This window comes from Natator depressus, chromosome 5, assembly GCF_965152275.1.
Source record: "Natator depressus isolate rNatDep1 chromosome 5, rNatDep2.hap1, whole genome shotgun sequence".
NCBI classification, from domain to species: domain Eukaryota; kingdom Metazoa; phylum Chordata; order Testudines; family Cheloniidae; genus Natator; species Natator depressus.
Window position 1 is genome coordinate 76,396,994 of NC_134238.1, and position 121,896 is coordinate 76,518,889.

General features: G+C 41.1%; 1 protein-coding gene and 2 long non-coding RNA genes across 3 annotated transcripts; 2 read left to right on the plus strand and 1 right to left on the minus strand.

Annotated features, from left to right (window-relative positions):
* Window positions 1–23,157: 23,157 nt before the first annotated feature.
* Window positions 23,158–61,404, minus strand: LOC141987579 (uncharacterized). Its single transcript, XR_012639580.1, has 4 exons — window positions 61,340–61,404; window positions 56,315–56,477; window positions 34,258–34,461; window positions 23,158–23,338 (listed from the first exon to the last, which is right to left on the minus strand). It is a non-coding gene; the product is annotated as an uncharacterized LOC141987579 (long non-coding RNA).
* On the plus strand, window positions 34,658–61,039 carry LOC141987578 (uncharacterized). Its single transcript, XR_012639579.1, has 3 exons — window positions 34,658–35,196; window positions 36,096–36,259; window positions 60,141–61,039. It is a non-coding gene; the product is annotated as an uncharacterized LOC141987578 (long non-coding RNA).
* A 2,431-nt stretch (window positions 61,405–63,835) lies between the features above and the next one.
* Window positions 63,836–120,823, plus strand: SNX2 (sorting nexin 2). Its single transcript, XM_074953030.1, has 15 exons — window positions 63,836–64,083; window positions 77,065–77,182; window positions 84,480–84,643; window positions 90,981–91,047; window positions 91,234–91,277; window positions 91,403–91,544; window positions 105,236–105,314; window positions 106,503–106,578; window positions 107,816–107,929; window positions 108,166–108,259; window positions 114,601–114,806; window positions 115,959–116,102; window positions 119,201–119,281; window positions 119,412–119,483; window positions 120,461–120,823. The coding sequence occupies exons 1-15, from the start codon at window positions 63,976–63,978 to the stop codon at window positions 120,509–120,511; spliced, it is 1,560 nt and encodes a 519-aa protein (XP_074809131.1). The 5' UTR covers window positions 63,836–63,975; the 3' UTR covers window positions 120,512–120,823.
* The last annotated feature ends 1,073 nt before the right edge of the window (window positions 120,824–121,896 follow it).

Consider the following 121,896-nt stretch of genomic DNA (forward strand, 5'->3'; position numbering starts at 1 on the left):
CCCAAGAAATATGGAGGAGGGGTGCTGCTTTATGAATTTGTATGATGAGCAACTGCTTTTCAAACATGTGTGGGTGTGGTTCAAGAGGGAAGAGCAGAGAATCAAATTTTCTGTTTTCCAACCAGACTGTAAGTTATAGTTTATACTGCATTTTAATCAAATGGGGCAGGCTGATGTTCTCTTTTCAAGATTGAATTCTCCTCAGAAAGTCAGTGTTAAATAATCCTTAAGTTTTCATTTTTGCAATTACTTTGAGTCTAATATTAAATGACTTGTTCAGATGTCACATTGATACAGGGTATGTGTGTCATCATTTGGACAGAGAATAATTGGATTCATATCTTTGTTATGTTTTCAAATTGCTAGGTCAGATTTGGGTCTCATGCTATAAATTCTTCAACCCTGGTTCAAGTAAAAGGAATGTGACAGATTTAATACCTAGAATAAGTTATTAACTGCAAGGATGCATAAAACAGTCACATTGCTGAAAACAGAGAAGTCTATACCACTCATGGGTTTTGAAAATTTTAAAAAGGAATTTTATTTTTTGTTTCTTGTGGTTCTTCTAAATATTTTTCTTGATTAACTGTCTTAATCTGTGCAGAACTTGAAGCTGATGTGCCCATAAATATGATCTTCTGTTACCCTTCATCGTACAGCAACTATTTTTGTTGGGGTTAGTTTTCCCCAGCAAATTAAGTGCTTAATTTATACAGGAGAAAGGAATTTGTTCACACATGATGAAGCTGGCATTAAACCACCACTCACTGTAAATGGAAAGTGATATGGAACTAAGGACCATGTACAGAGAAAGGAGAGATTTTGGGGATGGTTGCATGTAATCAGTTGGGCTATAGGCAGTTTCTTGGTTTAACAAAGCTCTCCAAATATTTGAGTGTTCCCTCTCACATAAACTGGTAAGTTACATTGCTATCTCTCATTCAGATAGCAGTGTGTTACATTTCTGTTGCTTTTGGGGCTTAAGGGTTGGACCCTGATTAATCCACAAGAGACTGAAGAATACTGAATTTAACTTCTTGTGACATACACTGACTGAACATTTAGGAACCCACCCTGAAAGTAAGACCGTGGATCAACTTAACAGTCTTTCCATCTACTTTTTTCATCAATACATTATACATTAGATTGCTGAATCATGTGCCTTAAACACATATATAGGTTCTCTGTATTCAACAGTAGGTAATCATTTGGGGTACAATGCCTCTCCACTTGGAAAAAAGGTTTTGCTTTTTTGAAGCTCCAGGAACATAACCAGCCCTTAGAAAGTTATTTTCTGTACAATGGTGAAGCATATGGCTCAAGTGGGATTATTAAACAACCACAATGAGATCTTCCTCAATAATTCAACTAATTCAGGTCGTGTGTACTAGTGTACACAAGCAAGGGTTTGCAAATGTAGCTAGAACAGCAAACCCTCCTAGTGGAGACACAGCTTATGCTGGCAAAAGTTCTTTTGCAAGTACAGCTTAGACCAGTTCCTTGAATGAAATAAACTATACTGGCAAGAACACTTTTTTTGTCAGCATAGATTCATAGGCCAGAAGGCACCACTGTGGTCAACTAGTCTCACCTCCTGGCATAACACAGCCATAGAATTTCCCTGAAATAATTCCTGTTTGAATGACTGCATATGTTTTAGAAAAACATCCAATCTTGATTTTAAAATTGCTAGCAATGAAAATCTACCAAAACTCTTGGTAAATTGTTCCAATGGTTAATTTCCAGTCTGAATTTGTCTAGCGTCAACTTCCAACCATTGGATTGTATTATCTGCTAGACTGAAGAGACCATTATGAAATTACAATAGGGTGACTGAAAAACTGGTTGAAAGAGTATTCAAAGGGTAGTTATCAATGGTTCACTATCAAACTGAGGGGCACGTATCTAGTAGGGTCCAGCAGGAGTCTGTCCTGAATCCGGTACTATCTAATATTTTCATTAATGACTTGGAAAATGGAGTGGAGAGTATGCATATAAAATCTTTGGAGGACACCAAGATGAGAGGGGTTGCTAGCAGTTTGAAGGACAGGATCAGAATTCAAAATGACTTTGCCAAATTGAAGAATTGGTCTGAAATCACAAGATGAAATTCAATAAAGGACAAGTAAAAAGTACTACGCTTAGGAAGAAAAAATCAAATGCACAACTACAAAATGGGGAATGACTTACTAGGTGGTAGTATTCCTAAAAAATATATGGGGATAATAGTGAATCACAAATTGAATATAAGTCAACGATTTGCTGCCGTTGTTAAAAAGCCTAATATCATTCTGGGCTGTATTAACAGGAGTGTGGTGTGTAAGAGATATGAAGTAATTGTCCCACACTACTCAGCACCAATGAGGCTATTACCAGCAGCTCACCTTAAGTGATCACTCTCATTACAGTGTGTATGGTAACACCCATTGTTTCATGTTCTCTATGTATATAAATCTCCCCACTGTATTTTCCACTGAATGCATCCGATGAAGTGAGCTGTAGCTCACGAAAGCTTATGCTCAAATAAATTTGTTAGTCTCTATAGTGCCACGAGTACTCCTTTTCTTTTTGCGAATACAGACTAACACGGCTGCTACTCTGAAACCTGTCCTTAAAGAGGACAGTGATCAATGGTTCTCCGTGTCCACAGAAGGTAGGACAAGAAGTAATCAGCTTGATCTGAAGTGTTAGCCAACATATATGTTTTGTATTAGAGTTATTATAATAATATTGTACACATTATATCCTACATGAATACTGGGTAATTATGCCAAGTCAGACAGCTGTGAATTGTATTATGCTTTCCCCCAAAATGCTCGTCACTCATGCTAAGGTATATCCCATAACACTTTGCAATAGGTGAACTATCCTCTTGGCACAGGCAATACCAAACCCGTTAGAAGCAAAATGTATGAATAGTATGTCTTGATACAGTTAGGGGATGCTCCAGCAGCTCACTGACACCTGGAATGTGGTATCTAAAGCAAAGATAAGGAGAGTATAGGACAGTACAGACAAGCTGGGATACTGGTACAGAATGGTAAATTGAATCTTGGGTGACATATTAGCATGATATTAGCTTGTAAACAGTTACAGTGTAAATACAGGAAGTCTTGAGTACATATTTTGAAGTAGACCTACTATCTAAGGTGAAGGCTGAAAGGTTGCTTCCTGAGAGGGGTAGAATGTGTGTTTCCTTTTCATGTTGTACTGCTTTGTCTCTGACTAACTAAGCTTGTATAGTTGGTCTGTTCAATATTTTTAATATTGAACCATGAACGTAGCCAAGCAATTGGCTATTCCTAGTTTACAGCAGCAAGGGAGATTTAGGTTAGATATTAGGAAAATCTTTCTAGCTATAAGGATAGTTAAGCACTGGAATAGGCTTCCAAGGGAGGTTGTGGGATTCCCCATCGTTGAGGTTTTGAAGAACAGGTTAGACATACACCTGTCGGGGTGGTCCAGGTACATGTGGTCTGCCTCAGCACAGGGGGCTGTACTAGATGATCTCTCAAGATCCCTTCTAGCCCTACATTTCTATGACACCATCTCAGTAGTACTTCCGGATAGTCCTTGGAATGGTCTCTGCTGTTGAACCAGAGAAGAGCTGATCATCAATCCCATAACGGTACTTAAATTGGGAAAGCCTGCAGGAGACCTGTAAACAACGTGGACAAAATAAAAAGCACTTCTTTGTGAGATCTTCTATTAGATGTTGTGTAATCTAATAAAATAGAACTGAATTACTTGGAGGAGAATATCCTGCTAGATAGAGCTGAAAAAATTTACAAAGCTATCATGAAAGCCTCTGAAATACAGTCCAGCCTAACTGAAAAGGGCACTCCTCCTTAAATTATTTAGTGATCATAACACGTGATGACAGTGGATTATCCTTCAGGGAGTGTTCTCATGAGGCCCTTCATGCTGCCCACACAGGAGCCCTATTTGCTTTCTTTGTAGTTTTGCTGTGAATAGATTTGGCATTTGATCTCATGTATTCATTAATTATTATTATTATTATTATTAATTATTTGTTTCACACAGGAGAGGTTGTCACTGCCAACACATCTGAAAGAGCCCATTAGACACCAGCCAGATAGTCACTCATGACCGAGGCAGATGGTTGGGAGGTTTTCTTTTTACACCCTTTGTGACAGGACTATGGTCACTGGGTAGCGAGACAACGGTGAGTGATATAATTATGTCTTAACTTTTTTATCATGCTCCCTGTGCTTTCATACAATGTAATGAATACACAAATGACATCATTGTGGCTAAGGGTCTGTCACAAAGTGATAAATGAAAGGAAATTTTAAAGTTAAGGCTGCCATGCCATCTTTAACTCACCCTTTTGTGCCGGGATCTCAGAGCAGTGGGTGATGTTTTGTATCCTATAAATCACCACCAGTCAGCATTCTGCATTTCCCTCTGTTCTCAAACACTCTTATTTTGCTAAGAGTCATTTTTTAGTTGCCTTAAGAGCCCTGGGAATTTCTGACTGGCTGTTCAGCAGCTATTTTTATACCTGGTGGAACATTCCAGTATGACACATCCACCGCACAAGGGATTTTCTCTCTCACTTAAAAGGAAAGTCTGTCTAACACAAAAACTCAGACATAATAACTGCAAAATAAGAAATCATTTACCCTGTAGAACGGTAAGGATGAATACCCTTTCCCTGGTTTGGGTAAGCTGTGCTCCCCCTTCTTCTTTGCTGATGTACTGAGAGCTCCACCTCCTGTTTCAATCTACATTAGCCATTGTATTTGGGGACTTGACTACAGCCATCTGTTTCTTCCTCCACAGCCAGCAGAAGATCCATCTCCATCACAGTTCCTGCTTCCTTGGTCTCATTCCCCTTTACCCTTGGGCCCCTTCCGTCTCCCTAACATAAACTCAGAAGACTAACGGCCTTGTGATGCCTTCCCTTGTCTTCTCTGTCGTTGTACCCTCCCCCCCTCTCTCCACCACTGTTGGTTCCATGACATTTCTCCCTTCCCCTGACTTTCTAATGTGTTGGGATTCCCCTATCCTAGTTCACAGGTTGGTGGAAGGATCAGAAAGCGGCAACAAATCATATTAAAAACATAGGACTGGAAGGAACAGCCTGGGTCATTGAGTTGAGTCACCTGCTATCACAGGCAACCACATCATATAATCTCTTTCATAAACTTATCGAGCTCCACCTCAAAACCAGGTAGGTTTCTTGATCCCACTACTCCTATTGGAAGGCTGTTCCAGAGCATCGTGCCTCTGATGGTTAGGAACCTTCTAATTTCCAGCCTAAATTTACTCATGCACAGTTTATACCCATCTGTTCTTCTGCCAACATTGTCCTTTAGCTTAAACAGCTCTTCTCCCTTTCTGGTATTTACCCTTTTTATCTATTTATATAGAGAGCCATCATACCCCCTCTCAGTCTTCTTTAGGAGCACAGACAAGGAGAGGGGAGTGACTCCCATTTAGAGGGGTGACAGAATGGGATGGTGTAAGCTGCTAGCCTCACTCCTCAGCCCAGGAAAGAACCAGTGCCACACCCAGAATCTCTTCAGGCCACCATTTATCAGTGGCACCAGCAGTTTTTAGCAAATCCCCAAAATAAAAACAGTTCAACAAAAATGCACTAGCAAACCAATCCCCCGACCCAGGGGCTTCCTTGCTAGAGCCTCTCTATTCCTGTCAGCTCTTTCCCCGTCCTCCTACAGGGCACCTGCCACAGGAGTCAACCTGTTTCCTGTAGCTCTTCTTTCCCAAATTAGCTCTTTTACCCTCAGTAGGAATCAGGTGCTCGTCAGGCAAACGTCTGATCCCTTGCAAACTACCAGTCCCCAACCTGTCCTTAATGGGGCTCTTCCTCAGAACAGGACTGGCTTCCATCTTAGAAAATTTCAATTTCCCATCCATCGGTCGTCAAACAAAGATCCCTTGTATGCCTCTGCTCATTCGGGTTGTTGAATGGGAAATCTATTATCAAGTCTATTTGTTTGGCTGTGGTTTTTCTGGTGAAAACTCAACTACAATCAAATTAGCTGATGAAAGGCTAGGAAACACACAGGAAGACCGAACCAGCCTGCCATGGGCTGGCCCACCGATGGGGGGGAACAGGGGACAATTGCCTAGGGGCCCCAGGTGGGCCACAGGGCTCGTAGGGGTGCATGACTGCTCCAGGCCCCATGCTTTTGGGGGGCCTGCAGGTGGCGCAATTGGCCAGTGCGGTTGGTCCTGGAAGTGACAGGCAGTCCCGGAAGTGACAGATTCATCACTTCCGCCCCGGCCTTCCCCCATTGACAGCCCTGGCCCTGGCCCTGGGGCCCGGAATTGCTGTCGGTGGGCCTGGCCGTGTGACCTCAACAAGCTAGAGCAGTGAGTCATTACACAATGAGAGGTGATGTGGTAGTAATACACATAGAGTGGTATTTTCAGAAATGCTCAGCATAGTTGGCTCTGCTGCCACTGAAGTTAATGGTAAAACTCCCATTCCCTTCAGTGGAAGTAAAGTTTGGAAAATCACACCGATAAAGTTCTATGCTCAAGGAGAGGAATAAATAGCACACATACATAATGGGGAATGTTAATGTCCTATGACATCTCACCCATAGCATTCGAGTAAGTTTATTTGCATTGTGACACCTTCGTATTATTTAATGTTGTTATTTTTATGTAACCAAGCACTAGCTATTGCAGAGAAAATGTGGAATGGCGACAATAGACCGTGACAAGGGAAGTTGTCAATGAATTGAGCTCAATCTTAAGGCATGAGCCACAAAGTGAAAATATTTGGGAACTGCCATTATAAAATAAAAGGCAACTCATGCTCAAGAAAGTTTCTACTCGGGTCCCCCCAAAATAAATACATTTACAAAGCAGTCATGGTTGAATTTGGAATGTTGGCAGTTGGTTTATTTAAAAAGCTGTGGGAAAAGCTCCAGTTATTTTTGGGGTTTGGCCACCTGGATTGAAATTCACTAAAGACTGAAGTTCTAAATTTTATCTTAAAAAAAAAAAAAAAACGAACCCGCAAACATCAGAGAGGGAGAAGAGCTATTTAAGATGAAGGACAAAGTTGGCAGAAGAACAAATGGGTATAACTGGCCATGAGTAAATTTAAGATGGAAATTAGAAGGTTTCTAACCACCAGAGAAGTGAGGCTCTAGAACCGTCTTGGAACAGGGGTTCGTTTCATATTTATTTGATATATTGAAGGTGGTTTTCATGACGTCATCCAGATAGTTTAAACAAACTGTTTGTGTATAAGGTTAACAAGCTGCAATAGTAACAGAACCAGTGTGGGATTATATTAGAGCTAATTTGATCAATTACTTTAAGTTGCAGAGGTCTCTAGATGAGACAGAAGCCAGTGTACACACTTTGGCAGATGAAGAATCAGTGCAGTCAACACATGCCAGGAAGGTAATGAACATTCTTTCAAACTTCATTTTTCATCCAGTGGAGAGAAGAAGATGACTAATCCCAGTCACTGCTACTCAGAGCAGCCAAAATGATAACTATAAATAATAATAATAAAAAACCCACAGTTTAAATGCAATAGAAAACCATGCCATCATTATTTTGCCTTTCAAATGATGGTGTTGAACCTTGAATTTTCATTCAGATTTGCCCTAGAGTGAATTGAGTTTCCTTTATTTTAAACAACTTCTGAATTAAAAGATTCCTGAGCACATTCTTGATATATTGCTTCATAGATTCCAAGGCCAGAAGGGATGATTGTCTGGCTTTGCTGGAAGGACAGGAGACCCTGCATTGGTTTAATCAGACTGCAACTTTATTCCTCAATGTTTGGGAGTGCCTGGCAGATAACAGTGTACAGTGCAGGTAATTCCATGGGCTGCTGTCAGCTCTGCCTCTTTACCCATCCTGCTCCCCAGACAATCCACTGCTGGAACCCCACTATCCCCCTTGAATGAGGGTTAAGGGGGGCGGTATCAGTCATAGGAGCTCCAAACCCCCATTTCTGTTCCTTTAAAGAATACCTTCTTTAAATCCTTTATCAATCCATTTTATCTGATCACCGTATCCTTTCCCTATGGAGTACCTGCACAGGACCCGTGCTTACAAGAGCTTAACCCCTGTTTCATGTTCACTCCAGATAAGCAACCAACCCACTATGGGGAAGGCAAAAAAACAAACAAACCCACTGCCTTGGCCAATCTGGCAGTGAGGGGAAAAAGTCTTTCCAGCCCTGTGAGAGAGGAGCGACTGGCATAAGGCCTACAGCGGATCATGACAAAATCTGCTCTTTAATCGTTACTTCCATGGGCAGGAGGGTTAGCATTGCTCCGCCTGATCCAAGTAAAAGAGGGCTTTTCCTGCACCGTCAAAGACCTAAATAGTCCCCCTGTCTCTTCCACTTACCTGGGGGGAATGGGTTAGCGGCTCCACACTGACCTGCTCTGAAGCTGCCTCAGCCAGTCACTCTGGCTCTATCACCCTCACAGGGGCCACACACTTTTCCTTACAAGTCAGACCACAGCACCCACTGCGTAATGTGCAGCACGGTCATTGTCCAGCTATGCTGGAAAGACAGAAGACCCTGGATGTGATTTAATTAGGCCGCAACTTTATTCCTAAAAGTCTGGGAATGCCTGGCATATACAAGTGTACAGTGCAGGTGATTCCATAATCATTTACACATAGCCGGAAGGGAGGGTGGGAGTGGGCACTGCTGTCAGCCTGGTCCCCAGCCAAGCTGCTGCTGGGACCTCTCCCCCCCCCCCAAATGAGGGTTCAGGGAGACTATAAAGGAGAAAGGGTTGGCTCCCTGCCATACCAGTCAGAGGAGTCCACCACCCCCATTTCTGCTCCTTTAAAGAATACCGCCTTTAAATCCTTTACCCATCCATTTTATCTGATCACCATATCCCTTCCCTATGGAGTACCTGCACTGGACGTTTGTTACAGGGAGATGCCGGCAATGAGCGTGGCTGCCTCCCCAATCCCTCGCTGGGTTCCCAGACATCTGGTAATGTCTCTTTAATATTGGCCACAATATGAACAATTCTGGTGCCTTTTTGCTATGTCCAGATGAGAAATTATCAACCCCCCTTTGCCACCTATGCATTTGGCTACCTCCCTATTCACATACCCCCTAGCTTTGTGGACTTGACAGGGCTTCACAGCTCCCCACCACACCCTGCATTGCAACACGACTGATCAAATAATTTACTCCTAGGAAAAGTTCCACTATCTGCCCCAAGTCCCTCTTAGCTCTGATCATTAAGTGCAACCCTGGATGCACTCCCAAATCTTTTTCCCAGCGTGAACGACAATCATAGCTGGTGCCTGTTCATGGTCCACCACAGTGTACAGAAGGGGCATTAGCTGGTCCCATAACATAGAATCATAGAATATCAGAGTTGGAAGGGACCTCAGGAGCTCATCTAGTCCAACCCCCTGCTCAAAGCAGGACCAATCCCCAACTAAATCATCCCAGCCAGGGCTTTGTCAAGCCTGACCGTAAAAACTTCTAAGGAAGGAGATTCCACCACCTCCCTAGGTAACGCATTCCAGTGTTTCACCGCCCTCCTTGTGAAAAAGTTTTTCCTAATATCCAACCTAAACCTCCCCCACTGCAACTTGAGACCATTACTCCTTGTTCTGTCATCTGCTACCCCTGAGAACAGTCTAGATCCATCTTCTTTGGAACCCCCTCTCAGGTAGTTGAAAGCAGCTATCAAATCCCCCCTCATTCTTCTCTTCCACAGACTAAAGAATCCCAGTTCCCTCAGCCTCTCCTCATAACTCATGTGTTCCAGTCCCCTAATCATTTTTGTTGCCCTCGGCTGGACTCTTTCCAATTTTTCCACATCCTTCTTGTAGTGTGGGGCCCAAAACTGGACACAGGACTCCAGATGAGGCCTCACCAGTGTCGAATAGAGGGGAACGATCACGTCCCTCGATCTGCTGGCAATGCCCCTACTTATACATCCCAAAATGCCATTGGCCTTCTTGGCAACAAGGGCACACTGTTGACTCATATCCAGCTTCTCGTCCACTGTAACCCCTAGGTCCTTTTCTGCAGAACTGTTGCCTAGCCACTCGGTCCCTAGTCTGTAGCGGTGCATTGGATTCTTCCGTCCTAAGTGCAGGACTCTACACTTGTCCTTGTTGAACCTCATCTGATTTCTTTTGGCCCAATCCTCCAATTTGTCTAGGTCCCTCTGTATCCTATCCCTATCCTCCAGCGTATCTACCTCTCCTCCCAGTTGAGTGTCATCTGCAAACTTGCTGCTAGGGTGCAGTCCACGCCATCCTCCAGATCATTTATGAAGATATTGAACAAAACCAAGGACTGACCCTTGGGGAACTCCACTTGATACTGGCTGCCAACTAGACATGGAGCCATTGATCACTACCCGTTGAGCCTGACAATCTAGCCAGCTTTCTATCCACCTAATAGTCCATTCATCCAGCCCATACTTCTTTAACTTGCTGACAAGGATACTGTGGGAGACAGTGTCAAAAGCTTTGCTAAAGTCAAGGAACAACACGTCCACTGTTTTCCCTTCATCCACAGAACCAGTTATCTCGTCATAGAAGGCAATTAGATGAGTCAGGCATGACTTGCCCTTGGTGAATCCATGCTGACTGTTCCTGATCACTTTCCTCTCCTCTAAGTGCTTCAGAATTGATTCCTTGAGGACCTGCTCCATGATTTTTCCAGGGACTGAGGTGAGGCTGACTGGCCTGTAGTTCCCAGGATCCTCCTCCTTTCCTTTTTTAAAGACGGGCACTACATTAGCCTTTTTCCAGTTGTCCGGGACTTCCCCCGATCACCAGGAGTTTTCAAAGATAATGGCCAATGGCTTTGCAGTCACATCCGCCAACTCCTTTAGCACTCTCGGATGCAACGCATCCAGCCCCATGGACTTGTGCACGTCCAGCTTTTCTAAATAGTCCCGAACCACTTCTTTCTCCACATGCCCCTTCTCCCATGCCCGCTCAGGACTGCTTCACCACTGAGGCCCAGCTGCACACCTCCAGACAACCTGGAAGCCTGCTTATGCTCTTAGTAAACAATTCAGTGCCCGAAGACCCACACCAGCCCTCGGCCTGGCCCTGTCAGCATCTGGAACACAAAGATAAAGGAAAATTAAGACTGATTCCTCACCTGGGGTCTCATTTATCCTTTGTGTGCTTCAAAATGCCAATGCCCAAATGCCTGAATTGCACTAGCTCCAAAACCCAGGTGGGCCGCTGCTGTTAAGCCCAATCCTGAATGAGTGGGACCTAAAGTTCATGTGCTGGAAGCCCCAACCTCATCCATCCCTGTCTTAAAATTGTAACAAAATGGTAGTTTGGGAGGGAACTCCCATCACCAAGAATCAAGAGGAGTCCATCCCTCCCTGGCCCTATATCCATGTATGCTCTCACAGCCTCCACAAGGCAGGCATGGGCTTGCCAACTTCCTGTAGAATAATACACTCACCCCGGCCTCCTTGATCCATCTTTGACCTCCCCCAGTCACCCCACCCAATGTATATCCCTCAATTCCAAAGTCCTGCCAGAAGAGTCCTTACAGGACCCAGGTACTAGTTCTCTGATCCTAAAAGCTCCAAAAAATGCTACTAGAAATGTCACCCTGAACAAAGCCACCTCTTGTTCACTATGATATATGGGCTTTAGATCTAAACCAGATCCCTAAGGATATTAACACCAATGGGATAACATGTATCCTCTCTAGGGCTGGTACTCTGAGATCACCCCACTAGAAACCTCCAAACTAAAACCCAGAAATTACCTTGGCTGCTTAATGTGCAATGAGGTCATTATGATTATATAGTCTGAGCTCCTGCATAACACAGGCCATACAACTTCCTCAAAATAATTCCTAGAGCAGATCTTTTAGAAAAACATCCAATCTTGTTTTAATAATTGTCAGTGATGGAGAATCCACCACAACCCTTGGTAAATGGTTCCAATGATTAATTACTCTCACTGTTAAAAAAAATTACACCTTATTTCTAGTCTGAATGTGCCTAGCTTCAACTTCCAGCCATTGGATAACACTTCCTTTCTCTGCTAGATTGAAGAGCCCACTAAATTTATTGCTCATGTAGGTATTACAGACTATAATTAAGTCACCCCTTAAATTCTTTGTTAAGCTAAATAGATTGAGCTCCTTGCATTTGTCGCTTTAAGGTATGTTTTCTAATCCTTTAATTGTTCTTGTGGCTCTTCTCTCATTTTTCTCCAGTTTATCCTTCTAGGTCATTGATACAAATCTTAAATAGCTCAGGGTTGAGCACCAATCCCGGGAGGACCCCACTGGAAACACACCTGCTTGATGATGATTCCCCATTTACAAATACATTTTGAGACCTATCAGTTAGTCCGTTGTTAACCAATGTAATGTCTGCCATGTTAATTTTATATCTTTCTAGGATTTTTTGTTTGGTTTTTTGTTTTTTTCACAGCATCAAGTAAATTGAAAGAAATTCCCTATAAACATTTTTTTGACTTTCCTGTGACAGTTGAACTGTTGCAAAATTCAGGAGGATCAAGTCTGCAATCATCCCATAAGCAAAACTCTCAGGGAAGAGAGTGGGAGTTATATCTGAAAGAAGACTGTAATGGGCTTGATCCTATATTTGGAGCCTGGTGTTGCAAATCTTACATACACAAAACTCCTGTTGACTGCAATAGGAATTTTTGTTTGCATTAAAACTGCAAGATTGCGCCACTGGCCTTTGAAACATTTAAAAAAAACAAACAAAATTGTCTACCATTAATATTGAATCTGTTTCAAAACAATTATAGAGAAATAAACTTTGTTAGAATCCAAACATGCTTTAAAATGAGAAATGTGTCTTATGAAAAACAAGACAAAATATGCAAAAACCTATTTTACCCATCCAATAATATACTTATATATACAATAATTTAACCTTATCAGTATAATAATTGACTGAGTAAAACCCTGAAGACTACATGTTTTGCATTTTTTAAATAATGCATGTAATAATGTTACCATTCTAACAAAAGAGCATTATACATATTTGTTTAATTTCTGAACATAAAGAGAAAACTATTGACAACAAATACCAATGGAACTGCTAATTGTCTGGAAATGTCTAGCTGGCAAAGTTCAATCCCAGTTTCATTTGTTTTGCCAGTCAGATATTCTATGCCAAATTATTTTAGACCCAGAAAGCCAAAGTACATGTGCAAAATAGCTAGTGAACACTTACATCTGTGAATCCAAATCTGGAATCTATGAAAGCAAATAGGCATTTATGTATCTAAATTCCCAATGTGCATATAATGCCCTGATTTATATGTACAATTGCTATAAATGAACACAATTGTACATTAATTTGAGTGTAAAAGTGGGCTTCTACTTCTTAAAAAAGTGACACTTTTTGAATTGTTGATTCACTTTATTTATGTAACACTAAGATAAAAGTTAACACATTTTAAATGTTTGATCCTCTTTGGTTATAAATCTGATGTCTTCAGTGAGTAGAGAAACATGGTGTCTTTTGCGGATTGATGGGAAGATTTTAAAATGATCAAATTACATGGTAATACAATGGAGTATTAAAGTAAAAATTCTCCCTATTCAAGGTTTTGTTGTCCAGAATCGGTCAGCCTTTAAAGCTCTTCAATTATGAAAATTCTATAGTGTTGTTGTTTGCAACTTTTTTGGTATCTTCGTGGTGTAGTTGCCTTTGCATTGTGTTATTTTTGAACAGAGATCAAGCTTTTGTTCTGTGCAGAAATCCTTCAGCTCACCAAGCACATTGATTTCTGCTGTGTATATTTTAATCCGCATTTCAAGAGTAAAGATGGTCTTGTTGTAGACTGTATTGTCCTCATCTTCATCCATTACATCTCCCACTGCTTTTTCAATGTGAGCTCCAATAAGTGCTCTTTCATTCCAGTCTACTCTCAACTCCTCAAAAACTAGCAAATTATATGCAGTTCTAGTATATTTGGCAGCAGGTGACCATCAGGCATGCAGCAGATCAGGTCATTAAGATGCTGCAGTGTGGATTCTCTGTTGCCAGAGAGAACAGGAACTTGTCATTGTATAATCAAAACCCACAGTTGGTGCAACATTTCTCAATTGTCACAGACAGACTTTACTACATTCCAAATAGCAGCTACCCACTGCAATCAAGCAAGTTGATATATTTTGCTAGCACTGTTAAACTATCAACAATTTGGCTAACAGAGATGTCATGAAATGCTGACAGTAGACTGTTTTAATGATCTCAGCACTGGATTTTTTTGCATACAAGGAGGAAATAATCCCTTTAGATAGATTTTCCTGAACAGGAGACTAGAAACTCAGCAAGTGTCTATAGTATCTTACTGGACACTTAGTGTCACTAGATGGTGCAACTGAAGATAGTTTTGCTAGTTCTGTTTTATCTGAATATACAGGAGTCCATACTTGAAGAAACGCTTATTGTCAGCTATAGTGCAGTATTTTCTAAGATGCTGAGCATAATCTCATTGACTTTCAGTAGACTTAGGCTCTTAAATCACTTTTGAAAATGGGACTTAAGCTCCTTCATCACTAACTTGTATTTCAAAATTTTATCACTAGCTTCTCTATGAATTATTCTTAGGTGCACCTGCTTTCTATGTGTTATACACACAAAGAGAGCAAGAGGGAGGGGGAGAGAGAGAGAGAGAGAGATTACATGATGCCAAAATATTACAGTTTCCACTTGCAAAGTTTCCACCTGACTGTTATATTGGTGTATGGGGGACTTATCAGCAAGTCACTTAAGCAGGGGTCGGTCCTGGGGCTGGTTTTGTTCAACATCTTCATTAATGACCTGGAGGATGGTGTGGATTGCACCCTCAGCAAGTTCGCAGATGACACTAAACTGGGGTGAGAGGTAGATACACTAGAGGGTAGGGATAGGGTACAGAATAACCTAGATAAATTGGAGGATTGGGCCAAAAGAAACCTGATGAGGTTCAATAAGGACAAGTGCAGAGTCCTGCCCTTAGGATGGAAGAATCCCATGCACTGCTTCAGGCTGGAGACCGACTGGCTAAGCAGCAGTTCTGCAGAAAAGGACCTTGGGATTACAGTGGATGAGAAGCTGGATATGAGTCAGCAGTGTGCCCTTGTTGCCAAGAAGGCTAATGGCATATTGGGCTGCATTAGTAGGAGCATTGCCAGCAGATCAAGGAAAGTGATTATTCCCTTCTACTCGGCACTGGTGAGGCCACATCTGGAGAATTGTGTCCAGTTTTGGGCCCCCCACTACAGAAAGGATGTGGACAAACTGGAGAGAGTCCAGCGGCGGGCAACAAAAATGATTAGGGGGCTGGGGCACATGACTTATGAGAAAAGGCTGAGGGCATAGGTGCCGCCTCTGTGGGTGCTCTGGGGCTGGAGCACCCATGGGGAAAAATTGGTGGGTGCTCTGCACCCACCGGCAGCTCCCCACCCCACCATGCCACCCCACCCCATCTCACCTCTGCCTCCTCTCCTGAGCACGCCGCGTCCTGCTTCTCCCCCAGTTCTCAGCGCTTCCTGCTGCGAAACAGCTGTTTCGCGGCAGCAAGCACTGGGAGGGAGGGGTGAGGAGGGGGAATGTGGCGCGCTTGGGGAAGAGGCGGGGCTGGGATGGGGATTTGGGGAAGGAGTCCAATAGGGGCAGGGCAAGGGCGGAGTTGGGGCGGGGGTGGGGCACGAGCACCCACCGGTGCCAGGAAAAGTTGGTGCCTATGGCTGAGGGAACTGGGCTTGTTTAGTCTGCAGAAGAGAAGACTGAGGGGGGATTTGATAGCAGCCTTCAACTCCCTGAAGGGGAGTTCCAAAAAGGATGGAGCTCAGCTGTTCTCAGTGGTGGCAGATGACTGAACAAGGAGCAATGGTCTCAAATTGCAGTGCGGGAGGTCTAGGTTGGATATTAGGAAACACTACTTCACTAGGAGGGTGGTGAAGCACTGGAATGGGTTACCAAGGGAGGTGGTAGAATCTCCATCCTTAGAGGTTTTTCAGGCCTGGCTTGACAAAGCTCTCACTGGGATGTTTTAGTTGGTCTTGGTCCTGCTTTGAGCAGGGGGTTGGACTAGATGACCTCCTGAGGTCTCTTCCAACCCTAATCTTCTATGATGCTATGGTTCTAACCTCTGGATGCTTTAGTTTGCTGTCTCTCAAATGTGTATTATCATACCTCCCTTATGAGGGTTATTGTGAGTCTTAATAAAGAACAGGGAATGAAGATCTTCTTATGCTATTGGTCCAATTAGTAATTTGTAAAATTTGTTTTTATGTAGACTGTGGCCACATATGTCGGCTCAACCAATGTCTGATGGTCGTTACTACATTCCAGTGTTTGTGATAACTGCTGAGACTAAACTGTTTCTGAGGAATCACTAAAGTTGTTTCTGTGTTTTTGCTTGTCTGTTAGGACATCAATACGGGGCAGAGTTAAGGTTATTTGGTATTGCATAGACAGTACATTCCAATACATGGCTGAATGTTAACTGTGGTATCAGAACCAAATAGTTAAATTTAGTGGTTAGGTACTGCGTTAGGTACTGCATATTATTTTTTAATTATATATGTAATGTTCTATGTTCTGTGGATAAGCACTTGGTAACCTTTATTATTACCTAGCAAAGTTTGTGTAATTATTATTATATAGTAATAGCATTAAAAGTTTGCATTGCCATTATTGGTAAAAAGAAATATCCTAGCAGACTATTTGCTGTGTCTTAAAAGTAATGAAGCATTCAGATCACATGTGGAAATAAAGGTAGAATGAGTCCCGTGACATTTGTTACTGCTCTTGGAGATTAAGAAGCTTCTTAGGAGTCAGACAGACAGTGGAAACAGATGGTTCTCACATAATCATAAATTATTATTTTGATTATCACTAGGATGGCAGTGATTTATTACAATTTGCCATCACGAATAATGTCAAACAATAACATATTCAAATATAATAAAATATGATCCAGAATGGAATCTAGGGTAGGGTGACCAGACAGCAAATGTGAAAAATCGAGACAGAGGATGGGGGGTAATAGGAGCCAATATAAGAAAAAGACCCAAAAATCTGGACTGTCCCTATAAAATCGGGACATCTGGTCACCCTAATCTAGGGCCACTGCCATTTGCACCTAAAAGAAGATAAACTGAAGCTGGTTAGACAAATTATTCTAAAGCTAATACAACAAAGTCAAAACCACACACCCACAACATCCCCGTAAGTGGAAACAAAGCCAAACGGTCCTTGAATATCTCAGGTAACAACCAAGAAGTCACATTAACAGATGGACCATTGTCAATAAGCCATTTGTTACTCAGTAGGCATTTCCTGACTCTCAAAAAGCATAAAGAAATGCAGTAAGACTGAACATAAAAATATAGTACTAGTTACAAAGCAAATGCTAGCATCCCCGATATCAGTTTCCCTAGTTAATCAGGGTGGTTAATTAGGGTTTTTATTTTAGGATGCAGTGTTATGCAGCCTATTTCATCTGGATTTGAAACTAATGCCAGGAAAGGAAATATTACATTTTTTACCAGCTCTGTATACTCAAGGCCATTTGGGAGAACTTTTGTTAGTGTATCATTAGTTTACAATAGGCTCATATAATCCCCAGATGTACTTCATATTGTACAGCTATGTTACGGGCAGGCTCTCAGAAGTGCCTAAGTCAGTTAGGAGCACATGTTTAACTGAAAGCCAATAGCACTTGGGCTCCTAATGCCTATAGGCAATTTTGAAAATTTCCTCCTAAGACAAAGTCTTTTCCTAAAGGACATTAGAATCTAAATTAGACTAAAGAAATGTTTAGAGATAACCTACACTAGGTTGTGGGAGCGGGGGGGACCTCAGAACTCTTAAGGCTAGCATTTTCAAGTTAGAAACATGGATCAGCTCCTGAGCTGGTATAAATGACTTTAATAGAGCTATACCAATTTATTCCAGTTGAAGAACTGGCTCCATTGGTCCATGCTTAACTGGCCATTTGCCCATGCAAATATTTGATTTCCACATGCAATTTCAGTAATTAAATTCCCAGATTACGCTCACAATTATCTGTGCATTTAAGCCTATGACTTCGGCACCTTTGATTGGTCCTTATCCTTCAAGTCAGCTGGTGTTTAGAAGCTCAAAGCATGATGTCCTTGACTCTTTCAGAGCCCTGTGTGTGTATGACAAGCAAAGTGTCATATATATGGACCACCTGTGGTCATCTACCTCATATCATATCTCAGAGCTTTATAATTTTTTGACAGGCCAGTCTGGGAGATATGCAAAAACTCATGTCCCCTACATGTACACCTGCTGTACTCAAAGAGCAAAGTCTTGAGAGTGAGGCATCCATTTCTGTAGTATGTATCACATTTTCACATCTCATATTGGCTATTTATGGAGTGGATATTCAGCCTCAAAGGATAACTGTCTGTCCCATCCCATTTGCAGGACGGCTGCTGGAATCTTGGCTACCGATAAGGCGAGGGCAGGAGGAAAGGAAATTATCTGTGGGAAAAGATGCAGTGGATGATATTCCCTGTAAATTCTATACACCTAATACCTTAAGTCACTGCCCTCAGAGGGAGCCATCCTGGCATATCTGCCCTTTCCAGGGTTGATGAGATGAGGAGAATCTGATGCACAGAGCAACTTCACAAAAACAAACAAACAAACAAAAAATCTTTTAATGGACTCTGTAGTATACTGATTAGCTCTTGTATTTGGGAAAGGTTATTTAGTATTCATCTCTGAACAGAAGCAAAAAAGATTTCATTGGTATTGCAGAAGCAGAATAAGAAGTGTTTGCATTGTGTAAGCAAAGCATGCTCACTGAAATTTCTGAATTGGATTTATTCATCTGCCTTGGAACCCATGACATCTAGTTTTTTTCAAATCTCAGTTCATTAGCAGACAAAAGGGAAACAAATGCGAGGCAGCCTGATTGGTCTAAAAAGGGTGTGTGGGGGGGATTATCTAGCTTGTTACATGAAATCCAAGTCACTCCTGCACAATAAAGAACTGGTAACAACAAAAATTTAAAAGATGAGATTAAATCCCATCAGAATCATTTGAAAAGGTTTAACTGGTAGCTGTTAAACTCTGAATATATTTTAGATTTTGCTACTTGTAGTCCTAGCAAAGGACATACAGAGCTATAAGCCAGTTCCCAATGTCCATGTCAAGTAGAAACAGAAATGCAGTGTTGATTATTTATCATTCTGATTCCAAGTGAATTAATAACCAGAGCAAGTCCTGGGTTTAGCAAATTCTAAAGCAAACACTCACCTGCTCTAGTGACGTCTAAAACCTGGGCTGAAGCTTTACTGTGTGTCATCAGGAGAAAAGGATTTTGGGGAAACCCCCAGAGATATGCAATGCAAAATACAGAGAAAGTAAATCAGAAATGTGGTTTTTTAAGTGTAAAAGATGAATTTATTGGGGCTGTAACTAAGCCTTATGTGGTAACCTACTGAAGCCGCCTCGTAAGGTTCTCTGCCAGGAACATTGTCCCAGTTGAAGTGGCCTAGGCTAGAAGGTTTTTGAGCTGCTGCTGCTCCTTTAAAAAGCACTGCAACCCTTCCCCTTTGAGCCTAAGAAACTTATGGTCAGTCACACTGACCCTTTCCAAGGCTAATCCCCTGTGTTTGAGGCTTGATAGCTGAAGAAGCCTATTCAGGTCACTGCCCCTTAAAAGTCTGTAGGGCTTTTGTTGCTGTTCTCCTATGGGTACTCTTCATTCCCCTCTTTTTACAGCTCTCTGGCTTTTTCCCCTCTTCCAGTCTAAACTGCTTTCCTACAGGCTCTGTTCATAACCTATCTGATGCTGCTGCAGCTGCTCTCAGCTGCTGACTTGCTGTCAGAAACAGCCCTGCTCCCTCTGGCACCTTTTGCCTTTGACTACAATGGGGTCAGGATTTCTCTCTGCAGCTCCTAATGGGTAACTCAGGTTACTTACCCTTGTGTGCCTCTTTGCACCTCATCCAGACTTCCTAATCCACCTCCCAATTGCCTATTTCCAGCTTTTCCTCCTTTCTTTACCACTTCCCAGATCTCCCTTTTCCGGTATGGCTAAACCCACTCAGTGACTTGCAGGGACTATTACTGGACTGATGAACAAATCCCAAAACACACCATCTTCCATTCATCTCCCAGGATCTTTTACAAGGCATCTAGTCTTAGTGACCAGGTGTGTGTGTAAGGGGGCCTGGTGTCCTTCCCCTGCTGACATATGACTCCTAGCATCACTCCTGAGAGGTGGGAAGGAGAATAGAAGCAAAAGTGGAATTAAAAACAATGCATACAAATATCTTTTGGGTTTAGGGTTTGTAATTTTGTTTTTTACAAATCCTAAATTTGGTAGCAATTTTTTTGTTTATTATTTTCATTAACAGACTTTAAGACCAGAAGGGGCCATTATGATCATTTAGTCCGAGATCCTGTATGACATAAGCCATAGAACCTCACCCAGTAAATTAGCATTAAGCACATCTTGAGTTATAGCACATCTTTCAGAAACCATAGCCCAGAGCCTTATTGTGCTAGGCTCTGAACAAACACATATATCAAAAAGACAGCTTCTGCCCCAGGAAGTTTATGATCTAAGAATGGGACAAGAGACAATGGGCAGACACAGCAAACTAACATGGAGAGCACAAGGAAACAATGAGATAAATCTGGTCCCCATGAAAAGCAGGGGTTAGAGCACAGTAGCTAAGGGTGACCAGGTGTCCAGTTTTTGACCGGAACACCCAGTCGAAGAGGGACCCTGGGGGCTCCGGTCAGCACCGCCAACCGGGCCATTAAAAGTCTGGTCAACTGTGCTGCAGGTCTAAGGCAGGCTAGTCCCTACCTGTCCTGGCACCGCGCTGGGCCCCAGAAGCGGTCAGCAGGTCCGGCTCCTAGACGGGGGTCACAGGGCTCTGCACACTGCCCCCATCTTGAACAATGGCTCTGCACTCGCATTGGCCGGGAATGGCAGCAAATGGGAAATGGGGGGGCGGTGCCTGTAGGCAAGGGCGCAGCATGGTGCCAAGACAGGCAGAGAGCCCACCTTAGCCCTGCTGCACTGCTGACTGGGAGCCGCCCGAGGTAAACCCAAGCCCCAACCACCGGCCCCAGCCCTGAGCCCCTCCCTCCAAACCCAGAGCCCCCTCCTGCACCCCAAGCCCCTCCTCCCCACCCCAGAGCCCGTACCCGCTCCTGCACCCCAACCCCCTGCCTCAATCCACAGCCCCCTCCCACACTCCAAATCCCTCGGCCCAACCCCCCCAGCCTGAAGCACCCTCCTGCACCCTAAATCCCTCATCCCCAGCCCCATCCCAGAGCCCACACCACCAGCCAGAGCCCTCACCCCCCTCCTGTACCCCAACTCCTTGCCCCAGCCCAGAGCCCCCTACCGCACCCTGAACCCCTCATTTCTGGCCTCTAACCCCCAGTAAGAGCCCTCACCCACTGCCACACTTCACCCCCCTACCCCAGCCCAGTGAAACTGAGTAAGGGTGGGGGAGAGTGAGCCACCGAGGGAGGGGGAATGTAGTGAGTAGGGAGTGGGGCCTCAGAGAAGTGGGGGGGCTAGGGTGTTTGGTTTTGTGCAATTAAAAAGTTAGCAACCCTACAGTAGCTACCTAACCGTTGTTGTGGTTTTAGGCTCCAGCATTAGAAACCCACTTATTTGAAGGCTCCTGAGGATGTCAAAAAACTGAATAATCAGAGGGCTGCCCAGTGGAGTGCCCAACTGCTAACTAAGAGGTTTGTCAGGTGGATTCCCATTAAATAGAGGCCAGGGATTGTTTTATCTAAACACATTAGTATACGCAGTTAAGGCACAGTAGCTATATCACATTTCTCCTCAGCTCCCCTGTGCTATCTAGCCTCTTCTCCTCTAGGCAACATTGACTATAGATGTTGCTATGCAAGTCACTGAGATGAGTGAGCGTTGTTTACACATCTTGGAAGAGCAATTGTTTTAAGTTGTCTACATACTTAGGAAGACATCTCTGCATCTGTTACATTCTGTTTACATTTTGAAGATTATCTCTGAAATTTTAAGGGCTACAAATTTAGGCCCAGATCCTTGGCTATGGCTGAAGAGCACACTGCACAGCTCAGGAAAGAGGCTGCAAAGGTGGTCTTTGCACTTTCCCATCCTGAGCCAAGTAGATGACAGTGCAGTCCCCTGCTGCTGCTCTAAACAATGTCAGCTGCTAATAGACCTAAAGGACCAGTCAGCAGCTGAGGATCAGTGGGGCATAAGGAAGTTCTGGCCAGACTCCAGAGCCGGTGCTAGGTATAAGCAGAATAGGCAATTGCTTAGGGCCGCGAGCAGCTCAAGGAGGTTCTCTATTCACTTTTTATTATGTGTTGGCAGGGGAATATTCTTGCTTAGGGCTTGCACTGCCATTATCACACTCCCTTCCCCACCTGTCACATCCCTATACCAGCAGCTGGCATGAGGAGTAGCACAGGAATATCTAAGTTCACCACAAGGTGGTCCCTTACATTGGGATAATCTTCCCGTGGCTGGTTAGGCTGCCTTTAGGGATGCCTTTGCTCTGGAATATGGTGCAAAATGGCCATACTAGAGAGAAGAATCTGGGCCATTTTTCTTTTTTTCAAATGACAGCTTAGATTCTGGGGCACAGTTGTGTAGCACATGCAAAAAGAAGGAGACTCATGTGCTAAGTGAAATGGCCACATTATCAGATTATGTATGGGCCCCTCCCTCTTAGGCATTTAATGAAAATTATTATTATTTACTGAGTGCCATTAAGTGCACACACGGTGCTTTTGAAAAGCGCGTAAGTGTCACTCTAGTTCTGAGGAGATTACATTGCAACAGACAGTAATTTTACCAGTTACAATCAAAGAATGCTAATTATATCCTAATGCAACAATAAGTACCAAAGAATTCTTTCAAAGAAAGAATTAAGATATTGCACCAGTGTTTAGTGTGAGCATAAAAATAAAACTATGGTCATAATCTGCAGTGAAGGCACACACATGCACAACTAAATGCACCATGCATGATGATGAATCCACCTTCCTCTTCTGCATTCTTCTTTCAAAATGTGGGATTTGATGTTTGTTCAGGATGCAGAATAGGAAATAAACAAACATCAGTCATTTTTAACAAGGGGGCAGAGTAACAGGCAGGCAAACACACCATTTGTCTTCCTCTGTTTATGCTACTCATAAAAGAAACACATTCAAATGTTGAGCTTCCAAGAGACAAGTAAAAAAAAAGAAGCAGAAAAAAACTTTAAATAGTAAAAAAAAAAAAAAAAAAACCAACCTTGACAGTGAGTGTCATTTGAAGGGGGGGAAAACAGAGATGCAGGAGGTGACGGAGCTGCTGGAGCCTATGTAAACAGAAGAAAAAAAATAGGTTGTTAATTCCCAAAGTCAATTTCTCTCCTTTTTTCACGCATGGAGGGAACTCCTATTGATATCATATGAAGGAGATATCAAACCAGGGAGAAAATGATGGCATGGCCTCTTCTCCCAGTTACTTGATGACTTGACCATTATAAGATACATTCCAGACATGGATGCACAAGGCCAGCTTTATTCCACTCTCAGTAGAAGGCAGTGCATCCAAAATGAAGCTTTTGACAGGTAGGAGGATACCATGGCACAAAGCCACAGTACCAGTGTTAAGATGGGGCAGGGGGGAACCCTGCCAAAATATACTCCCTAAATGCTAACTTCTTACTGTAATCAAACATCATTTATGGACTATGAAAGGCAGTCTGATACAAGCAAGGTGAAACGACCTTGCAATTTATTTCACTTGTCTATGTCACAGACATTTCTTTACAAGACACAGCTGGGTCAAGGGGCTCAAATTCTTTATCCAATCTCTGGCCAATAACTGCTTTTTTTCTTTTTGTACTCATGTTTTTTATAAAGACTAATTAGGGGAAATTCCTCTAGACAAGTGAAACGCTCAGATACAGTGCAGGTGTTTATACTGACCCTGTTAGCTGCCAGCATTGTGAAAGCTGACCAGATGATATCTCTATGTGTATATTTTTTTCTTCTCTAGATGCATCTCAGTGCCCTGTCTTGGTGAGCTTTCTTTTGATTGTGCAGCACAAGATGGGAGACCATTTGAAGACCCTCCAGGCACCTCACACATTAACTGGAGAAGTCCCTTGCAGAGCATGAGGCAATAATCCTAGCACTGGATGGCCTGGAGAGCAAGAAGATTAAACCTGAGTGTCTCACAAGGGCAGCTGGGATGGATCTTCAAATTTCTATATGGGCTGTTTTTACAAGCTGTCTTCAATTTTTCATTATCAGATGTCAGGCATTACATAGTTTTCTTCTAGTTCTCTTTATTACAGCCAGTAGCCTGGTTTTCCTGGCAGTCAACATTGCGAGTGCAACATTGTTTCCTATAGTATACAAACCTGTACAAGACACAAACCTTGTTAAGCCACTTCATGTCTTATAGAGCAGTGTTTCTCAACGATTGGTCCGTAGACCGGCACCAGTTCCTGAGATCTCCCTGACGCAGATTAGGAAGGTGGCAAGTCAGTCCCTGTTACCAAAAAGGTTGAGAAACACTGTTATAGATCATCCCAAATGTACAGAGAGCAATTCTGCTCTCCCTTTTCTAGAGTTAAGCAATTGGATTTTGGTTTTGTTTGGGGGTTGGAGGTGGGGGTTGGTTGTATTGTTTGTTTTTGTTTTTGAGGATATAGGACCTTGAATAGCCTCTTAAAAAGGAACCTAGCCAGCTCAGAAGAGATACATCCACTCTTTCACCCCACCCATATTCCTCTTCCCTCTCCTTGCAGCATATGAGAAGTGCTATAGTCCCAAGGCCTTCATTTTCCGTTAGGCAACTGGAGTAAGTCTGTTACTGGAACATATACAGATAACAGGATGTGGTCAATTGTTAAGAATTGACCATTTAATGAAAAGATAAATGTGCTATTTTCATGCCAAGTGCCATATAAATAACCATATATTTGCTTCCTTCTTCTAAATCACAGTTCAGGTTATAGATGCAGGAGAATGAAAAGTTCCATTCTTCTAGAATGTACGTGCTGGACCTAGGCAATATATATATTTTAATTTGTGTTTACCTGAAAAAATTGCATAATTCTTAATACCCATAGGAGCTTTCACCTTAGGCTCTCAAAGCCCTTGCAAACAAACATAAATTAATTAGGGTTGCCTCATAGCACTCCTGTCAGATAGGTATCCCCATTTTCCCAGATGGATAAACTGAGACACAGAGAGTGCAGTGTATCAGTGGCAGCCCTTACAATCCTGATTCAAAGTCACTTGCTTTAACCAGTTCCCTTTAACCTAAAATTCTTCTACCTATAAAAATGGGCTGGAGCCTTGGAATTAGCCCTTCTGAACCCAGTGCAGTTTTGCAGAGAGGGGGCCTTTAAGCCACCTTCTCTCTTTCTCTCTTTCACACACACTCACACACTCTCTCTCTCTAGGAGCTAGGATTCATGATGTGATGGAGAGACTGCCGAGACTCATCAAGCCCTCGGATCACTACCCCTTCCTGCTTCTCCACGTGGGCACCCATGATACTGCCAAGAATGACCTTGAGCGGATCACTGCAAACTACGTGGCTCTGGGAAGAAGGATAAAGGAGTTTGAGGCACAAGTCGTCTTCTCGTCCATCCTCCCCGTGGAAGGAAAAGGCCTGGGTAGAGACCGTCGAATTGTGGAAGTCAACGAATAGCTACACAGGTGGTGTTGGAGAGAAGCCTTTGGATTCTTTGACCATGGGATGGTATTCCAAGAAGGAGGAGTGCTAGGCAGAGACGGGCTCCACCTAACAAAGAGAGGGAAGAGCATCTTTGCAAGCAGGCTGGCTAACCTAGTGAGGAGGGTTTTAAACTAGGTTCACCGGGGGAAGGAGACCAAAGCCCTGAGGTAAGTGGGGAAGTGGAATACTGGCAGGAAGCATGAGCAGGAGCGCACAAGAGGGGAGGGCTCCTGCCTCATACTGAGAAAGAGGGACAATCAGCGAGTTATCTCAAGTGCCTATACATAAATGCAAGAAGCTTGGGAAACAAGCTGGGAGAACTGGAAGTCCTGGCACAGTCAAGGAATTATGATGTGACTGGAATAACAAAGACTTGGTGGGATAACTCACGACTGGAGTACTCTCATGGATGGATATAAACTGTTCAGGAAGGACAGGCAGGGCAGAAAAGGTGGGGGAGTTGCATTGTACGTAAGGGAGCAGTATGACTGCTCAGAGCTCAAGTATGAAACTGCAGAAAAACCTGAGAGTCTCTGGATTAAGTTTAGAAGTGTGAGCAACAAGGATGATGTCGTGGTGGGAGTCTGCTATAGACCACCGGATCAGGGGGATGAGGTGGATGAGGCTTTTTTCTGGCAACTCACGGAAGTTACTAGATCGCAGGCCCTGGTTCTGATGGGAGACTTCGATCACCCTGATACCTGCTGGGAGAGCAATACAGTGGTGCACAGACAATCCAGGAAGTTTTTGGAAAGTGTAGGGGACAATTTCCTGGTGCAAGTGTTGGAGGAACCAACTAGGGGCAGAGCTCTTCTTGACCTGCTGCCCACAAATCAGGAAGAATTAGTAGGGGAAGCAAAAGTGGATGGGAACCTGGGAGGCAGTGACCATGAGATGGTTGAGTTCAGGATCCTGACACAGGGAAGAAAGGAGAGCAGCAGAATATGGACCCTGAACTTCAGAAAAGCAGACTTTGACAACCTCAGGGAACTGATTGGCAGGATCCCCTGAGAGAATAACATGAGGGGGAAAGGAGTCCAGGAGAGCTGGCTGTATTTTACAGAATCCTTATTGAGGTTACAGGGACAAACCATCCCGATGTGTAGAAAGAATAGTAAATATGGCAGGCGGCCAGCTTGGCTTAATAGTGAAATCCTTGCTGATCTTAAACACAAAAAAGAAGCTTACAAGAAGTGGAAGAATGGACAAATGACCAGGGAGGAGTATAAAAATATTGCTCAGGCATGCAGGAGTGAAATCAGGAAGGCCAAATCACACCTGGAGTTGCAAGAGATGTTAAGAGTAAAAAGAAGGGTTTCTTCAGGTATGTTAACAACAAGAAGAAAGTCAAGGAAAGTGTGGGCCCCTTACTGAATGAGGGAGGCAACCTAGTGACAGAGGATGTGGAAAAAGCTAATGTACTCAATGCTTTTTTTTTGCCTCTGTCTTCACGAACAAGGTCAGCTCCCAGACTACTGCACTGGGCAGCACAGCATGGGGAGGAGATGACCAACCCTCTGTGGAGAAAGAAGTGGTTCGGGACTATTTAGAAAAGCTGGACGAGCACAAGTCCATGGGGCCGGAGGCGCTGCATCTGAGAGTGCTAAAGATGTTGGCGGATGTGATTGCAGAGCCATTGGCCATTATCTTTGAAAACTCATGGCAATCGGGGGAAGTCCCGGACAACTGGAAAAAGGCTAATGTAGTGCCCATCTTTAAAAACGGGAAGAAGGAGGATCCTGGGAACTACAGGCTAGTCAACCTCACCTCAGTCCCTGGAAAAATCATGGAGCAGGTCCTCAAGGAATCAATTCTGAAGCACTTAGAGGAGAGGAAAGTGATCAGGAACAGTCAGCATGGATTCACCAAGGGCAAGTCATGCCTGACTTATCTAACTGACTTCTATGATGAGATAACTGGCTCTGTGGATAAGGGGAAAGCAGTGGACGTGTTGTTCTTTGACTTCAGCAAAGCTATTGACACGGTCTCCCACAGTATTCTTGCCAGCAAGTTAAAGAAGTATGGGCTGGATGAATGGACTATAAGGTGGATAGAAAGTTGGCTAGATTGTCAGGCTCAACGGGTAGTGATCAATGGCTCCATGTCTAGTTGGCAGCCAGTATCAAGTGGAGTGCCCCAAGGGTCGGTCCTCGGGCTGGTTTTGTTCAATATCTTCATAAATGATCTGGAGGATGGTGTGGACTGCACACTAGCAGCAAGTTTGCAGATGATACTAAACTGGGAGGAGAGGTAGATACGCTGGAGGGTAGGGATAAGATACAGAGGGACCTAGACAAATTAGAGGATTGGGCCAAAAGAAATCTGATGAGGTTCAACAAGGACAGTGCAGAGTCCTGCACTTAGGACGGAAGAATCCCATGCACCGCTACAGACTAGGGACTGAATGGCTAGGCAACAGTTCTGCAGAAAAGGACCTAGGGGTTACAGTGGACGAGAAGCTGGATATGAGTCAACAGTGTGCCCTTGTTGCCAAGAAGGCCAATGGCATTTTGGGATGTATAAGTAGGGGCATTGCCAGCAGATCGAGGGACGTGATCGTTCCCCTCTATTAGACATTGGTGAGGCCTCATCTGGAGTCTTGTGTCCAGTTTTGGGCCCCACGCTACAAGAAGGATGTGGAAAAATTGGAAAGCGTCCAGCCGAGGGCAACAAAAATGATTAGGGGACTGGAACACATGACTTATGAGGAGAGGCTGAGGGAACTGGGATTCTTTAGTCTGCGGAAGAGAAGAATGAGGGGGGATTTGATAGCTGCTTTCAACTACCTGAAAGGGGGTTCCAAAGAAGATGGATCTAGACTGTTCTCAGGGGTAGCAGATGACAGAACAAGGAGTAATGGTCTCAAGTTGCAGTGGGGGAGGTTTAGGTTGGATATTAGGAAAAACTTTTTCACAAGGAGGGTGGTGAAACACTGGAATGTGTTACCTAGGGAGGTGGTGGAATCTCCTTCCGTAGAAGTTTTTAAGGTCAGGCTTGACAAAGCCCTGGCTGGGATGATTTAGTTGGGGATTGGTCCTGCTGTGAGCAGGGGGTTGGACTAGATGACCTCCTGAGGTCCCTTCCAACCCTGGTATTCTATGATTCTCTCCCTCTCTCTCTCTCCTAGTGCTACCAGGCACAAGGTCCAACTTATACACACAGAGAAACAGAGAGCAAGAATCCTAGTGCTACCAGGCACAAAGTCTAACTTTAAGCATCCTTGAGTCTAATCTAAGTTGTGCCAGCTCTGGTCCCCTATAGGCCATTATAGGAGTCAGAGATCAGTTGGTTGCGGTAGTGTGGCCATGTATCTTGCACTGGAAGCCAGAAGAGGGAGTGGCATAGGAGTGCTATGGTCATCCTGTACCACCAGGGAATTCCCACAAAGCAAGAGAAATTCTCAGTTAGCTGGTTAGGCTGCTTTTCACAAAGCAACTAGGATGGGGGAATGTGAGATCTGGTCCAATGTTTAAAGAAAGTGCCCCTTCTCTGTCGAATTTCTGTTAATCAAGTTTCTTAAATATTAGGTATGAAAATTTTCAAAAAGTCCTCTCTCTCTCTCTCTCTTTCTCTCTCTCTGCCAGTAAATATCTTGAACCCTGACTTACAGTGCTGATCATCACCTTCTCAGGAAAAAGCTATATTACTTCATTATGTCTGCTCAGGCCCTCATGATTTTTGAGTATATTCTCTGTGTATCTTGCTGGATTATTGGTACTGTTTGCATTTGGTTTACCAGCTTCTAGGAGCTGAATTCACACAATCTGATAAACAAATGCAATCCAACTCTCTGTCCTCACATAAGAACATAAGAATGGCCATACTGGGTCAGACCAAAGGTCCATCTAGCCCAGTATCCTGTCTTCTGACAGTGGCCAATGCCAGGTGCCCCAGAGGGAATGAACAGAACACGTAATCATCAAGTGATCAATCCCCTGTCACCCCTTCGCAGCTTCTGGCAAACAGAGGCTAGGAACACCATCCCTGCCCAACCTGGTGATAGCCATTGATGAACCTATCCTCCATGAACTTATCTAGTTCTTTTTTGAACCCTGTTATAGTCTTGGCCTTCACTACATCCTCTGGTAAGGAGTTCCACAAGTTGACTGTGTACTGTGTGAAAAAATACTTCCTTTTTTTCGTTTTAAATCTGCTGCCTATTAATTTCATTTGGTGACCCCTAGATCTTGTGCTATGAGAAGGAGTAAATAACACTTCCTTATTTCCTTTCTCCACACCAGTCATGATTTCATAGACCTCTATCATATCCCCCCCTTAGTTGTCTCTTTTCCAAGCTGAAAAGTCCCAGTCTTAATAATCTCTCCTCATATGGTAGTCATTTCATTTTTGTTGCCCTTTTCTGAACCTTTTCCAATTCCAATATATCTTTTTTGAGATGGGGCAACCACATTTGCACACAGTATTCAAGATGTGGGCATACCATGGATTTATATTGAGGCAATATGATATTTTCTGCCTTTTTATCTATCCCATTCTTAATGATTCCCAACACTCTGTTTGCTTTTTTAGACTGCAGCCGCACATTGAGTGGACGTTTTCAGAGAACTATCCACAATGACTCCAGGATCTCTTTCTTGAGTGGTAACGGCCAATTTAGACCCCCATTATTTTTTATGTACAGTTGGGATTACATTTTCCAATATGCATTACTTCGCATTTATCAACATTGAATTTCATCTGCCATTTTGTTGACCAGTCACCCAGTTTTGAGAGATCCTTTTGTAGTTCTTCGCAGTCTGCCTGGGACTGAACTATCTTGAGAAATTTTGCATCATCTGCAAATTTTGCCACCTCACTGTTTACCCCTTTTTTCCAGATCATTTATGAATACATTGAATAGGACTGGGCCCACGACCGTGGGGGACACCACTATTAACCTCTCTCCATTCTGAAAACTGATCATTTATTCCTACCCTTTGTTTCCTATCTTTTAACCAGTTACCAGTCCTTGAGAGGACCTTCCCTCTTATCCCATGACAGCTTACTTTGCTTAAGAGCCTTTGGTGAGGGACCTTGTCAAAGGCTTTCTTAAAATCCAAGTAAACTATATCCACTGGATCCCCCTTGTCCACATGCTTGTTGGCCCCCTCAAAGAATTCTAGTAGATTGGTGAGGCATGATTTCCCTTTACAAAAATCATGTTGACTCTTCCCCAACAAATGATATTCATCTATGTGTCTGACAATTTTGTTCTTTATTATAGTTTCAACCAGTTTGCGCAGTACTGAAGTCAGGCTTACCAGCCTGTAATTGCCGGGGTCACCTCTGGAGCCCTTTTTAAAAATTGGCACCACATTAGCTATCCTCCAGTTATTTGGTACAGAAGCTGATTTAAATGATAGGTTACAGACTACAGTTAGTAGTTCTGCAATGTCACATTTGAGTTCCTTCAGAACTCTTGGGTGAATACCATCTGGTCTTGATGACTTATTACTGTTTAGTTTATCAATTTGTTCCAAAACCTTCTCTAATGACACCTCAATCTGGGACAGTTCCTCAGATTTGTCACCTAAAAAGAATGGCACAGGTCTGGGAATCTCTCTCACATACTCAGCCATGAAGACTGATGCAAAGAATTTGTTTAGTTTCGCTGCAATGGCCTTACCATCCTTGAGTGCTCCTTTAGCTTCTCGAGGCTTCCTGCTTCTGATGTACTTAAAAAAATTTTTTTGCTATTACTTTTTGAGTCTTCGGCTAGCTATTCTTCAAATTCTTTTTTTGGCCTTCCTATTATATTTTTACCTTTCATTTGCCAGAGTTTATCCTCCTTTCTATTTTCCTCATTAGGATTTAACTTCCACTTTTTAAAAGGATGCCTTTTTGCCTCTCACTGCTTCTTTTACTTTGATGTTTAGCCACGGTGGCATTTCTTTGATTCTCTTACTATGTTTTTTTAATTTAGGGTATACATTTAAGTTGAGCCTCTGTTATGGTGTCTTTTAAAAGTTTACATGCAGCTTGCAGGGATTTCACTTTTGATGCTGTACCTTTTAATTTCTGTTTAACTGACCTCCTCATTTTTGTGTTGTTCCCCTTTCTGAAATTAAATGCTACGGTGTTGGGCTGTTGTGGTGCTTTCCCCGCCACATGGATCTTAAATTTAAATTATATTATTGTCACTATTACCAGGCTGTCCTGCTATATTCACCTCCTAGACCAGTCCTCTCAGGACTAAATCAAGAATTGCCTCTCCTCCTGTGGGTTCCAGGACTAGCTGCTTCACAAGTGAAATGGTAGTGTAATATTCCAATCTTCAGTGGCTGTAAAAATCTTATGGGTTCATTTGATGAACATATTTCTCACAGATAGGAGAAGCTTATAGGCAGTATTATACTGGCCAGATTAAAACCACATAATGTAAATGCAGATGAGGTAAAAAGAGAGTTGTGTATGTCTGCAAATCATAACTGCACAGTTTTTTCATCTTTGCTCCCAGGCATCTGGTGTGCTGTTAAACAGTAACAGTAAGCAGCAGTCTCTGTCATCTTATGATGGTCTTGTAAGAGAGAATGAACACAGGCTTCATTATTTTTATCACCAACAAGGTTCTCCTTGGTTCCCCAGTGGTCTAGGATCCAGGCTATTCAGAAAGAGTCCTTCCAGCTTTCAGGTGAGGGATAAAACAGAACAGCTGTTAATGACTGTTTATCACAACAACTATTGAAGCCATGCAAATGGATGTCATACTTAAAAGCGCTGGAAAATTAAATCCAAATTACTGGGAAAATATAGAACATAGCCGAGGGAAATCAGCTTGCAGAAGCCAAATATTACATTAGCTTTGGATTACACAGACTTTCTCTTTTGTACAATAATAACCTCAGCCATTTCTGTGGGAACTATAATGAAATGTTATTTTTCATAGCTTTAGGCCATCAATTAACATGTTCTCAGAAACAATAACTATTTGTGTAATGTGAAGGATATCCAGTTTATACATTCTCACATCAAGTCCAATGGAATGGAGATTTAATATTTGTTCTACCTCTAATATTAATGGACTAAATCCTAATGCCCGTACACCACTGTTGTGTATTGTGGCTACAACTCCATGCCCTAAGTCATAACCATGCCCATACAGTGGTCCTAAGGGAGAAGACTCCATCATCTATGGACACAGAGCTGCTCTCCTTCCCATCCCATTCTCTCCTTCCCCCATCTCCACCATACATGCTAGTGGAGTGGAGCTGGTAGAGAAGGATGTTGTGGAGAGACAGAGGAATAGAGTGAGCTGCTCCCCAGCATCAATTGGCTGACAACTTCAAAACAGAGCTGTCACTTAGGAATGATGGGAGCCCATCTGCCTGAAGACATACACCTCACAGGAATTTTTGGTCTGGGGGAATGTTGAAGGCCCGTGGTCCCATCCAATCTCTTCCCAAGCACCTGTTTTGTAGGGGCTCTTAGTGAGTCCCCACCCTGACGCTTTGGTCTGTTGTCAGGTGGGGTTCTGCAGGAACTACTGCAGGCCTCAGACTTCTGTAGGCGTCTCTTTTTCTGCACGGGGAAATGCAGGACCACTTACATGAGCTCCAAGTCCCCTTTTGGTTTCCATGGGCTCTGACTGTGGAGTGGCTGAGCCAATCTGTGCACCTTACCGGGCCAGCCAGATTGTTCTCAGGGTAGGTCAGGTTAACATAGATCTTCGCCCCTTTGTACAAGCGTAAGGCTCTTCTATCCCTTAGGCTTTGCCTCATTTTATTATATGTTCATTGAGCTCTCTCTTATTCTCCCTTTCCAAGACCAGGAATCAGACCCTTTCCATCAGACACATTCATTCAAAAATACAGTTCCTCTCCTTCATTTTAAATTTTATTCTTACAAATGGAGAGACAATGCCTGAGCTTTTATTATGAGTTACATTATAAACAAGCATGTGTTCAACATTCCGCCTTTGTGCCCATCCTTTTCCCTATTTTTTTAAAATCATGATTTATAAACCTGAGTTTTGCTATCCAGCTGGTAGCCTTGGGGACCCATTCCAGAGCCATATTAGAAAGAATTGCAGGTCAGCAGGGGCAGAGGTTATCATTAGTTCTTCCAGCTGGTCCCTAATACGACAATGGTATTAGATGCAGAAACAACCAGGTAAAACTACTGTAGCCAAAAGAGGGTGGGGATGAAAGAACTCCCATAAAGAGGGAGGGCTGGAAACTGATGGTGAAAAGTTTCATAGGCTCCCACCTATGTTGCTTCAATCAAATTCAAGCTTCTGCAGAGCTACCTGATGTAGGTAATGCATGAATGGCCTGTAGTAGTTGGTCTTGGAGGTGACAGAAAATGTATTCTACTCCTTAGAGTAACTGTAATTAATGTCAAAAATGTACAGTAAAAAAGTTATTTCCTGCATTTATGAAATATATCTGTCTGTGCATTTACATTGCTCTCATTACCTTGGTATCTGAGCACCTTCCCAGGGAATTATGCAAGTTCTTTCCTGGCAGGCTCTTTCTAGAGCATCAGCTGTATATGCAGAGTAACTACAAGGTGGGACCACCAGTGTTGCTTTTGGCCTACCTGTAAGAAGGGCCCTTGAGTGCTGCTGTGATCAGGTCTGTGCTGGGAATGGAGAAAGAGTGCAATGTTGATTGTACAAAGGCAGAAGCAGGCAGCTGTAAGAGGACCAGCAGAAGGCAAGAGCAGCTTGGATAGCATGATCCTGTTGTTGATGTTGTTTTTTCTATAGCCAACCATTTCATCTGACTCCCTTTGGACCATCACCTGAGAAGATAATGAGGGAAATAAGATGAGAGATAGAAAGGCTAAAAAATAAGAGAGGGGGTGTCACAGTCACAGTAAAATTGCCCCCCCATGGGGTCCCTTGGGTAAGCACCAGCATTGTATATTGCAATGCCTATATATGCATATGCATGGGAAAGGATTTTGGGAGGGGTTGAAGGTGTAAGCATGGAGTGAAAGGTTTCTTTGCAGGGTATGAGAGGCTGTAGCGGGAGAAAGGGAGAAGGGAATGGGTTAACTCGATGCTCCAGCTAGGTCCGAACATAAGATGCTGACTCCAGCCCAAGGCCACAGCACACAACTGACTCTCGGCTGCCTGCCAAGAAAGACGGGGGCCTGGATTCCAACCCCGACCAGCCGTGAGAAAGGAGGATTCAGCTGAAGAGAACTGCAGGGGCTGCGAAAACCAGTGAAACAGTGAAGGCCAGAGAGTGGGAAAACAACATTCTTGCGTCCCTGAAGCCAGTGTGTTTTGGGAAAGCTGAGGAAGCTGTGGAAAGCTGGCTTGGACTGGTACAAAGAGCACAGGGGACAGAGGTCCCTGAACAAAACACCCCCAAAAGACCCCAGGACTTAAAACCCTCCAGAGAGCTAAAGCAAATAGGAGATCAACAGCAGACCCTGGACAACCTGTGCACAGGACAGAATTCTCGTCCACCCTTCCCCCTCTTCTTCTGACGTTACACCCAGGGTTGGCCAGCCTCGGGTCATGCGTGTGTGAGTATGAAAGTGGGTTAGGGCTGGGGCACTAACGCTTTCTTTCTTCCTCCGAGTGATGTGGGAGCATTCCCAGCACTCACCGCTGTTATTTTATTAACAAAACTTTAAAATTTAGTCACTTGGTGTGGCTCCTTCATCTCCTCCCCTAATGATCCTGCAGCCTCATCCTGATCACCTGACGCCTCAGGCAGATTGGTAACATAAATTAGGGAGGAAGAAGCTGGAAAACAGCAAGATGAAGAGAAAGAGATTAGGAAACTATAGTGAGGAGACAGAAAGAAGCTGGAAAGCAGCGGTGCAGAGCGCACCATTTTCTCCCAGACTCTATGAACTCAAGCTGTATGTGTGTGGGTGATATTATTCTTAGTAATAGAAGTATTGTAGCACATTGGAGACCCAGTCATGGACTAGGACCCCACTGTGCTAGGCACTGTACATTCACAGAACAAAAAGACAGGCCCTGCCCCAAAGAGTTTACAATCTAAGTATGGTTTTTATCTCTCCATTGAAATGGTCATCCTAGTCTGTTCCTAAAAGCAGAATATTTGAAAAGCCAAAGATCACATCTTCTGAAAATAGTATCTGATCCTGGTTTAGGTTTTTGTTAAGTGGAAAACAAGTAATAAGGCAGAAAACTCTCATAACAAGCAGACATACATGCCTGGTAACAATGGCTGATCATGTTGAACAAGTGAGAGAGACACAGGGGAAGTTCAAAAGAAATCTTAAAAATATATAGTATCATTAGAAATCATAGGATTTGCATTGTGACAAAGTGATCTGAGGGATTTTAGTTTGTGTTTTGGGACTGATATTCTGTTCAACAAGAATTGGAACAATTGTTTTTATTGGATGCTTCCCTTTTTTTAAAATCCCCTCATGACTGATTTCTTCAGATATAAATAAAGCTTGGGAAAAAATGTGACATGTGGATGAAGGAGGAAAAATAACAGATCCAGACACCCTGGTACCACTCAGTGGCCATAGATGCCAAACACAACAAATATGTTTTACAACAAGCCTGGAGCACTAACCACCTTTCTCATGAAAGCTATATGAGGTAAGGAAAAAAACTAGCAAGCTGACTTGTACGCCTTTTTGATAAGTGCTTTTCATAAGTCCATGAAATATAGATATCAACTAAAAATGTTTGGGAGCGTCCAGAGTATGTCTGCTGTGTACACCTTGGTTTAGGGCCAAACCTTGGTCCCACAGCCTGAGAAAAAGGGTTTTGCCTGTGGGAACTGCACAGGGGCTAGGGAGAACAGAATGGCATCCAGCAATTTGCTAGGAGGGGCTTAGTCACATTGCACTGGTCTTCAACTTTAATTGCTGGATATGATGAGACCCTCCATTGTCCTGAGTGCGGTACAAATAAAGAGGAAGACAAAGCTCCTGCCCCATAGAGTTCTATATTAGAAAAGACATAACATGTGTGGATAACAAAGCAGTTGAAGGGGAGAAAGAAGGAGGCGTCATTGGGTATATATATCCCACACTGGTTCAGCAACCAAAGGGTTAATACAGGCACAGCTGGCCACTGCCAATTGGTAGTCTCCCAGCAGCTGGGAGGATAAAAGGGCTGGGAAGCAGCTGTGTGGGGCAGCTACCAGAGGAGTGAGTAGGTTGGAGCAAGGAGCTCCTGTCAGCAAACTGCTAAGGAGCCACCCAGGGAAAACATCCCAGAAAGGGACAAATGGATGTACAGGCTGGAGAGCCTGCAGAGACCAGAGGAAGGTAGGAAGGAGCTCAAGGCACTGTCAGAGTTGGTGAATGCTGATCCTGCTTGTCTAGCTTGGGGACCTGTCCTGAGCAGGAACCTAGTGGAGTAGGTGAGTGTGGGATCCCCTAACACCTGATGGACTTGAGAACAGAGAGGGCTTCAGATTCCTGAGCACCAGGGACAGACAGACAGCGCTGCTGAGCTGGGGCCATGTCCTGCTTGGCCAGGAGGGGCACCATTGTGCTGACACTCTCTCACAGGAAGGTAACAGTCGTAGGATCATGCAATTACCTAACTAGTTATGTGAACTTCTTAATGGTTCAAATCAAGATTACAATCCAGAAACTCATAAAAGCAAGAAAGTCTATGGTTTAGGTTAAAGAGTATAGGTGAAATTCTGGCCTTCTTGAAACCAGTGGCAAAACTCCTAGTGACTTCAACGGAGCCAGGATTTCATCCTGTATTCTGAACTCAGCTGTTGAACTTGCTGATTTGAGAACAGCGTTTCTCCAGCTGGCCCCTGGTCTATGAAGCATTTGCTGGTGGTCTGGGGAAAGCAGGCTAGCCAGAGGGTGCTGAGTCCTCCTCTGTATTTCCTGCTTCTAAGTTGTATTTAAACCAGCAGATGCATTAATTACTTTCCTAATGCCACTTTACTATGTAAGCAGTTGCTGTAGTTGTCATAGGGATGCAATGTCATAGGGATAGTTGTTATGCAATTATGCAATCACAAATACAAGGTCTGTGAAACAACCTGTGTACTAAAATGAGTTCTACACTGTGAAAGTGTCAGAACCCCTGTGCCAGAAATAAAAAGGTGAAGGTTAGCACACATTTTTACAACTACTGGTTGTTTGGGGTTTTTTTAGACTGGCAGGAGGTTATGTTAATGTCTGAAATTTCTTTTGGCTCCCTTTAGCGGGGAAAAGAATCCTGGATGCCCAAAGAGCTGGTGGAAAAAATAAATACTGTGAGTAGCATTGTTAATTGGCCAAATTCTGACTAATAAGAGGCCAAATGATTTGCTGTGTGCAGAGACCTGCAGCCATTTTTACTCAAACCCAAGGACCAGCCCAGAGTAACAGATGTGTATATCTAGATGCACATTATGAAGTGGAACGGTTTGCCTAGGGACTGTGTGAATAGGACTTTGCAGGGCCTGTCACTAAGGAGTCAAGTACACTGGATTTCATTCAACACTGCTACCTTTTGGCACAGTATTCTCAAGGTTCACTCCTTTCTCCTATTCCTCATGCTCTTGGGTGGACCACATGGGACATTTTTATTTTGGTAGATTCTGATTCTAATTACTTGATGGACAGCAGCATTGGGTGTGTGGTAGTTTTTTTGTTTGTTTTATGAGTATACATGACACTCCTGGCAGAATTTGGCCTTGGATAATAATTTGTCAGTTTTACATTGCAGCAGAGCCTGTAATATGTGGCAGTGCAGGAAGAACCACTGTTGTACTACCATTTAAGAAAATGCAGCACAAGTTCTTCTTTCCCCACACATGGGGGTTGAGACATCAGCACTGACTGGTGCACAGGTGTGGGACCATGGACCCTGTTCCCTACCCTCTCCTTTGATATTTTTAAAATAGATAAGTGGTGAGAATACATTCATCCACATCAGCAACAGAATTTTTAGAAAGCTACCTGCTCAGCACTATTCATGCTCATAGTATTTTGTATCAAGATCACATACAGTGGCTCAGATTTGCCTCAGTTATTCAGACTAAATCGAGAGCAACTCCCTTTAAGTGAAGTAACTTCTGATTTAGAACACTGTTAATGTTAACAGAACATAGTCCTTTGTCTACTTGATTTAGTCATCAGCAACATAAGAGATTTCTAAGTATCAAATTAGCCACCAGAGGGAGTTTACCCAGTCCCAAAATATTAAAGAAACACACTGAAATTACAAGATGAAATAAGGAACATTTTTAGACCAAACTTTTCAAAAGGAGGCTTATGTTATACCTACCAAATCAGAGGACAAGAGTGCAAACAGTTACACAGGTTGTGAGCACGATTTGTGTGTGTGATTCCAGGTGCAAGTTAAACACTATTTTTGAAAATGTGGCCTTATCTATTGATTTCATAGTGCAATCCATTGTCTGTACCTGTTTTGACATGCATGTTTAGGATAACAGTCTAATGTAGATGTTCGTTTGTTTTTTCCTTCTTGAAGCAATGTCCTTTGACTGAATTTGTCAAGAAGTAGCACATGTATTAAAATTGTTTTGTGGTTTTGGGGTTTTTTTTAAGTTGTATTAAGTCAGCAGAGGCACAACAGGAAAAATCCATATAAAATATTCTGGATGGTACTTTAGGATTTTAATGACAAAACATGGATTGCATGTCCAAAATAGTGTGTTCTTCACTTTTTGGAGGTCCGATTAACAGTATGAGAATTTCCATAATGCTGATGGTTCCTTTAAAATATGTGGCTTGTCAATATTCTTTGGGCTTCCAACCAGAAAAGCCACATTGCATGCTCATCGTACTCCATGCCTAATAATACTCATATTTTCCTTTTGGTTTTTTTCTGGGTATTCTAATGTCTGGAGCTAATGAACAGCCAACACTTCAGAATCATGAAATCGGATAACCAGATTGACTGTTTCTTCATCCGACAAAAGCCCCTGTGAATACTTGTATTAAAGTAGAAACTGTTCCTTAACTCAAGATATTAAACACCAGAAAAAAATGTTTTCACAGGAGTTACATTAGGAATGAATTTGACCCAAGGTATTAAAACTGATTATTTTGTACTGAAAGCTGTAGCTATGCAATACCTATTAATCCTATATTGAACTTGAGCTAATATTTTAAGATGAAGAATGGTGGGAAAAAAGTTTGGATTCCTCACCTCCCCACCCCCAAGCCCACACACTACTTTGTAACATCCATGTGCCACTGTACTTATTTCCCAGCCAGACTAGAAGTGCCAAAACATGCCCCCCTACCTCCCACCCCAAAAGAAACACACCCTGTTCTCTGGGTATTTTCATTGCAGTTGGGAGGAGGAAGTAATCAGAGTCTAATCTCAGCAGATTTCCAGCTCTAGCTTGCAGGCCAAGAGGTATGCATAATTCAGATAGTCTGGTTAAGCATCCAAACTGAACTGACTTTCATAGTGTTAAACTCAGTCTATTACTATTCAGCATTTTCTGTCATAGTTGGGCCTGCATGGATAGCTGTGCCCATGGTCTATGGGGAAGTGTGTCTTTAAACTATTTACACTATCCACTTACTAGGATGGTGGGGTGGGTGACAAATGTGTCTTAACAGAAGCCCCTGGGTTGCTATCAGGATTTAAGGCAAAGTCTTGCTACTTAATATGTTAATGATACCTAACTTTTTTTATATAGCACTTTTAATCAGTCACTCAAAGTGCTTTACAAAGAAGATGATATTCCCATTTTACAGCTGCTAAAGTGAGATTATATTACTATGAGAACTGTTTTATTCCCCAAATTTTGTGCATGCAAATTTATCTTAAGGGTGCATTCATGTATTTTTTTTTTAATGTAATACCTCAGAATAAAAAGCAGTCCCCTCTGTTCCAAAGCAAGCCACCACACAGCCTCTCAAACCTTCCCTCTAGCTGCCTTCGTTCATATTTAACTACCTGTCCAATTCTCACGATCACCAAACTTGCCCTTTAACCTGTCTGTCCCACTCCTGGTCACTCAGGCTCATTTTCACCTTTAGGCCTCTAGCCTACTGATAGCTGAACTGCAGAATCAGAAGCAAGTAGGAAGCTGATTGCTTGTCTACACCTTTGGCTATACCAGGAAGTTCTGTGCTCACCTGCTGGCTCGCTGGATAATCACTTAGGTACCTAGATGAAAGTTAAACACTGAATTAAGTACTTAAACTGAAAAATAGGCATCTAAATAGTTTGATAATTCTTGTCATTATTAATTGTCATTAGGAACAGTTCTGTCAAAAAATATTGAGGGAGAAATAATCACTGATCTAAGAGGCTTACAATCTAAGGGCTTGATTTTTAGGGAGTTTGTAGGCATCATGCATGTGAACTACAACATGTTTATATGAATACTTCATTTGTTTACAGATGCAATTTCAATGGATGCCTACCTAGCCATGTTCAAGTGCAAATCAGGGATTTGTGTGAAAGATTGTCATATCCACTATCTAAGCAGCTTGGAGGAGGGCATGGATCAGAATTCACATCACACTCCCCGTCAGTACCTGGCCCAAGCCGGGCAAGCTAATGAACAACCAGCAGACCAAATTTGGTGATGAATCCTGGTCACATGCCACCTGAGGCACATTGTGCATATGCCAAGAATAGCTTGGAAAAAATATAGGAACACACAAATTGCCATATCAAAACAGAACAATGGCCCATCTACATTCTCCAGTCAGAAGGAGTAATCCCCCATAATGGACAGTTATGAAATAACCTGACTATAGGGTAAATTTCTTTCTAATCCAAGGCAGTTGGTAGCTGACATATATTCTGGAATCTAGGGTTTAAGGGCCCTTATACATTTTTATCATCAAACTGTAACTGGATGATACTCATACAGATGTCTAATCCTTTTCAAATCTTCATTCATCTATCCAGTTATTATAGTGGCACCTAGAACTGTAATATCTAAGTGCCGAAAGATCGAAAGAAGAGCTTAAGTAGGCTGAATACTACAAAACAAAGTTTGTGAACACTTGTGTTTTAATTCTGAGCAGGACCAGACATTCACAAATATACATTATCGGGAGTGTTGTAAGCAATTCTTACTCTACTCTGTGCTGATTAGGCCTCAACTGGAGTATTGTGTCCAGTTCTGGGCACCACATTTCAGGAAAGATGTGGACAAATGGGAGACAGTCTAGAGAAGAGCAACAAAAATGATTAAAGGTCTAGAAAACATGACCTATGAGGGAAGACTGACAAAAATCTTGGATTTCTTTTCTATGAAGAAGAAAAGACTGAGTGGGAATGTTAATTTTCAAGCACATAAAAGGTTGTTACACGGAGAAGGGAGAAAACTTCTTGCCTTAGCCTCTGAAGATAGGAGAAGAAGCAATGGGCTTCAATTACAGCCAGGGTAGTTGGGTTAGACATTAGGAAAACCTTCCTGTCAGGGTTGTTAAGCACTGAAATAAACTGCCTAGGGAGGCTGTGTAATCACCATCATTGGAGATTTTTAAGAGACAGTTAGACAAACACCTGTCATGGATGGTCTAGATAATACTTAGTCCTGCCATGAGTGTGGGGGACTGGACTAGATAACCTCTTGAGGTTCCTTCCAGTCCTAAGATTCTATGAAATGCTCCCACAAGCAGGCTGTTCATACATATAAATATTTGAGGAATGACTCTTCTTCATAAGAATACCCATACTCACACATGGTCTTTGTTATTTACTATTTATTTCCTGTTTGTCATTATTTCCTATCCTCCCCTTTAAAAAAGTACCATCCAATTAAGGAGCCAAAACAAAACTATGACTGAGCCAACCAGTCACATCCCATGAATAACCAAATAAATAGTTGAAGGGAACAGCTTGTGACTGAAAATTGTTTGTGTTAACTAATTGGTGAATAACTCCAAATCATAAATATTTTTGCAGAAACCAAGCTTGTTTTGCAAATGATTCACAAATAGAAGGGCTATGTTTTCTGGATAATTCATTCACAATTGGTAATTCAGAACAGCTGAGATAAAATCTTAGCATAATTTATGCCATACCTTAGTTATGCCTTGACTCTTTAAAATCCATTAATCAATTTTAAATATTACCTTTTTAATTTCAGTGGGTGACATCTTGTACTTATGAGAGAGGGTAAAAATGTTTTATTGTTGTAGATTAATTTTTCAACTTAGTGTTTTATAATCTTATCCAACAGGAAGCAGGAGGTTTCTCTTCCTTCTTTCATTTTTCATCTGTACAACTGTAAACCGCTACAAGGAATTGAGATGCTGGTTTGCTAACTTCAAGCTATGCATCATTTTATTGGGAGCCACTTTTTCTTCCTGTATTGGTCACAAGACAGTCATCACAGTAATTTTTGTAATATACTAGGAAACGTGTTTCCTGAGCCTTTGAATTTTTAAATTTTTCTCCCTCACCTTCTCTCCACAGTTTTACCAACAGCTATTTTGGTACAGAACTGTAGATTTTCAGTAATCTACCTGGGGCTAAGAACCTATATTATATTACTTGAGGAAGGATTAAAAGAACTAAAGAGAGAGCCTGGATAAGTTGGAACATAACAGTCTATAACTGGGGTGGCCAAACCTCTGAGCCACGTATGTAGAGACCTGCCAAATTCACGGCCATGAAGAATGCATCACAGACCGTGAAATCTGGTGTCTTGTGTGATTTTACTCTATACAATACAGTTTTCATGTGGGAGACCAGGTTTCTTAAATTGGGGGCCTGACAAAAAAGGGAGTTGCGAGGGAGGGAGGTCATAAGGTTATTATAGGGTGGTTGCAGTATTGCCACCCTTCTGTGGTGCCTTCAGAGCTGAGCAGCCAGAGACTGGTAGCTGTTGGCCGGGAACCCAGCTCTACAGAAGTAAAGGTGGCAATACCATACCATGCCGTCCTTACTTCTGTGGTGGCAGCTCTGCCTTCAGAGCTGGGCTCCTGGCCAGCAGCTGCCGCTCTCCAGCTGTGAAGGCAGCGCTGCCACCAGCAGCACAGAAGTAAGGGTAGCAGTACTGCAACCCTCCCCGCAATAACCTTGCGACACACACACACCTCCCTTTTGGGTCAGGACCCCTAAATTACAACACTGTGAAATTTCAGACTTAAATATCTGAAATCATGAAATTTGATTTCTAAAATCCTATGACCATGAAATTGAACAAAATGGACTGTGAATTTGATAGGGCCCTATGCATGACAATCTTCAGAAGTTTGAGAGCTGGGGCATACCTGCCAGGGCTTGGAGCTTCAGCTGCTTTTGCTGCTGTCTCTCCCCAAGGAGCTAAAGCAGAGACCCCTCCCGGCTGTTTGTCATTGCCTCTCCACACAGAGCTAACACCTGGGAGCTGAAGGGAGAGGCTGCTGAGGGAAAGAGGGAGAGTGTGCCTGGGGGCATGTGACTCAAGCTGTTGGGAAGGCCGAACCTTTACATTATGCCCCTCCCCAACACTTACAGGCAGCAGTTGTCTCTGGAAGAAGTCCCTAGCCCCACCATCCCACTGCAGGGCAGAAGCCCTGAGCTCCGCCCCCAGCCTGGTAGGTGGAGAATGGTGGGTGTGGAGCCGCACTTGAACTGCAAAAGAGCTGCATATGGCTCAAGAGCCGCAGTTTGGCCACCTTGGTCTAGAACTATATCAAGGGCTGAATACCAAGGTTGGAGAGTAATTACTTATGGTAATGCAAGACTGTATAATTAGAAATAACTGCCTGAAATTAAGAAAATGACAATTTAGGTTGAATATCAGGGGAAAAACTGCCTGACTCTGTGATGTATTGAGCCCTCATTCTCCAGGTAGATGTGCCACCATAGATACCTGTACCCCCATGGAATCCCACTGACATCAGTGAGACTTTGTTCCTGCTAGTTCATTACAGAATCAGGCCTTTAATTATATTCTCCCAAGAGAGGTGCCAGAAACCACATCTATGAGCACACTTAATACTAGACTGATCAAAGCAACAGCAAACTTACTGTGGGAAACATGTAGTAGGAGGGCGGAGGACTGCATGAGCCAATATGCTTTTTTCCATATCTAATTTCTATGATTGTGAGTTCGAGTTGACAAAAAGTTCTTAAATCTTTTTTCTGATGTCAAATGAATCATGACAAGACTTTTCTAAAGTTTTCATCTCTATCAGTGGACTCCCATTCTGATAAGCCTACATATTGCTCTAAGAACTTTCTCTTGAGGCTGTCTGTTTTCTTCCTGGGTATCTTAAGAATGTGCTTATTAATTAATTTAGACAGTATATTAATTGCTTTCTCAAAACTCCCCAGAGATCCTTGTTTTTCACCTTCAATGTGTTTAGCATTTGCTATCAGTTGCAGTGATACACAAAATGCATAATCATGTTTAGGTTTAGTTGTAAACATGTTAGTTCAAGCTTTGTTTAAAAAAAAAAAAAAGGCAACATTGCAAACACATCAGAAAATGACTTGTAGAAAATTGAGTAAGGGTGCTCGGTGCTCGAGTGGCTTTATTGCCAGTTTTTCCTTTTGCAGTACTATTCCTTAGAGACCTGCAAGTTTGCACACTGATTTGGGGGGAAATTGTAACCAACTGTAATTTGATAAGCTAATGTTATTTGGTGGCAATTGATGATGACAGTTTTTCATTTTTCCTGCTTATTTTTTGCTCTGTCTGCCTATAATGCAGACAGATGCCTCAAGTCAGCTTATGGCAAAATTGTAAAGGATACAAATCACAACAGCATTTGAATTGCAAAACTTAGCATTAAAGCAATTATTGCTTCCTACTGTGTATGTTCAGGGAAAATGTGCTTTTACATACCTGTAGCTCATATATTCACAAACAAAAAAAAATCTAAATGGATATCAAATTATGCTTTGAGAACATAGTTAGAAACCCTTGAAGCGAAACATTCGCCGTTGGCGCCTCAGATGCCTGGATACGAGAATATTTTGACTGATTCCTGTTTGTTGTTTGGGTTTTTGTTAGTCAAGAGGAGGCTGCATGTTGGGGTTGTGGGCAAGGGCCTTCACTTTTTTTTTCCAAGTCAACTCAGAATTATGTTAACCTTGTCTCCACAGCTCTACTAGTTAAATATGCAGTCTCTTTAGACTGTTGTCAAAATTTGATCTTGATTCTTTATCTCTAATAGCCCAAACTCGGCTGAATAATTCAGCCAATCACTTAAACATGTGCTTCAGTCCCATTGGCTTCAACAGGTGTTTAAAGTTAAGCATGTGTTTACTTGAATAAGAGCCTCAAAGGGTATGTCTACAATGCAATTAAACCCAGGTGACTCAAACTCATGGAACTCAAGATAAGGGGCTGTTTAACTGCAGGGTAGATGTTCAGGTTTGGGCTACAGCTCAAGCTCTAAGACCCTATACTCTCTTGAGGGGGCCAGAGCTAGGGCTGAAGTCTGAATGTCTACTGAGCAATTTTACAGTCCCAGAGCCTGAGCCCCCATGAACCTGAGTCAGCTGACCGAGGCCAGCCATGGGTTTTTATCCCCACATAGATGTACCCCTTGAGGAAGGATGGTTTCATGATTACGGCATCAGACTGACTCAGAATCATCTGGGTTCTCTTTCCAGCTCTGCCACAAACTTCCTTTGTAACTTGGGGCAAGTCACTTTATCCTGCAGTGCCTCAATTGCCAGCCTGTAAAATGGGGATAATTTTCCCTACTTCCAAGGGGTTAAAGGATTAATTCTTTAATATTCATGAGAGGCCCAGGTAGTACGGGGATGAGGTCCATAGGAAAGACTAAAAACAAAGGTTGTGAACAATTGTTGCAGTTCTTTGGAGAGGTGTGTTGGGTGAGCAGCATGCCAATCTAGAGTGTGTTCATGCAGGTGAGAGTGATGGAAACTTCCCCATGGCCTCTTGCAAAGTCTATGCAATACTAAAGGCCATGGCTTATTTTTTTGCTTTTTAAGTTACCACACTCTGCTGCCCCCCCCCTTAGCTCCCCACAATTCAGGCACAAATCTTCGATAGTGTAAGCTGGAGCTATCTTGAAGCTGCAGCATGTACTCCTCTCTGCACCTGGTCACCTCTGTCAGAGTGTTGGAGGGCAAGACCATGACCAGACCCTTCTCCACGCTCTCAGAGGCTATTGCTGCTGCTGCCAATAGTGTTTCTAAAGTCTTTGCACTCAGAAAGGCACATGAAACTCACTGTGCCTGGCCCCTAAATGGGTGTGCAAAGGAGCCTCTGTCTTTTATCTACTCATGCAGGACCAGATGCAATCATGCCTTTGATCTTTATGCACCTTTTGCATCTGGGCTCAACAAGTGTCAATTGGTATAAAGATGTAGTTGTTCTTTAAAAGTCCACAGATAAGTAAAATGCATTTTTGTTTCTAGAGTATGGCAAGGCCACTACACTGAGCCAGGGGAATAAGCTGACTCCAAAAATACTCAAGCATTGGCATGATGACAGAATTGTGATAGATCTGCAAAGGGGGGACTACAACTCCCATCAGCCCCTTCCCCACTGCACTTCACTTACCTCTGGCCTGATAAAGGGAAAGGTCCTGAACCAAGAAGTGGCCAGGGTCCGTTTGGAGACAGTGGCTGTATGGCAAGTGAAGAGATGGAGGGAAGGTGAAGCAGCAGCTGCATGGCAAGCCAGGGGCTGGAAAGAAGTTGCAAACAGGAAGGGATGCAGACCTATGTGTGGAACAGGCTCTGAGTGACAGACGTTACAGTGGCTTGCAGGTCAGTTGAGACTTATGGGGAAGCTGCAAGACCTATTGAGTTCTGGGAGCCAGTGCAGAGACCCTAAAGAGAGATTAACTGAGCCTGGCTTGGAAACCCACAAGCTCCAGTTTGAATAGCGACTGGACTGGAGAGGGCACTCCAGACACTAGCCCTAAAGAGCCTGACTCTTGATTTGGAGTGTCCCCAGGGGCCCAAACATTTACTGCTATCACTCACTGTGAACTGTAAGTGTTTAAGCCTCTGTATCTAGGCTGTTCCTAACCTTTCCCTTTCCTACCAGCCCTAGCAAAATAACCTTTTTCCCTTATCCTTGTATCTGAATGGTTATGGGGATCCACCAGGACTAGAATCTAAAGACCTAGTTACTGAAGCATCTAGAGCACTCACCTCTGAGTTGTGGTGCAACTGGAATGCTACTGGCACCCTAAGCGTTTAGTGTATTCTGGCACAGAGGAGCAGCAACAATAATGAGTGTTGCCAAGGATTAGATCATGGTGGAGAAGGCGTGGTGGTGATTGTGGATGTTTTTGCTGCCATTTTTACCCTGCCATTTGCTCCACCCACGCCTCCTGCCTAATTGTTCCCTTTGTATCCTTCTCATAGGCCCATCTTTCTTTTATGGTGCTCCTTACACCTCTAGAATATTCCAAATAACCATTGCTCTTCATTCCACTCCCTCCTTAAAATGTGCTGCTTCATCCAAGCATTTCAATGATTATCTATGTTAGAAACAAATGTCTTAGAATAATTTGACTACAAAACCCACCCACCAACATTTTGAACCTTCATCTGATTTACTGGTGTCTCATTAGGGCCTATTACAGTTGGCTGAAATTTTTCTGTTGAAACTGGTTTTTGATTAAACAAATTTTGTGGGGAAAAGTATCTATTTGCAGAAAACTTCCCTTTTTTTATGGACACCCCAAAATTGAAATATTTCACATGAAAACAGAATTTTGGGGTGTTTGGTCATTTTTCATATTCAAATGTCCACTAAAAATGAAACACTTTTTGATCTGCTCTAGTCTGTACTGCATTGAAGACTACTCTACAGCTAGTTCCTGATATAGCAGCAAAGAAAATTCCCTATACCTCTACGTATCTGGAGGAGCTAAGATGGCAAAATATGCAGTCATAGCAGCCTAGACAGAGGGCAGCTGACCAGTTGCAGTGGAAAGGTGAAACCCATCCTCTATTAGGGATTGTCAAATTAGGATGTGACACTGCACCCCATATTCTTGATCGTGATATTATTCTGATATGATTATGGCATAATCATGATGGCATTTTGTACAAGATATGTCATGTCAAGTGTCTATGGAAAAGTTCATAGATACTAAGGTCAGAAGGGACCATTATGATCATCTAGTCCGACCTCCTGAACAACGCAGGACACAGAATCTCACCCACCCACTCCTGCGAAAAACCTCTCACCCATGTCTGAGCTACTGAAGTCCTCAAATTGTGGTTTAAAGACTTCAAGGAGCAGAGAATCCTCCAGCAAGTGACCCGTGTCCCATGCTACAGAGGAAGGTGAAAAACCTCCAGGGCATCTTCCAATCTGCCCTGGAGGAAAATTCCTTCCCGACCACAAATACAGCAATCAGCTAAACCCTGAGCATATGGGCAAGATTCACCAGCCAGATACTACAGAAAATTCTTTCCTGGGTAACTCAGATCCCACTCCATCTATCATCCCATCACAGGCCATTAGGCCTATTTACCATGAATATTTAAAGATCAATTAAGTTGCTGAATATGATTATCCTATTTGTATGCATGTAACATTTTTGTATCTGAAGTTATGAATATTGACAATGTATCTGCATTTCACATGCAGTCACACCTGATTGGAAGCATCTTGCCTAGTGGGTGTCAATCTAAATAGCGGGTTGTGACAGGCCCATTCAGTGTAATGGGCCATTAGTAGGATTCCGTGTCTTTCTGCGACTGCTGTGACTTCTACAGCAGCCAGTGTGGCAGACTCCAGGGCTGCCCAAGGGCTGCTCAGGTAGCCCTGGGGACAGCCACATCAGCTGCTAATTCATATCCTATCTTTCAAGTATCTAAGGCTTAGTTTGTGGTTTTGTTTATTTACTAGGTAATCTGCTTGATCTGTTTGCTAACACTTTATAATCACTTAAAATCTATCTTTTGTAGTTAATAAACTTGTATATGTTTTAATCTAACCCAGTGTGACTTTGACTGAAGTGTCTGGGGAAAATCTCAGCTTGGCTTAACACAAGTGTACTGTGCATATCCCTCTCCACATTGAGAGAGGGGTGGACATATTAACGAGTTTACACTGTATCCAGTGCAAGATGGTATAATTTTGGGTTCATACTCTAGAGAGGGGTACGTACCTGGGGATCTGAGAAATTGGCTGGTGTCTGCTGTTGGCACTCAGGTAGCACCACCTGCTGCCGTGTTGGGTGATAACAGGGCCTGGGTGAGGCTGGCTGTGTCCCCAACACAGTTGTGTGTCTTAGAGAGGCACAGCAGTTCCCACAGCTCCCAGACTGCACCCCAGGGGAGACAACCTGTCACATAGGGCTTTTGATCTGACCAAATGGCACTAGCAAACAGTAGGTCATCTTTCCCCTCTCTCATTCTGCTAGTGAAACTCCTTTCTCCTTACCCCCACTCTGTTCCTTCTAGGCAACTCTGAAATAGTTTTGGATGGAAGAATAAAGATAAGTCAGTAAACCAATACAAACGGAGAACTCTATTAAAAGGTCAAAAAGAAAGTCCAACAAAATGAGTTGCTACTGCTACCACCTTCTTTAAAGACCAGACAAGTCTACATATGAATCTAACCAGACTGACCACTTTTTACTAGCAGTACCTTCTTAATTCAACATCCTGGAAACCATAAAAACAAATGTTTGTTTCATTGATAGACTGTCAAATATAACAATTCACCCCTCTCTCATAAAGTATGTGCTAAAATTGATTAGTAAATTACTATAAACCTTCATAACTCCAGTGGGACCAACTACAGATCTGACATACTATCTTTGCATTCTTTGAAAGCAGGAAGTCTAGCAGGTTGAAACCCTAAAGGAATTGGAGTAACAGAAAGCTATTACACTGTAAAAGAATGAGATTAGACCCCACTTAATTTTGAAAATCCATTCTATTTTAGGTCTTTTACTATGTGTTGCGAAACCTTGCCATCATATCTGGTCCAACCCCAATGACTTTAATGCAGTTGCACCACAAGTTGCTGAGGGCAGTCTGGTGCTTTAATAAAAGGATACAAAAGGATGAAGACTTACGCATGTAAAGGGTGAAATTCATCCCTGTGCAGAGGGCCAGCACAAGACCTATTCATCACTTAAATTCTATATAGGGTGTGACAGGTTGGGTCACAGAAACGCCATTGTGACTGCCAACTGATGTGCTGGGACTACCTCTGAGCCTGTTTTCCCTGCCAGTTTGGGACTTCAGTACCCTGCCTTGTTGAGCCAGACACACTAGCCTGCTACAAACACAGGCCCAGGTCTGAACCACATCCCCCAAAAGCTGCAGGCTTAACTGAAAATAGCTTAAGAATTGCTCCTGTCTAACACTCAGATATCCAGTTTCCAATGGGATCCAAACCCCAAATAAATCCATTTTACTCTGTAAAAAGCTTATACAGGGAAAACTCAAATTTCTCGCCCTCTATAACACAGAGCGAGAGATGCACAGCTGTTTGCTCCCCCAGGAATTAATTACTTGCTCTGGGTTAATTAATAAGTAAAAAGTGATTTTATTAAATATAAAAAGTAGGATTTAGTGGTTCCACGTAATAACAGACAGAACAAAGTAAGTTACCAAGCAAAATAAAACAAAACTCGCAAGTCTGAGCCTAATACAGTAGGAAACTAAATGCAGATAAATCTCACCCTCAGAGATGTTTCGATAAGCTTCTTTTACAGACTAGACTTCCTCCTAACCCCCGTAGTTACTGTCCTTTTGTTCCAGGATTTTTTTCAGGCATCTCTCGAGGTGGAAAGGTTATCTTTTTGAGCCAGCCGAAGACAAAATGCAGGGGCTTCCAGGGCTTTATATAGTCTTTCTCTTGTGCAACATCGCAGCCACAAGATGGGATCTCTAGCCACCTGGGCAAGTCACATGTCTATGAATGATTCAGCTTTTTGCAGGCTGACGCCATTGTTTACATGTTAGTTTGAGCGTTCCCAGGAAAGCTCAGATGTGGATTGGCCTCTCTCAAAGTCCACTGTTAAGTACTCCCAATTACTTGAATAACCCCTTCACACTATGTTGACAAAATCTGTCTTATGTGCTTCCTACAGCAAACACTTTAAATACAAGCATAGAGCCAACGCTCATAACTTTAGATATAAAAATGATACATGCATACAAATAGGATGAATATATTCAGTACCTCAAACCTTTGCAAAGATGTTACATAAAACATATTCAAGTTATATCATATTTATACTAATAAGCATATTTCTATAAAGCATTATGGGGTGCAACGTCACATAGGGCTTAAATTGGCCTTTAGTATTGCATAGACTTTGGGCTAGCTCTATGCACAAGTGTGAATTTTACCCAAACTAAGATGAGGACCAAATGCATAGCTGAGCAAACACTGCAATAAATAAATCTACAAACACCCATTCAAATTTGAAAATGATTTTGTTTTAGCCATGCTTACATGAACATTTGAATGACTACTGTTTTCTTTTAAAATTTTTTTCTATTGTAAATATTACAGGGCTATCATGTACATAGGTTATTGAAAACAAAAGAAAAGCCTTATCAGTCTAAGCAAGAATGGCACTATACCTACATAATAGCACAAATGCTTGTGGAAGGTGATTTCAGTGTCTCATTACAGAATATTCAGGGTAATGGCATTTTTAACTTGCACATCTTGCTAGTCTTGCTAGAAGTCCCCATGCACTCCTCCAGTCAGGGAACCTACCACATGACTTATATGAACATTACTAAGCAGCACAGCTCTAATTTTGAATATCCCAGATCAAATATTTGCAACATTGTTTTCAGTTGGGCTATAGAGACAAAAATAATAAAACGTGGTGAATTTGAATTCTGTACATGGCTATTTCATAAGAAGAAAAAGGTTTATAGAGGTCATCTGATTAATTTATCCTATTTGTTATACTGTAGCCAGATATACTATTTTGTTTCATATTATGAGCATAAACATTCATGTGGTACAATGTACATGCAATTTAACAATCTGCACTGATGCATATAATCATAAACAATTTATGTGTATTCAGAGAAAAAGCTACAAAGGTCCAAAATAGCTGTCCACTAGGATTCAGCTATTCCCAGTATTTAAAATACTTTTTCCTGTGTATATTGTTGTAAGATTCACCAAGTGTCCTGACAAAAGTATGGGGAATTTTGCAATCGTCCTCTGTACAAAGGTATGATCGATACACCTAATCCAGAAAAAAAAGTTGTATTATACATTTAGGACAATCATGTTATCAATTGAGGTGCTAATCGCACTCCTTGCTCAGTTATTCTCAGCTATGATTGGCATATACCATGGTAAAGAGGTTCATCCATTTTTCTGCCCCATCCTGATGCTGTTACCAGGGTGAAGCCTGGCATCCTCTCCTGATGATACCAATGCATTTGTGGGAACTGAAGCAAAGGCATACACTGATTTGTACATCCTAAAGTACTGTATGCAGCACTAGATGCAAATGGAGAATGGTAATTCCCATTGCTTTATTTGAATGAGGCAAAAATATTACACAACTTTGTTTAAAAGTACTCCAAACTCCATGAGTGAATATGCTAATGGAATAGGGATGTCTCACATTCTCATATAAAGGGTAATTTAACATCTCACAGATAAATTAGAATCACTGCGCACTCACTGTCATCAAAGAATTTTTAAAAAGCGTGCTGGAAAAAATTAATATTGATGTGTAAAATATGCTGTGAAATGTTCAAGGTTCAAATGGTTTTCTGGAAAAGTAACAGCTGTTCTTATATGGAACTTATATCTTAACATTAGATGTAATGCTTGTTGGCTGATTGGAAGGTGGGTTGGAAAGACACGTGTAAATATTTGTATTTTATAATTTTTCCTATGAAGACTGACTCATAGTGGAGTCTTTAACTGTGTAAGAGGGTGTCGATTTTGACCACTCAGGAGCTAGCATGTTGCCTCCAGTTCTTCCTTTTTAGATTATTCTAAGAGAGAAAAATCAAGGCTCTAAAATTTTTCTAGTCTTTTGTTTTTAAGTGTTTCAGGAATGGCTGGGGCTTCTTGCATTTCTTTCACTGCTAGGAAATTTCCTTCTGATAGTCAGCCTAAATTTTCCTTTTCTTAATTTCTTCCCATTTCTCTTAGAATTAGCGCAAGGCAATATTTCAATTTCTCAATGGTGTTTACATCTTTCAAAGGGGTTTGGTTGGTTATGCCTCCCTGTTACATGTCACTTAGCCACTTTTTACAAATAAGGCCAGATTCAGACCTCATCTACTTACCTTTTGTGCTCCTCTAGTGGCCCAAAGGGACTGTACAGTTAGCTTTATCAGCCAGCTAGGGATTCCCAGCCTGGGAATTCCTTGTCACTGGGAGAATGTATTGTGGGGAAGTGGGTAAATGGCCAGGGAGTGGCGGGATGTTGCTGGGAGTACTGCTGCATTCTGGTGTTCCAGGTCTGCTGTAATGGCCCCTGCCTCAATTGAGCAACTTCCTGAACCAATTTAACTGGTTCAAGAACCCAGCTCAGCTCCTTGCTGACCACAGAATTTAGGAGTTGTAAAAGTGGCTTGAAGCCACCTTTACTGCCCTCTCCTCAGCTGTGCTGACAAGCTCAAACTCTACTGCAGACTGATTCTAATCTATTTAAGTTTTCAATCCTGTCTGGATGAGCTCTCCCCTGACATCTAGTGGTGAGCTGTGGAAAAAGACTTCAGGAGCTGATCTTGTTTGCATGGATATGCCCACACTGCCTAGGTGCTCAGCATGATGGGACTGCTTGCCCAAATGATCACTTGTGGCTGGTGTTGGATACCCAGTTTCCTTGCTATTGGGGCAGGAGTAATAAAGGGTTGTTATCCTTGTTGTATGAACCAAGGGCAGCAGAACTGTACCTAGCATACCCCAATAGAGGGACTCACCCTCAACTGGACAGCACTCGCTGGGCAGGGGACATGGGTTCCAAAGCCCAGTGAGGAGAAAGGGTGAGGATAGGTACCTGCACTTGCTGGTGTAGGTCCTGTTTAAGGGTTGTAGACATCATTTGACCCTTCCTCTGTCTATGGTATGATAAAAGCCAATTTGGACTCAATTGTGAGTCTTGTTACATGCTGTAGAGCTGAAATCACTGATACCTGAGTCTAAGTATTAGACCTACTTTAGGGCAGTGTCTCTATTGCAAGAGACTGCCCAGTGTGCGCCAGCAATGAGGCTCCCCCACTAACAGCTGAAATCAGTGAGAGCTGTATTAAGTGGGGCAGGGCCCTGAAGACATCTTGTTGAGCAGGCAGCTGGCGGAGAGGCATGGCAAGCGACTACTATGGTGGCTGGCAGAGAGGCATGGCAAGCAGCTAGCAGGGATGTGTAATATTACAGATGTTGCTGGTGGTGCCAGCTATAAGGAATTAAGGTTGTCCAACACTTTCTATTATAAGAACTTGTTGTTTACATCTTTTTGGCAAACTTTAGCCTGCCTCAGGCTGAATTATTTTGGAAAGGTTCCGCAAAAATGATTCACGGGTTTCTGAGAAAGATTAGGGAAAAAATAGTGTTTTGCCCTTGTCCAAAAAACCCTATTAAAACTAGGCCTGCCGACAGCAATTCCGGGCCCAAAAATAGTCAATGGGCCCTCATGCACGCACAAGCTGCACCTGCGCAGACGCGGTCTGCCTGACATTTGGGTGGTGCTGTGCCTGCGCTGGCTGGTGCCCAGTGAGCTGCCGGCTGCGCTGCTGGGTGCGCTCTTCTGGCATGGCCAGGGCTTCCACATGCCCTCCCAGTAAGTTTGCCAACTGTCTAATCTTGTAAACCAAAAGACCCTTCCCTTGCCCCGCCCATTCCCTGAGGCCACGCCCTGTCCCACCCCTTCTCCGAAGCACTGCCCCTGCCCATTCCATCCCCCCCACCCTCCCTCCCTCACTTTCACCAGGCTGGGACACAGAGTTTGGGAGAGGGAGGGAGTGTGGGGTGCGAGCTTTGGGAGGGAGTTTGGGTGCAAGAGGGGGTGTGGGGTGCAGGCTCTGGGAGGCAGTTTGGGTGCGGGCTCTGGGCTGGGGCAGGGGGTTGGGGTACAAGAGGGAGTCAGGGGCTCGGCGTTTACCTTGGGCGGCTCCCGAAGCAACTGGCACACTCCTCTTTCAGCGGATCCTAGGCAGGGGGCCTAGGGGGTCTCTGTGCGCTGCTGCCCGAAACCACCACCCCCATAGCTCCCATTGTCCACAGTTCCTGGCCAATGGGAGCTGCAGAGTTGGTGCTCAGGGTGGGGACAGCCCATGGAGACCCCCTCCCTAGGGGTCGCAGGGACATGTCAGCTGCTTCTGGGTGTGGCGTGGAGCGAGGGCGGGCAGGAAGCCTGCCCTAGCCCCATTGCACTGCCGTGAGCCTTTTAAATTGTCTGGGCCCCTGGGCAATTGCCCCCTTGTAGAACTTTATATTAGGTTTCTGTGATGTTCTCTAAGTTTCTGTATTATGTGATGTTAATGTTGTACTGTTTATATAGTTTGTATGATGCTTATGTACACTTAAGGCAATGGATGCCATTTTGTTGGCTTTGCCATTTTGAATATAGCTAAACGGCTGTTTGGACTCCATATTGTAAGCCCTTCTTTATCGAACTTTGGTGCCCTTTTTCCATAATGGCAGGGAAAATGCCAGAAGGGTCTTGCACACTAGGGCTTTCACGCACTAGAGTTTAAATAAGGCCACTGCGTCCAGCATTGAATGCTGTATGCCACAGAGGCAGCCTGTAAGCCGGTTATATGCAGGCACTCTGAGAGTCAACATCTGTCATCGATACTCACCTGCAGATCATCGAGGAGTGTCCTGGGCTGTTCCACCTGCTCCATCAGGTTCCATGTTCCTCCTGCTAGACACCATCTTCAGCAGTGGAAGGTCCAAAACCTAATGGCCACTGCAATAACCTGGGTCGAGACCAGCTGTCTGCTGTCCAATCATGACATCACTCTGCAAGTATAAAATGGACTTTAGTACAGATATCCATAGCTTATTCAGGGTTGTACAGGAGCCAGGCTTCAAACCCAACTGGTTCAAAGCCACTGAGTCATTTTACTGTTCTCTGTTTATCCCTTGGGTTCCCAGTTGTGTTTGTTTCCCTAAATAAAATCTTTTTTTACCTTCAATCTGGGTCCAGTTTTCACTAATCTGGGGAGGCAGGTGGGCAGTGAGGATTTTTAACAGGTGATAGATACTGCATCTGAGTCCAAACACCAATCTCTGATTTACTAGTTTTAACTGTTGTTAGAACACTTCGAGGACAACACCCTTTGTCGGCAGGCCTGCTTACAACCATTGTATTGAGAAACTCCAGTGCCTCCATTCTTTGGAGCAGGAACTTGAAATTCGGCAGGGGCATCACCCTGGTGTCAAGGCTGAGCCTTTTGCTGTTGCTATGGAAAACTACCTAATTTTGCCCAAGTTATAAGCCTTTGAAAAATCTCAGTTTGCACGTGATCTGTAGAGGCGTCTTAGAGTTTGGCAACCAAATTCTCCAGATTCTATCTGCATAGGAGCTCTGAGGAGATGACAAATTATCTGTGTGACTGGATTGTGTGTGCACCATTCACAAAGAACTGAGCATGCTCCAGGCCCAGGCATGCAGGGACTAAGCAGGATTTTTCCTACAATGGTTCCTCCCAGCTTCCACAGGCCAATGTGGTGCCAGACATGAAAACACAAAGCAGGGAGACCATAGCAGGCATTGTGGAGGATGAAGCTGACTGACTGAAATACACAGGGGTGCCTGCCCTGGAGGGGAGAAGGGAAGTGTGGAAGGAGTAGATTGGGACAAGGATCCTGGGTGTTGGGGGAGACACAGGGAGCTGGTGGGATAGATACAGAGGTGGAGTGGGCAAGACGACTACTTTAAACATTACATATTCTGAAAAATCAGGTCCTAGGCGTTTCAGACCAGGCACCTAAAATTAGTGAACACTTTGGATGTTTATCTCTGTGTGCTTTAGCTCCCCATCTCTAAAATGGGTACAGTACCACCCCATCTCACAGGGGCATTGTGGAAACATTCATTAACGTTTGTGAAGCACTCAGATGCTATAGTGATAAGCACCACAGGAAAGCCCCTGAGGAAATTGGTAATTCTGTATTCGGAGCAGAGGTTGAACAACATGCAATAAATAAGGCATGGAGCTACACACAGACCAAGGAGAAAACAAAATATATAATAGCTGATCATTAAGTGAGCAACATGCATTGTATGCACTGAATGAGTCAAGGTCCAGTGGAAAAAAACAGTGTGATTATAATTATAGAATGTATCATAATGCATATGTACAAACTGGCCAAATTAAGGTTGCAGAGGCACTTGACTTTGCAACATTAAAGTTCTTTTTTGTGGGTAATACGGTATACAGTACATAGCGGAACTAATACCTTCTTGCTCTGTGATATGAAAAAGATCACATTGCCACATTGTTTTGGTATTTGCTATTTTTTGTTTGTTTGTTTTCAATTACACATTGCAAGCTTGTATACAGTTGGGTTTTCACTATCACCTTGAGTTCTTTTTCAGCATTATTGGTTTCCCAGTTTCTTTCTCTCTCATTTGCCTATCTGTGTTTTGGGTTATTTCCCCACCAAGATCTACTAATCTGCATTTTCCCAAGATGAGTCTCATTTTGTTATATCCAGCCTCTGTAGGTCCCTTTCTATTATGCTATCCTTACTGGAATTTTTTTTAAAAGCTGACATTGTTCTTTTTAAATACTGATTTGAAAAACAGTTGGCTATTGACAAGAATTGAGATGACAGATGAGAAAGGAGAAAAAATGCTAGGAATTCAGTTATACCAATGTACATAAACTAAAATGACTGTAGATGTTCTAAGCCTTCAGACATGCATGCATGAGAGTTCCACAGATATCTCTTAGGAGAGAACTGGGCTCAGTATATCTCAGCGGGGAGTGATTTTAAATCATCAATTCTAGGTGCTTAGCTAATAACTTCCACCAGTTAAGAGGTCTGACTTTCTTTAAAACTTTGGCAGCCAACATATACTGTTTGAATGTTATTTTTAATTTAAATTATTTTAGTAGTTTATAGTGAGTTTAAGACTTAATATAGGTTCTCATAATTTTAAACTTAATTTTTAAAAGGTTTGTTTTTTTAAAAGAAAAATGCATTAATCTACATCAAAGAAATCAAATGTAAATGTAAAAAAATCCGTTTTTTAAATAAAAAAATGGGTATCACTGATGTTTATCCACTCTGATATATGTTGAAACAAACATACAGTGAAATCATGGAAAGTACAGGTTGACTAAGATAGAGCAATCAGTTAGACATTATATATAGGTTCAGATATGGCATATATTCCTTTGTCCAACCAAAAGTAAGTGAGGGTCTTGCTGTTGTATTCTGTGACACCAGATATGGCCACACATTTCTGAAGGATTTGCCAGATTAAGTAAAAACATGTTATAAATAACATTTTATTCTGTAGTCAAAGAACGAGTTTAAAACTGTGAATACTGTTGTTAGCAGTGACCATAATGCTATAACTAACACCTTATGTCTGTTCTCTGACTTTGTTCTGATTTGTTTCTGTGGAATACTTTATTTAAATGGTGTAATAGGTACTCCAAAGTATCTGAGACATAGATTAATAGTCTAGCCACATTAACACTAACCATGTTGGTTTGAATCTAAGTGAAGTCCTAGAAATAGTTAAACTGTCTCATTAATTCCTTAAAACCAGTGGAAAGCCATAAGATAATTGTACCTAAGCACTATAGTATGTTGATATACTTCCCAACCTTTTAGAGAGAATAATAAATATATAATCTTCCTAATAAAAAAGAACAAAGATAAAGCTGACATTTTTATGATGTAAGGCCAGAGTACAAAATATGCCCTTTTTAGTAGAATCATAATTTCCAAATAAACTAACACTGTACATTCCCAGTTCTGTATTTGAGAAATTTGCAGAAGTGGAATAGTGGAACAGGAAGCCTACAAAGATCTAGAAATAAGTAACCTAGCTAAAATCCGCTGGGTGCCATAACGATATACAAACCACATAAAAATATTTAGAGGTGGGAGAAATATCCTTTCTGACTGTATTTGAATATTTTGAGCATTGAGTTTAGGGAAACAATTTACCTGTTTTCTCTTCCCACAATAAAACCCAGTATACACATTGCAAGTTACCAAGACTTATTTAACATCTATGACACCAGTAAGTTAAGACTTATTGAAGACTTATAAGTGGTTTTCATTTCACATCTATTACTAGCAGTGTAGGCTGGATTCACTACTAGTCTTATCTGGTGCAGGCAGGTGAAAAATAGGTGTGTTTTGAAAAAATGTACTTTCCAGTGCCAGTGAAACAGACCATCTTTATTTTGTTTCTTTAGTTCAGTATCTTCTGAAGTCCATTTTAAGTTTATTTTAATAAGTATGAGTTTGTTTAAACCATTACACTGAAGTAAAATATTTTTCTTTAAAACAAACAAGTTTTTAGAACCTACAGCATTACAAGACTCCTTCATATCAATAGCAAATATCTAAAGTTGTTAATTGAAGTTCCACAATTTTAAAAATTGTTCCAGAATTTAAAGATTTTTTTTGTTTGTTTTTGTTTTTGGGAGACAGATCTGTAAGATTTCAATCCAGAGAGGGGATGAGCACTTTCTGCTAAGAACTGAAAACCCATAACTTGCTCTGAAGTGAGCAAGAGTGGAGGACACTCATTCAGAACCTGAGAAGTGTCAACACCTTTCCTGAGGGAGCTCTTTGTTAAGCACTTCCTGCAACTGTTTCTGAACATAGCCTTGTCCAGACAGTCATATATGTTAGTCATACATGACAATTCCTGGTTTGTAGACCACTTATTTGTCTTTTCTGGTGATGTGGCAATGCTGGGGGGGGAGGGGAGCAAAGCCTGAAAGAAAAATATGTATGATTTCATTCTTTCCTTTGTTTTCATTTCACATTTGAGAGCAACAAAGAGAAGGCACATTAAGCTAGATCCAAAAAGGGACTTGAGTGCCTAACTCCAACATTTGAAATCTTCACTGAAATCTTCAAAACCCCCTGCTCAACTGTCCCCTAGCCCTGTAGATGCCTACGTTTCCACTGGTGAGCATGCACAAGACCATCTAAGTCCTGATTCCACTGAGCTGCTCTGCACCTTAGCTCACACATTCTCAAATTCAGCCATCCCTCACCTGCAGGACCAGATCCACTAGGTGTGTTCTGAGCACACTTAACCTGCATAAAAGACAGCCAGTTTGTTTGGTTTTGGGTCTGGGTGGTGGTGATGGGGGTGTCTGTCCACCCAGCCAGTAGCCCAGTAGTTACGGTATTCATCATCCCTGCTCCAATGATTACTGAAGTCAGTTTGAGTCAGAAGTTCTAAAGAGCCCCAAAGAGCTTAGAATATGTTACAGTATTCGTTTAGTCTGCAGTGGACACAGTGTAGAAATAAACTCAAACACTTCAAAGATTAACAGTCCTCACAGAACAGAGGCATGCTGAGCTAACAAATGTTTTACCATGATCAAATTAATAAACAACTCAAATAACTGATGAATCTGTTTTTTGCTACAGGGGCAAACTTTTTGGCCCGAGGGCCACATCGGGGTTGCAAAACTGTATGAAGAGCTGGGTAGGGAAGACTGTGCCTCCCCAAACAGCCTGGTCCCCGCCCCCTATCCACCCCTTCCTGCCCCCTGACTGCCCCCCTCAGAACCTCTGACCCGTCCAACCCCTCTGCTCCTTGTCCCCTAACTGCCTCCTCCCAGGACTTCCCACCCCCTATCCAACCGCCCTCCCACCGCCTGCTCCCTTACCATGCCGCTTAGAGCAGCAGGAGCTCGCAGCCCCACTGCACGGCTGAAGCCAGCCACGCCGCTGCACTGCCTGGCAGGAGCGGTGGGCCAGAGCGCAGGCGGCGCAGCGAGCTGAGGCTGTGGGGAAGGGGGGATAGTGGGGCGGGGCGGGGGACTAGCTTCCCTGGCCGGGAGCTCAATGGCCGGGCAGGACGGTCCCGTGAGGCGTAGTTTGCCCACCTTTTCTAGTAAAGGAATAGCATGCTTAAAAAACAACTTTTTTCAAAAGCTGCTTTCTATAAAGGAAAAAATAAACTGAAAAATACTTCTGTGCTGATAAATCATAAATGATTTATACACTAAACTTGATTTGACTGTATTCGCTAATGCCCCATAGCTAGACCCTGCTGCTAACACCATTCACACTTGACATGAAGTATTTTAAAATGAGCATTATAATATACCTTAATATTTTGAAACAAGATCAGAATTTATGAACCAAATCACAGTGAATACAAGAATAAGAGCCATTTAGAAGTAATAACTTAAGGCTAGGTCTTTCAAACACTTACTCACATGAATATGCCACTGAAGTCAATGGGACTACTAATGTACCTAAATGCTAGTTATATAAGTGCATCTTCCCAAGATCAGGACCTAATACTTGTAGCTCTCCGCTTATAAAATAGGCTTTAATACTCAGCATTTTGTGTGTGTCGGTTTGTACTATTGCTGAGGGTTTGTGTCTCTGCAATTGCTGAACTAACAGCATCTTAACTTATCGTTTGAAATTTCTTTGAATCTGTGTGAAAATGACTAGCTATGTTTATACATAATGATCGCCTGTCCCTAAAATTTCTTCATTCGCTGTGGCAACAATTCACGTAGTAGTTTCATATCTTCCAAGAACAAAACTCAAAAATCATTTATCACTTACATTTTTCTTCAGGCCAAAAACACCTTAATTAATGATTCTCCCCTCCATATCACAAACAGAGTTAGCAGTACATAAAGTTAATTAACTGTCAGAAAGAAACTTAATCCAAACGTTGATATAAAATGAGGGGAGAACAGTGGTCTTGGGCTCCTTCTCCTCCCCTGAAAAATTCTGAAATGCAGATACTATTTAGAGGGTTTTAATGCTCCTAATGAGAGCCCGCTAAACACTTCACGGACTCTGCCAGTGCAGGGAAGAACCACCAAAACAATTAATTAAGATTTGCTTAAATCATGAGATTTAAAAATATGAAACTATGCATGATCGGGGGCTCCTTGTGCCTTTTGAAACCTACTGGATTATTACCAAAAGGGTCCTCCCACAGAGCTAACATGGGCCTAATCTCAGAGCAGCGGTTCTCAACCCTCAGCCCGCATGCGGCCAAATTAGCACACGGCTATGGCCCAGCTCAGGCCCCAGAGCCTGGGTTGCTGCTGGCTCCGCACAGCAGGCTCTGGGGTCTAGGCAGCTGGCAGGCTCAGGGTCTGGGTGGCAGACTACCACCTGGTCCCCCACAGCAGGCTCCAGGCAGCTGGCTGCTGCCTAGCCCCACAGGGTGGGCTCATGGGTCCAGGCTGCTGGCCGGCCCTGCTGAGCAGGCTCGGGGTCCAGGCTGCCAGTGTAGTGGCATGCTCAGTACAACCTACATAGGAAATTCTGCCAGGGAGCAGTTTGTGCCATTACACAGGCTGCTGCCCAGCTGGCTCAGGCTCCAGGTCCCAGCTGTTGCCAGACCCCGCAGAGCAGGGTCTGGGGTTGCAGTGGGGTCTGGGTCCTCGCTTCCTGCCCAGCGCTGCTACGATGACCAGATAGCAAGTGTGAAAAATCGGGACAGGAGGTGGGGGGGTAATAGGTACCTATATAAGAAAAAGCCCCCCAAATCAGGACTGTCCGTAGGCACTGCACAGGGGATCCGGGATCGAGGGTCCTGACCGCCACCCCCATCCCTGGCTTCTGGTTCCGCTCTGTGGAGGGCGCTGGGCATCGGGGTGCGTGTGTGTGCGTATGTCGGCGGGTGGGGGATACTGTGGTTCTCAACCTACGGCCCAGCTAACACTTTGTGGGCCACATCCGCGGCGCACAATGATAAACCAACCCTCAGAGCAAGGAACTGGGGCCAGCACCTGACTTCGGACAGCTGAAGAGCTGCCGGCCAGTGGCGGACTTCCGTGGCCAGCACAGGGAGGGCGGTGGCGTGAGCCAGGGGGCCCTGCGCACGGCAGGGCCGAGGAAAGCAGCAGCCCCGCCGCCGCACAGCGCCTCTCCGAGTCCCTGGCCTGCGCCACGAGCCGGCCCAGGTGTGGACGCAGCTAAGCCCGCCCTCGCCTCGAACCCGTCCCGCCTCCGGGGACCTGGGGCCAGGCCGGCGCGGGGTGGCCGGGGGTGACACGACAGGCGGAGGTGAGAGGAGGCCATTCTCCCCATCCTAGCACAGCCACCGACACTTGGACCGGCCGCAGGGAGGGGCGGGGCCTACCGCTACCCCGCCTCTCCGAACACTCAGTGACCAGAGCTCCAGAACGGCCACGGCTCAACTCGCGCGCTCCCACCCGGAGATAGGGGAGGTGGTGCGCACCCTAGTCACGTGCTAAACGGGGCAGGGCCTCTTCGTCACGTGACCGAGGGGACCCGGAGCTCGCGCCCCAGTTCGGAAGGGAAGATGGCGGCGGAGCGGGAGCCTCCGCCGCTCGGGGACGCCAGGCAGCCCGAGCTCGAGGAGCTGGAGGACGGCGAGGATTTGTTCACCAGCACTGTGTCCACCCTGGAGGTGAGAGGCGAGGCCCTGCTCCCGCGCGGCGTCGCTGTCATCCGCGGGGCCGGGCCCCCGACGCCTTTTTCGTGCCCTGCGGGGCAGAGCCACAGCCGCCGGGCCCAGGGCGCCCAGTACCCAGAGAGCGCTGACCCGCCCGCATGTCCGGGGCCCCAGCGTCCCCACACCGGCCTCCGCCCTGCTCCGGTGACTAGTGACAGGCAGCCCCGCCCCCAAACTGCCCCGGTGCGTTGGCGTCTTCTGACCCCGTCAGAGCGACCTCCCCCACCCCCCCGAGCCGGGTAGCGGTCTCCCCCCTTCCCTGCTGCGGTGTGCTTCCCCTGAGCGGGGGAGTCACTTCTCTGCAGCTGTCATCCCCTGCCAGAGCGCTCTCCCTCCGGTGTCCCTGGCTCTCTTCCCTGGGGAGCCTCCGCTCCGCTGCCGGGATAATCATGCTGTCGTTTCAGAAATAGCTACCTGTCTCTCCTTCTGCCAGATGTTCTTTCTTCCCACATCTGTGTCTCTCCTGGAATAATCTCTCATTCCCCTTTATAACGTTGCCTACCCTAGATCTCACTTTCTGCATCTCCCTAGTCCATGGCCTGAAAACATAACCCACTTCCTTCCAAGATAAAAATCCCTCTCTCTTGCCTTTCTCAAGGAACCTATATGGTTACTCCTTAAAATTCTTTTGTTCCTTCCCTTTAACGCTGGCATTGAGCAGCTCCTGGGAGCTCGTCACTGTCTGGAGATTCTCATTTTGATGCAGTTTAGTGTCATCTGTCTCTTTTTAGGGGCAGATGGTACTTATCGCTAGTTAGAGAGATGCATCCATATCAGGGCTTTTGAAACGTACAATTACCATATTATTTTTTCAGTAACTAGGTTTCTTAAAACTTTGTGCAGCTATTGAAAAGTCTAAACCTGTCTTGCTTTGTTTGTAAACAACCCATCTCTCCCTTCTCCCCCGTTAAATATAATTGATTTTTTTTTAAATAAGCAGTGTGTACATATTTTTAAAAAAAAATTATAAAATGATAGCTTTCCTCTCCTCTGTAATTGGTTCTGGTTTTGTTTTCAGTGTGCAGAACTGTAATGGACAACATTAAATGTCCTGTTCATGCAGACATCTATCTAAAATGTGAAATGTTCCTGTTTTTGTTGAAGGAAGTTTCCTGCCCCTGAACTTTACAGTAATGGGTCAGTGTGTTCAGTTCATATGTGGTCTATCTTTATCAATGTTATCTTCCTGTAACAAAAATATAGTAAATTATGTTCTCAAACACATAATAAGGCTCATAAATGTATTTTGAGGAGAATTCTCTCTTTAGAGTTTTAGTATTTAGCCTTTTATTTGTAAATATGCAGTTTGTGGGCAATTTTTTTTCCAGAAAAATAAATGTGCAAAACATAGTCATAGGCCCACTTATGTATGTATATAAAATATTCAGTTTGTTTGACCAAACTAATAGGTCTGTATATATTTTAGTACTTTTAGATGAACTGCATTAAAACACAAAAAGTAATGCCTACTTGTCTAGAATAAAACTACAAACTCGGAGAGAGGAGTGATGGAATTTATGGCTAATTCATCTCCATACAACAACAAAAAATCTTTTTGTATTTAAACATCCAGTCTTAAACGGACACTGTTAACTTCAAAATCACATTTCTGTATGGAAAGCTTGGTGCCTCATATGGTACAAATAACACTAAAGATTATTGTAACTGAAAAACTGACAAAAGTTCAGTTTGTGTACATTGTGCATTTGACAGCATTCTGCATACAGTGTGTTTGTTTCACTGTTTCTCCAAGTAGTCCATTGGAAGAAAGTGATTAGTTGAAAAGAGCCTTATAAACATAAGTAGAGTAGAAGAAAAAGCCTCGATTTTTTTATCGAGATTTTTTTAGAACTATTTATTAAAAGAATTACTAACTCATTTGAATGGACTAATTTAAAAAAAGTGTTCTTTTGAGGTTTCGGCAGAGAGTATGAAGTTACTTCTAATTAAATTTTCTGGGACTTCTGATTTTTTCCCTCTTATGTACGAGTAAATACTGTCTCTCTTATAACCTTCCAACCACACATTCCCAATGTTCATATGTAAAACGTTTTATGATATGTCAGAAAAAGCCAGTTCATTTACATGCAGCAGGTTTTTTTTTTTGCGGGGGCGGGGACGACATGTGTGGGATAATGGCTTCAGTTATAATTTTGACAAAGTTCAATTTTATATATAGTCTACAAAGTCCTGCCTAGTCTGAAACTAGATTTAAACTCTTTAGGGCAGCAGCTCTGTCTCTTTTTCTTTATTCTAAGGTACCTAATACACTTGATTGCTGTAAAATAGGTCACACTCTTGGCCTAACAACCTGATAACATTGCTTTACATTAGCCTGCTGTATTAAGAGATTATGAAACTTGTGCTTTTAAATTCTGTGGCTCTAACAACTTTCATATTGTACCTGCTTTGGTAATATTTCTTAGACTCTTTAGGAGTGTTATTTTTAATAAAAAATAAAACAAAACCAACTTTGAGTGTCCTTCATAGTTGGTGGTTAACATTTATTGCACACTTACCAGCCAGAGACTGATATTGGGGAGAAAAGGGATGGAAGATGGTGGGTGGGAGGGCACACTGAAGTCCAAGGATAACTCCAATGAAGGTGAAAACATCCTCTTTCTTCATCGCTAATTGATGGGGAAGGGAGATATCCCAACTACCCGAGTGCTGATTATAGATCCTTCAGAGGTGGGGACTCCCTCTCTTGTTTTGGCTCCTAGATGTCTGTTGAACTTGACTCTCATCTCTTCACTCCTCTTCAGGCTGATCACAGGAGAGTCTTCCCACTCTTTATTTTTTCATCCCTTCCCTTTGCTTCTGGCTGGAAGAAGAGTAAACAACAATTTCTTTCTGCTGATTCTTTTTAGGTTTTCTTGGTTTTTTTTTTGTTATTAAAATTTGCCTTTCCTTCTCTTATCATAGTCTTTTGTTTCCCCTCACCTTTTGCTTTTTGTTGCCATTCGCATACCAGAAGATCATGCCCTTCATTTTCTGTTTTCTGTTTGGTGGAAGTAAAGCCAAGAAAATGAATGAAAACTCTTTCAGATACCGTACTTCAAATTTAGATTTAAAATATTTTAAAACGTCTGTGTATTTATTTAGTTTTACCCTGCAAAACAAACATTGTTAACTTAAATATGTTTTCTCCAGTGAATAATATAAACCTTTTACAAAGTGTAACACAAGAACATCACACTTAAAGAAAACTAAATGTAAGTAGCGTGAAAACTACTAGTTCAGGAAACTTTGCCTTACCCATATTACACCTTGTACATCTTGGTAAACAGCAGTATTGACACGTAAAAATTCACTGTACTGACTTCAATCAACCTTTCAGTTTTTCTGTGTATATCACTGTATACTGTAGTATGTAAAGCATGTTAAGAACATAAAAACGGTCCTACTGTGTCAGACCAAAGGTCTGTCTAGCCCAGTATCCTGTCTTCTGACAGTGGCCAATGCCAGGTGCCCCAGAGGGAATGAACAGAACAGGTAACCATCAAGTGATCCATCCCTTGTCACCCCTTCCCACCTTCTGGCAAACAGAGGCTAGTTATCTAGTTCTTTTTTGAAACCTTTTGTAATCTTGGGCTTCAGAACATCCTCTGGCAAGGAGTTCTGCTGTGCACTGTGTGGAAAAAATACTTCCTTTTGTTTGTTTTAAACCTGCTGCCTATTAATTTCATTTGGTGACCCCTAGTTCTTGTGTTATGAGAAGGAATAAATAACATTTCCTTATTGACTTTCTCCACACCAGCCATGATTTTATAGACCTCTCTCATATCTCCCCTTAGTTGTCTTTTTTTCTAAGCTGAAAAGTCCCAGTCTTATTAATCTCTCCTCATATGGCAGACGCTCCATATTTCTAATAATTTTTGTTGCTCTTTTCTGAACTGTTTCCAATTCCAATATATCTCTTTTGAGATGGGGTTACCACATCTGCATGCAGTATTCAAGATGTGGGCGTATCATGAATTTATATAGAGGCAATATGATATTTTCTGTCTTACTATCTATCCCTTTCTTAATTATTCCCAACATTCTGTTTGCTTTTTTTGACTGCCGCTGCACATTGAGTGGATGTTTTCAGAGAACTGTCCACAATGACTCCAAGATCTCTTTCTTGAATGGTAACAGCTAATTTAGATCCCATCATTTTATATGTATAGTTGGGATTATGTTTTCCAATGTGCATTACTTTGCATTTATCAACATTGAATTTCATCTGCCATTTTGTTGCCTAGTCACCCAGTTTTGAGAGATCCTTTTGTAGTCTGCCTGGGACTTAACTATCTTGAGTAGTTTTGTATCATTGGCAAATTTTGCCACCTCACTGTTTACCCCTTTTTCCAGATCATTATTGTGACATGTTGAAGGAATATGAGGGGTTAAAGATTTTACATATTAACCTTATGATCTGTGTGCATAAAACTTTGTATATGGTTAAATTACAGGCTCTGTATTCATACTCTGTATCCAGAACATTTGGAGGTTTTTGAGGCTTGGTGAAAGGGCACGAAGCACTTTAAAGTTATTGGGGAGTGGGAGCTGAAGCACTCATATTTTAAGCATATATTTTATATGCTTGAAACTTCAAGCACCACATCACTGTTTAACTCTCTTAGCTATAAGTCTATTTGCTATAAGTATAAAATTTTAAGAAGCCAAATAGAGTAGAGCAGGGATTCTCAAACTGTTTCATAGTACTGGCTGCATCTTAATAAAAGATGGATTGCCTATTTCCCCTCTCACTCCTGGTCACAAACCATTCTTTTGGCAACTGCAGCAATTGCTTGCATGGAAAAGTAATATTAGGATTTTTGTTTTGTTAATTTCTTTATTGTAACAAGTGTTTTGTTGTTGGTTTTTAAAAAGTGAATTGCTATCTGCCTCTGCTCTGTCTATCTCCCCTCCCATCTTTTCTGTTCCCTCTGTTTGGGGCCTCCAGAGCGCAGATATCCACACCCCTTCTCCCCAGAGCCCAGCCACGGGGCACCCCCGAGACACCAGCCCTCCGTCCCCACAGAGCCCAGCTGCGGGGCAGCCCCCAGCCCAAACACCAGCACCTCCTGTCCCCATGGAGCCCAATTGCAGGGCAGATCCAGGCCCAGACACCAGCAGCCCTGAGCCTTTACTGTCCTGCTGGGGAACATGGTGTGGTATGGCCTTGCCCTTCCTCACCCTTTGCCAGAGCTGGGTCTCCCAGGCCCTCTCCCATCCCTAGGAGAATGAGGATCAAAGAGCATGCAGCCTCCAGGCCAGTCGGGGTGGGTAGTCCGCTTACTGCGAGCTGGGCTCTGCAGAGTTCAGTGGCACCTAATGGTGGCCAGAAATTCTGCGGGGAAAACAGAATTCTGTAAAATTTTGCATTCCACAGTGGCACAGAATTTCCCCTAGAGTAATATGCATGTGTGCATACACAACCCCCACTGAAGCAATTTTTGGGCCTTAGTTTTTCCCCCATGTAATCTTGCTCAGTTTTCTGATAATCTTCAAATCTCCCCACTCCGTGACCCTACTAGTAGTTTATGCTGCTCCGAGACATCAGCTCCGCTTCTCTTGGGTATTCCGTCTGCTCTGCTTGATACTTACAGGAGCAAAATAAGCAAGAGATTGAACACTTTCTGCTCAATCTAGACAGAATAAGGAGTGGAATAGAGCAGGAATAACTGAATATGCCGAATAAGGGTGTGTGTGCAGCTTGGCTTATTAGTGAGGTTGAACAGTGTTGTGTCCCAGCTCCACTACATCCTTTCAATATTTGGTGGTGATTGAGTTTTAGTCACTACTGTAGCTTCTGAAAAGTTCAGTGAGTTGGCCTTTTTACTACCTTCATAATTATCAAGAATAACACCTGTCTTTCTGAAGGCAGTGTAATTCTAATTTGGGCTCATTTGTTTACAAAACTGCAATCTTATGTATTTGAAAGCTTCAAAATAACTGTTTTAGCCTACAAACCTTTATTTAGAAGATTTAGTCCTCTGGTTAATAGGTGTTTGTTTTAAAGCTTTTTTTTTTTTTCTGTTAAATTACTTAGATATACTCTCAACTTGAACTCTAATTTAGCAGTCTTTTGTCTTGGAATTTATGTAATGTCTTTCAGACCAAAAGAACTCAAACAGCTTTACAGTTAGATACAACAGGAAATATATAGATCCTTAACCCATCTTAAAATGCAACAGCATCTATGATGAACATTTCATCTGTCTAACAGTGTCTAATATACTATCCATCAGTCTGTAGACCAGAAAAGAAATTAATTACACAACTGAAATGAGGCATTTTTTGTAAATGTAATCAAATTTTGAATGTAATCAAATTGTTAATTCCTACTCGCTTTGTGAACAGAACCATGGGATATTTAACCACCAGTGGCCAGTATCTCAGTTTTCTTTTTAGATACCATCTGTGCAGGATTATCACTCCTGCGTTTTATGCCTCTAGCACAAGCTATGTGGGTAATTCATTTAGTTCTACTGGTTTTTGTCCTTCTGAGATGGCTGTAGGCTTGCTTGAGAACTCTGCCTCACAGAACATGTTCCCATTTGGATTCACTGGGATTTATGTATGATTAGCACTTCAGGCAACTTATATTTAGATTCCTAATTTTAGGCACCCAAACGTTGGGCTTCAGTACCTAATGTATAACATTCCCATTTTCCTTGGTTAATGTGGCGGGTGCAATTTTAATGGGCATCTGTAACAGGGAAGTGACCATTAATCATATTAATAGTCCTGTCCCCATGCCAGCCTCTTTCCATATCTACATGCCTAATCTTACAAAGCCTCTGTTTTCTTGTTTTAATGTGGGACAGTCCTGATAAGGGATCTCAACCTGTATTAGGTCCTTGGGCAATGCACTTCACTTTCTGGTTTCATTTCTCATCTGTGTCCTATGTAACACTGTTGCTAGTGAGTGATATCATTGTAGCTGTTCACATCTTTCACTGGCTAGATTGCTACTGAAGGATCATACATAGGGTACAGTCACTGTGAGGCAGACAATACTGTCTCCCTTCATGATGGCTTACTTGCTGGTGTTTGGAGGAAATTGTGGCATAGATGAGAGCAACATGACTCTAACTCAAGCCATATAAGACTGTGGTGTAGTAGGTTGGGAGAAAACAACTGGAAGATGGCAATAGCTACTTGGAGTTGTCTGCCCACCATTCATTAATCATATGCACAGTCTAGGGATAGTGTTCTAGGATGATCACATTGCAGCAATGTCCAGGCATGCTTTTTATCTTCCTGAGCAGAATATTGTAACTGTTTAAGAACATAAGACTGGCCACACTGGGTCAGACCAAAGGTCCATCCAGCTGAGTATCCTGTCTACCGACAGTGGCCAATGCCAGGTGCCTCAGAGGGAGTGAACCTAACAGGTAGTGATCAAGTGATCTCTCTCCTGCCCTCTGACAGACAGACAGGCTAGGGATTCATCTCCACCCTCTGACAGACAGACAGGCTAGGGACACCATTCCTTACCCATCCTGGCTAATAGCCATTAATGAACTTATCGTCCATGAATTTATCCAGTTCTCTTTTAAATCCTGTTATAGTCCTAGCCTTTACAACCTCCTCAGGCAAGGCGTTCCACAGGTTGACTGTGCGCTGCGTGAAGAAGAACTTCCTTTTTATTTTAAACCTGCTGCCCATTAATTTCATTTGATGGCCCCCTAGTTCTTATATTATGGGAACAATAACATAACTTTTCCTTATTCACTTTCTCCATGCCACTCATGATTTTTATATACCTCTGTCATATCCCCCCCACTTAGTCTCCTCTTTTCCAAGCTGAAAAGTCCTAGCCTCTTTCATCTCTCCTCATAGGGGACCTGGTCCAAACCCCTAATCATTTTAGTTGCCCTTTTCTGTACCTTTTCTTATGCCAGTATATCTTTTTTGAGATGAGGAGAACACATCTGTACACAGTATTGAAGATGTGGGCATACCATGGATTTATATAAGAGCAATAAAATATTTTCCGTCTTATTCTCTATCCCTTTTTTAGTGATTCCCAACATCCCGTTTGCCTTTTTGACTGCCGCTGCACACTGCATGGATGTCTTCAGAGAACTATCCACGATGACTCCAAGATCTTTCTCCTGATTAGTTGTAGCTAAATTAGCCCTATCATATTGTATGTATAATTGGGGTTATTTTTTCCAGTGTGCATTACTTTACATTTATCTACATTAAATTTAATTTGCCATTTTGTTGCCCAATCACTTAGTTTTGTGAGATCTTATTGAAGTTCTTCACAATCTGCGTTGGTCTGAACTATCTTGAGCAGTTTAGTATCATCTGCAAACTTTGCCACCTCACTATTTACCCCTTTCTCCAGATCATTTATGAATAAGTTGAATAGGATTGGTCCTAGGACCGATCCTTGGGGCACACCACTAGTGACCCCTCTCCATTCTGAACATTTACCATTTATTCCTAACCTTTGTTCCCTGTCTTTTAAGCAGTTCTCAATCAGGATCTTCCCTCTTATCCCATGACAACTTTAATTTACGTAAGAGCCTTTGGTGAGGGACCTTGTCAAAGGCTTTCTGGAAATCTAAGTATACGATGTCCACTGGATCCCACTGGAGTTCTTTATTTTGATAGCCTCTCTAATCTCCCTTAGCATTTCATCGTCACTATCACTGTCCTGGTCAGGTGGTCGATAATAGATCCCTACTGTTATATTCCTATTAGAGCATGGAATTACTATCCATAGAGATTCTATGGAACATGTGGATTCATTTAAGATTTTTATTTCATTGGATTCTACGTTTTCTCTCACATTTTGTGCCACCCTTCCCCCCTGACCTGTTCTGTCCCTCCAATATATTTTGTTCCCCGGAATGATTGTGTCCCATTGATTGTCCTCACTCCGCCAGGTTTCTGTGATGCCTATTATGTCAATATCCTCCTTTAACATGAGGCACTCTAGTTCACCCATCTTATTATTTAGACTTCTAGCAATTGTGTAGAAGCACTTTAAAAACTTGTCACTGTTTATTTGTCTGCCCTTTTCTGATGTCAGATTATTTATGTGAATGTTTCTCGTCTGATCTGACCCATACTTTATCCTCTTCCATCCTCTCTTCCTGACTAAAACCTAGAGAATCTCTGTCAATAGACTGTCCTCTAAGAGAAGTCTCTGTCCAATCCACGTGCGCCTCTGCAGCAATCGGCTTTCCGCTTGGTTTCCCTTGGTTGTGGAGCTTGCTGCTGTGATCTGTGTCCGTCACCTTGAGACTGGATTATAGCAGTTTGCTCTGTGGGCTACATCTTAAATCTATCTAAATTTAAGCAGGCTATTAGATGAAATACCAGTGTGTTAAACAGTGCCTTTAAATGTCAGTGCTATTCATCCAGAGTGCTTGATTGAGCAATACTGGCTACCTTATGGTTTCTGGGTGGAGTTTTAGGTAGTAGTGGTTTTGACCTATTCTTAAACTGCTTGGGACTTGCCTAAATGGGAGACCATGTCTCCCCTGGCACTGCTGCCACTCTTGTAATCATAAGAGACCCTGAGCTTGATTTCTCCCTCATAAAAAGTAGGGGAGCTGATGGCAGAACTTCCTCTGTAAGGGCCCCTTCCTGTGGAAGTCCTCAGCTTCCCAAGGTTTTAAATAGCTCTGATTTGTAACCCTTCTTGTTTAAGGGGCATTGGTGAACAGGTGAGGCTGTTGAAGGTGGGATTTGTCTCGTAGGAAAGTGTAATGGAGGATTTAAAAGTTGTGATCAAATTATGTTGGGTAGGGTTAAAGTACCAAATGCTGCTGCTTTAGCCAGCTTTTACTTCATTTTTCCATGCTTTTGTTTTTAAATGTATGTCATGGGTGTCCTTTACCAAAATACATGCATAAACCTGGTGACTAAATGGTTACATGCTATATAGTTACTAAACTCCACTGTTTGTATTCAGTCTCTACAGTAATCTTGCTCTGATTTTTACAGATCTGAATTTGCTTTTGAGTCATGGGAGTTCAAACTTTCTCCCCACTTACTTCAGTCTGTCCCTTAAGTTGTCAAATCAATTAACTGTTTCTGGTTCTTTGGCATTTGCCTTCATTTTATACCTGTTTTTAAGTTAATGTTTTTTCCCCTTTGTTACAGTCCTCTGAGTTGCTTACTCTCCAAGAGTAAAAATTCTGTTTTAGTGTCTTTTAAGAAGAGACAACTATTTGCTTCTTCTGTTTCTCTGAATATATCTTGCAGGATCGTAACCAACCTACCTGTCTCTGATTTGGGAGGTTAAAATCGGTTATGCTGTGGGTACTCTGTTTCTTCACTGCTATGAAAGTAGTGCTTCTCTACATCTCTGATTCTCAGCCAGGAATACATGTACCCCTGGGGGTACGCAGAGGTCTTCCAGGGGGCACGTCAAATCATCTATATATTTACCTGGTTTTACAACAGGCTACATAAAAAGCAGTAGCGAAGTCAGTACAAACTAAAATTTCATACAGACACTGACTTGTTTTATACTGCTCTACATACTATACACTGGTTTCAGAGTAGCAGCCGAGTTAGTCTGTATTTGCAAAAAGAAAAGGAGTACTTGTGGCACCTTAGAGACTAACAAATTTATTTGAGCATAAGCTTTCAAGAATGCATCCGATGAAGTGAGCTGTAGCTCACGAAAGCTTATGCTCAAATAAATTTGTTAGTCTCTAAGGTACCACAGGTACTCCTTTTCTTTATACTATACACTGAAATTTAAGCACAGTATTTATATTCCAATCCATTTATTTTATAATTGTATGGTAAAAATGAGAAAGTAAGCAATTTTTCAGTAATAGTGTCCTGTGACACTTTTGTATTTTTATGTCTGATTTTGTAAGCAAGAAGTTTTTAAGTGAGGTGAAACTTGGGAGTACGCAAAACAAATCAGTCTCCTGAAAGGGGTACATTAGTCTGGAGAGGTTGAGAGCCACTGGTCTACATTATTCCAGAGCTTGCCCTGGCCCCTTGAGAAGCCTATAATTGGGAGGATTTCTACTCCCACCCTAAGCTCCATCTTCTGTGCTGTGCTGCGTGGAGACTTGGCACAGAACCCCAACCTATGTGGGTTTTTCCGGTATTCTTGGAGGTTAGGGGAGCTCTTGCTTTATGCTTGTAAGGAACTGGCTAGAATGTTTTTTGGTAGCTGGGGCAGAAGAACTCAAAGTTGAAAAAAGAAAAGGAGTACTTGTGGCACCTTAGAGACTAACCAATTTATTTGAGCATAAGCTTTCGTGAGCTACAGCTCACTTCATCGGATGCTGTAGCTCACGAAAGCTTATGCTCAAATAAATTGGTTAGTCTCTAAGGTGCCACAAGTACTCCTTTTCTTTTTGAGAATACAGACTAACACGGCTGTTATTTCAACTTTGACAGGTTTCAGAGTATACCCAACAAAGCAGTGTTCTTGAACCAGTTTAAGATTTGGCCCTCCAAGCCAAAGATAAGAGGTAGGGAATTTTCTGCATGACTTGTATTGGAGGCATGAGACCCAGCTGAGAATCCTGCAAGATACTATCTCCAGAGAAGGCTGTAATACAAATCAATTAACTTTCTCTTATACCCTATCTGCAGATAGTATCACTTAAAATGGGTAAGACTGTCTACTTTGCTGCAAGGCTTTATTGTTCAAAGTCTTGGCTACTGGCATAAAGTCTTGCTATTTTGCGTCATTCTGTCATCAGATTCTTTTTTCTTTATCAAAGATCTTTGTGCTATAGATTCAGTATATGACTGTTCTTGTTGTAAAGACACTGTATGTTCTATAGGATGCTTGTCTTAACTTCGACTTAAAAAACCCCCTCATAAATACTGTGGGATTCCCTTGCACCAAACTAAAAAATCCAAGGCAGCTTTAGTTTAACTTGAAATGATGGACACATTTTATTGAGTTAAATGAACATGCATATTAGTTTCAAACAAAAAATGCTATATTGATTGTATGTTGTTTTATCTGAAATGTCTAGCAAATCAGAATTGTGATAATTCAGAGTGATGTCAGCTTTGAAGCTAAATGATTGCCTAAACACCTTCTGAGATGAGTGGGGACAATTTGCACCATGCTTACAGTCTGTTACTCAGGCTTTTTAAAATGAAAACTTGGATACTAGAGTGCGGTTCTTCAGCAAAAGGTGAATTTTGTAGCTGTGGAAGAACTGGGGCCTCGTTGCAGCACTGAAGCTGGATTGCTTTCTTGTTTGTCCCAGCTAACATCTGAACACTAATCCTGTGAATTGTTTGATACTTTAGTATATGCCTCAGAATGGAAAATAAGTTAGATAGGTAACAGCAGATTTAAAATGCTGCCTGTCTCTGTGAGGCAGGCTTAACTTCCATGGCAACACGGTTTGACACTTACAGTTTGCAGAATAAAAATCCTAATGGAGTTAACTCGTTCCTTTACTCTTTGTAAAAACTGATTTGGAACCTTAAAAAGCAGACTTTATTTTGTAGACGTTTTTGTACATCTTGGACAACTGTTCAGAAGGTTTAAATTGCAGTTTGTTTTGGACATAAATTTACAAAAAGGAGCTGAGTGCAGCAGTCTGAGGAACTAGACTCAAACATTTCAATGTTGAAGATGGTAGATAAACTTATTCTAGATTAGTCTACAGCAGCTCTTGGCTCTATCCTATTAACTATATAAAACATATTTATTAACCTATGGAAAGGCATATCATGAAGAGGAAAAGGTGAATTTTTTTAAAGTCCATAAAGAATAAGTGAAAAGAATTGGTGACTAATTCATTTCCTTTGATCATTGTTATCCCAGTAGGAGTAGGAAATGGAAATAGCTAACATGGTTTCCTTTCCATGTTGTTGTTGCTGCTTTCTCTGCTTGTGTTGAAAGACTATCGTGGTAATGCATAAAAATGATAACAGATAACTGTACCAGTTCTTTGCCTCCTAACTGTTCGTTCCTTTTAACAGTCAAGCCCATCGTCTCCGGAACCAGCCAGTCTTCCTGCAGAAGACATCAGCACAAACTCAAATGGTCCAAAGCCTGCAGAAATCATACTAGATGATGACAGGGAAGACCTTTTTGCTGGTAATTTTCTCTTCTTTTTTTCTTAAAGTATAGAGTTCACATGGACACTTACACTTTTGCGTTTAGGGTATACTGTAAACTTTATTCCTTTTTCTTTCAAAAGTTTTGTTAGCTGTCTAGTTGTGAGGAAACGTGAAGTAGTTAAACTTGTAATGCTGACCTTGAATTTAAAATGCATATGTCTTAATACGATAAAATAGACTTCTGGCTCTCTAAAACAATGATTCTCTCCCACTCCCCTTCAGCAAATGCTTTTTGAAGAAAAACTTTTAACAATTGGTATATCCTTTTGATATTTGGATTCTCTTCCTTGGCCACTGTTGTCAGTCGTTGTTTTGGTTACTCATCTACATTATCATTGCAATGCTGTGTGAACTTCTGGGAATACTGCTTTTTTAAGATTATTGATAACTGCAGTAAAAATCTCAATTTAGTTAAATTGTTTGGCTTATGTCCTATTTAGTGCATTGTGATTACCTGATGACATTTTAATGTAAAATGTTATGTTGCTAAATATTGTACTCCGGCTCAAACTAAGCCGTCCTAATTAATTGTTTTTAATGATTGAATCATAGATTTAGCTTGGATAGAACACATAATGTTGTCTACACATAAAACTAACAATGGGTTGGAAACACTTTCTTCCCACATTTACCACCTGATTAATCATCTACTGCTAAACGAGTAAAATTGTCTCAAGTAACTATCAAATGGAAATGGCAACTTGATACTGTAGTGAAATTTGTGATAGCTACCATGGATATCTTTCCTTAGTACCTATTCTGAAATGAGAATATTTTCACAAGGTTTATAATATGGAGATATATTTTATATAATAAAGCAGATTTCCCAGTTTCAAGTGAAATAGGAATTGTCACATGGGATCAGAACAAGATATGTCTAGTCTTCCTGCACATTGATGTTCTCCATCCATCGTTCATAATATGTCACATGCTCCACAGCATCATACTATGCACCAGAAGTGCACACCTAACTACGACTGTAACTATAATACATCTACAAACTATGATAAACTTCTTCATTTATCTTGTCAAATATCCATTGTCTATCCTCCAAAAATCAAATAAAATATACATTGTACAGTTTTCAGAGTAGCAGCTGTGTTAGTCTGTATCCGCAAAAAGAAAAAGAGTACTTGTGGCACCTTAGAGACAATTCACCAATCAAGACAATTGCATGTTTGTTTGGCCATCTATACATACAGCAGGCTGTATATTTTCAAATAAATACACTAACCTGCTCCTCCAATTCAGTGCCATTTTCTCATAGTCCTAGCTTAAACTATATGTTTTGGTGTGGAATGTGATGCCCAGGGTGTCATGATGTGTATGCTAGATGGAGTATAGCAGTGTGCAGGAGGTAAATTGGATGTAGATTACATAAAATAATTATTGCCTTATTGCTTGATTCTTTGCCTTTTTGTATTGAGTCTCAGCTTTGCAAAAAGAGCCCTTGTCCCTCCTTGAAACTTTTTTATCGACTGGAAAATTGGCCCATTCAACCCAGTCCAGAGGTCTTTTCATTTTCTAAGGATATGGGCGGGGGGGCAGGCGGGGTGTATAGAAGGTTAGTTTTTTATGCGGGGGGCAGAGTGGGGGATGTGTTTGAATGGATCACATTCCGTCTTCTGAGACTGTTTGCCAAGACCTTTAATATAGAGACTAAACAGGAGTGATCGTGGCTTCAAATCTTATTGCATCCGGAGCCTTTTGAATGACTCTGGTTTTCATGCTTACATGAATATAAGGTAGAACAGAGTGCCATCCGTTAGAACATTGAGCTTTTTCTTTTTTTTAAATCAGGCCACTCTTACTTAGGTGCCTAAACTTGGATTTAGGAGCTAAATCTTAAGTAGCCAGACTCAAAAATGGTGGCCTAAAAGCAAATTTGATTGCATCTCTTACTGTTAGCTGGAGTAGCAAACACATAGCTACTTAACGACAGCTGCAGAAATGTAGTATTGGGCTGCCTGTAATAGATATCACTAGGAGTCCTGTCCTAACCATCCACAGTTGATGCATGATGTGATGAAGCTTCTCACAATGCGCTTTCATCAGCGCTGATAGAGAGTCAATATATATTCAGATCTTTGGCTTATAACCACTGGATTTCTCGCTTTCTGATGCTGAAAGTGGGGTGGTATTCTCTCTTCCCTCTCTTGGATACTGGTTCTGCTTTACTGTATGTCGTTAGGGGGGTTGGTGATTGGATCCTGTTAGCTCCCACATTAGGCCCATTAACTGAGTGCTGACTCACGTCCAAGATCTTGAAGTTCCAAGGTGGATTGATTTAAATCAAAGCAATTTAAATCGCTGACTCTAATCAGTAAGCAGAAAACCTTGATTGAAATCAGCAATTTTAATTATGTTTTGCATTTATACTTTTTAGTTGTTTTCCTAAAAAAATATTCTCAGTGGTTGGTGACCATTTAAACATGCTGATTTACAAATAAATACAACTTCCATACTAAACAGCTACACACACACATGTAGCAGTTAAATAGCTTAATTTACATTTGTTCAGACTCGTACTTTTAAATTTTTGTTGTGGTAGAAAAATGTGAATGATGGAGTTCTTACTTACTAGATAAACTTTTTCCTTGATATTTGTGTCAAGCTCTGTTGGAATGAAAATTCAGTTTAAAATGCACAAAACCAGTATTTACCATTTTTTCATTAAATAAAACTACTTTAAATGTGCCAGAAAAATAAGGAAAAAAGTTAATCAACACATGTTTTGCATATAAAACTTATTTATTAAACAAAGGAAGTATTTGTAGTTAGTGAATTGAATTGTTTCTTGTTATCAGATCTTTCAGGATTTTACAACGATTAAATCTCATCCTCTTACACCAAGTTTTTATTCATTGGGTGGAGGAGGAAAAAAAAAGCTTTCTTGCTTTCTCAACACCCAACTGGTTTCTTAACTTTAAATGAACCACTCATTGAGCTGAACCTTTGAAATTGAAGAAAATGAAATATATTCTCTCTGCACCTGCAGAATAGGCTACTACTGTCAAAAGCTGGCTTAGCGCTTCAGCAAACTGTGGCTCCAGGTGCTTTGCCAGTGACTCACACCACTGAACTGGTGCAACTTGGCAGCAAACACCCACTGCTTAGTATTTAATTATTTTAACAGGTTGCCAATTTCAAAATTAATTTTAAATAGCTTTTTTTTAAAAATACCTATTTTTAATTTACATAAAAATCTGTTTTCTTTATTTAAAAAAAAACATCGATTATTATCCACCTGGTGGAGTTCTGTTATTGGCACTTTGTTGTTTCAGAGATCCAGGCAGAATAAGTGGATTGTCAGTTGTATGTGGACCTCATGAGCCACAGGGGAAGCTCTGATGAGCAGCATATAGCTCAGGTTGATAGTGTCTCATTCTTGCTTTTGTTAACGTAAAGTGCCTGATCACAAGGTGGCATGGCGATTAAATTACATCAGTAGCGTCTCAGTATGATTTTTAGAAGTTGAATAGTCTGTGTTTCTTCTAAAACGAACAAATAGTTATCTGATGAAGCCAGAAGGAAGTCTCATTTATCAGTGGCTTACATAATTCTCATGAAGATATTTGTGTCCCATTTGAAACAAACTTTCTGGGGCTGTTTCTAGGCCATCCTTTTTGTAATAAAGATAATAGTGGTCTTATTTCAGTTTTAACAAGGAATTATAATTGTAAACATTTCTGAATGTTTACCTTTGTGTATTTTTCTGTTCTTGGTCCTGGGGTAGAAGTGGCTATCTCAAAGAATACTAGCAAATCTATGTCATCATCCTACTTAGATTTCAAATACTGTAAGCCCAATAGTATTTTAGATGCAGTCTTTTTGGCAAGTGTAATTTTTTTGACCCTCCTTTAGCAACAGTCTCATGTTGATGCCAATGCTTTATTCAGCTGGTTCCCCTTACTAACACTTGTGTACCTCAGGTAACATTTTTCAAAAGCTACCAAGTCCCATTTTGAAAAGAGACTTATGCACTAGGAGTCCAAGTCTCACTGGCTTTCCATACGCCTAGTGCATAAGTCTTTTCTGATAATGGGACTGGTGACTTGGGTCCTTTTGGCAATGATCCCCTCCTGTTTTAACATTGTTCCCTAACTATGGAGTACAAATCTGTTCATTGTTTGTTAGAAGATCATTTTTGTAGGTCTTGAGTGGCTACTTAAGATGAGTTTCACTGTACTTCAAAAAAACATGTATAGTAGTTTTATTTGGCTCAATACTCTTAACATTAAAATAGAAAATCTTTTTCACAATAAAAATGTATAATGTACTTACTGTAGGCTGAAGCATACATTAGAAAACTTGTGAATAAAGCACCTTAGACTATTAAAGCAAAATTAAAATAATATGCATTTTTCTGCTTATGCTGTTAAGCATTTTTCTTAGCTAGAACAATACCAGTCCATTTTACTTTCACATTCACCAGCATACACAACAGAGGAAAGTTACCTTTGTATAAAAATCATTTCTCTGAGGTTTTAAAAATGTAAATATTTCTAGTGGTCTTAAATTTTTGTAAAATATTTTAAACATTTAAATTTGGATTAAATTGGTAAATTTCCTGCTTGTGTGACTAAAATAACATGGCCCAAAGACTGGCTTAACATATGCTTTATGTTCGAGTCTGAAGTTTGCCAAACTCATTTTCTGGTGAAACAGATCAGTGTAGACGTTTAGACTAGGCTACAACCTGAGCTCTGGGATAGTCCTACCTTACAGATTCCTAGAGCCTGGGTTCCAGCCCGAACCCAGATGTGTACGCCACACAGTTAAACAGCCCCACTGTCTGAGCCTCAGTCAGCTGGCATGGGCCAGCCATGGGTGTCTAATTGCAGCGTAGACATACCCATAAGTATTAGAGGTGAACTGCAAAGCAAAAAGCTGTGCCTTTTACTGCTCCTTTGAGAAATAAAACTGTCTAAATACATAGAATAGTAATGGGTCGCCACTTTCTTTCTGCTGGAAATCCTTAGTAAGCTCTTAGGAGGACTTTAATGGTGGTTCCCCACACTTATCTAAAACCTAAGCTACAGCTCTCCCCAAATTAGGTGGGACAGTGCTTATTCTCAGACTACATTTCTTTAGTTTGTTACTGTGAAAATCAGTATCCTCTGCATATTTGAGGGCATGCAGGGCTGCAGCTTTGACATCACCATTTGGGTACTTCTAAGACAGCTAGCAAAATAGATGAGAATCCTATATTTCTGACTTTTTTTCTAAAAAAAAAGAAGCTTTTTTGAAAACAAATTTCTAGACTGTCACTGTACATTACAAAATAGCAGTAAAGAGCATAAACTTTTACTTTTCAATTCACTTTTTGAAAATCACTGTAGGACTCTAGAGTCTGGAAATGCCCACACTAACAGAGCACTGGCTGATGTTTGGTGCAAACTGTTTGTGTGTCATTGTGCTTATGTGGCTCCCGTAACTTAAGCAGTTCCTCAGATACTGTGGTTCAGTATGTAAGTGATGTTAGCCAGTGAGAATCTTTCCTCCTGTTAGAGGGCGTCCTGACTTGAGTGCTTCTAAGTGTCAAAATGTGCCCAAATATCTTCGTGGTCCATGGAGGTGGAATGGGGATGAGAGAATAGCAAGAAATTGCATATGGAAGAATTGATCATTTTGCTACATGAATCAAGAGTTATGCATTAAGTAACTTGAGCTATAGCAACAGCGAGTATAACGTTCCCATTTTGCTATGGAAAAATTTAAACAGTTGAATCTTGAATAGTACAATGAAGGCATATGAGTTTATATACTAAATATAAATACTAAATATACTTAGAATATGGGTCCTTAATTACATTTTAAAAGTTATACGTGTTGCATACATAACTGCACAACTTTAAAGATGTGTTAACCTCACAAAAGCAAGGCAGTTCAGTTTCCCGCTGAAAATATAAACTGTTGCTGCAGCCTTGAGCTGATGTGCTGTTTGTAAAAATCAATAGACTTAGTGAACTGAATTCTTCTCCATTAGACTGGTATAATTCAGAGTAACTCCAAAGTCAGTGATGTCCAAGTTACATTGGTACAGTAACTCCTCGCTTAACGTTGTAGTTATGTTCCTGAAAAATGTGACTTTAAGCGATACCATGTTAAACGAATCCAATTTCCCTATAAGAGTTAATGTAAATAGTGGGGGGTTAGGTTCCAGGGAAATTTTTTTCACCAGACAAAAGACTATATTGTGTATACAAAAGGCTATAGTGTGTGTGTGTGTGAGTGTGTGTGTGTGTGTACACACAGAGTATAAGTTTTAAACAAACAATTTAATATTGGTACACAGTGATGATAATTGTGAAGCTTGGTTGAGGTGGTGAAGTCAGAGGGTGGGATATTTCCCAGGGGATGCCTTACTGCTAAATGATGAACTAGCAATTGGCTGAGCCCTCAAGGGTTAACTCATTGTTAAGGTAGCCTCAGGCTCTACAAGGCAGCAGGAATGGAGGGAGGAGAGACAGCATGGCAGACAGAGACACACACCCTGTGTGTGAGAGAGAGACGTGCATTGTCCCTTTAAGAAAGCTGACCCCACTATTAAGTACACTGCCTTTTTAAGTTAATCAGCAAGCTGAGACTGCAGCTGTTGACCATACTGAACTTCATGAATTGATATAAATACTGCAGATGTGCAGCAGATCTGTATGCTTAAAAATCACTACCCTGCATGCAGGCTCTCCTACTTAAAGAGAATGACTGTTGTCACTCCCACAATCTTAGAAACACACCCCCTTCTCCCCCCCCCCCAAAAACCCCCCTAAAGACTTCCACTGAAGGCTCATCACCTGCTACAATATCTAAATACTTATTGGCATTTGAGTAGTGAATTCTAAAACTAACCACTTCACGCACTGTTTTTATTCTTGCCAAAGCCAGTTCTTCCTTGCGTCCCCAAATATCTCTTGATTTAATTGCTCTGTTCTGAACAGAGACCTTGCTGACAAAGTTCACTTCAAAGTAAATTTTTACAAGTAAATTTTACAGCTAAAACTCCTGAAATTGGAGGAATGCTGTAATGTAAACTATAACTAACAATACAGTGGAAATCCATATAAGCATGCATCCGTGTTAAACTATTAGTGCAATGTTTGCAATAATTCTCAATTTGAAGAATAAAGAAATATACAATAAGATGTAAAACTAATTTCTATGAATGACAGTAATCTTGTAGGTAGTGTGCCAGTGAAATATTTTATAGTATGCATGTATGTTATGTGCCTCTTGTGTAATATTTTGTACTAATTCATAAAATCTTTACCTAGAAGCCACAGAAGAGGTTTCTCTGGACAGTCCAGAAAGGGAACCAATACTGTCTCCAGATCCTACTCCTGCAGTCACTCCTGTAACGCCCACTACACTAGTAACTGCCAGAATGGAATCAAAAAGTATAACAGCCCCTGTGATTTTTGATAGATCCAGGGAAGAGGTAACTGAATAATTTAATATTTTAACACTTTGTTGCAAATACTATTGCTATGATATGTACAAATTTAAGGTATGGTATTTCATTTTTTAAAACAGCATGAAAATTGCAACTGAAGGTATTAACTATGTAGTCTCTGAATCACAAGAACTTTCATTGCCATGGGGGGGGGGGGGGGGAGATGTGAAATTTACGCAAATAGCTATTGCATGTTTACTTTCTGAAAGATGTCCTTCTTAGAAAAGATCTTATGAATATTTATTTGGGGGATTCTGTTCACAACTCCCTGTATGTTGAGATCAAGACTCAATCTATAGTCCAGGGATTGGCAACCTTTGACACGCGGCCCGCTAGGGTAAGCCCCCTGGCGGGCCGGACTGGTTTGTTTACCTGCCGCGTCCACAGGTTAGGCCAATCGCAGCTCCCACTGACCATGGTTCACCGCTCCAGGCCAATTGGGGCTGTGGGAAGTGGTGCCCAGCACATCCCTCAGCCCGCGCTGCTTCCCACAGCCCCCATTGGCCTGTGGGAGCTACAATCAGCCAAACCTGTGGACACGGCAGGTAAACAAACCAGCCCAGCCCGCCAGGGGGCTTACCCTGGAGGGCCGCGTGCCAAAGGTTGCCGATCCCTGCTATAGTCAATAGCAATTATTTTCCTTACTCCAATATGAACAGCTAATACGCTGATAATATAAAGTGGAAAAATAAAAACATTACTTGAAATAGTCATGGGGAAATACTGAAGAGACACTGAGTACCCGAACTCCCACTGGTATGCTGTAGATCTAACTTTAGTCACTGCTTTAAAAATCTCAAGTGGCATATGTATCAAGAAATGTTGCTACATGGCTAATGATCACCTGGATGTTAAGAACTTTGGTGATGCAATAAGATCACCAGTGAGGGACAAACTGAATAAACTGCTGGACTACCTTAAGGATCTAATCGTAGGAGACCATCAATATCACTTTGTTCAAGAGCAAAAATCTGGTGCTGAGCAATTCAGCTCCCATTCATAGCAATGGGCGCATTTGGCAGATGGAATATCAAATGTGAATGCAACGCATTGGTTTTATAATTGGCTTCATATGTAAATGTCCCAGTACTAAGTGAGCTACTTCATCACCACGCTAACCTTTGCACTTGCAATATAAGTACCAAATTTAATTCTCTGCATTACAGGTTTGTATATGTAGCTTACCTAGCTTTCTCTGACATCTGTTTAACTGCTTGCACATGTGAATAATGAGAAATAATGGACTTCAGTATGTTGCTTGTCCAAATGGAATTGGTAAATATACTTTCTTTTTGTGCTGTATATATGGTTATAAAGAATGCTAGGGAGTTTGTAACTGTGTGATAGAGAAAAATGTATTCTGCTTCTTGTGGTTGTTGACAGTTATGTTTTAAGTTATTAAAGGTTGACTAAAAAGGGAAACACTTTTTATCTTGGAACAGAGATGGTTTACATGATTTTAACTCTACATGTCAGTAATTTCCAGGGTGGATAAAAATCAATGATTTTTTTTAAAAAAAATTGGATTTTTTTATTTAAATCGGATTTTTTGGATAGGTTTTTTTCTCAAAAAGCATTTTTATCTAAAGATAGTTTTAATTAAGATACATTATAGCTCAAAGATATCTCCTCATAAAATAGGGATTATAAATTCTAATTCTATAGTATGAGACAATATATTCATGTAATGTTTAATAAAATTTTGTAAATGCGTTCCAGTAGTTCATGGATTAGGGACCCAATCTTATGGGGTCCAGGGGCTTCTGTGTAGATTATTTAGGTTAATCTTTCTGTCTACCCAAGGGGACTCAGTGCTCAGTCTAGAAGATACCATCAGAGATGCTTAGTTTTGCAGTTCTCAAACTGTGGATTTGTGTCTCCAGAGGTAACGTGCTTGTTCACAGCAAAAATATTTTTAAATAAATAAATATATAGAGGTGAGAAATAACAGACCTCAACCCTACTGTCCCTCTGCAAATTTTGTGTACACAGAGTCAATCCCTTATCTCTCTCTAAAAGTGCAAAGTTTCAATAAGTTCAATGTATGGAAGATTGTTGGGGGCAGAATAGATCTGGACAAGGAGGAGAAGTCTGGAGATAAATGTGAGAAGGGAAGGACAGGCAGTAGAAACAAAAGTGAAACTGTTGGAGCAGCATATTCCAGAAGTCTTGGTCTTTCTGAGTATAGCCTTCATTGATTTGAGATCTACCATGTCGTCCTCTCACTGGAAGGGAAAACCTATAATGGCAGCAGGCCGTAAAAGAGACCCAGTTTGGGAATATTTTAATGAAGTTCCTCTACCTGTGAAGAATATGTATTCTAAATAACAACCAACAAGAACGCACTTTTATGTAGAAATCCATGATTAAATCAAGTCTTCCTGACTAGTGATTTTTAAATCATGATTTAAGTCAAATCCACCCTGGTAATTTCCAGTGTTTGAGTTCTTAAAGCAAAACATTAATTTAAAATTCCTAGACTCAAATATATTTTGGGTTTTCCAAGAAGATTCATATTTCTTGAAGTAATAGATTCTTCCTTCAGGTTAATAGTTCCATCTCCCCAGTGTTTCAAAAATACATTTATCCAAAACCCTATTTTTCAAAACTCTCTGCATTATCTGAATCCTTTCCTTGTCCCCCAGCATGAGATACATGCCCTTTGCAGCATGTATCTCGTGTTGGGGACAAGGAAAGGATTCAGATAATGTGGTGCTTCAGATAACAGAGCAGAGACCCTCCGCCAGGACTGCGAGGAGAATGAGCCCCCAGCTGCAGAGGAGGCTCCTACAAATGACTCCTACAGCAGCGCAGGGAGCCCTGTGCAGCCCCATTGTCATAGGAACAAGTGAGCAGGGCTGTGACAGCAGACCTGCACAGCCCCCTGTGCTGCTGCAGAGCTGGTGACACACAATCCTTGCAGGCGCATGGTACACAGGGGAGACTGTGGTCCTGGTGGGGTAGAGCAGAGACTCCTGGCCAGCACTGCAGGAAGGAGACAGCCAAGCTCATGGCTGCATGGGGAGCCACCCCACCCCACTTCTGAATGACTCCTGTCTTCTGTTATCTGAACTTCTGATTTTCTAGCTAAAATCCATGTCCCCTATACTGTTCTGTTTGTTTCAGAAGGTGGAGACAGCTACCAGGGGAGAGGCTGTTCTAGATTTGATTTTGGCAAATAGCGAGGAACTGGTTGAGAATTTGAAAGTGGAAGGCAGCTTGAGTGAAAGTGGTCATGAAATGATAGAGTTCATTATTCTAAGGAATGGTAGGAGGGAGAACAGCAAAATAAAGACAATGGATTTCAAGAAGGCAGACTTCAGCAAACTCAGGGAGTTGGTAGGTAAGATCCCATAGGAAGCAAGCATAAGGGGAAAAATTATAGAAGATAGTTGGCAGTTTTTCAAAGAGACATTATTAAGGCACAAGAGGAAACTATCCCACCGTGTAGGAAAGATAGGAAGTATGGGAAGAGACTATGCTGACTTAACCAGGAGATCTTCAATAATCTAAAAATCAAAAAAGAGTCCTAGAAAAAGTGGAAACTAGGTCAAATTACAAAGGATGAATAGAAACAAATAACACAAGTATATAGGGACAAAACTAGAAAGGCCAAGGCACAAAATGAGATCAAACTAGCTAGAGACAAAAAGGGTAACAAGAAAACATTCTACAAATACATTAGAAACAAGAGGAAGACAAAGGACAGGGTAGGCCCCGTTACTCAATTGGGGTGAGGGCGGAATAATAACAGAAAATGTGGAAATGGCAGAGATGCTTAATGACTTCTTTGTTTCGGTTTTCACCAAGAGGTTGGTGGTGATTGGACATCTAACATAGTGAATGCCAGTGAAAATGAGGTAGGATCAGAAGAGGCTAAAATAGGGAAAGAACAAGTTAAAAATTACTTGTACAAATTAAATGTCTTCAAGTCACCAGGACCCGATGAAATGCATCCTAGAATACTCAAGGAGCTGACTGTGGAGATATCTGAGCCATTGATGATTATCTTTGAGAAGTCATGGAAGATGGGAGAGTTTCCAGAAGACTGGAAAAGGGCAAATATAGGGCCCATTTATAAAAAGGGAAATAAGGACAACCCAGGGAATTACAGACCAGTCAGCTTAACTTCTGTACCCGGAAAGATAGTGGAGCAAATAAGTAATCAATTTACAAACATCTAGAAGATAGTAAGGTGATACGTAACAGTCAGCATGGATTTTTCAAAACTAATAGCGTCAAACCAAGCTGATACAGTAACAACCAACTGACAGGGTAACAAGCCTTGTGGATAGGGGGGAAGTGGTAGACATGGTATATCTTGATTTTAGTAAAGCTTTTGATACTGTTCCGCATGACCGTCTCATAAACTAGGGAAATGCAACCTAGATGGAGCTACTGTAAGGTGGGTGCAAAACTGATTGGAAAACCATTCCCAGAGAGTAGTTATCAGTGGTTCAGAGTCATGCTGGAAGGGCATAACAAGTGAGGTCCCGCAGGGATCAGTTCTGGGTCTGGTTCTGTTCAATATCTTCTTCAGTGATTTAGATAATGGCATATAGAGTATACTTATAAAGTTTGGGGACCATACCAAGCTGGGGGGGGGGGGTTTAGGATTAATATTCAAAATGATCTGGAGAAATGGTCTGAAGTAAATAGGATGAAATTCAATAAGGACAAATGCAAAGTACTCCACTTAGGAAGGAAAAATCAGTTGCACACATACAAAATGGGAAATGACTGCCTAGGAAGGAGTACTGCGGAAAGGGATCTGGGGGTCATAGTGGACCACAAGCTAAATATGAGTCAACAGGTAATGCTGTTGCAAAAAAAGCAAACATCATTCTGGGATGTATTATCAGGAGTGTTGTAAACAAGACATGAAAAGTAATTCTTTCACTCTACTCCGCTCTGATTAGGCCTCAACTGGAGTATTGTGTCCACTTCTGGGTGCCACATTTCCTGGGTGCCACAGGAAGGATGCGGACAAATTTGAGAGCATCCAGAGAAGAGCAACAAAAAATGATTAAAGGTCTAGAAAACATGACCTCTGAGGGAAGACTGAAAATATTGGGTTTGTTTAGTCTAGAAAAGAGAAGGCTGAGAGGGGACATAACTGTTTTCAAGTACGTAAAAGGTTGTTACAAGGAGGAGGAAGAAAAATTGTTTTTCTTAAACTCTGAGGATTAGACAAGAAGCAATGGGCTAAAATTGAAGCAAGGGAGGTTTAAGTTGAACATTAGGGAAAACTTCCTAACTGTCAGGGTGGGTAAGCACTGGAATAAATTGGCTAGGGAGGTTGTGGAATCTCCGTCATTGGAGATTTTTAAGAGCAGGTTAGACATACACATGTCAGGAGTGGCTTAGATAATTAGTCCTGCCATGAGTGCAGGGGACTGGACTAGATGACCTCTTGAGGTCCCTTCCAGTTCTATGATTCTATAATTGGGAGTATACTGTGTTCATTTGTCAAGCATCTCCACAAAATTCGTTTGTGAGCTGCACAGCATTAATCTCTTCCTTCCTAGACGGTTTCCTTGTCTCCTTTGAACTGCTTCTTGCCAGACAGATCTCTCTGCTTTGATGTGATTCTTGTTCCTCCACTCCAAACAGGCTTCCCTCTTGTTGCCCCTTCTGTTATGACAATGTGTGGATTTCATAAAGGCTTTAATGGAAGGCCTGACAAAGTCTGCATCATGCCACATGGAGTTTAGGAAGTGCACATGAGTGGTCAGGACTTGAGCAGTATCTTAAAATATTTCAGTTCCCCTTATGTACAATAAAATGGAATTTAATTCTCCTCCCGATTCAGTCTCCCCCCTTGCTCAATTAAAGGGTCCATAATAGCTAGAAAAAACTAATTTGATATTTCTAGACTAATTCTCGTCTCTTTTCTCTTTATGATCCAGAAATTTAGGAAAATGTTTTAAAGGAAAACATCTGAGTTTTGTTTTTAACCCCATTTCTTCTAAGCATATGTCCAATCTGCTTCAAACTTCCTCTAGAAAAAAGTCTCCTTTGGAATAAAAAGAGACCTGTAACATTTCAGGTGGATAAGGTTTCCCGACTTAAAGCCATTGTGGCAGGGCTCAAAATGAAACTTATGGGGAAAGCATTTTTCAACCTTTATTATGGTAAATACTAGTGTCTTCACATTTTTCACTAAAATGGGATTGAAGGGGTCTCAGTTATGCTTTTTTAGGTCCCACACAGATTTACTGTTTTTCTTGTATCCACAGATGTAGTTGGGGGAGCTACCTTAATTATCCTTTGAAAGTTAACTCACTAGTATACTGTTAATGCTATACATTCTTCTCTCTAGATTGAAGAGGAAGCAAATGGAGATGTATTTGATATAGAAATCAATGTTTCAGACCCAGAGAAAGTTGGTGAGTTGGTATCTCAGACCCAGAGAAAGATTGCATTCTTTCAGCATTAACTTATCTGCTTGCTATTTGAAAAAAACTTTGGTTTTAGCATAATTTTGCATTTATTTATAATTCCAGCATATACGTGATTCAGAAGACTTGCCCTTGGATTAAGTACCTTTCTTTTAACTGTGTATCTTCTTACAGGGGATGGCATGAATGCTTACATGGCATACAGAGTAACAACAAAGGTAAATATTGTTTGCAACTACTTTTCATCTTGAATTTAAATATACAGAATATAAACTACAGTACACCTGAGTAGATGAAAAAATAACTGAAAATTAAAATATAACTTTTCTATGGATTTTTTTAGACATCCCTTTCTGTGTTTCACAAAAATGAATTCTCTGTTAAAAGAAGATTCAGTGACTTTCTTGGTTTGCACAGCAAATTGGCAACAAAATACCTGCACGTTGGTTACATTGTGCCTCCAGCTCCAGAAAAAAGTATTGTAGGTAAGCACAGTTTCTATAAGGATGAACATATACATCCAATCTTTGACTCGGCTTTGTTTGTCTTACATTGGCCCTTAAATATTATTTAAATGTAAATATTGAAATTGTAACACATGGTGTCTGAAAATTAAAATGTACAGTTCATGTCAAAATATCATTTGAACAAAATATCTTGCACAGAATACTGCCAACTGCTTGGATCTTGAAAATTAAAATGCTTGTAAAAGAAGACTGTTTTTAGTGCAAGTAGAGATTAGGGGAGAGAAGAGAACAGGAACAGTAACAAAAGCTAATATTCAATAGTAAACTTCAGTCGAGAGAATATAGGTAGCTAACCCCCTCCTGGAGCATATAAGAAGTGAGGTAGTATGAAAAGGAGATCTGACCTAATGCCTGGCCTCCTGTTTCTTGTCCATTTTCCTAGATTTTCAGCCTAGTCCCTTTGCTTTGAGACTTTTTCATTTAACTTACTTTGTGTTCATTACCAATTGTTTGAAGTAGTATCCCCTGCGTTCCCTATTTAGTCCATGTCCTAACTTGCCTGTTCAGCTTTGAACGCCTTGCTAGTATTTGTCAATAGATTTTTCAGTCCTTTTTGTAATTTTTGAAAATACCTGTTGTTGTCCCCTTATTTGTCCTAATTTCTAATGAGAATAAGGCGCTCTCCCTTAAAGTGCGGTTCTGCTTTGAATAGTGACCCTGAATGACATCGGTGTCTCCATGAATGCTGTTTAGGATCAGATCCTAAGCTGGTATAAATCAGCATGGTCTGTTGAGCACATAGATGCAGGAACTAGTGGTGCTGGGGATGCTGCCACACCTCCCCAGCTTGAAGTGGTTTCTGTCATATACAGGGTTTACAGTTTGGTTCAATGGCTCTCAGCACTCCCCATTATACAAATTGTCCCAGCACCCCTGGTTTACCAAGGATCTACCTCCAGTGTGCTCTCTTAATAAAGATGATTTCTGGTTGCCAGTCCAGTTAGTGTGGGCATTAGGAGTAGCAGAGTTTCTCTTTCTGCATCACACATATTTAAGGCTCTCAAGGCCAAATTAAACCTTCAGTTACACCCATGCAAAGCCATTACATTCAATGGCTTTAGATGGGTTTAACTGATTGGAGTTTAATAAGCAATCTTGTTTGATAGACAAGGAGAAATAGAATCTGTCTTCCTCTCCTGTAACTGTAGTTGGCATCTTAAGGTAACAGAAGTAAAAAGTAGTATAACTTATTTTTGTCACTGAAATAAGTAAATATTGCTGAGTATGCACAGGAAGCAAGTCTTTATGTAAAAATGGTACCTTCTTATGCAAGTCACTCTACAGTGTAGGACTGCATTTTAACTTGTCCTCATAACTTAAATATCTGGTCTCAATAATCTTCACTGACCTCCTCTAAGGCAATGGTATAATGATCAGTACTTTATACCAGATGGGTGTCTGAAGTGTGCTGCACTAACAGTATGTAATCTCTTGTGATTCTGTTCCTCTACTGATATAATCTAGCTTCTTATTTGTCTTTTCTAACTGCAACTGTGAACTGGGCTGACTTTTAATTACTCTTCCACAGTTACCACTAAATCATTTCTGTAGTGTGCTATATGATTGTTCCGTTTTAGTATGTACACTACAGAAGAATCGTTTAATCTGCATTGGGATGATAGCCAGAGAATAGATTCAGTGCCGTATATTTCAATAATTAAACAATGGGTAACTGATGCATCTAGTAATTTTGTTCTAAATATTGACATGGCTGGAGGTGTTTAAATCTGTTTATTGCTCAGAGGTGTGAATTGGTGTTCATTTGTAAAGTTTTCACCAAAGGTGTTTATTCACTTCAGGTTGTATGAGTGTTCTACTGAAATTAAATTAATGGATCTAACTTTTATATGTAGTTTAAACTGTTAACAGAACAGGGAGGTAGTGATTTATTCAGTGTAAAAGTCAGCCAATTCTGATTTCCCCCCCCCATCTTGCTGTATGTGATGCAATAGTCTTGTTAGATGCTCAAAACATGAAGCCCTCATTACTTTTTGTCCTTCTCTCTTTTTTACTGATCTGATGGATAAGAAGAGAGATCCTGGCAGCTCTGGCCCATTTGTACATTATGGGGAACACTTGTGGAATTAGCTGTTTTCTCTCCTTGCTCTGTCTACAGTGAACAGTTCCCATCAAACCCCCAGACTTGAAAAATATATGGTGCCTGAAAGTGTCATGAAATTCTAGAGCCACAGGGTATCATTGCTCTAAAGTATCTCCCATAAACAGCGTGAGAGCAGGTACTGGACTAGACTAGATGTACCTTTGATCTGGTACTGTATGGCAGTTCTCACATCTCTGGAAAACCAATTTTGATTGTATGAATGAGTCCAGCTGAACTAGACTGGGTTAGTGTGTGTGTGTGTGTGTGTCATTCACAATGAATGCTGATAAAACCTTTACCCCACAGAGTTCCTATAATCTACAGAAACTGTGGTGTAAAAATTTTGTTTGTTGGGATCACTTTTATATTTTTATTCTTACTTATCACGAGTCCACTTATACAGGGTTTAGAGGGAGCTATAAAAGCTCTTAGAAAAAGCTTGGAAAAAATTAAACCCCAAAGTTGTGACTTCAAGGTCCCATATTTTGGGACCTTGTAGGGCTAAAATTGAGTTGGGGCCAACCAAGCCTGAGAATCTTCCCTTTGCAATGAATGGGATAAGATTCCTATTTCTAGCCCTGGGCAGTTATGAGATGCCTTTTAAAAAGGGAAGAAGGAGAATCTAGGAAACTACAGATGGGTCAGCCTCACCTCAGTCCCTGTAAAAATCATGGAGCAGGTCCTCAAGGAATCCATTTTGAAGCACTTGGAGGAGAGGAAGGTGATCAGGAACAGTCAACATGGATTCATCAAGGGCAAGTCATGCCTGACCAACCTGATTGCCTTCTATGATGAGATAACTGGCTCTGTGGATATGAGGAAAGTGGTGGATGTAATATACCTTGACTTTAGCAAAGCTTTTGAAATGGTTTCCCACAGTATTCTTGCCAGCAACTTAAAAAAGCTGGCTAGATCATCGTGCTCAACAGCTCGATTTCTAGTTGGCATCCAGTATCAAGCAGAGTGCCCTACAGGTTTTTTTGTTCAAAATCTTCATTAATGATCTGGATGATGGGATGGATTGTATCCTCAGCAAGTTTGTGTATGACACTAAGCTGGGGAGAAAGGTAGATATGCTAGAGGGTAGGGTTAGTATCCAGAGTGACCTAGACAAATTGGAGGATTGGGCCAAAAGAAATCTGATAAGTTTCAACAAGGGCAAGTGCAGAGTCCTGCACTTAGGACAGAAGAATCCCATGCACTGCTACAGGCTGGGGACCGACTGGCTAAGCGGCAGTTCTACAGAAAATGAGCTGGGGATTACCGTGTACGAGAAGCTGGATATGAGTCAACAGTGCACCCTTGTTAAGAAGGCTAATGGCATATTGGGCTGCATTAGTAGGAGCGTAGACAGCAAATTGAGGGAAGTGATTATTCCCCTCTGTTCGGCCCTGGTGAGGCTACATCTGGAGCATTGCGTCCAGTTTTGGTCCCCCCACTACAGAAAGGATGTGAACAAATTGGAGATGGTCTAGCGGAGGGCAACAAAAATGACTAGGCAGCTGGGGCACATGACTTATGAGAAGAGGCTGAGGGAACTGGGCTTATTTAGTCTGCAGAAGAGAAGAGTCAGGGAGGATTTGATCAGGTAGCTGAAGACTGCTAAAGGAAGGTTTCAGAGACGGTGAGCTAGGCTGTTTTCAGTGGTGGCAGATGACAGAACAAAGAGCAATGGTCTCAAGTTGCAGTGGGGGAGGTCTAGGTTGGATATTAGGAAAAAGTATTTCATTAGGAGGGTGGTGAAGCCCTGGAATGGGTTACCTAGGGAGGTGGTGGAATCTCCTTCCTTAGAGGTTTTTAAGGCCTGGCTTAACAAAGCCCTGGCTGGGATGATTTAATTGGGGTTGGTCCTGCTTTGAGCAGGGGGTTGAATTAGATGACCACCTGAGGTCTCTTCCAACCCTGATCTTCTATGATTCTGTGATACCTGATCTCAAATTTGTCATTGTTGCAGGACTAAACATTGCCCAGCTTCGCCTTGTGCAGGTATAACTTGGAGGAAAGAAACTTTTCTAGGCAGTTGCTTAAAACAAAGGCCTTGTTCTAAGCTTGTTCAGAGGTTTGGAATGTTTGAGGCGATAAAGTAGTGAGCAGAGAGCAACCAGAGTAGTTAAAGGTGCATGATAAAATCACCACATGGTTCCAGAATTTATCACATGGCTCTACAGTTTATCACATAGACATTGCCAGTACGTCTGCATATTATATGTACGCTGCAGAGGTAGAAAACTGTAGGGACTTTTTCCAGGGCTAATGGATGTTTTATGCAGTGCAGAATTTCTTAAATAAAATAAGAAGCTATTTAAAAATACTTTTTTCCCCCCCAAAATCTAAATGTAACCATTACCCAGGGAATGGACAGCTTGACAAACTGAAGAGTATGATGCACGCAATAACAGTTCATTATTTGAATGTACAATAAAGATAAGTCTCAAAAGTTGCAAAGTCTTTTAAATTAGTGGCTTAAAATCTGTTTCTATCAACCAGTAAAATGGAACTTTTATCTACACATTTATCATGCACTCAGATGGTGAGTTCTTATTTCCTTCATTGTAATTTACATCATTGCAAGAGGACTAGATTCACCATGTAACAAAATAGAGGCCAGCAACATTCAGCTGTTGAATATTTACCAAAACTACTGAAGTAGAGATTGCTGTTTCTGAAACTGTTCTGGAAACTCATTTTCTTGCTATTATTGCTGCAAAAACAAATACTCACTTCAGTTTTTCTTTAACTCCTGGACCTTTTTCCTGTAATAATAGGAAAGGGCTTCTGTACCATGGAACTTGCTTTTTTTCCACTTGTTCATAGATTGCCAGAGGGAAGAAACTTGACATCATGATCTGTAGAATCTGCTGTTAGGGGAAAAAAGAAAAAAAAAAACCAAAAAAACCACCCCGTGAACTTTCAATTTATATCCGGTTATGGAGCACTCTTGGCTGCCTAATATTCCTATTTCCCTATAGACTTATTGCAGTATTGGTTCTTAAAGTCAGATGTTTCAAGGTTGAAGAATTTACTTGCTTAGGAGTATCAGGATAGACATGGAAATTAAACACGTATTGTGTTATGTTTATTGTGCTAATAAAGGAGATGAGAGATGAGTTAGCTAGAATAATTAATGAGGAGCCTCTGGAGCAGTGTCTTAAATTTATTAAATAAAAAGCTGAAGTTTAGTCAATTTAAACTTTCCTTAAACTGGTGGGTTCTCAACTTTTTAAAGTATACACTATATCAAAATAATTTCTTATTGACCTCCTCCCTTCTCATTCATCACCACATAGACTACCTCCCTGTGTGATGGTATAACATCCCTATAGCAAGTGAAGGATTTCCTTATGTTGAAAAGGAATAGGAAATTATTTAAAGTATTTTTGGCTGTCTTTTTAATGCAATTGAGCAGCTTTAAACAAAGATGAGATCCTGCACCATGTTTCTGGCAATCAGTGGACAATCAGCAAATGCTTTATGGATTACAATTTGAGAACTAGTGGCTTATAGGAATTTACCAAAAAAAACCACAAAAACCATTTGACATTGTCCATAACTTTGAATTTCCTGGTTCTTGTTGCATCAAGTTTAACCCTTAGGTATAACCCTTCTCTTAAATTTTGTTGAACATTAAGGTCACATAATTAAAAACACACAAGTTAGGAAACACCACAATTAAAGTTACATATGCAACTCCTAACTCCTCTACCTTGTGTATTGAGTCTTTTATTACAATACTGTTTGTCAAGTAAATTTTTTCTATAATTTTAATGTATATGTATACTTTATTTTTTACATTTGTTTATGTCTATGCTAATTTCAGTATTCTAAAAGTTTAGTATATCTGACTTTTTTTTTAAACATTTCATATTTTGTTTAAGGCTTGTTTAATTTATTACCACCAATGTATTACATACCATTTTGTTAAATTTTAAGTGTTTTCCAAGGGATAAGGCCATTAATTTACACCTAATTCAGTTTTTTAAATCGATGTGGGCATATGTTCAGAATTAATCTGTATGTTTAATATGCAGTGTGTTGTATTGGTATAGTTTTATGTATTCTTTTAATATAATGTATATCCTTAATATAAACTATTTTCATGGACTCTTGTGTATAGATTACACATTGCATTTTGTAGTTTTGTGTCTTTGAGAAATGTGCTTACGGAATTGAACTTGTATCATGCATATAGAGAGAAGGGGATACAATTAAAGTTTTAAGTGTGGCATTTCCTGGCTTGGATTGCTTACTTGGGAAACTTCTTTGTTCTCCTTATGGTAACGTATGAAATTTCCTAAGTTTTTAAAAGGAAAACATGATGAACCTCATTGTCCAGGGTTTCAAAGCTCTGTCTTTCAACAAGTTGGCAATAGTTTGTGTAAAACCTATAATCTCTAACTTTTTGGTTAGACACCACCAGAACATACTGTCCTCTAACCTTAGGAAAGCTGCAGGAGGGAATCCCTCTTGCAAACTTTAAAAGCTCATGAGCTCTATCAGAAGGGTTTCCTTCTCTGTTTTAAGTATTACAAATCATGTAGTAATCACTGCTGCCCCTTCACCACTTCAGTAAATGTGTAAGTATGTGGCTAGTTAGCCATGCATACACAGCGCAACTTTCCCTTGTTGCTTCCTGAAGAAGCTTCGTGCAAATACTATCAAGCATAATGCTTGCTTATGTAAGAAGTCCCCTTGATATCAAGTGGACTGCTCAAGGCAGTAAGCACTATGCTTGGTAGTGGTTGCAGGATTAAATAAGTAGGAAAAGTACTGCATATGAGCAGTGCACAACTTTCAAATTTGATCCAGTCAAAACCAGAGTTCATGGGGGAACATTAAATTGTACTAAATAGGGGCTATTTCCTTGAATTTTGAACCTAAATTTCATCTGTCATCCCACTTTTTGCTGTCATTGTCTTCATAAATTACAAAAGGATGTGGTCTCCTGAGCACCACCTGGCCCAGTGTCTGGCTAGATCCTTAAGGTGGTCCAGCAGCATATTCAGTTTGTCTGTCACTGGCGATCTTATCACACCACCAAAGTTCTTGACATTCAGGTGATTATCAGTCATGTAGCAACATTCAGATGTTGGCCCTGTTTTGAGCAAGGGGTTGGACTAGATGACCTCCTGAGGTCTCTTCCAACCCTAATCTTCTATGATTCCGTGCTACACATGCCACTATTGATTGCCACTTGATATGAAGCAGTTGACAAAGACAACAAGAATCAAAATCATCCATTTGGTGTTCTTCACCCTTTTTCTACACCTATGTATCATTTCTATACAGTAGAGTTGATAGAACCATGCAGCTATGCAGTAAACTTGATGTCACAAAATCCATACAGAGGCCACTGAAGGGCCCAAAATTTGTTGGCAGCTGGTGCTATATGAGTGTCCACATCTTTCAAGGGTCTTCCAGCATCATCTGATGTTGCTTGGATATTTGACAGTTTCCAGCTGCTCGATGTCCCATCTGGACAGCTTAATACTGAGCAGGTTGTAATTTGGAGCTGGAGGCTGCTTACTGGTAATGACCAGGGACTTTCGTTTTATAATGATTAATAACCAGACCAATGAACACTGCTTCTTGCCCGACTATATCCACCATCCACTGCTTTGATTCACCAAACGTAGCCAAAAAAGCAATGTCTTTGGCATATTCAGAATCTCAGTGCAGAATGTTGTTCATCTCAACACCACCAACAGCTGCCTCCTCAAGCTTATCCATCAACCAATCAATGACAATACTGAACAATAATGATGACAGAACATAGCCTTGCCAAACTCCTGTGGAGGTAGGAAACCATACTGTGTACCTGCCATTGACGACTACCACCAATGACACTGTCTTCCCAAGGATGCTGAGTCATATCTTCAGATCCCACTAACTTGCTCGATGCACTGAATCAAAGGCCTGATGGAAGTCGTCTATAAAAAGTACTGCAAATGGCTTATTAATTGAGATGTCTTCTGAAAAAAGCTGTCTGGAGGTAAAGATCTGTTCGACAGTGGAATGAAAGCCACAGTGGGTATTCTGATCTTTGCCATGAAGTGCATTGAGACATTAACATATAAGCAAAGACTTCCCTGGCACTGACAACAGTGTAATACCTCTATAGTTGCTACATCTGGCTGTGTTGCCCTTTTTTGAATATCAGAATAACACCTCTTCCAATCATCAGGGATATTTGTGTGCCAGATGTTATGACCGAGCCTGTGCTGCCATGATAAAACGGTCTTCAGCAACTCAGGGGTGATGGCACAAACCCCTGGTGTTTTCCCAGACTTTATCTTATGGATTGCGATCCAGATCTCCTCTTTGTTGAAGAAAAATGGCTCTTTGAAATTCCTGCCTTTCTTCAAATAAAAGAGGGGCTTCAGGTGAAGGACAATAGAGGAGCATATTGTCGTCTGTCGACACAACTCTCTTGCAAACTCTTGCTGATGCTGCCATCCCAATTCTTTACTAGGTAGTCTGGTGCCACCTTCCCCAACAATCACTGGAAAGTTGGATATAGGTTAGAGAGATTGTCCCAAGTGGCAGTCTGTTCAAAACTGGCTAAGTTGAGTGCAAGGATTCCTTATCTTCTTTACATAATGACTTGAAGATGCCTCTGGGATCAGTACGCTCGAGTTGTGAGGGTGTGTATACTGAACCACCTGTGACATTCTGGTCAGTTGTCCTTGTAGCTGAAACAGACGAGTTCTGGGCTACTGAGGTGAAAATGACCAGTGAAACCTTGTGAAAGGGCCATTGCACCACACCTATAGAACTTGTCACCTAAACAAGCAAAAAGCCACGAGAATTGTTTTTATAATAGGGAAAAGCATGTTGATTCTCTGTTCTTGAAGTAGAAAGAACCATTTTTGTTCACACATTCAAAAAAGTCACTTTTGGGCAGAGACCTAGCTGAGAAAATTTCAGCTTGAAAGGTGAAGTCCTAGAAAACTGAACAACTGAAAAGTGGGGGAATGAGCAGAAATGTATGGTTTTAACTAGTTATCGCGGTGATTCCGGCTGCAGTAAATAAGGCTTCTGGTATTTGTTTGACCTACAGTCTACTTTTATAGGTAACTTATTAAATTAAAAGTAATAGAATGAAAATGTTGGGTGTTTGACTATCATTATTATTAAAAATGCACTATAATATAAAGAGGTCTTCCTTAAGAGGCAGGTTAAGCATATTTAGGAGCCAGTTGATAAGCAAAACATTTCAATTGAAAAAGAGCTCAAGAAAAAATAAGAGTAGGTGGTGATAAAATACTTTCATAAATACACAGGTTCAAAGAGTGTATCAACAATTAACTGAAGGCCCACTGAAAAAGGCCTTGTACACAAAGCAGATTTTGTTATGAGAAAGGAAATAAGTGATAAGCTATTGGCTCAAATGCTTAAAGGGATTCAAGAGCAATGTATTATTCCACCAATTAAAAACAATCTTCAGAAGACAGTTACAACACTCTGATATATGGGCTACTTTGGTTGTTTATTATGAAAACCTTTATGCCTCAGATACTCCAAGCTCCTGAAGTTATTCAAAAATATCTGGAAGTAACAGAGTTGCCAAACACAATTGATAAAGAAATTTTAGACAAAGAAATAACAGAAGAAGACATCTTAGAGGTTAGCAAGTAGGAAAAGTGGTAAAAATTCAAGGACCTGACAGCTTTCCAGCTGAATTTTATAAGTATTTAAAGAAGTATTAGTATGTCCCTTGAGAGATACCTTCAGTATTATTCCATTAGGGGAGGGCTTCCATAACACATGAAAGAAGCCGCTGTTATCCCTAAAGTTGGAGAAGACCTTACCTTGTGCTGCTCTTATAGGTGCATATCACCGCTGAATCATGACAAAGATTTTAGCAAACATACTAGCTAGCAGATTGCAGGCTATGCTCTTGGTTTGTACAAATCCAGATTAAATTGGATTCACTAAGGATAGACATGTGAGACAATATTCTGATAGTGCTTGGAATCATCTATAATGCCAGATCAAAAAGAGATCCTTTCTTTTGTTATCACGTGATGCAGAGAGAGCTTTTGATAGAATAGAGTCGAACTCTGTGTCAAGTCCTGTCCCATATGGTTGCTGGCCCTCAGATCCTTAGATGGATAACTACTCTTTATATCAGCCCAAAAGCATCTGTGTGAGCTAATGAGGTTAAATCTCCCCTGTTTGAATTACGCAGAAGAACTTGGCAGGGATGTCCATTGTCTCCCCTTTTTTGCACTGGCAGTGGAGATTTTGCACAGAGAATAAGGAACAGTGAATTTATCACTGGAATAGAACTTGCAGGGACACAGCAAAAATAGCTTTATACACAGCTGATGTAATACAATTTTTCTCTGAACCAAATATTTCCCTAAAATTAGTTTCTAAAGAAATCTGTTACTGCAGGAAAGCATCTGGATTTCAGATTTGGCATAATTTACTTTAAATGCTAGCTATAAATTTGCCAGACTCTGGGATGTCATTCCTTCCAAAAATATTTAGGTACTGATGGGTAACAAATTCTATAAAATACCTGGGAATTCAACTCTCAGGCTAGAAGAGCTCTCTGATTTAAATACTAAGTCCCTAGTACTACAAATGAAAAAAAGATCTGGAGTGCTGTGGGAAGTATGCAATTTCTTGGTTAGGAAGAATAGCCACAGTCAGAATGAACACATCGCCAAGGATATCTTTTTCTTGTTTAAAATCTTTTTGTAATCCTTCTAGGAAAAAAAACTAGCAGAAATACAGAGGACGTTAGAATTTATATGGAGTAAGGGAAAAAAGAGAGTGAGCACTGGTGCTTTATATAGGCCCATTAAACAGGATGGACTACCTGTTTGAAATATTCTGTGGTATTGTCAACAGTTAGCTCAAAGCAGTTGTGGACTGGGGGACTCTGACACAGCCAAACTGGGTCTTTATTGAAGAAGAAAATTGACAGTGAAAACATCGATATGTTACCAAGCATTAATAAAAAGTCACACCCTCCAGAAATGTATATACATCTTTTAGCAAAGACTACTCTGAATTTGAAATAGAACTAGAGAGAAACTATTTTTCCTCTCCAGTGATGCCCATTACAAATAATCTGTTTGAAAATAATCCCTTGTTAATCCAAATCACAAACCAGAGAGTTTTACAGATTGGGAGAGCCATGGAATCACAGAATCATAGAGTTAGAAGGGACCACAAGAGTCATGTAGGCTAACCCCTGCCAACGTGCGAATTACATATGGTTGGCCAGCTATTCGGTAAAGAAACTTTTCTAACATACTTAGAAATCAAAACTAACTTTAACTGGCCCAGTCCCCCATTGTACCAGTACTTTCAAGTTAGGCTTTTTTCCCTCAACTTTATAGAAAAGCTGTTTTATACAGAATAGAATAGAAGCTCATTTGAATAGAAGCAATGGTGTCTGATCAATTAAGGAACAGAAAAATAACGAATAGATATTACTTTTTCAGACAACTTTCCTAACCAAAATAAAGTCCATATATGACATGCTGGGAAAAGGATCTGGATAGACAAATTACTCTGGGTTTGAGCTTGAGATTGATTGTCCTCTTTTCAGTCTGTAGCATGATAAAATAGCATTTCCTTATCACAGCACGCAGGGCTTAGGGGCAGAGGTGAGATATTGGAGAAACTGTGGTGAAAGAGGAAATTTATATGCATATATAATAGACATGTCCAGTCATCGGAGAGTATCGGGATGACATTTGTAACTAAATATTCAGCAATTTGTGATGTTTGTTATCGAAGGATCACTTGGTAATTTTCCTGGGGCTTCCAAGTGGAAACGGTCATACTAAGTTAGTGGTAGCTTCTCATTTGAGAGAGGAAAAATAGTCCATCTATGTAGGAAGGTGGTGATTATGGAAAATTCACTCACCAACTGCAAACCAAGCAAAATAGAGGACAGGTACCTTAGGTATAAAGTTACCATGTAGTCAAAATTCAGACAGTGTACTCACCTGCAGTGGAGGAAAAAAACACTCCTGTCTAATTTTTTGAATGTTAACATTTGATACACATCTGCTCTGTTTAAATATATGTAATCAGAGCTCAATGTAATAAAATCACTAGAAATAATTGTCACTCAATCTAATACAATCACTAGAAGTAACATACCATAAGTGTAAGGATTGTCACAATATAACACCCTGCTAAAAAGAGACATCTGATGCTAATATTATTGTGTGTCTTTTTAAACAAAAACTCACTTCTGTAGTGATTGTTTTGTTTCTGATATTTACATGGCAAGGATTTGTAAGCCTGTTTACTTCCGAATTAGTATTTAAAAAAAAAGGGAAGAAAATACACTATATTCTCTGTAGAGTGTGAATTCCTAATAAGTTTCAAGTCATCTGACTTCTGTTAGATCACATTTATTAGGGCTGTCAAACGATTACAAAAATTAATTGTGATCAATCACTTTTAATTGCACTGTTAATAATAGAATACCAACTGAAATTTATTATAAGTATTTGTGGATGTTTTTCTACATTTTCAAATATATTTATTTCAATTGCAACACAGAATACAAAATGTACAGTGCTCACTTTATATTATTTTTTACTACAAATATTTGCACTGTAAAAAAACAAAAAAAATAGTATTTTTCAATTCACCCCATACAAGTACTCTAGTGCGAGCTCTTTATGATGAAAGTGCAACTTACAAATGTAGATTTTTTTTGTTACATAACTGCACTCCAAAAAGAACAACATAAAACTTAAAAGAACTACACGTCCATTCAGTCCTACTTCTTTTTCAGCCAATCACTAAGACAAACATGTTTGTTTACATTTATGGGAAATAATGCTGCCCACTTCTTCTTTACAATGTCACCTGAAAGTGAGAACAGGCTTTCGCATGGCACTTTTGTAGCTGGCGTAGCAAGATATTTGTGCCAGATATACTAAACTATTTGTGTGCCCCTTCGTGCTTCAGCCACCATTCCAGGGGACATGCTTGTATGAGGTGAATTGAAAAATACTGTTTCTTTTGTTTATCTTTTTTACAGTGCAAATATTTGTAGTAAAAATAATATAAAGTGAGCACTGTACACTTTGTATTCTGTGCTGTAATTGCAATCAATATATTTGAAAATGTAGGAAAACATCCAAAAATATATATATAATAAATTTCAGTTGGTATTCTGTTATTGTTTAACAATATGATTAAAACTGCGATTAATCACTATTAATTTTTTAATCGTGATTAAATTTTTTGAGTTAATGATGTGAGTTAACTGCGATTAATTGACAGCTCTACTTCTTATAATTGAAATTGTTTTAAATATCCAAAATGTTTATCAGCAGCTGTGTACTTGATTTCAGAAATTTGTCGTTTGGGAATTTTGAGAAAAGCATACTGCATACAGTATCCATTATCTTTCTCTGTATGCCTTGGTGCTGATTTTCATGTAACTTTGACTTTAATGCATAACATTCAAGTGAGCTTTAATACCTTTATAGTTCTAAGCACATCAGTTATGTTCATGATTGCCTCATGGTAATGTAAAATCAATATCACATAATTTTCTTCAAAGGCATGACCAAGGTTAAAGTAGGCAAGGAAGATTCATCATCTACAGAATTTGTAGAAAAAAGAAGAGCTGCACTAGAAAGGTAATATATGTATTTATATTTACTGCATTCCCCTAGTATATTAATATACTAAGTAGGCTCTGTATGCCCGGTCTGCTCCAGCAGCTTGTACAGTTCTTGGGCTGCTGGATCAGATCCGGACAATCTGAATTTTCTGACTAAAGTATGGCCAATTAATTTTACTTCTTAAATTCAATTGCAACCTTAAAAAAAAAAAGGAAATAACAAAAAAGACTCTAAGTTGAACACCATATTAAAGAGACTTGAACAAGAATGATGCCTTAATGATTATGGCAGGACCAAGCAAACCTAGATCATCCCTGATAGGTTTTGTCCAACCTATTTTTATAATATAGATGGCATTGTTCATTTATAGCTACACTGCATGCTGCATAGTAGTACTGTAAGTCAGAGCCAAACATAACAGGTCCTTGCCCTAAAGGGCTTACGTGGGTACTGGCAGAAAACAAAAAAACACAACCATGGGACAAGACGGGACATATAGCACGAGACTGTTGTTCAAGCAGCAATAGATCTTTGTGTTCCAAGAAAAAGCAAAAAGTAAATTTCTCAAAAGAAAGCAAACCTCAGAGCTGTGAATTCATTCATCAGTTACTGATAACTTTACTCATCAAGGGATGAATCTAAATTTGGTTGCCTTCCACTGAATGCATCCGATGAAGTGAGCTGTAGCTCACAAAAGCTTATGCTCAAATAAATTGGTTAGTCTCTAAGGTGCCACAAGTACTCCTTTTCTTGGTACTGCTTAGGTTTCTTGGCTTTTCTTTAGTGTACCCATGTCTTCCCATTTTCAGTTGCTTTGGTTTTATAACATTCTCTTCTTGGTATATGTAAACAAGACTTCTCTTACTGGTATTTCATAATAGTTGTTGGCACAGGCAGATAACCAAATGCTGGGTGTTTGATATCAGCTTGGGTTTTTTGGGGGGTGGGAGTGGCGAGTAGCAAGATACTAAAACATGATTGTAAATCACAGCAGAGAGGTAAAGGATTGAAGGGGCATGGAGACTGACCTATCTTCTAACCCTTAGAGGTGATTCCTCCACAACAGGGGGCTTGAGCATATTGGCAGAATGATTAAGGGAAGCTTGCACTGCTGCTTGCTCTGTGAATAAGGACATTTCCAGTGCTGTCAGGAGCACTAAATTTTTTTTAAGTTATCTAATATTTTATTTTTTAAAATCATAGGTATCTACAACGAACAGTAAAACACCCAACCTTGTTACAGGATCCTGATTTAAGGCAGTTCTTGGAAAGTTCTGAGGTATTCAAGGTTTTTTGTTTTTTTAAGTTCTCCTATTTGTTCTCTAGTTAATAATGGTACTTTATACAAGGTAATATATATTCTCATCTTTAGATATGGAGACTTAGTCCCATAATTTCCTGTGCATTAATATTAGATTATACCTTCAGTGTGATAAAATGGTTCAAGGTACAAAAACAATGGACTACAGAGTCTCTTGCCTTTACCTCTTATTAAAATGTAAATTAGGTCAGTAATGACTCCGAAGTTACCTGACTGCTCAGTAGTTTATGGGAAATAAATTGGTCTGCCCAGCTCCTGATGGACAAATGTCCAAGTCACTAAAATACACATGGCACTGCTGTTGGCTGCTTTCAGCAGAGAGTTGAGGGATTAAACTGGCATGGAAACATAATTATCCTCTCACCTGTAACCCCTGAAGTCAATGTTGAGGTTTGTTGGTGGGGGTAATATGGAGAAGTTTTGCACTGCTGCTGGTCGTACTATATCTGTTCTGCGGATAGAGGACTTTGGTCACCAGTGCTGTCACTCTAGCACATTTCACAAGCATTAAATAACTTTAAAAATCTCTATATAAAACAACAATCAGTTTTATGGATGCACATAATGTATCTGCTGTAATACTTGTCTAATAAGCCCATGTCATTATCCTAGTCATGTTACCCCTACCATACCTAAAGAATCACATCACTGACAAGTGCATCATTACTGGGTAACTTAAATATTAATTCTCATGACATTCCCGTGTGAGGTAGGTTTCAAGACTTAACTTATATTTAGAAATTAATGTACACAAACACAGTGTGCTCTTTTGTACATGACCAAGATATTGTCTAAAAGATTTTCATAATGTATTGAAATATTGTTATAGCATCTCAATGTATTTATTGTTTTGTACTATATCTAAGCTTTTCTGTCTGTTTCTTTAGTAGCAGTTTGCTCTCTATAGCATATAGGTGGCCAGTTAGGGCCTTTGGCTATTTTGTAATAACTTTTGACAAATAGGGTGTTTGTTCCATCTAAATGTAAAGGTACAGAAGAAAAGCAAATGGAAAGTCTGTATTTTTAAGTTTTCCTCTGAGAATGTAAAAGTAGTAAATTTGAGAAATTAGGTTCTACTATATTGAAATGTATGAGAGTGAAGAAAACACTACATCCTTTTCAGTCCCTCTTGTGCCCAGTTAAACCTCCAGCCTTTTAACCGGTTTGTTTGCCCTTATTTGTCATTCAATTCCAGCTGCCAAGAGCAGTTAACACCCAGGCTCTGAGTGGAGCAGGAATATTGAGGATGGTGAACAAGGCTGCCGACGCTGTCAACAAAATGACAATCAAGATGAATGAATCGGATGCAGTAAGAGCTGATTTTTTTCTACTTGAATAACGAGACAAATTAATGAGACTCAACAATTGCATTTTAAGGCTGTAGGAGTAGAAAATGGGATATTAATTCACTTATTGGCTTGGGTTCTCAGCTGCATCAGTTGACCACCATGGTTGTACGTGGTTAATTTGTTCCTTTAAAACAAGGAATGTAGTTTGTTGTGGTAACGTAATTTGTACTGCTTGGTTTTTTTCATCTTTTGCCAGTGGTTTGAGGAAAAACAGCAACAATTTGAGAATCTGGATCAGCAACTTAGGAAACTTCATGCCAGTGTAGAAGCCTTGGTCTGCCACAGAAAAGGTAGGGTTTTTTTTTAATGTGGGTGTTAATTTCAGTGTTCAGGAGTTAAAATTCTTTATTAAAACAAACTATGTCATATTGGTGTTAAATTGAATTTTACTATAGACTTGCAACTAATACAAGGTAAGTTAGCCAGAGACTCAAAGTATACTGTGGTTTAATACAAAACATACACTAACTTTCCAACTTAAAATTACCTTTATTTTATTTAAACTTTATCAAACATTTAGGAACTTCTTTTGTATCCCTCAACTTCCATTTTATTATCCCAAATGTATACAATTCCTATTATACCCATTAAAGAGGGAATTTTTAAAGGTTGCTATATTGATTATACATTGGATTCTTTTCTCAAGAAGACTTGTTTGATTAGTACAAGCTTTGCACGAGTGAACTGTCTGCCTCTGATGGTACAAAACATGGGTGATACACAAGTTTATTCTACAGGTGATTACCAGTTCTACTCTTAACAGTCACCCTTGCAGGTAAAGCTAAAGCAATTACAAAGGACATATTTGTTTTAGAACAAGGTTGCAGTTTTAACAGTTGATGCAAAATGACTATAGGTAAGATAGGTCAAGAAATGCTTTGTTGTGCATCCTGTATGTCTTATGTGTAGTTTACAGTGTAAAAAGCAAGATTATGAATTTACACATTTAAACAAAACGAGAATAAAAATTATTATGTAAATCTATGTGCAACATGGTCAGATAAATGCTGCTGTTGAAACTAACCCTTGAATTAAGCCAACTTTATTTTGAATAAGTCGTCACTGCATTTAATTTGTCTCTTTAAAAGTAAAAATTGTCAGTAGCTGATTTTTTGTCTGATCAAAGTGAATGGGATAGAGAAGGGATAGCTTAAACCATTGCATTTTTTTAGCCAGACAGGTTTTTTTGTGTACAGGGCTTAATAGTGCTATAGAGTATCAGTTTTAGATTATCTGCTATGTCTCCACAACAGAAAGATAGAAACATAACCTTTTTAAGAAAGTAAAATCGTAGCTTACAGCACATTATAACATTTGAGAATGCAGCAAAACTCCAGATAGATGTGAAAACACAAAATACAGAATCTTTGTCCCTTAACAACACACTGGAAAATCCTTTAATGATATGTATTCTTCCTCATGCATCCCATAACGCAGGCCCTGTGCCTGCCTGACCTGCTAGTTAGGCCTGCTAAGAAGAATAAACAGTGGTGTCAAATGGGAAAGGACTTTATTAAACTCTAAGCAAACATTAACAAGTATCTACTTAGCATGCTAAGTGACTGAAAAATTGGTAGACTTCAGTTTCAAAACTTTTACCAAATGCACACTACTCCCTGTGCCAAATTTCAAACTACAGTCATTTTGCTGTAACCCTATATTTAATAATTTTTCCACACTTGGAAGTGTGGAATTTTATCTTAAATTGCTTTCCTAAATCTCAAATGAGATTTTGCTCATGTTTTAAAAATTAAAAAAAAAAAAAAAAAAAAAAAAAAAAAAAAAAGATGTTGATCTTCAGGCAGAGATGGCGTTAAAACTTCAGTCCTAAAGATAGATATTTCAGGATGCTATGAACACATGAAAATGGAAACTTACTATATAGGGAGTGTGATCAGTGGCTGCTAGAATTGCAAATAACTGCCAAAGAGTTATTTTTTGAAAAAGCCATAGATACATGTATTTATTTAAATACCTGAAAAGGAGGAGGAAAACTTTAAAACTAAAGTTACAAACATTTGTTGTCATCGTTGGCCTTATTTATGTGGTGCTGCTTTTTACAATCCATTGTTACCTTAGTTATAAGTTTTGTCAAGTTTCCAAATGGATTACCTGTGACATAAGCTAACATGCACATAGGCAATTGTTTATCAAATCTTGTTTGTATGAATTAACTCAATACAGCAAGATTATTAAAAATGATTTGCATAAAATTAAACATGAAAATTAAACATAAAAATGTGTGTAAGTATTTTTTGAAGATAATGTTGAAATATCTTTTATTGGATTCATATTATGCTACGAGTAGGTCATCTTTCATATATTGATGTAAGTGCACCTAATTACAAAGGTGCCACCCACGTGATTATGGCAGCCTTTTAAAACAGAAAACTGACTTGCCCATCCTTTACCATGAGAAGATTAGAATTGGGGGTGGAGGGATAGGAGGAGGCAGTGTGTATTCTGCAGCAAGTACCCTTAAACTCAATGTCAGTGTTAATTTATTCTCTCGTGAAATAACTTCATTCCTTTCCACCCTGTTTCCAAACATGTGCATCTGTGCTTCATAGTTGAACATTCTTATTGATATAAAACTAGTAAAGACATATTTTCAGTTGAGCATTTTTGAGCATAAGTTTTTGCTTTCTTCTCCAGGCAGCATGGCTCCATTCACTGGGTCTTTGTTCTTGCAGTGTTGTCCAGACAGCCTAGCTCAGAACTTCCTTTTCCCCCGTGTGTGCCAGGGAAGTGGGGAGCATAGCCACACTCAAATACACATTCCCTAGTTTCCAAGGCCTCAGGTGATGCGCTATTCTCCAGGCAGCTTATTTTACCAATTAAGACTTTTGGTTCCACCTGCTCCCTGGCTATATGCTGGACTCTGGCTCTGACCCCCTTATGCTCTATTGCCTGGCTCCATAGAACTGTGCAATGAGTGTGCACTGTAAGCCAGGTAATTGCCCTTTGTGGGAAAAGCTGGAGAGTGAGAGGAAGCTGCAGCCGGGTCAGGGAGATAGAGAGCAAAATGTGGATCACCTGGCCTGAGCAGATAGTGACTTCTGTGGTCACAGAATCAGTCTGTGGGACCCTGAGTGAGGATGAAAGATAATACCTCTCAAGTTATTGTTTTGGGCTGTCTACACACACAAAGACAACAGTCCATGGTTTTTAAACTCAGTTCACTATTTCAAGATTTTTCTCAAAACCATGAAAGCTAGAAACTTATTTTTCAGTGACAGCTGGGATTCTGGAGCATAGTTCTGTAGCAGAAGGTCAGTTTGACAGAATACATTAGGACACAGATGATAATCGAAGATATTTTTTACTCATAATTCAGGAGTAGAATTTTACAAAACAGGATTACAGGATAGACACAAGGGCTGGCCTTCACAGGCCAGTGGTTGGGCATTTGAGCCTAATGTTTTTACCGTTATCTTGAATTTTGTTTTGAATTTTAAATTTGGAGTTCTAGGATCCATAACTGTCTCTCAAAAAATTGAATGTTTTATCTTCATCCTGATTTGTTTGCTTAAGAGAAATATTTGAATTTATACAGTTCAGGCCAAAGCACAGAAATGGAAACATTTTAGTTTCCTCACTTTGTCCAGCCCCAGTACTTAACAGTTTCTTCCACTTTGAGTTATATACTTGATCCTGATACACCATGCTCATTGATGTGAGTTTTGCTGCAGAGAAAGGGCAGTACTTAGCCCCCTGCATATGGTTATTTCTCAGTGCCTTGTTTTTGTTCTCGCTATATATGCTTTTTTTTCTCACAAGCTTTGGAAAGGGTAAGTTAAAAGTGTAGATATATTTGCAGAATTGTATTCAGGTGGAAAGTTGAATTACTTTAAACACAGGCCTATCTCTGGGGAACATCGGTGGTCTTGTCTCAAGAACTTTTATAATCTTTCCTTTCTAATGGGTAATTTATAGCCTCATTATAAACTCTAGGAAGAAACCAGAATACTACTTACTTACTCCTGGGGGAATTCTGCACCTAAAAATTCTGCGCACAATATTTTAAAACTCTGCATATTTTATTTGTCAAAATAACACAATATAATCATGCCAATTTCAATTATTTTGGTAACGTATTTCAAAATACCTGTCAACAAGCATATCTGTAACGATACAGACAAAAAAAAAATTCAGAATTTTTTTTGACAAAGATTCTTCACTAGGCATATTAATATGGAACTTTGAGTAATTGACTTAAACTACAATACAGAAATGTATTTCCTGCACCCCTCAGAAGCAGTGCAAAAGCTTGGGGGAGTCGGGGGTAAAGGAGGAGCTGAGGGAGAGGGAAGGAGCCTGAGAGTGAACCTGGAGGGTTGTTAGGTGTGGGTGGGAGAAGTATGGAACAGAGTTTATTTTGTGGGGGGGATTGTTAGGGAGTTGGGGAGCCTCCCTTGTGCAGACCCTGGGGCTAACCCCTACCCTCTCGCATTTAGTCAGGCACATCTGCTCCTGTCTCCGTGTGTCCCTGCAGCTCCCTCCCCCATCCCCATGTGTCCATCCAACCCCTCTCTCCCATCCCCATGTGGCCCTGCAGCCCCCCTCCCATTCAGTCCCATCTTAATGCTGTCTCCCCAGTTGTTCCAGAGCCCAGTACCAGGTTTACAATGGCTCCGGTGGCACCAGGCCCACACTTGGAAGGGGCCCACAAAGGGTTAATCCAGCCCTGGCCACAGCCCAGCAATGTGAAGAGTCAGCAACTTCCCAGGGATGGCTGAAACAGTCAGCAGCCCAGGAAATGAAGCGCGCAGGCGCAGTAGAGACTGGGTGTTGCAGGGTGTACTGGGAATTGTAGTTTGTATGCCTCTGTGTTCTCCTAGGCCCTGGAACCTGCGTTGCCAGCTGCACTACTCGTCCCAGAATACCCTGTGCCATGCTGCCCCAGCAAGGAAATGGTCTGGTTCAGAAAGAAGGTTCCTGGCGCTGATGCCGCTGCACCCTCCCTCTCTCATGGGGCACAGGATGGTGGCTCCTGGCTTGCTCCCCCACCCCGAGTTTCCCCTGCTCTCCTGGGGTGGTGGGGAGCTGGGGGCAGCTGCGGTGCTGTGACTCCCAGTGTGCAGCCCCCTGGCAACCCTGATGCCCGGCTGCGGGCTCCTGGGCACGGTCTCTACCCTGCAACTTCGTGGCATGGGGGTGGGGAGTGGTTGTCTATGGTCCCCAGGAGCAGGAGGGGCGGTGACAGCAGGGCTGGGCAGTGCTGGCTGCCACGCTCCCTGCCAGTGGGAATGCCCAGAAATCCCCCCTCCCACTCTGGGGAGGGGAAGGGGTGCAGCACAGTTTGGGGGAAAAGGGGCAGTTGTAGGGCAAGTCCAAGTGCGATGGGGGAGTTGGCGGAGACTCGGTGGGGCGGGTAAAAGAAGCAGAGTATGAAAGTGGGGGTTGATGGGGCAGAGGGCGAGGAGAGTCTGGGTTGAAGGTGGAGGTTGGGTGTGGGGTGATGGAGAGAGTCGGGGTTGAAGGTGGGAGGTTGGCTGAGGGGGGGAGGGGCAGTAGAAGGGAGGGACATGATAGCCCTGGGGTGAAAGTGTGGGGGGCAGTAGCAGGGAGATTGAGAAAAGCCTTTGTGTGAAAGTGGGGGTTAGTTGGGTGGAGTGTGGACAGTAGGAGGGATGGGAGAAGAGCCCAGATGTGAAGCTTTGGGTAGGGGTTTGAGGCTGGCTTGTGGTAGCCTTTGTGGTAAAGTGTGCATGCGTCTCTCAGTGGCCCTTTCTCCCTGCAAAAAATGGGCACCAGCAATTTTCCTCCCCACACTCCTCCCCAGTAGTTTTACTATTTCACTTGAAGTCATGAGGAGTGGTGAGGCAAAGGGAGAAATAGGGTAAAGAAACTAACTCTTTAAAAAAGTGCAACTCCACTGACTGCTACATTCGGGCTTAATATGGCTCATAAGTGTACTAATTAAGCACTTATGTTCAGGGCCCCAAGGAGGCCCTGAGTGTTTAAACAAAAAAGACAAAACTAACAAATAACCCCTTCCCTCACAAACCAAATTCGAGAGTATTCTAGGTATATGGATGCTAGCCCAGATTATCGAGTGGAGGTCTCAATCAAGTGTGCCTTCAGATATCTCGTTTTGTTTTTGAATAAATGTTTTCATCCCCATCCCGGCAGTACCGCGTCTACTATGGCACCAATGGCACCGTCGCGCCAGGCCCACCTCAGAAGGGGCCCATAACAACCACATGGGGGTCCACAAATATGTTTGACACCGGGGTCACAAAAGCTTAATCTGGCCCTGCCTGAGTCCATGCCCCAGTCTGTCTTCCTGCTCCCCCCGCCCCCCCATTGGCCTTTCTGAACCACAGTCTGAGACTACCCAGCAACCCCATGTGCCCTGCTCCATCCATCCCGTGCCTCCTTACCTGGCCCCGCTGTGAGGAATGCAGCCTCTTCGCCTCCCTCTCCACCGGCTGGCTGTCCTCTCTTCTGGCTCCACAGCAGACCTTGATGGGCGAAAGGTATAACTGCAGCGTCTCTCCAGCAGAATCTGTATTCTTGGAGGGGAAAAAAATCTGCAGGGGGACATGAATTATGCACAGTGGTTCAGATTTCCCCCAGGAGTAACTTCTGAAAAACTTTCACACTGAATTTTACTCTTGTCTTTCAGAGCTTTCAGCCAACACAGCTGCCTTCGCTAAAAGTGCTGCTATGTTAGGTAACTCTGAGGACCACACTGCTTTATCTAGAGCTTTGTCTCAGCTGGCAGAAGTTGAGGAGAAAATAGACCAGTTACATCAAGAACAAGCTTTTGCTGACTTCTATGTGTTCTCAGAACTGCTCGGTGACTACATTCGTCTTATTGCTGCAGTAAAAGTAAGCACTGTTTTAAAAATGTAACCTGTTTATCTTGCTGCAAGATAGGGTTTATGTTGAAGGTCGCAATTTCTTCACAGGCTAAGAATGCATGGGCAACAGAAGGGAAAATAAATGCAAAACTGTTGCAAGGAGAACTGTGACTTCAAGCTAGCACTGAAAATTGCTAGGGAGACTCCCCTTTTTCCAGTATTGCGGCATCCCACTCTATAAACTGTTGTGTAGTGTGGATTAATCAAATTTGGGTTCTCCAACATCCCAAACATTGTGTAAACTTAAATGGAGAATTTATATATGTGAATGATAGTCCTAGGAAGTATGTTTATTGTATAAGGACATTGTACTGTTCAGCATGGTGTGCTTATTATATTCAGGTACAGAAAATATTAACTTAGTGGAACATGAGTTACAGGGCTGTACTTTTGTCTTAAAGATTTTTTTTTATGTGCCTGGAGGCCTTAATGTGAGATGCCAGAGATGAAAAAATATCTATTGTAGCTCTATTAGGACTTTAAAAGCATTGTAGGAGTGTTCAGTGAGGGTGTAAACTGTGCTATCTGGTACCAGTAGCTTTTGATTACTTGTTGGGGATGTAAGAAAGTGTTTCAACAGTAATTTATCTGGATGTATCTTTCAACATTTTATCAGAAGTTATGTTTTGGTTTAGAAATTACTTTAAGCTTATGAACACTTTTAATTCTTACTACTTTGATCTGTTTCCACTAAAACATATTACCGGACAGCTGAGTGGCCTATAAAAATGAAATCAGTGGTCTAAATGCAGATTCTAACAGATTAGTATTAACATACTAGCCATCCATAATTGGCAGCCTTGTCAATGGTCTTGGGAGAGAGAGAAAGGACTGAATGGGTATAGAGAGTAAACTGTATGTTCCCAGGAGATGGCCCCTTGCATGTACTCCTTAGTATGTAGATATAGGGAGGACTTCATTCTGCAGTAGTCAGATACTTTTTCATAATAACTGTATTAGAAAAATTAAGACAGTTGGATTAGGAGACATTTTTAAGATATCTGATGCAGAGTAGGTCTTACTCAGTCATTGTTCCTGTTCTTTAATTTTACAGCACATTGTCATAGTTAACATGATACTAAAAAAATAATAATTTTCTGTTGCATTATTACTCTTACAGGGTGTGTTAGATCATCGAATGAAATGCTGGCAGAAATGGCAAGATGCTCAGGTCACTTTACAGAAAAAACGTGAGGCTGAAGCAAAGCTCCAACTTGCCAACAAACCTGATAAACTGCAGCAAGCTAAAGATGAGATAAAGGAGGTAATCATTAAGTTGAACGCCTGACTACCTATTTATATTCTGAAGGCCTAAATTTTCCATTGATTCATTCATCAGCATAATGCACTACTTTTATATGGATTTTTATTTTTAAATCACTTACACATTTGCTATTTTCCATGTTTACTGAAATTGTTAAAAGGAATGGTATTAATTAAATATAAATTGTGCACAATTGTTACACCAATATGAAATCTATAAGGCGCTTTTATTCCGTCTTACAGAACGGGGAGGGGAACAAAAACACGGAAAAGTTCAAAAACATTCTTTACTGATTGAGTCAGTTTACTTCTATGCAGTTAAATGACTGTCTTCTGGCTTTTAAAACTAAAGTGTATCACTTAAGTAAATTTAAAAAGACTATTTGAAAACTATTTCCGTGTTTTCTTTATTGGTGCAACATTTACACCTATATATATATACACACACACACGTGTGTGTGTTTGTGTGTGTGTGTGTGTGTGTATGTGTATATATATGGTATAATTTCAGTAAAAGTTCTTAAATATAACATGTTGAAGTTTGTCATAATTTATACACTTTTTCTGTCATGCTTCACCAAGGAAATTGAAGAGGTAGGACAATTTTTTTTAAATTTGAATTTAAGACACATACTCTAAAGAGCGTGTACCAACTTTGTCATCAAATTGTGGGAAAACATCACTGCATAATAGAGCTTAAAATCTTCACAGTTGTTTTGTTTGGCTGCTTCATTGGTCACTAATCACAAGCTGCTTTGTCCTTTCTGCACTTTCACAGTGTTTTGTATATTAGACTTGAGGAAGTTTACAAATAGAACTTGGCCTTCTCCACAAAATATTATACCACCCACTGGCTCTCGTGTGCTGTTGACTTTTAGGAGAATCATTGATTGTCCACAGATTGTCTCAATGGCTGCTGGACAGTTTGGTGTTACTGCCATGCACAAACTCAAAACAGTGAATTGTAATTACCAAAAAGAGGAAAAAATCTATGCCCATTACACCAAAAAAGATGTTTAAGTATTCTATTGATTTTACACTAAAGGAAATGAAGGACAGGGCCGGCCTACTTGGGCCCAAAGCAGGATTCCTTTTTTCCTACTAGGAAGTACTCCTCCACAGGAGAAGGATTTGTTGCAGAAACCACAATTCCAAATATTGATGATTTAATTTTAATCAGATTATTGAGCCATAGTCAAATAGCTAAAAGCCACTCCAGAGTGTGGATTAATAGTCCTTGTTAACTTCCCAGGCATGAAGCCCACGAGTGGCAAGATCATCACTTGTGTCTCAGCTCCTTTATACCTGGTAAAGGGGCTGGAGTGGCATATAGGGACCCTAAAAGCTCCGTTTCCAACCAGGGAAGGATTCCCCTGGAACTGTAGAAGATGGCTGTAAGATTGACTTCCATTGATTCCTTCTCTTCCCCCTCCATCCCCCCACCTTTAGTATAGAGGGCATGCTGAGCACAGGGCTGGCAGTGGAAGATCTGTATTGGAACTGGAATACAGTACTATAGAGATTCTAGGCAGTGCTGCAGCCCATAGGTTAGCTCAGCTGTCATAACTTGACAGGCCCCCAGGCATGCCTAAGGGCTTGTCTGTCTGAAAAGCTAGTGTGCAGCAAGCTGGGGCTCACTAGCATGCCACACACTAACTGGTCATGTGGACCATGCTACCGCGCACTAGTGTGCATTGACCTAACACAGCCAGTTACTGTTCAGCATGCTAGTGCGTTATAGATTTACACTCCAGCTTTGTGTGCACTAACTTTTCATCTAGGCAAGCCTGCCTAAGTTAATGCCAGGGGGTCTCTCCAGAGCAGCCCAGGAGAGGGATCGTGCAAAGGTGGCTCAAAGCCAAATACCCCACTGTAAGCTTTGAATTCTGTAGTGCACCTCTTAGAGGCACAGCACAGAATCTCCCCTAAGGTGTACATCAAAAGCCTACTGAAGCACGTCCTGTTGTGGCTTATTGCTTATTCCATGTCAGAATGGGCATTTGAACAGTAAAGATAGGGGAAATTGGAATAAATGTACTTAAATGTTAACTTTTTTTTTATTTTGCTGTATATCTCCAGCTATAAAACTATTCAAGCATTGTTCCTTGATGCAAAATATATTGCAGTGCATCCTTTGCTAAGTACTGAATATCACCTTTTTTATAGAATTATCTGGGGAGAGGGAATAGTATTTTCCTGCTGGCAACCTAATATAGATTGATCTTACTAAATTTTTGGTATGTTTGACCTGTTGGTTGGTTTATAAGATGATGATTGTACCAGGCAGCTGATCCCCATGTTTCAGTTGCACCTTGAAACTAAATTTGTCAATCTCAACCTCTGAATGTTTCTTAAAACCTGAAGCCTCTTTGTATGAAAGTGTAATAGGCTGCAAGCATTGAGAATTGCAAGCCTTTTTCTCTATCTTCTCAATTTACTATCAACAGCAGCTGTGCACATTGTATCTCAGTTTGTGCAGGGAAGAGAGCAGATTCTGAAAACTGGCTACAGCAGTTATGGACAAGGTACCATACCTGGCAATGCTGTACGTTGTGCAGCTGGAGCTTTCTCCATAAGCTAGGAATAACTAGTGATCCTGAACCAGGCTGTATGTGGCAGTGAAATATTAATGGCGTGCTACGAAGTATGACAACTTAAGGTTTTTAAAAGTAACTTTTTAGGTAATTTAGTTTAATTGGATGCTCCTTTTACAGGCAGTGCCATTAAAGGTTTCACTAAAGAACGTTTTAACTGATATAGGAAGAGTTTGCTGTGAATAATGGGCTCTTACTAACAAGTCTGTATAATTAGCTCTAAAGAAGCTATTGTTAAATGACAGATTTTTTTTGGCATTCCTCAGTGTAAAATATAGTTGGCTTGACATGCCATTAACTTGAGTTTCCCTAAAATGTTGCTCTGTCAAATTTAAATTAAATACTCTTACTTTTCAACTCCAAGCAAATAGCATTTTGTTGAAATAAAATGCTTTCTCTCCTTAATTTGTTAGTGCTGGTAAACTATAGATAGAACTGTCTACTTATTCTAGGTATGTGAATGAGTAACATGAAGTCTTATCTGTGCACGTTTTTCCTTTGCCAGTGGGAGACAAAAGTTCAACAAGGGGAGAGAGACTTTGAACAGATCTCCAAAACCATACGCAAAGAAGTGGGAAGATTTGAGGCATGTATACCTGTTTTATAAATTCAGTGACAATCTCATTTGTTGTAATGATCTAATAGCAATATGGCATTCTAAAAAATCAGTTATTTACATTAATCTACCAGAATTAATCTGTTTCATTTATTAACAGAAGGAACGAGTGAAAGACTTTAAAACTGTTATTATCAAGTACTTAGAATCATTATTGCAAACACAACAGCAGGTAAGCTAAACTTTGCGGAACTCATTCCATGGGTTTCATTACTAACCTAATATGAAGCTCTGACTGAGAATTTTTCAGTTATAAATGGTGTTAGTAAAATTTAGTAAAATTAAAAACTGCCATCATTCTAGGTTGGATTGGGAGGGTTAGGGAAGAAACAGAACTTCACTTTTTGAATACTGGTGCTGTCTTTCATCCATGTTACTGCTGGTAACTTTTTTTTTTAAACTTCCCTCTCTCCAGTATGTTTACGGGGGGAGAAAAATGCTCCTAATCTTGTTTTTTCTATCACTGATTAACTGAAGTAATTTATTTACATGTGGATGGGCTATAGAAAGTTTGCTTTTTCTTGAAACAGCCACATTGGGCTTGTATGCAAAAACTATAAGATAATATAGGTACTCTCACTTAAGACACTCGTATACTTCGTAATCTCAAAAGTAAATTTGGAAGTATGGAATTTTTTTAGTCATAGAGTGAAGTGTTTGTAAATTGTTATGGGAGGGGTGTGTATTTTAGTTTTAGAAATTGAGTGTTTGGATTTTAGTGTATTCACCTGACAGATACAAATGCTGAATGTCAAACAACAGTAAAATTACCTTAAGAGTGGGTTCCGTTCCCATGTGAGTAATGTATAAATGCTATTTCGGGCGGAAAACCTTCTTTTCCGTTACATGTAACGTATCGTAATCCTCCGTCTTCCATCAATCCAGATTCTTTCCAAGTCTCTCACCCCATCACGTTTGCTAGAAGTGGAGTGAGAAATCTCCCTAGAGGAGAGCTACATTTGTAAATATATGCATGCTTATTGTGTAAAGACAAATGACTGAAGTGTCAACTTTTAGAGATTACCACATAGTAATGAATGGATTTATGTAAACGTTACTACCTGGTGCTTTCCTGCAATTGCCATGTTGGCAGAAAAAATGCTTTTGGAAAATGCTGAACTTTTTTTTTTTTTCTTCCTTTTCCCCAAGCTGATAAAATACTGGGAGGCATTCCTACCTGAAGCCAAAGCCATTGCCTAGAAAGAAGAATATTCCAAACCAGAAGACACTTTGGATGTTTGTCCCGGTTAAGCTAAATTCCACAGTGAAATCACTTTAAAATCATTCAAATAAACCACTATATATTTTATGAATTACCATGTCTTTTTTTATATAATACAGCATTTTATTAACAAGCTGCATGTCCTGACCCTCTTTGAAGTGGACTGTGGCATGATATTCTGCAATATTTTGCTGAATTGAACACTGTTGTGTCTTAATACTTGCACTAAAATGTGCACTGCAAGGCCAGAAAGTTGCGATATTTTTGTTCTTTACAATACAATATGTTCTGTAGTATGTTTACCTGATCTTTATTAAACAAATTTAATTGCATTAATTAATGTTCACTTACACATTCCTGTACAAAATCATGATTTTGTGATTACAAAAATAAAGGGATGTACCTTGTGAAACATTAGTTATACATTATTTTTACCTTCATTTTTCTATAACATTAGTAATTTTCTAGATTACTTAGAAGTAGCATTTCTAGTAAACTGGAGATAGAATTTTAGAAACCACTGACGGGAACTGTAGTTCTAAATTAACTATTTTTAAATGAAAAGTTGGTACAAGGAGTTAAGTTTCTGTACACTAGCTGCCATGGCAGAATTAAACTTAAATGGTAAAAGGTTATGAAAAACATTTTATTAGTGTTCTTGGAAAAAACACTTTCTATTTTGCCAACTTTTAAATCCCACTCCTTTCTCATTTATTTTTGAAACACTTATTTGCCAAGATGATGGATTCTTAGCTCCTTCTAAAACTAATATGATCAGTAGAATGGAGACTGTCCAGTGGTGATGGGGGCAGGTGTAAATTGGATTCTTTTTCCTGAAAATAGAGTATCTTGATAATATATGGTTCCCTCATCAGAGAATATCGCCTACCTGTTCAGGTACTACAACCACACTGTCCTGATGAAGTTAATCGAGATCAAATCGCAGTCTGATTATCATGTATCTTCTGAGACTGGTTACGAGGGGAAAATCTCTTGTTCACATTAATATTTTGATAATCACAGGGATGGGGCAGGGAACAGGAAAAAGCACATAAGTAGTTTAATTGGGAGTGGGCAGTAATAAGTTTAGTATGTTACTTAGTTTTTTTAATAAGGCTATAATTTTTTATTAGAAAATTAGAGAATTATCTGCATGGAGAATAGATTTTATTTGTGTAGTCTGCATATCTACGCTCAAGTTTTAGTATTTTGCTTATTATGTTTGAGGTAGGGGTTTAACTACTGACACAGAAGACATGCAAACTATTTTTGATTGGTGGTTTTGGTTCCGTTCAAGTTATTTCACTAGTAATAGCATATAGAACTGCTTGCTTTTCATTTCCAGAGTAGATGTTTTAATGCT

Coding starts and splice junctions, on each gene's coding strand:
- SNX2 (XM_074953030.1), top strand. CDS start 63,976: ATGGCGGCGGAGCGGGAGCCTCCGCCGCTCGGGGACGCCAGGCAGCCC. Junction 64,084..77,064: donor GCACTGTGTCCACCCTGGAG/GTGAGAGGCGAG, acceptor TCCTTTTAACAG/TCAAGCCCATCGTCTCCGGA. Junction 119,484..120,460: donor TATTGCAAACACAACAGCAG/GTAAGCTAAACT, acceptor CTTTTCCCCAAG/CTGATAAAATACTGGGAGGC.